The 137,433-nt window shown below is 50.8% G+C and overlaps 3 protein-coding genes across 5 annotated transcripts; 1 reads left to right on the forward strand and 2 right to left on the reverse strand.

The window, feature by feature from the left end:
- Nucleotides 1-2,833: 2,833 nt before the first annotated feature.
- Nucleotides 2,834-8,568, reverse strand: ADGRF4 (adhesion G protein-coupled receptor F4). Its single transcript, XM_065730409.1, has 8 exons — nucleotides 8,378-8,568; nucleotides 7,593-7,629; nucleotides 7,295-7,455; nucleotides 6,462-6,746; nucleotides 4,917-6,281; nucleotides 4,412-4,453; nucleotides 4,253-4,312; nucleotides 2,834-4,156 (listed from the first exon to the last, which is right to left on the reverse strand). Exons 1-8 carry the CDS (start codon nucleotides 8,489-8,491, stop codon nucleotides 4,109-4,111), a joined length of 2,112 nt encoding a protein of 703 aa, XP_065586481.1. The 5' UTR covers nucleotides 8,492-8,568; the 3' UTR covers nucleotides 2,834-4,108.
- A 4,433-nt stretch (nucleotides 8,569-13,001) lies between these two features.
- Nucleotides 13,002-67,005, reverse strand: CD2AP (CD2 associated protein). Of its 2 annotated transcripts, XM_065730426.1 has the most exons (18): nucleotides 66,918-67,005; nucleotides 51,463-51,623; nucleotides 39,309-39,462; nucleotides 37,605-37,705; nucleotides 32,888-33,008; nucleotides 31,327-31,511; nucleotides 29,193-29,301; nucleotides 27,848-27,939; nucleotides 27,063-27,167; nucleotides 25,242-25,278; nucleotides 24,792-24,851; nucleotides 22,527-22,689; nucleotides 21,395-21,537; nucleotides 16,577-16,692; nucleotides 15,802-15,891; nucleotides 15,348-15,532; nucleotides 14,273-14,336; nucleotides 13,002-13,264 (listed from the first exon to the last, which is right to left on the reverse strand). In XM_065730426.1, exons 1-18 carry the CDS (start codon nucleotides 66,919-66,921, stop codon nucleotides 13,223-13,225), a joined length of 1,932 nt encoding a protein of 643 aa, XP_065586498.1. In that variant the 5' UTR covers nucleotides 66,922-67,005; the 3' UTR covers nucleotides 13,002-13,222. The 2 variants fall into 2 exon arrangements, with proteins under 2 accessions (XP_065586498.1, XP_065586499.1); XM_065730427.1 differs by lacking the exons at nucleotides 51,463-51,623; nucleotides 66,918-67,005 and adding an exon at nucleotides 46,945-47,062.
- Nucleotides 67,006-84,491: 17,486 nt separating this feature from the next.
- On the forward strand, nucleotides 84,492-113,279 carry TNFRSF21 (TNF receptor superfamily member 21). 2 transcript variants are annotated; one of them, XM_065730424.1, is made up of 7 exons: nucleotides 84,492-84,597; nucleotides 87,600-88,245; nucleotides 89,900-90,397; nucleotides 105,671-105,936; nucleotides 109,895-109,948; nucleotides 112,035-112,248; nucleotides 113,050-113,279. In XM_065730424.1, exons 1-7 carry the CDS (start codon nucleotides 84,565-84,567, stop codon nucleotides 113,277-113,279), a joined length of 1,941 nt encoding a protein of 646 aa, XP_065586496.1. In that variant the 5' UTR covers nucleotides 84,492-84,564. The 2 variants fall into 2 exon arrangements, with proteins under 2 accessions (XP_065586496.1, XP_065586497.1); XM_065730425.1 differs by lacking the exon at nucleotides 109,895-109,948.
- Nucleotides 113,280-137,433: the final 24,154 nt, after the last annotated feature.

Genomic DNA, 137,433 nt, shown 5'->3' on the forward strand with positions numbered 1-137,433 from the left:
TGTGGCAACCCAAGAGGAACCACACAACCCAACACAACGCTGGGTTGAACAACCCAGTGAGGAACTACTGTCACGAAGGCTCATGGCTCAGTGGGCATGGTGGGTTGATGACTGAATTAGATGACCTGAGGGGTTCTTTTCCAACCTTAATGATTTTATGATACCATCTCCAAATGAAGCTGCCTGATGGCCAAAACCTTGAGTCCAGCTATGGTTTGCCAATCAGCATTCTGCAGATGGGGCTTCAAGGGCTGGTTGGTGAAGCACGAAGTCTCCAATGAGTTGGCTCAATACAGCTTGTAATCTGAAGGATGCTGCTGTGTTCTGAATTAATTCTTCTGTCTGACAGCAAAATGGAAATCAATACAAATCTGACTTCTCTTCTGAAAGATAAAAAAAAAAAAGTCAATCTATCAAGTTTGTCCAAAAGGAGGCTGAAAGATTTGATTGCACCTGAGAGGAAAAGCCACTAATCAATCTTAACAGTTTATTCTGGCCTAAATATTAAAAGCTTAAAAAATGCATCAGTGAACCTTTTCCCCAAAGCAGACATTTTCCAGATACTTACTGCTTGACAATTCACTACGAAGCCATCAGAATTTTTCTCATAATGAATATGCAGCAAGGTCAGCCTTCAAATCTTGTCTTCAACAGTAGATCTTTGGGTAGATACTGACACGCGTTATAGTCAAGTAGCTTGACATCTTACTGATAAAAAGGTCAAAATCCTCTGTGCTACTGACCTGCTCCTGTTATGAACAGCAGCATTTAGCTGACAGTACAGGAGAAAAAGGAGGATCTTCCAAATGCCAGAGGTGACTTTTTGTAATGCTGCAGAAGGTTGAGCAGGAAACCCAGGCTGCCCCAGAGCTCCCAAGCCAACCATCCCAGCAATGGGAGTGATTTTCAGCCACTGCATGACAGAAAAAAAAGACATCCTGAGTGTTGTTAATAGAGGAAGTGAATCTATAGAGGAAATAACGATCACTCAGATACACACCAGTGCCGTGGATCTGATGTGATTTAGATTTAGGTGAGTGGTAACTCCAGGTCCACTTCTGCTCTCTCGTGCCACCAGAAGTCAGGATTAACCACTGATGTCAATGAAGTATTTCTGGAAGAAAAACACTCTCAGAGCAGCGATGCAGGCCAAAGAGACCACTAACAAATAGCAGGGTTGATGAAGAAAGCTGGTACTGATATGAGTACATTAATGTACTTATCCCACTTTATTTTTGCTTACAACTGCCATCACAGAGTTGGTCAGCAGAGAGCTCTGCCTGGGGACAGCCACCTACAACACTAGGCATCCAGATTTGGCTACTGACAACAATCTGGCAGCGGAGAGAAAGGCTTTGGGATGATCACAGATGTTAGAAGGGGCTGCTTTCCAAACTGGAGAACTATGTTTCAGACCACTGTACAGATCCCATTTATCAGAAGTCTGATTTAGCAACACCAGAGAAAGGAAAACCCCCTGCTTCTCAAAATACTTTCTTCCATCACTAATTTGCCCTGCTTACAGAAGGGTATTTGAAGCTGGACAAATTCAAGATATATGTAAGCTTGATGTTCCAATAGCCAACTATTTGTAGCACTCTGCCTGTTCCAATCAGAAATACTGCAGTAGAAAGAAGTAGCAAATCATAAACCTCAACCTGCATCCCCAGGGGTCAGGATGTTCCTCCTAATCAACTGGGGGAAGATTCAACATGAGCCAGCAATGTGTGCTTGGAGCCCAGGCCAAAAAACACTGTCCTGGGCTGCATGAAGAGAAGTGTGACCAGCAGGGCAAGGGAGGTGATTCTGCCCCTCTACCCTGCTCTTGTGGGACCCCACCTGGAGCACTGCATCCAGTTCTGGGCCCCCAACACAAGGAGGACATGGAGCTGTTGGAGCAGGTCCAGAGGACCACGAAGATGATCAGAGGGCTGGAGGACATCTTCTGTGGGGACAGGGTGAGAGAGCTGAGAAGATCATATAAAGTGGTCTTCCAGGACCTTGAAGAGGGCCTACGGAAAATCTGAGGAAGAATTTTTTACAAGGGCATGTAACAACAGGACAAGGGGAAATGGCTTTAAGCTGGAAGAGGGTATATTTAAACTAATCATTAGCAAAACATTCTTTACTGTGAGGGAGGTGACACACTGGAACAGGCTGCACAGAGAGGCTGTGGATGCCCCATCCCTGGAGGCACTCAGGGCAAGGCTGGATGTGGCTCTGGGCAGCCTGCTCTGGTGGTTGGTGATGCTGCCTATAACAGGGGGTTGGAAACAGATGATCTCTGAGGTCCCTTTCAACCCAGGCCATTCTATGATTATGTGATTTGAATAATATGAGCTAATTATAAAGGGCATTTATCTACATGCTTTGGTAAAGGAGGATACCAACCACATAGTACAAACAAAAACAAAATATCTTTTTTATTTCCATTTGAGAGCATCAATTTGTCCTGACAAGAACCAACATCTCTATCCAAGTTTTCATTAGGAAGGGTTTCTCAGACCGAGGACTTTCTTGTAGAAAGAGACACCATCATCCACGGACAAACTGCTCCTCAGCCAGCACAGGGCAGGTACTAATGGAGACCTCCAGCTCAACAGTGCAGCTCTGAAGGATATCCAGAGCATGCTTCCCCACATCTGAACAGGGCACGTAACTATGTGCCAGGTGCTCCTCCCTCTCCACGTGTCAGCCTGCTGCAGGACTGGGCAAAGAAAGAGAAGTCTGTAATTCTGTGCTGAACGGTCCCGTGCCGCTGCTCTGGCACACGGGTACAGGATGGAGAGCACAGTGCAGTGCAGGGTCACACACTCCCCACCGCTGTGAGCACAGAGCAGTGCCTCACAAATGCACCTAATAGAACGGCACGTGTTCAAGGACAGACAAAAATATACACATAATGCTCAATATCTGCACTTTACATTAAAAAGGAAACGACTGTAGAGCAGCCCCACACGCTGTGCAGATCCTTATCGCACTGATGCGAAGTAAGAAAAAGTCTTGGAGCACTGAAATGGCAATCAGGGACAAACTCTCCTTGCAGCAGTTTTCACCAAGGTGGAAAGCAACCTTCACACCCAGGCATGCTTCCCCCAAGGGCTGCAGCAGCAGCCATGGCTTCTTGCTGCCAACCTCTGGGGCCCTTTCTCTTCTGGTTTTGGTGATGTGTCCTGCGGCCACGCTCTGGGATGCTGCTGTGCACACTCCTGGCTGACCTCAAACCACGACTGCTGCACCACAGCTGCTCCTTCTCTCACCGGTCTGATGTGCTGAGACAGCCCGCTGCTAGGCCTAGGAGAAAGGACAGCAGCAGCTCGTGTCAGGAGCCACACCATGGGGGAAGGCTGTGCCCCAGAGGGCGGTGGGCACGGCCCCCAGCTGACGGAGCTCAGATGTGGGGTGGGCTCTGCGGGTGCTGCGTGGGGTCAGGAGTTGGATTTGATGGTCCTTGGGGTCCCTTCCAACATGGGTTGTTCTGTGATTCTGTGAGTCTGCACAGCCCTGGTGTTTGACACATCCAGCACTGAGACTCCAGACTGACACTCAGCACCATCCTGAAGCTCTCTGATGAGCTGCGTGAAGAATAACCAATCAAAACCCAACGCCTTCAAAGTGAAGTGACACTGCTTTGGTGGACAGCAGGAGCTCTGCAGACAACTCTTGAGAGCACTAAAGGGGATTCCCTTCTAGAAATGCACCATAAAACCTTAGGAACAGAAGAAATCAATTTAAAATGCTTTCAATTTAAAAGATTTTCCAGCAGAGGTAGGAAACAGTAAATGAATGCTGTCAGTATATCCATCCTGACAATGTTTTCTTAGGAAGCTGCTGAAACAGTTGTTAAAACCCAGAGGAAACACTTTCTTCAAAGCAAACTGCCCTTGTATGAATGTTGATTAGAGGCAGACGTGCCGGCTGAGCTCTGGGGGGTTTCCACCCTGAGCTGAGGTCCAGCTGGAAGCAGGACAGCCCCCAGCATGCTAGGACAGCTCCGTGCTCACCCACAGCACTACTTCTGTGAAGAGAGCAATCACATCACCATGTGGGAATGCCAGAATCCTAATTCTGTATCACGTTCAGTCAGTGACCTCAAAGTCGGTCTGCTTTACTGAAGGGAAAAGTCCTGCATTCTCTTTCTAAATGGCTTTGGTACCTACCAGGGGAAGAAATAAGAATAAATAATACTTGCAGTTCTGTAACGATAACAGTAGTTCATGTAGTGGTCCCAGATTGCCACCTCCACATTTACCTTTGATGGACTACACTCCTGCTTTGAGGAAAGGCAGTTCTTCCTTAAGGCTTCTCTGGTCTGTGCATGAAAAACAACAGGAAAAAAAATCAGAGGTAGTGGTTCGTAAGTATAGAAAATACAGTGTAATCCAGCATAAGAGTTGAAATGACAAAGTACCTTTCTGTCCAGAAGTGTCCCAAACAACAGAATGAAGAATCCCTGAAACATTGCAAAAACAGTCATCAAAGTCAGCATAACCACGTGATGTGTCTCAAACGCTTCAAAAACTTTTCTCTAGCATAAATAAAATAATGCCTTGGAGTGTGCAAAAGAGCTCATCACCTATGACGTGGATAGCAGCACTGCCCAAAATGAGTTTGCCCACCCAGATCACAGGGACCATCCAGGAATGCCAAGAATGGATACAGAATCCATGCTCGTTCTCATTACGAACTGGACTGATGGGTTACATACCAGAACCTTTCCTACATAATAGCAGCATTAGCCAAGAGCAGGCACGGCAGCACGTCATACCGGACCGTGGCACTGCTGAGTTACACTGGCCCATCCCCCATGTCTAAGTGAGAATTCTCTGGTCTTGCTGCCAGCCCCTCCCCCATCTGCTGTCTTTTGGCACAGTCCAAGTCTGAGCAGCCACAATGCCCAAACTCAACGAGGTTACCTGGAAGGCATTAAGGAGCGCGAAGGTAACGTGGAATGCCAGAGAGTGACTGTTGACCACTGTAGCCAGGCCAAAGCCCCAGGTGAGGCCCAGCACAGGCGTCAGCAGGGCAACGTTTTTGCTAATTCGGATCATGTTGCTCAAATCCCGCGACTCGCAGCTTTCTCCAATAGAGGGTCTTGGAGTCTTCATCACAACCACCACTACCACAGCCAAATTCACAGCAACGATGCTCAGGGCGGGTGCTGCGAAGGCCAGAAGGGCTTTGGTCTCATACCAGTTGAGCCAGCAGGCTCCGCTCCTTATGTACCCTCTCTTGGGTTCAGTAATGGCAACAGTGAGGACAGCGATGACTATGGGACATCCATACCCAACAACGAACGCTGTAGCTGTGAACGCCGATCTGGTTATCTTAAAAAAAACTAATAATAACCCATAGAGAATTAAGAGACCCAGGGTCAACATCCAGAAGAACGAGGCAAGGTAGAACAAGTGGAGGAAAAAAGTAGCTGCGACGCACAGCCGGTAGTTGAGGGCTGTGCTGTGCACTACAGCAGCCACGATGAACAGAGTGTCAGCAACGAGGAGCGACGCAGCAATGTTCACCAAACAGAAATGGCGCATGTAGGCGATATCGGTTTTCGTCACGTGGTGCCAGACAGCGATCTCAATGGTGAGGCACAGGATCAAGCTGAAAATAGAAAGGCCTAAACCCACACGGGTAACGTAATCCAACACCGCGCTTCGCAGCAACGCAGGGGACATCAAAATGGAGAAGGATTTGAAGGTGCGGCGGTGGTGGCGGCACACGCAAACAACACGGCCTTTGGTGTGGGCCTTCATTCTGCACGCCTTGTAATCCCAGCGCCTGTCAGTAGAGTGCCAGCCCACGCACTGAGCCCCGGCGTCCTCCTGCTGATTCACCTTCTCAAAGGTAAGTAAAACATGCCGAAGCTCTTCTGGAAGGGACACGGATAAAACCAGCCCGTTCACAGAAGCCAGGTCCGGGCGGCTGGCTTCCAGGATGGCTCCAAGCGTGGGGAACGCAACGCTGATGGCGGTGGAAGCCTTGGCTAACTTCTGAAGTTCTCCTTCTGGAATGACCACCCGCCCGGTGACGTTGCTTGTCTTATTCAACTCCATACAAAAATCAAAGCTCTTCCCTGAAGCATTCTGATGCACGCTGAAGCCTTTGGTAGAGATGAAGCGTTCCTGAATATTTTCTGATCCGTTCCTTAGAAGAAGTTTGCCAGCAAACAGGTTCACCGAGTCCAGTAACGTGGAACTGGCATTCCTGTCCTTTACAAAAGCCCAATTGGAAATTACGGAGCTGTTCAGGATGTGATTTGCTATTCTGCTGTAACTCTGAAACACAGAAGAAAAATAAGTTACTGCTGTTTCAAAAATCAGCAAATTCTATTATGCCACTGGCACAGTCTCTGAAAAGACTCATTCAGATTGAAGACTAATTCCTCCAATGCAATTAATACTGCTTCAACTCTGACAAGCTCAGATCCACTTCTTCAAGGCCATCAAAGTAAATACCTGCATTTTTCCTCTACTGACGTTCTCTGATAACGTCAGGGAAATCTTCTTTAGCAGTTCCACTATATCAGCGATATTTCCTGGGATTGCTGGTGAAGACAAGATATCTGGGATGATGCATGAAAAATCAGCCTCACAGTTACTGCTCCAGCGGTCATCGGCACCAACATATTTTGTTCCACCTCCAGGTTTCCCATGCATTGGCTTTCCTGGCCCTACAAAGGGAAAGGGTCCTCCTCCAGTATGTCCTTCAGAGCTTGGAAGGGGTTCCCGTTTAGAAATCCTCTGGAGTGCCAAAAATAAATTTGAGACAATTAATAAAGAGGACAAAATGAGACTACTGCTACGTCCCAGCAAAGCGTGCTGGAAGGCCTGAAGCCCAGCAGCAGCACTCCACTGAGAAACATACCTTGTTTGCACAATACACGTGAAGGAAGGGGAAAGAACTAAAAGTAATGTCTTATTCTTCGAGTGACTTAGAAAAAATATTCTTTTTGTGGTTGGGGAAGAATTCACTGTGAATCATTTAATTATTACAGACTTCTGCTTTGCTCTTTTCTCAGGTTCATTCCAGTGTGTCTTGGTTCTCCACCATCTAAACCAAGACTTTCGCCAAGTGAAGAAAGCAACTTCATTTCTTAACTGTGTTTCAGCACAGTCATTGCCCAAATTCATTTCTCATTCCTTAACTTTAGATGAAGACAAGGCTTTTTACCACAGTCATCTCTGCCCTAGAATCCCATCTTCTTCCCTTTGCTCAAGATACAAAGGTTGGGTGAGAGTGGAACACATTATAACCACAGGGCAAAGTGGATGCGTAGCAGAGGCATTACCTGAAAAAGTGACTGCACATCCAGATTTGCACAAGCGTCCGTGAACATTTGCCACGTTCTCTCTTTGCACACAAAGCTTGTCTCCCCGTGGAAGGAGGGAGAACAAGGCTGAACGCAGATAGTTCCACTGTCTTCACAGGGAATCAGATCCATACACCCATCTGGAAAACATATCAAGCAGATATTGCTACTATGCAAGACAGCACAGCACATTGCATGAGGTATCAGGGGTGTAAATACTGATAATGGATGAGAGTTCAAAACAAAACAATGGAGAAGACACAGTTACTCACTGTACCTGGCAGGTCACCAGCCTTTGGTTCCTTACTGAGGACCTGAAAAGTAATGCAAAGGGAAGCTGATGGTCCAATGTGAAAATAAATAAAATCGAGTACTTGGAATAAACCAGGAACGTGACTTCACATGCAGAACAGTATCTCTGATATTCAGACTTCTCAGGGTATGGCATAGAGTGCTCAGAGCCCATCATTTGCACAGAGCCATTCAGAGCTCTCTGCTGATGTCTGACCCCATGGGAAGTCTTCATTTGCATCCCTCTATTGAAGGAGTCATGCATCCCTCCAGCGCTCATTGCCTACAGCTGTCTGCACTGAAAGAACAACCTTTTAAAAATTCACAGAGAAGTATATATATATATATATACATTTTTAAATATATTTTTTCAGGTCTGCTTTGCACAAGCACAGTACAACCAGACAAGAGCAACTCTGCACGCATTACTTGGGACAACTGTAGTAATCTGTGAGCATTCTGATAGAAAGGCTAAACACAGGGACAGTTGCCAGAAGTGAGAACTGATACCAAAATAAATATGTATTTCATTTTGATATAAGAAACATGATATTACACATAAGAACAATGCGAACCCAGATACATCCAGACTGAAGAAACGTATCAATCCCTATAGGAAAGATGAGATATTTTCTTTCCATTGGAAGCTGAAGTTCAAGGTTGAGTTAACTTAAGTGAGCTGGTGACTCCCATCCCTCTCTGGGTTAAAGTGAAGTGTTGCAGATTTCTGTGCCAGAGAGCTCTGTGTCTCACAGATGCTCAGGGACTCACCCCGGGAGCAGTGTGTGGTGCAGCTGGGAGGAGCACAGCCCAGAGGAGCAGGCTGAGGGCTGCCCTCACATCCATCGTGTTGTGTTCACTGCTGCTCTCCTGGAAGAAAGGCATTCAACATGACCACGTCTTTTCTTCACTTACGGACATAGTTTGGATGCTAGAAAGCAGGCAGCTAAACCCATTCCAAAGGCTGTTCTCTGTGGGCAGGCAAAGTGACTTTCAGTTATCATTTATCAATAATTTTAACATTCATTAGCTTTTTACTGAAAGTTGTTCATGCATTTTTACTTAAAACATACTCTCCAGTATCTACTGTGTGCTCCTAGCCCTCATTCCATTTCACATTTGGGATGTCTTGACTTCACGATGCCTCACCACTGATTAATTCATACCCACTTCGCATTTCATCACCTACATAACTCCACCCAGGGCTGCAATCTGTAAGCAGCTGTAAATGCGGGACAGCTCTGTGCAGCTGAGCCTCCCTGAGATAAGGACACACACTGCCAGCCAGGCACCGATCCGGTTCAGTTGCATTGCTTGACGCATCATGGAAAGCACCCAGCCTCAGCAGCATGAGAACACGCCGAGATAAGCGTGCATCATTAGATGCAGAAAACACAACAGTACAGTCAGCCTCTTCAGGGACAGAACACGGATACTCTCACAGAAACTCAGAGGAAAGCTCACACACTTGCATTGCCCCAGGCATCTCCCAGTCAGGAAACTGTCACCAGCTGCCAATCCTCCTCCTCCAACTAACTGCATTCCATCTCAGCACTGCGGGGATGGGCAAAGACCCCAACAGGAGGAAGAATAAGAGACAAACAGTGGCAGGAAGGGGTTAAAGTAAAAAACCTCAGATTGGTGGGCTCCACCACCTTGAGTCACAGCTTTCTCATCTTCACTACCCAAGAAGAGGAGCCAGGCTCATAGGGATATACTGCACCAAGTCAAAGTTTACATGGGGGCTGTCCGTTCTACGCAATCTTCTTTCCCCAAACGTTCACTGCAGAATCGCATTATGTCTATTTAACATCTAAAATAGAAGGGTATCAAACCCCTAGTTATGGATCCAAATTCTTTATTTAGGGCTTTAACAGCAACGCAGTTCTCTTAAAACTCAAAGGGCTCACAAAGCACCGCGAGGCCATCGCTGGGATGGCCCACAGCCACACGACGTGTGGAAAAGGCTGCAGCGCACACGGCTCGATTACGGACCAAAGTTAAGGCTTTGATAATTTGAGTTTTTGTCTTAAGTGACAACGTCGTGGGTAGAGCTCAACGACAAAACTACGAGCAAGAAGCAGAGGGGCCTGACTGCTTCTACAGAAAGAAGGAGCACACGTGAAGCCGAGAAGCGGGAAGCCGAGAAGCGGGAAGCGGGAAGCCGAGAAGCGGGAAGCCGACGCAGCCCAAGCACTCCGACATCCCTCGGGCTGCCAACGAACCAGTCCCACAGTGCCCTCGCTGGTGAGATTCAAACAGAGCTGTGACAACACGCTGTGACGGCACTCACCGCGTTCAGAGCTCCGGGTCCTACCGCACTGAGGGCTCAGAGCACCAGGGATCCCGCAGCCATCGCCGCTGAGCACCCAGCCACGCGGGCCTCCTCCCACGGGCCAACAGCCACGGCCTGCTGCTACACCCGCCCCGCTGGATTGACGCCGTGGGACCGGCGGACGACAGCAGAGGTATTGCACTGCAGAAGTGCCAGGACGGGTCGGCGACGCGCCCACAAACGCCAAGCTGCTGCAGCTGTGCACACGCCCAGGAGCAATGCTGCAATGACTGAGCAGCCCTGGGCTCCTCAAACACCTCCTGAGCTCGAGCTACCGCGCTCCGAGGGCTGAGCTGTCTCAGCAGATGCTTCCTCCCAGAAGCGGAGTAAGGCTGCGCTGCACGGGGTTACAAACGCACTCCGACTGTGACTCCCACAGCAAGGAGAGTGCTCTGACCAGGTCGGGCGGGCGGCTGGCATGTTTCAGGTGCAGGTATGTGCCCGGGCACCCAGAAGGGAGGGGTTCATCCCTTCAGCTCTTGCAAAATCTGGTTTCCCAAGACATGGGAGCAGCTGTTTTGTCACAGCTCTGAGAAAGCAGTCAGCAACACCTCAGAGAGCTTTAGCAACAGCCCGAAGTACGGAGCTACAGAAACCCATTTCTACCATTACCCTTGGAAAGGCTTCTGCAGAAACACAACCTCTAAACAAATGCTTTGTGTTCAAGTAAGGTTTAACCTATGCTCTGCTAAGCATCCCAAAGCCAGCCTTGCAATGCATTAAACCTTCATTGGAAATTGAATTATCTGAAGCATCACAGAAGAGAAATGTCTGCACAGTGACTGCTCACATACACACACACACAGCTGTGCATCTCATTCTTCCAAAACCGTATATAAATGGAAGGTGAGGATATGTCATAATAGGATAACTGAACAAACACTTCACTTTTTTAATCTGTTTTTCTGTTCCTTTGCTCTGCCCACCACCTCTACCCTTCTTAAACATGACATGTTTTGAGGCTTTGCTTTTTCTTCCCCAACCTTAGTGATTCTGATTCTTCACTCTGTATTTAAAAGTGATTTATAGTTACTGAGTGACGAGAGGGACCTTAAAAATAAGCTCTGAAGGTGCACAGAAAGGGCTAAAAACCAAAAGAAAGGAATAGAAGCTGAGAACTTCAGACTCTCCGTCCCACTTGTAAGATTTGAAACAAGCAAACAGCATCAGCAGCTTCCCAGCCTTCAGGAGCCAGAAGAGCCTAGTGAGGCAGCTCCGATACGAACATCTCCTGGGGTGAGCTGGGTGAACAGCAGTGCACTTTTCCACACAGCCCCTCCTGCACAGGCATAGGAAACATCTCTGAACACGAACCAAGCAGACATTCAGCAGGTTTAACTCCTTTTATTTTGGGGAACAGGCATCATTTTACAGCACCAGTGAACAGCCCAGAGAAGCACACTGCTTTCAGGGAATGGTACTGCAAAGCACCTTCAGAACCAAGGCCCTCCTCCCTCCTCTCATACGTAGCTCCAGCTGAAGGCAAGACAGACATATCAGGGCAGCTTCCTTATGGCTAAAAACACTCACAGCAGCGACTTTTACAAGAGGGCTTTATTAAATCAAGTCATTGCACTTGGGTCATTTATTGCTCTCGTGAACAAAGGCCATTAAATAATAAATACCTTTCACTTGTGATTGGAACTGATTGTCTCGTCCTGCTTCTCTCCCACACGCTGACCATTTCTGCACAGCAGTCCCACACAAGGTCTGTTCCATACTGCAGTCACAGTGAGGAGCTCGTGTAACAAAACCTGCTGATCCATTCTGCTCAACTGCTGCTTTTCATCATCTGCCTCACAGCTGCAGGAAGGAGCTCAGTGCCAACCAAAAGCACTACAGCTGCACATTGATCCTCAGCACAGAGATCTGCCCCGAGCCTCCACTGCAATGCACCTCAGCAACGAAAAGTTAAAAGCACAAATAGACTGAGCTCATCAGCAAGGTGCCCAGCACACATCCACCCAGCACCTTACAGGATATTCATCACCAAATCCAACAACAAGTTTGTGATCAGCCACTGCCAAACGTCCTCCAATTGACTCTGGGATGTCTGCATTCTACAGTGCATCCACTGTGGAAAAATGGTCTCCCACCACCTCACATGCTATTGGTATATCATCTGGATTAAACCCCGGGGTTAATGAAAATGGCAATCAACAAGATTTCAACTTTCTTCCATAAAAAAAGTGAGAGATGCTTCTTGGACACCGGCACGATGCTGCCACAGTGACTGCTCAGCAGAGACAGGTGTTATTAAATGCAGAGACAACATTCTGAGAAGGGTTATGGCATAAAGACATTTTGAGACCTTCTGAGAGTATCAAAGTTCAAGTGATTTATTTTGAGCCGTATTATAAACAAGAATTGACTACTGTAAAAACAGATCAGAATGCAAGTTCAGCCACTGGAAGGACATCAGTTTAGATATGCACACACACAGACCCTGTGAGTTCAGGCTGACTTCCCACGTCGCGTGCTGCAATGCTGTAGGCACAGCAGGCTCAGCTCAGGGCAGATTCCAGCCTCCTTTCTGTATTCCTTACTTCTGTGATATCAGAAGTTCATTTTATTGTGACTTCACGACTCAGTCCTGAATCCCTTTTTAATCCCATAGTGCAAGTGACAAAATGTTCTGCTCAACTGCCCCGGGGAGGCCGACCTTTCTCCCCACCACACACAGGGGTGCCACCTGACTCGAGGCACTGAGCAGCTCCTGCCTCACAGCTCAGCACACAGACAGCACGTGTCAGTGCTCCCAGTGCAGGCAGGCACGCCAGCACAACCCTGCGTGGCCCTGCCCCAGTCAGGTACACAGACATCACATCTTCCCTTCTGCACGTGGGGAAAACAGCGACCCCAATTTCCACACAGCTATTCCGCCCCTCCCAAGGGAGGGGTTTGCAGATCACTCGTGAAGATAGATCACCCTATTTATAGTATAGATCTCTTTAAAAATTAAGCTACAGATATTCAATAAAAATCTATGAAGAATTCCCTCTCCTCTTTATACAGATTCAGTAGTATTCTGAAGCAAACCAAAAAAATAAAGGTCTGCAATTCCAGCACAGTAAGAAATAAGGCCTCTTTTATATTGGCAAGAAAATTACACCATTTTTTCCTTTTTTATCTCTGAATAAAAGACTATATTCCTTTGTTGCACAATATCTCCTTAAGACCGTAGAACTCCAGCATCCATTATTATAAAATAGGGGAGTCAGTTCCACTTGTGCTCAGCTTTGCATTCCTGGCAGGTGAAAGACATCGAGTCCATGGGTGTATCATGTAGACATCACTGCTTTCTTCAGTTTTTCTATTTCAAGCTGGAAAACAGTTTGAAAAGAGAAGTCAGTATTACAGTCACCACAACCTGATGCCATGCTACCAGGCTGCTCTACAAGCAGGAATCTACAACCATCAGAAATGTGCCTGTACTTCTGGTGCACAGCGATGGATCAGCTCGCACAGAATGAAACAGTGACAGCACTGATGGGTGGACTGCTTAGTGTGTCTGTGTCGTGATGCTCTGGATCAGACTGACTTCCTAACACAGCCTTCATGCGACACATCATGCTGCTTTTAACCTTCACTTCTTCCACTGAGTGTAGGAGAAACAAGAAGCCTGCTTCCTCTTCACTCCCAGAGCACAACTCCAGGCGACTGCAGTGATTGCTTCAGGGGTGCACTGAAGAGAGAAACTGCCAGAAATTCTTCCCTGGATTTGGAAGCAGCTTTCATGTTGATCAAGAGTTCTATTTCACAAAGATAAGGACCACTCGTACCAGACCATAATATTTTTCTATCACAAGCTCATCCCAGTTATTGTGTTATTCAGTTAATATCATGCAGCCGGCGTTCATCAAGAAACCAAGCTGGGTGATGCTCAGAGGGAAATCTCTCAGATGCATTCTGAAGTTGGCTTCCTCCAGACAGATCATCAAGAATTTAGGAAAGCTGGTGTTTTCCTATTTCTCTTTTGATGACACATACATTAAATTTGTCCTTCATACCATACACAACCAAAATCTGTATCGCCTCCCTCGGAGCAGCTGGGACACATCCCCAGCACAGCACAGAATCTAGCAGCACTCACCTCATACCCCAGCACACACAGCTAGGACTGAGTATTTCCCAAACAAAGCAAGCTGAACTAAGAGGAACTGACTCTCCTGCACACACCTATCTGCCTCGTGAGGCATCCCTGCAATGACACCCTGGCAAATCAATACAGGAAAGGTTGAGCAGCTCCTTAAAGACTTTGCCATCAAACCCCTGAATGATGTATGCATGTTTCTAAACCTTTTTTTCCTCCTTTAAATTGCTCATATTACCTCCAGATTAGTTCGCATCAGCTTCTCTTCTTCCAAATCCTTCCTTAATTTTTCCAGTTGTCTCCTAAGAAAGCATAAAGTAACAGAAATCGAAGTCAGGGGAGGAAAAATACCACTGGTAAGAACAGGAAGCAGAGGCCTTGTTCCAGTTTTACAAGAGAGACTCACACAAGTCTGATGCTACACCTTATAAACCAACCGTGTACAGTTACAGACCCACCCATGCTCAGGTACTCAAACCTGCTGGACCAAGGGCTTCCAACAGCTCTGGACATAGCAATCAGCACACTACTGTCCCTGACTTTGAATCAGGATTTTAAGCTGGTAATTTAAAATCATTCTTACAATTAACTCTACCTGGAGAGGCAAACTAACCTGGTGACTTCTATTCTTTAGGATAGAAAATCCATAAAACATTCTACTTCATAACTGGATTCAGGTAAGAATGATCACTTCCTCTCTGACCAAATTAACTTGTTAAGCTCCTGCATTCATCATGGACTAGTTTCTTCTGGAAGCTAACTGGCCCAGATGCTTTACAGCTTTTCCAAAGTTCTCTAAAAGCTGGCTTAGTTAGCACTGCTCATCATTTAAACAGCATCAGAACAAACACCCATGTTCTAAAAGTATTTTCACAGATTGGTCTTTCCCCCTCCAAATACAACCCTGCCCACACGTGCACACCATGGGGCCACCAGGATGTTCCTGAATCTTCATCCTGCCCAGGCATCTCAGCACATGCAATTACTGCACAATGCCAGTAGGACTTGCACCAAATAACACCAAAATCACCTTTTCCTTACAATGAAAGTAATACGTGTTTGAGAAATACTTTCAGAAGGCAGTAATGAAAGAAGGAGCATGAGGTAGGATAGATACAGCCTTTATAAACTCCCAAAATACTCTTGAGATCAAATCAGTACGTATGCAGGACATCTAGCTGGATCAACCTCTGAGGGAAGAAGTCCTGAATGTTAACGTATCAATACACAATAGCTCTATGGTTTAGATGTTTGGCATTAAAGACACTTAAAGGTGTTACATCCGTGTGTAGGTTGGGAAGGAAAACACTTACCCATGTTCCTTTTTCAGTGCATCTACTAAATTCATCAACTCATGAATCTGAGCCCTGAGCTCTTCCACGGGAGCTTGTGAATTGTCTGTTTCAACCTTGGGTTGGATTTCTCCAGAAAGAAAGTTGAGGATGACAGAACTCGGTCTCTGAGATGAAGATGGAACCGGTGGACTCAACACAGATGGCTGAAAAAAATATATCAGAAGAAAGCTAAGAAATGCAGGCTTCACAAACTACCTGCCCACAGCATCCAAGCTGCACTGGTATGGGAGCTACGAGCATTTAGCTGCATAGACAATTTATCATTTGTACTTGGAATTCCAGAATGGCTTGGGTGGGAGAAGATCACCCACTTCTTGACTGCGTGCTGGGCTGGGCTGCATCAACCTGACCTGGTAACATAAGCAAGAGAAACAGAACAAACAGGCACAACTCCAGCTCCACGGGATCGTACCTTTCTCATTTCAACTGGCTTTGGTTTGGCACTTTCTTCTTCTTCCTTCTGAACCTTCACATTTTTTTCTGGACTGTCATTTTGACTTGCCTGGTAAAGAAACAGTTCATAAGGTTTTCAGACTAGTAAGGGGGAAAAAAAAGGAAAAACCATGTTTCTAGAAATGCCACTGATATGAGTATGGCTAGACTACTATGGGTTTTTTTCCTTGCTGCTCTGAACTTTCCTTCCCCACAATACTCGTTTGTCTGGATTTAGATCAAACAGAAATTTGGGGCAGGATTTGCAAGCTTCTCTGCAGCACCTCACAGAAAAAGCCCTCTGTGCTTCTGGGACTCTGTAGGTACCTCCATAATACAAAGCATTAACAGGCAGCTCAAGTACACGGTAGCTGATACGACCAAACTACACAACTTATCACTACATATGAAGTATACACTAAATTTGAATACATATATAAAATAATCAAGGACTTAACTTTGTTTTCAGTGTCTGACGATCTCACTGTTTGAGTGACCACACTTCCAACATAACAACAACATGAAGCTCCAGCTTCACGGAGCTGAAGCCTGCACCTCCCTAGTGCATCATCCGTGCTGCTGGAAGACCTGGATCAGGGAGGGTCACACAGCTGTGCTGCTCTATCAGGTTCTTACAGCTGTTCTTCCACGTTCTGGACAGCTCACTGACAACACGTGGCACCCCCCATTTCACTGTGACAAGCCACTGGTGTGAGAGCCTCCCCACAGACCTCAGCTCACTTGTGGATACTCACAGCATTTCCACTGTTGAAGCGCGTGGGCAGCCTGCGGCCGGGCAGCCTGGGCCGGCTGGCCGTGGGGTGTGACAGGTTATCTGAGGTAGCTACTACATCATCAAAGCTTAGCAGATCTAGAGAGACGTGACACAGCCATTAAGAGCAGAAGGTTTTGCTGCACACCAGTTTATTTTTTTTTCCCCACGAGATAAAAATTAAATGAATAAACAACCCCATTTCTTACTGTTCCCAAGATTTTCAGTGCACACAACACACGAGCAGCACACAGCAGAGTGGCTTTGGCATACCTGGGAAGTCAGGTTTTCCCCCTTGAAAAAACTAAGAACTGATTGAACTGGCACTTGAATTGAAGTTCTGATGGAAGCCGTGCTGCAGTAACACAGCATCATGAAACAGACCCGGTGTATTTGGAGAAACATGTGCTCCTTTTGAGGGACGTGCTATCCTACACTTGAAAACGGCCTGCTCCCTCACTGCCTGCCAAGCGTGAAATCACAAAAACTCACACTGAGCAACCGAGGGAAAAATAAAAGCAACATGGCAGAGTACGTCCAGATGTCCACGCACGCGTGTTGGCAAGACCTGAACCTTTCTGTAGGCAGCATCCTGCAAACACTTCTGTACAGTGGACTTTCTCATATGTGGTACTTCGTTGGCAGAAACAAAACTGGTAGGAGTAGAACCTCATTTTGCACTTCATTAAGGCTCACTGATCTTCTGCTGATTGCACTCTCTGTGCGTCAGCTCTCAGTAACCTCTCAAACCAAAATTGCTTTTCCCCCCTCCCAGGCTCCTTACAACCCTTATCAATAGAAATTCTGTACACCTCACAGGGAGATACGACTGTAAGAAAAACCCATTCGAACGCAGAACGTTTGTGGTTCACCTAGTTAACGACTGGGCTTCCTTCTGATACTCCACAAAAGCCAGCCAGTCCTTACCTGCCAACAGGCATCCAACGAGGTAGGCTCATTATTTAAGCACTGATGTATGACATGGTTTTTACAACACAAGCTCAGCAAGCTTGTTCTAGAAACTCTAATGCTTAACTAAAATGCTACACAGCAGTGACTGCGGGCAGCAGGAGGTGCTTCCACATTTTGGAAGCTTTTCTGCTTGGTTTTGCAACCTCTTGTTCCCACACAGCATCCCCATCTATCCAGCAGGGGTTACAATGCCCCTGTTTTCTCAGCCATTCTCAAACTCTAGCGAGAGGTCAAACAAGAAAAAAGCTGTATACTGGACGTGCCATTCATGCCACTTTGGTGTTCAGATGACTTAAAATCATCCAATCAATGCCAAGTTTCACTTGCATTGTCAAAGCTAATTTACAGCTGTAGGAACAAGCCTTCTACTGGAGGCTTTAACTGACTTTAACATCTACTACTCTATCTCACTGTCTTCTAAGTCCTAAAAACATCCACATCTTCCAGATACATCCGTGCTTTCCACTTCATCACCTGTTGCCTTCTGACACACAAGTGTTCGTGGCACTACCAGTCCGTTCTGCTGCCTCTTTAATTCTGCTGAGGAGAATGTGAAGATGGTATTGGGTAAATGCATAACCATGTCTGCAATCCTCTGAAAAGCAGGAAGAACGAAGTAGGAAGAAACAGAGGAGTGATGAATGGCAAGGGGCTGACGGAACGGAGGGTGAGGGAGGACTGGCTGCTAAGGTACTTCCCTTATAGTCTGTGCCAATAAAGCACTTTGCTTGCTGGAAATCAAGCAGAAGTTAAGAGACAGTAAGATATGCTCCCAGGTACTCAAACTTCAGTAAGCTTAACGTGAAGCAGGACTGTCTCTGTGAGCCAAGTACACACAGTGACAAACACATGAAGAATATTGTATTTCCAGTAGAGAAACACCACCCACAGTAATACAGAGGTGCAATTCGTGGCTGCAGGAGTCTATGATTCAAAAGAGCAGAGGGATGACACAATCCAGGTGTCTCCTCCACCTTCAGCAGCTGCTACCAACAGGAGCTGGTGCTCAGGGCTTTCCCAGGTATCTTAGGAAGTATCTTGGCCCTGCCAAAACCAGTAGGGTACTGGTGAAACACACCATCACCTCACTATTTGTGCCCACTCCAGTGAACGAAGTCATTTAGCAATTACTACATATTTGCATACAGCCTGTAATCACAGCAAGGAATTCCAGCATAGTGCCAAAAGATGACACGTGACACCTGGAAATAACTGGAATCCAGGAACTGCGTTATGGCTGAGGGAGAGCACCCTTCTCACAGGAGAGGCAAGTGAGCCCTAACCAGTCACTTAGGGCAGACTGTTAGCAGCATCCCTTCTGCGAGCTTACCCTGGATCCCCATGCTGCAGAACTGCTAGGAGCTGTAAGAGATACAGCTAGGTGAGAGGCTTTCATGCAATTAGTCATCGTTTTAACGTATTCCCATCAGCTCGCCTTAAAAAGCTTTCCCAAATAGAAGCACACCATCGTGCTGGATGCAAAACCCACAGTACCAGTGAAGCACACCTGGTATTTCAGACCTCTGATCTGCAGTGGGGGAAGGGGGCAGCACTGACTCCTATCACTCACACTACAGAGACCACAGCCCGAGAACTTAGGGGACGGATGAAAGTTTCACAATAACTAAATCTGAAGTTGAGCAATAATAAGATTTGCTATAGTTAAGCATCTGCCCAACGTGGATCTTCTGTTACAGCTTTCTTATGAGACTCACAGTGACAAACAGCCAACAGTACAGAACTCAGTGCCCAACTTTGTGTGTATGGGAAGGCAATGCCACCCAGTCTAAACAACTCTAAGTGCTCTAAGTACTGCACAGCATAGACCCTACGCCTGGCTCACCAGTGGCTGGACTGAGTAGAAGTCATTTGCCTTTGTTTTTCCTGTACAGGTTCCTAACCAAGAAGCAGACTTAAGTTCTCATTGAACAGCTAAGGAAATAAAGCATTCAAATAAAGCAAAATAAAAAAAAAAGCATTTTAAATTGAAACCCAAATAACTGCAACTGAAAATTACACTCATGAAGTTAAGAAGAGGCTACGTGCATGGCATCAAGCATTTGGATTTCCTTATAGATTGTGCTCTTACCAAAATGGAGAAGGGTAGGGGAAGTTCCTGACACGTAAGAAGGGAAACATGGCAAACAGGATAGGAAACAAAATCTGGAAAGAAAAGTCAAGGAGAGGAATGTCTGGAAAAAGATTCCGAACAAAAAAATTATTTTACAAAGCAGGAAAAAAAGAAACATTTGTAGAAGAAACAGAACGGCTTGAACGCTCAGCATGCCACGCTCAGGTCTTTCACAGTACTCAGTTTGAACCAAACCCACTAACACTCATGCAGCTTTTCACACCATGCTTCAGGAGAGCAATTCCAACGTGATCAATGCCCGTCCTTCCTCATCTCATGGAGGAGGGCCTCAGTTTTCATCTCCAGTTTTCTGAGTCTTTTCCCCCATCCCCTTGTACATGCAGAGCATTTACAGCTACACCTTCAGCTAAATTAGATGTCAGCTGGAGGTGACTGAACTTCCCAGGCTTCGGGGCCAAACCAAGATTCAGAACCCCATAATTAAAACGATTGGTTTACTAGAAATTCATCGCTTCCCAAAGGAAGACTGCTGGCAACTTCAGCATCTGCAAAGACACCCAGAAGTGCCCACCCCAGCCATAGTTTTCTCAGTATTTTAATAAATAAGCCTGAGATTATTAGTTCCTGTAAGATTAAAGGACAGGAAATGGCCCTGCTGTCTTCAGAGCATTATACAGCAGCAGCTGCTGCACTGAGTATCACACAGCAGGACGCACACAGAGCACGAGCTGCTTCACATTCTGCTAGCAGAAGCGTGGGCTCATCCCTCATCAAACAAATAGGAAAACCAATGCCAACAGGCATAGATTGTCCTCAACAGAGGCACTCTGACACAACAGGGAGCTTTGAAAGCTCCTCAAACTGCAGCTCCTTGCTTTGCCAGTGCTGCAGCACCTCTGGCTTCGAATGTCTCCAGCCTGCACCCATTAACTGCTGCTGGTCAGTATGGGGCTCTCACAGTAAAGCCTTTAACATCTCCTCCAGGCAACAACTACCCTGCTGTGATTTAAATATTAAAAGCAGAGAGCCAATCAACTCAAGCTGCAAATCACAGACCATTTATTGGCAGCCACTGGATGCCCTGTTTTTATTTTGCCCTTCTATCTCAGTATTAAAATCTAGTACTTCTCTTTAAGCCTGTAAAATCTTACGTCAGCAAATAGGAACAATTAGTTGCGTGCTCTGTTTTGTTTTCAAATCTGCATGAAATGAGCTTTCATCTGTACAAATACCTAGTCTGACAGCTGCTGCATTGCCTTGCTGGTTATTAAAGATATCAGGACTGTTACACCTGAGGAAAAGAAGAAAATCACGACCCACAGTAGCTACCAACTTAATCACAAAATGTAAAAGTTAATGGCATTACTGGAAATAGGCAAGTTAGCTAGAAATGCAAGTTACCTGAAATGCAGGAGCAGAAGAACAAACAAAATGCAAGATAAAAGTGATAGCAAAAAAAACCCCACGCTTTCCAATTGGCCAAACAAGCCATTACCTGTCCTCCCTTCCTATCACCTGCTGTAACACAGCTCAGCTGCCTCCAAACACCCTGTGAGACCTGTACTTTCTTTGCTAACTCCTTACGTCAGCTGCCTGCACTACAAATACACATCTTCAACAGAACGGGCATCACTGCACTCTGTGGCACTTTGAATGAACTAAAGACCTTAGTGCAATGCTGTAAAATACCACAACCCAAGCAGGACGACCTGAAAGAACTTCTTATTCTTTTCTTACCTGAATCTCGAGAGCTCTTTACCACAAGTGAATCTACCTCTACTGATTTTGGTCTAACTGGTAACTGCTCAGAGTCCAACTTTGGTTTTGCTACTGGCTCAATTTCAGACTTCGGTCGAAGAGGAACAACTTCTCCATTGGATCTGTGAATAGAAAAGGGACAATAGCTGGTGGTGACATGAAGCAGTTTACAACACGCCAAGACTGAGAACTTAAAAATAATCAGATTTCACTGCTTTCTAAACCCTTGCTTAAAACAAAGTCTCACAGACAGCAATCTAGTATGATAAAAGCTGGTTCCTCTGTTCCAGCTCTCATAGAGCTGTCAGACGTGGACAATCCCCTTGAAAATTTTCCAAAACTTTTAGAGCATTTACTACAGGGTATATTTTTGCACTTATACCCAGAGTATCACACCTCAGTGCAACAGATAACAAGCTGAATAGCACCTTCAGTGATGTGTCCTGAAATATTCCACAACACACAGATTCCCTCACACCAAAATCCTCCTGAAAAGGAAAAATCAGCCAACAGGTTTGTTCTTTCTGCATACAGGAACTATGACCTTAACTATGACCTGATATGGTTAATGATTAGAACATCTCTACCTGGGAAGCATCCCAAGACATCAAGTGACAACGTACCTGCACTAGTAGGTAACAACCTGGTAAAAGGGGGAACTGCAGAAGGGAGTAGGGATGGAGGATTGTACTGATGCAAAGTGCTTGCAGCCCTACGAATTAGTGTTTCAAACCCACGAGGCAAACTTTAGAGAAGTGAAACTAAGGGTAAGCAATTGCTTGCTGTTACATCCCCTGCTTGTCCAGGGGCTCAACATTCAACACAAACCTGAGAACATCCTCCAGTCTCTATACTGAGAGCTCTCCTCTCCCAGGGAGGACCCACTCTGAGTACCTTTCATACAGTGCTGTGCTGAACTCTCCTTTTCCTGCTGGTTTGTTCTGAAGTGTTGGAACATTGAACTTTTTACTCAAATCATTTTTTCCCCTACAGAAAAACATTTTTCTCAACAGCCAGAGGTGAATTCACATACCACGTTACTACTATAATCACAACCTGTTCATTCTCTGGGTAAAATACATTTATTACAAACAGATCAAATCATACTGACTTGGGTACAGATGATGGCAGAACAGGTTTCTCAGGACGTTTCAGTTGCAGAATGCCTGCTGCTCTCAGTAAGCTGTTAGTCTTGCTTGGAAGAGTAGGCTTCTTGGGTGGAACCTGAGGAGCATGCGGCTTCAAAGGCTTCTGATCCAAAGCTCCTTTTTCATCTGACAAAGTAAGTCACCAGAACATCAAAAACCATATTGTCTAGGATTCCTTCAATGCTGAAGGCTCACAAACTGCTGTCAGAAATACTCTCTCTGAAGTTCAGTAACAGTGACAAAACAGATGTGCAAGTGACTGAAGCCATACAAAACACATAAGCCATTTACCCCAACATTACATCACACAGAAGTTATTAATGCTTCATGTCAGCAGAAAGGAGAAATTCGGGATGCCCCTTACTGCTACAGATAACAGCTGGAAAACAAATCTCTCCATACTGTCACCGCTTTCACTGCTGGATGGATTTTATCGCATCTTTCCTTAAAATGGTGATGGTTTTTACTTCAACTGGGCTCCTTTCTTACACAAAGGAAGAAATGAAGGCTATTCAACAGACGTGTCCCTACACACAGCCTGTGGGATATACCTCTGCTCTCCTTGCAAAACAGTGCTACAGCTCAGTCAGACATGCATCTGGCACTGCAATGTGAGATGTTCCCAGAAGGTTACAGTGAGAGTACGTCAAGGTGGGACTGTTGCATGGGAACTGTAGGATCACAGCCTCACCTCCTACCAGACTGAAATCCTTAATCACTCAGCGGCAGTTGGTATTTCTGACGATCAACCGTCTCTATTTCACCCACACTTTAGTGGAAAATAATTCAGGAGCTATGTATTTTGTGTATAAGAAAATGAGTTCATGAATAGGGCAGAAAAACACCGTCACCAAACTGTATTCCTGAGTCACCATCAGCCATCCTCCCCTTCAATGGCTCCCACACAGAACCTGAGCATCAGAACCACCCACAGTTATGCGGAGGACATTAATGACAAAGGCTGAGGATGCTCATGACTCCACAGATCACACAGTTCTGCTCTATGAATGCCAGTGCCACCTGCTTCAATTTTACTACACAATGGTAAGGGTTGAATGAAAACGAGCACTGAGTTAACAGTAATAAAGTTACCCAACTTAGCCGTGCACACAGGACAAAATCACCACTCAGTCCCATGAAGCGTCCTGCACTGCAGACAGAAACTAAAGGAGTACTGCTTTGACTTCTGACGGGTCAATTTTCAAACGCAATTAAAGGCAAGATTGATAGGCATAAACATGACACGAGTGGATAGCTTGAGATTACAGCTGCCCAATTCATCTTTTTCAGAAGAATCATAGAATCATTTGAGTTGAAAGGGACCTTTGAAGGTCATTTAGTCCAACTCCCTGCAATGAACAGGTTCAACTACAGCTACATCAGGTTGCTCAGAGGCCTGTCCAGACGTTTCCCATGCTCCTGTTGCTGTCCACCAGTGGTAGAACACAGAATGACACTGTAGTTCATTTACTTGCTGATTCCCTCAGGAATTATTCAGTATAATTACAGTAAAACGTTACACTTAATGAGTTTAACTACTAGGCTTCAGCATGGTGATTTTTCCACCAGTAAAACACCGCTCTGATAAATGGGCATTTCTCTGTCAAACACTATGTTCTGTAAATCCATAACGGTCAAGGCCAGGAGGGACTGTGTACAACTAATTTCTCGGCCTGACCTTCTGCAGAACACAGTTTCCCTGCAGCATTCCTACCACGGAGAAGGGCTGTACTGTACCACACTTCGTTTTTCAGCAGCGCTCACGTTCCTGAGCATTTTGGACGGTGCCACTCGGTATTTCTGACTTAATCCTCCATGAAAGTTGAACCCAATTATGTAAAGGTTAAAACCACGTTACGAACAGAAGCAGAGAAACCAAACTTATCTCAGTTTAAACGAACAGCCAAGCAAGCAGAATTTCTAGCCCCACTACATTCAGTTCACACCCGAAGATACTCTTCAACACAGTGATGTGTTTGCTCACATGCACAGCAAGCACAGAATCGAGGCTGCCTCTCTCATCACCCAACAGGCAAATAAATCCATAGCACCGTCACACATGGCTATGTTATCACTTAGTATTAAGCCCAAATTAGATTGTGTCATTAGCTAGCATCTACATGATGTCTTCCAAACAGCACCTGCTGCATAGCACAGCTAAGCTGAAAAAGTTCAGCACCTCTCTAAGAATGCAGTTTGAAATTCACTACACAGAAAACTGCTCTCACCTTTCTCTTCAGGCCTCAAAGGGAACTTCTTCTCTCCAGTTGGCAATTCAGGCTTGGGAGCTGCATGTGAAACCAAAGCACAGACATTCCTCAAACAGCTTTAATTATCCTAGCCACTAACTAAAAATACAGCAAACAAATTTCTGTTTATATTCTTTTTCCTTTGCAAGGAGTATATTATCATTTATATCACTCATTTAGCCCAAGTAAACTGTAGGCTCCTAATTCAAGCATTTTCAAAGTAGGCTCCACTGTAATATGGTAAAATATATAGCAGCAATATATAGCAGCAGCAAAATACATAAGGCATAAAGTAACCTCGAGGTGTGACTAAGGGCAGCCTCAGCACTGGGAAATACAAAGCTCCTTGGGAATATTCTTTTGAACTCATGCACTGCTTCTGCATTTTAATACCCCTGCAGGCACCCACCAGCACCATACCACACATACCTGGACTTTTAACTGGAGGTGGAGGTTTCTTTGGCTTCTGTAAAAGAAGTAAATAAAGAAAACAGATATTCTCTATCCAAGACAGACACGTTTGCTTTTTGTTTTGCATAATATAACTTCTACATAATTTATTAGCTTGTTTCAGTGCACTTCACAAAGGAGGCAATCGATTTACAGACAGGAAACAAAGAGAGAAGTGGAGTAACTCATCTGATAACTCCCAGCCAATGAGTTACAGGAGCAGGAGCAAAATGCAAGGTTTCTTCAAATCTTAGAGCAGCACTTCAGCTGCAGAATAGATGTACAAAATATTAAGGTGCCATGGTTTGTACGTTGAATATTACCCAATATGACAAGGCAGCCACTCATTACTTTCTTCCAGCTGACAAAAACGAGTGTGAATCTCTCTCCTGTTCAAGGAGTACTGGCTTATCTCAAGGCAAACATCTCAAACCACCTCATCCTCAGAACCCAAGTAATGGAAATGCATTTTTGTGGTTCTACCAACGACAAGACTCACAGACAAAACACTGTTGCTTAAATAAACCCTGCTGAAGTTGTATGGGCTCAGTTCAATGCACTCCCTCTAAACACTTCTACTATTACCTATTTCTGAAAGAGTTGCTATGGATTTTGCTTCTGCGTCCCTACAACTATTGAATAAGCTCTTCATGATGCAAGATCCTATTCTGACAAATGTAGTTAAGCAAGCACAGAGACCCATATTAAATTTCTTCCTTTATTCCAGGCAACATGGGAGCTAGTGAACTTCATCAGCTCCTTCCTGTGCAACCTAATCTAGGTGATCCTGCTTGAGCAGGGCCATCAGATGAGGTGATCCCTTCCAATTCCTGTGACTCTGAGGGGGGAAAGAAAGGAAATACATCATCCAGCTGTGCAGTACTGCTACCTGGGTCAAAAGCAGTTGCACAGAGTTCAGCACCAACCTGTAGTTATATGGAATCACAGAATCACCAAGGTTGGAAAGGACCCACAGTAAAAGACAGTTTCTTCTCTCTACCAGTGCAGTAATTCTCTTCTGCATGCCAGTACCACCACCCAGCCTCCCCTCAGCTGAAGTCAGCACTGCACTATAGCATTTAGGCTGTCCTTGCAAAGCTGAGAATCAATTTGAAAAGAAAATAGTGGCTGGGTCTAAGTAGACTACATGGAAAAATTAGCTTAAAGACTTGGTTAATAACAACCGTGGAGTCAAATCTAGCTCTGTGCTGTGGTTGTCTCAAGTCCCAGACAAATGGCACTACACTCCTGTGTTCCAAAGCCCTTTTCAGCTGACATGCAGGCACAGATATTTAGACAGCCTCATCTGGACCTCGATTCACCCTATCTTGCAATGAAATACATGAGTTCATTTGGCCATCTTTGCTACACAAACTTGTCAGAAATGAGGCATCATCCTAATCTCAGCAGAAAATGGACCAAAAGCTAGAATTACAAAACAGACAGTCCCATAGGGGCCGTCCAGCACTTTGCAAGCACACTTACAAGACCACAGATGGAAGAGAACAGACTGCTCATCTGCCTTCAGAAGGGCAGGGCTTTAATTCAGCCACTGGTTACACATCTGCACAGTATCACAACTATACCTGTCCCTATATGACCTAATCATCCTCATTAATTAACAGCTACTCTGAAAAAGCATCTTTCTATTAAATATTGAAGAAAAGTTAAACCTTCAGGTCTTCCCTCTTCGATAATCTTAAGTCGCATTAGTATTTTCAGTAGCAGAATGTGAAGTGGAATCTTATAATCCCCGTTGATACATTTTTATTTTGCTAAATGAAAGACATAGGAACTTACAGGGAAGTCTTTATCAAATTCTTGTATTTGAACAGCAAAATTATCAGGGAAGACTCCTTCTTTACCATTGAGCTCTCCTCTCCACCAGCCTGGCTCTCCAGTATCCTAAAACAGACAAAAGATTATTTCAATTATTTCTCCCCCCCAGAACACACAGAGTGAAAGCTCTGCTCCTGTAAGTCCCTTTTGCTGCACTCAGAAGAAGAATGCTATGGCAAGCCCTGCCAGGGGAAACAGCTCCAGCTCTGACTAGGTTGGGGCACTTGGCCGTCTAAACAGCAGGAAACGGTACTGTCACTTCATTTAAGGGAAGACAAGATCAGCAGATGGAAAAAGAAAACAAAACCAGCCACGATCCAACACACAGTGGTCAATATTCTTGCCTTCCTTCACCGAAAACTCGTTCAGTAAATACTTGGTGCAGCTGGAACCACACACAGTTCTACTGAATAAAAGTAATTCTGATGTGACTGAGCAGGCCTACTGGGCTGAAGGGCAGGAAGCGAGCAAAACTGCCCTTCTGAGGAAAAAACAGGCAACTTAAGATAGAAAATGCAACAACAGAAAAAGAAGAACTGTGGCACAGAACTCCATTAGGTGATCTCACTGGATGGAGGCATTGGTTGGTCCCCAGCAGAAGAATGCACATATATCTAAAGCAACTCCGGCATTTTACCAAATATTTTATGGAATAGCAGGGATTATTGGATATCTCGTGCTTAAGTTACTAAATCACATAAAGCTTACAAAAGCCACAAGTGGTTAAAGGAAACCAAACACCTTACCTTACTGATGATTTGAATAATCTCTCCTTCTTTAAAACTGAGTTCATCATTCGAGCCTTCATAGGGAAATATCGTCCTGCAATACTCCTTGGCTGAAACAAAGCAGCACGTCACGACACTTACGTACTGCGGGTAGCAAAGTCAGAAGAGCTCACCCTTGCTGTTTGAAAGGAGAGCTCAGAAAATTCATACTGTGATCACCCTTCCCCTTCTACAGCAGCCATCCAGCAATACGTGGGCACCGAGCTGTGCACTGGGCTGGGAGCTGCTTGGGCAGGGGGTTGGACTCAGTGATCTCTGCAGGTCCCTTCCAACCCCTGCAGTTGTGTGATTCTGAGCTCTGACCCCACTGCATCAAACAGCCCCGGGCAGCAATCCCAGGCCAACCATGGAGCACAGGAAGGCACGGATGGCTCCCACAGCCAGGCACTCTGCACACTGCCGGAGCTACAGGTAAGGCAGGGCTCTGACTAACAGCTCTGCCAATCCAGGTGCTCTGTTCTATATGATTACACAACCCCCACAACACAGGCAAAAAGCCAACAGCCTGTTTGCTTAATTCTGCCAATGATGTACTCCAGAATTTTAACCCACTCAGGTCAAAATAACTGATCTCTGCATAAAGATATGCTTGAAATGCCAATAGTGAAGTTGAAAAAACATCTCTATTTGGAACTGTCCACACATGGCATAAGTGAAGTTAGTTTTTTATTTGGAGCTGGCACTCCTAGAAGACACTTTGAGTTGGCTGATGATTAAAGAAATGAAGTATCCCTCTAGATAGAAACTACACAATTTGATTGTTAAACAAAGGCATAAATTCTTAGGGACAAGTTTTTATACTATTATTGCAAACAGAAATCCAAAGGAACTGGAATACCTGGAGAACAGACTTCAAGAGAACATAAGCGCTCTATTTTCTGATGCAAGAAATCCCGCATACAACCAAGGCAGCACACACACCAACAAGCACACCGTCAGTCCTAACCCCACCTGAGTTCAGGGCCTGCTCTGCAGCAATAGCTCTCCAGCATTGCTGCTAGCTGCTAGGAGCTCAGCAGAATGAAAGCCACATCAATCACTGCGTTGCTGTGCATGACTGTGACTGACAGCCCCAGCCTTGCTTTCTTCCCTACAGATGTTTTCAATTAATTCCCCACCAAGCTGCGAGCAAGAACTCCTTCAGTCACTCTCACGTTTGTGTAACTCCTCCACAGCAAAGAACACAGTGCCCCAAAAAAGCACAGGCATGAGTATGAGATTTTGAAGAGGAGAAGGAGTAATCCGTTTCTCCAACCACACAGTCCCACAGAGGAGCAGCAGGTCACAGCTCCACTCGCCTTACCTTTCGGTTTACCCTCAGCTTCTGACTTCATTACTTCTGACGAGTTTTCCACCTTTGTTACGCGAGGAAATTGAGCCAGCTTTGCTGCAGGAGGATGGCTAGGTGATGGCTGTAGGAACAGAAGGGAATCAACAGAAACTCTTTGGGAGCTGAGATGATGTGAATTTTTCCATGAGTGCTTCCCGTAGCGCAGCAGCCGTAGCAGCGCCTGCACGGAGTTGTGTCTGTGGGTAGCAGGTGAGGGTACAGTGGTAGGGTTTGAAAAGAACAGCTTTCAAACTGGAAACTGCATTGCCACATATACTTTTGCAGTCCTATTTTAATCTTCCGTTGCTGAAGCTGCCTCTCCTGGCCCAGAAGGGAAGCAGACACTTAACAGCTCTGCTGAGGGTAACTCAGTGAGCGTACTTACCCGACACCAGAACTCAGCAGGAATTTCAGCAGCCGCACACCATCTCAGCTGAAGAGTTCATTTGTTTTCAAACGACTTCCACAGACATAAAATCACGTGTAAGCCTGCCCTGACTTCCTTCACTTGGCGACTCACAGAATGCAGCCCAAAGAGATAACCATCCCACAGACATTTCCTCCTGCACCACACGATGCTCAGGTACGAAGTTTCAGAATGAAGATCGAGTCAAAGGAACTGCTCTGGCCTTCATGACATTTACTGAGCTGCTGGGACGACTCAGCTTCAACTGCATTCATTTGTTCATAGTCATGAGAGCCACAAACAGAACCCCCTACAGTCAGCACTACCTCAGCAACCCTGCAGTGTTACCAGTGCAAAAAATCCCTCTGCCTTCACTCGCTCTACTCATTACTATTTACAATTAAGCTTCGCAGACTTACCACTACCAGAGAGAGCAAAGTTTTCCTCCTTAAACACAGCTGATGGCTGTGGGCTGGTGCTGGATACCCCCAGCGTGCCATAGGATAAGCTATCTATGGCCATTTGGGATGCTCTGAGAGCACACACGCTATTTACTTCACTCCAAAAAGGAAGCACAAAAACAACCCACCCACAAGACTGAACAAGTCCAGTATGGAATCTTTCCTAAGCTCCCTCCTTCCAAAATGAGATGCAATTAGAAGTGTCAGAGGAAGCTTAGGCAGACAGGTTATAAATAACCTGAACCTATGCAGGATGCTGCAGCTAACTGAAAAGTATGAACATCTGAAGTGCTCAGAGTGGAAAAAAAAGCCTCCTCTGCTCTGCAGTTTCCTGACAGCCTTCCTTCCCTTGCTGCCCTAAAGATGAGGAACATCTTTCCAGTCCTCCTGCACTTAAACCCAGAGCGAGTCGAGCAGAACTCTGCATAAAGCAGCAATTTTCACAAAGGCTTTACAAAAACGATCTCTGCAGGGCTCTTCAGGTCCTTCTCCAGGGCTGTCTGCCTCCGGGATGACTTTGGCAACAAGCATAAGTGGAACATTCAATGCAAAACCCAACTCTTTATTTTATTGCCTTTAAGCTATGAGAAGCTGCTTTCTCACTTCATTTCCCGTCTTCTGAGGAACAGCCCAGAACAACGCAAACAGACCAAAGAATAAAATAAAGCACCAACGTATTTCAGCATTCATGATGTCAAGTAACAGTTTAAATAGCTTAGCACATTTCTTATCAACTGAACATAGTTCAAATAGGCTCTCACCACTCCCAAGCTGTAAGCCAGGAAGTAGGGAAAGATGGCTAGGAACAAGCAACCATGAACAACCACAGCAAACTGAGTTATGTCCTGAAATCCTCAGACAGCATTTCCACAAAGGTGCGACAACCCCACAGATTCCTACTGAGGGGACGAGGTCTGAAGAGAATGAAGATGAACGTGCCTTCCCTGGGCACCTCACAACTCCCAGAGCACAAAGGACAACATGTTGATAAATTCAGTTTTCAGAATCACCTTTAGTTTTCACTAAACCCGGAAAGAAAAGAGGATGCACACAGTGATACAGTTGGATGAGCATCTCTCGCAGCACTGCGAGAAGGTGTGGGGCAGAAAAGCCAGCTTGGTAGAAGAAGCATCTGTCCCTCCTCTCTTCCTGCCCTCCTTTCAACCCTTGCTTTGCACCACTGCAGTTATTTTTTAACTACAGGAAACCCCCCAGAAAAAGACCATGAAGCACTACAAACCTTATCTTGCCTTTTATCCTCTGATTCATTACTGGATAATCTTGTCTTCAGCTTCACTGAGCCTTCTTTAAAGATATCTCCAAACCCAACACCTCGGATTTTCTTTGGCTGTGCTGGTCCAGATCCAGGTTCACTTTCACTCCCGGGAGAGGCCACAGGTGACGTAGGACCACTGAAAACAGACTCTGAAAATAAAATGAAGAAAAAAAAAGTTTTAATAGCTGAAAGAATTTCTTTGCTCTTCAGAGGAGAAAACAGAAGAGAAACAGCTGTGAGAATTGCACTAGCAAACAGCTTCCTGCAGCTGTAACCCCTCACGCTTTGCTCTAGGTGTACACTGAACATCCGTCCATTCAAAGCAACATCAGCACTATACGGAGTACTCTGACAACTAAGCCATCAGATGATTAATATTTCTTCCCATTTCAAGTACAATCAGGGTTCTACAGTCTGTTACCATCAGTGTTTTCTGCTAACTTGTGTTAAACATGTGCAGCACAGCTACAGCTGCTGAAAGCATCAACAGACTATTAATGACCTCCAAGACTCCACTGTGTTTCACCAAGGACTGTGATAAAGGTGACAGCCTGCTCCTTCAGCCACAGATGGAAGAGGTTTTAGTAGTACTGCCAAGTTCTGTTGCCTCATCACTTCGGTTTCTCCTCTTTCCTCAGCTATAAACTCTCACTTTGATTCCTCCCTTTTAAATCTCAAAACAGGCAGCTGAACATTTCATTGATGAGCAACTCCAACAGACCGGAGCTCAGTGAACACAGGGCGTGCTTCCTCCCCAGGGAAGGGTGATACAGCAGACACCTGAGGTCCTGACTGTGAAAGTCAGGAACATTTTTTGCCCTCGGGCGTAGCCTTGTTCAAGTACTGCTTAGCATCCTTTATGACACATGTTCCAGGGATGTTTAGGGGTTGTGTTGAGGAACACGGTTAAGGAAGAACTACTGATGGAAGGTGAATGGTTGGACCAGGTGAGCCTGGAGGTCTTCTCCAACCTCAGTGACTCTATGACACTGCTCCCAGAGGAGGTCCCATTTCAGATATCATAGGACACACCACAAGTGCTCAGAAGCTTTCAAAAACGTAATGCCTCTGAAGTACAGTTTGAAGGCAAAAGACACCTCCTTCCCAGTGCAGTGATGGAGCACTGGAGCTGCACACAGAGGTGGTGGATCTCCTGGAGACGTTCAGGACCCACCTGGACACCGAGCTGTGCACCCTGGGCTGGGAGCTGCTTTGGGTTGGACTCCATGATCTCTGGAGGTCCCTTCCAACCCCTACAGTTCAGTGACTCTGTGGCTATGTAACAGCTGCAGACAGGCTGCTTCTGCTTTAGCTACACAGCCACAAAGGAGCAGCTCGATTTTAAACCGCCTCACAAACAAACCACGCAGTGCGTTCGACCCAGAGACCATTTCTGTATTTCTCAGCACATCAAAAACATTTTATTCTTAGAATCAAATGTAAGGTTGCACAGCCACAATGCTCCAAATTATAGCTCACGTTTAAAATGACTTTGCTAAGGGCCCATGGCAAAACAGAACACCACCTGCATCATCCAGAGCATCCTGCGTTTCTCCATCGTCCGTCACTTCCAATTCTTTCACAAAGTTGGAAGGGAACAGCCCCGACTTGCCATTCAGCGTCCCACTCCACCAGCCTTCTTCTACCTGAAGGAAACACTTTGCATATTACTAACTAAGAAACAAAGGAGATTAAAACGTAACCATTACTGCAACATTTAACTACAGCAATCTAAGCAAGTCCTGAAGTGGTTACCCATTTCATTCACGTTTTGTTTCAGAAATCCCACAAGCAATTTTGGGAAGCATCAAATGACCACTGACTCACCTTAAAAATTATAAATCAGGATGCCAAACACACAGAAACCAAAAAGAAGAGCAGGGACGTCATTTGCTGTCGCTTTCACCTCTACAGCAACAATCCTAACTTGCAGGTAGTGTATGCCACATGATCCAGAAGAACAGCAAAACATTCATCAGCTTTCTCAAGGACAGGCAGAACATCAGGAATTGGTTATTCAATAGGAGAAGCAAGCACTGAGCTATTCGTGCAATAAAGACAGCTTTCAGTCTGGCTCCTAAGGAGACTTCTGCGCAGTTTTGTTGCCAGCCTGTACCTCCCAATTCCCATTAGCATGGGTACCACTGGCTTCACATCTCTTGAAACCTGTGTCTTTTGGTCAAAGATTATTCTTCCAGATGATATTGAGTAGTGGAAATTATTACAGAGTAGTGGAAGTGAAGCTGCTACCCCTTCCTTCTGGAAGGAGGCAGCTGGCTGAAGAGGATACGCCTTCTCCTACACGGATTAGAAAGCATAGATGCTTTCCCACTCGAGTTGGCTGGTCAGCAGACACCACCAAGATGCAAGAGGACTTATGGCAGTACACAGGAAGGTACAGAGCTCTTGGATGCAAGATCTTGTTGGCTTTGCTGGTCATCAAACAACTGCTTTTTGTACTGGAACTAAATCTGATCAGGTTTACCAAAGACCACTTGGGCTCTGCAATGCTCTATTATCATGCCTGGATCCTTGGCAGCATTTACATTTAATGGAAGGTTCTGTGCCACGCAGCACACAGTGAGGAGCTGGGCAAGACTGAATAATAACTGTGTTCTTCTAATTGCTTGTTAACAGTTTTTGAAGACATCTTAAATAAAGAGACTGTATCAGCTGAATTTGCACCACTTAACACTGAGATAGATTTCCAAAGTGTTTATCTTCAGTTGCCCCATTCGGGGGCTGGAAAGCTGGCTTCAGAAGAGAAAGGAAAGCAACAGAAAACAACAGCTGTTTATGTCATCCTTTTTTAGCCTCACGCTGTAGGACAGAGGCTTGGCACACAGACATCACTTCCCTCAGAGAGGAGGGGGACTGCGTGGCCAGCAGCTGCTGTGACACAGGGGCAGCAGGAGAACATCTTATTCAAGACATCCAGGCTATCCAATGCAGCTTTGCTGTGGGCTGTTCAATATGGATACTGGTCAGGCTCAGCACCTCGTATTTCACATAACACGAAACAGAAAACTGAGATTAAAATACTTGGAGCCACGTGGGAGGGTCCTTGCATAAGTACAACGCAGAAAGCAACGCAAGTATCCACATACATTCGGTCGTGAGAAAAGGTCAGGAAAGCACTGCACAGACTTGCAGGCAAAGCAGTGCCAGATGAGAGCCAGGAATGGATTGAAAGTTGCTCATAGGTACATCAGTCCCTCCTCACCTACACTAAGGAACAGGTGGGAGACAAAGAATTGCATGCGACTTGCTGGAGGGCAGCGGTGTATCTGTGGGTGGCAACACTACGGATGGCAATTTCAGGACACCTTGCATTTGAAAACCCTACTACATCTCCACAAGAGGGAGACACAGCTCTGCACACACATCAGCACTTCCTTTTAATTCCATCAGGTTATTTCTGGGAAGGGACAACACTCAGAACTCCTGAGCAAAAGGGAAAAAATAACAAACAACTTTGCTTCATTAATTCATTTCTTAAAGATCTCACACTGAAGTCAGTGCATGTGCTTCAAATAAGTGTGCTATTGGTTCTGCAGCCAGCAGGAATGGGGGAAGACATGAAGGAGAAACAAAAGGTCCTGAGAAACTGCACGGCTATCACGCGCACGTTGTGCACACAGCCCACGAGTTCTGATAGCAGAAACCCTGTTTGTTCAACCACACCACACACAGCTCTTCCTCCCTGTTCCTGAGCCCTATAGCCAGCTCTGCTCCACGTCACTTCTGAAGCCATCTACCTGCAGTTTTGAGCTCACAATCAATAGGATGGGATGCAGAGCTGTGGGATTGGGGCCGGAGGAGGGCCAGGAGGATGCTCAGAGGGCTGGAGCACCTCTCTATGAAGAAAGGCTGAGGGAGCCGGGGCTGTTCAGCCTGGAGAAGGGAAGGCTGCAGGGAGACCTCACTGTGGCCTTGCAGTAATGAGGGAGCTCATAAGCAGGAGGGGGAGTGGGAGCAACTTCGAACATGGTTGAGTGGTGACAGGACAAAGGGGGATGGTTTTAAATTAACAGAGGGGAGATTCAGGTTCGATATTAGGATATTTACTCAGAGGGCAGTAAGGCCTGGCACTGCCTGGAGCTGCGGTGCCCCATCCCTGGAGGTGCCCCGTGCAGCCTGAGCTGAGACACCCAGCCATGGCAGGGGGGCTGTGAGTGCCCCTCCAACCTGAGCCATTCTGCGATCACAGTGTTAATTACTGACATTTCAGTTCATTAAATCAACTGCAAGTGTTGAACACTGCACTGTTCTTGGGCTAACTGCTGGTACTGCTCCCAAAGAGTAGGTGATCCCACTTCTTTACATCCACCAGGAAATAAGCAAATGCTCTGCTAAAGTAATAACTTGTACTATTTCTATAGAAGCAGGTAGCTTACGTTTTATATCCTGTTGAAACCAAGGAAAGCAAGAATTGTTTCACAGTTGTGAAGACAAGACATATAAGACAAGTTATCCTGGACAAGTTATCCCCCAGGTTCCACAATCAGTGCATTTCCTGTGACCCTTCACGTTTCTGTTTGGTCAGGGCAGCTCTCCTACATCATACAGAAGTATCCCACAGCATCCTAAACCAGCATGCACACAGCCCTCTGTGAACAGGCAGCTGCCATATTTCTCTGCCCATTAGGAACTGAGTAAAAGTTGGACTTCTTCTCCCCTTGGAACAGCTGAAGTTACACATCAGCTCCTCAGAGCAACTCAGTACAACTCGAGCACTGAGAAGCCTGCTCAGCCATGGAAACTGCGCTGTGTCCACGAGGAAAGCATACACAGAGCTGATAACGAGAAGACACCGTCCACATAAATGAATCTCAAGAGGTTTTGTGTGCATATTTCTGAATCGCTGTTCTGAGTGGGTTTCCCTTTTTCTGTTATCATTTCCAAACAAGTGGGTGTGCTCTGAGCACCCGTGTGGAGGGACCAGCAGACAGGCATTCCCCCAGAGCCACCGTCTGCACTGTGCTCTGTGGAAGCACAGCACCTCGGGGCAATCTGCTGGTTGCTGAAAGCCGGGTAGGCTGTGGGAAAGGGATTAGGCAAGGGCACGGGGAACAAGCCACAACACAAATGAAAGCAACAGCAGAACACGTCCCCAAAAATGCACCCATCCCAGGACATGGGACGAAGCACTTCCTGGCTCTGTTTGCTCCCACAGCACTTTCTTACACATGCTTTCTGCTGAACAGCTCCAAAGCAGTTATGAGGCCACAACTGCTGTAATTAGCAGCTTCCACAAATTAAGCTGATGAGGTTATCCAGGAGCACCTCCCTTGCAAATTGCCCACGTGTGGTATCTGTGAAACTGATTTTAGTGAGCGGGTTAACCAGCTAACAGCGACTGCTTCTCACAAAGCTTCACTCAAAGCTACCAGAACAAATGTTAGAACCCGACAGCACAAACACACCCAGGAGCTCAGCTGCTTCCTTACCAAGGGGAGGGAGAAGTCCTGCCTGGAAAGCACCAGGACCCCAGAGAGTGAGTGCTCTAGAAGAAGTCAACATGCAGAAAAAGGTAACCTCCACATTTCTTTACGAGCACCAACAGGCACACAGCTAGGAGACATTACATCCCTTACAAGAGATATTCTCACATAGTCAAGCCTTTTCTGGCAGAAACCACTACTGAATGGAATAGGCATCAAGAAGTCACTGCCATCAAGTTCTGAACATCAAGACACGACTCACTGTGCTCCTCCTCGGTGGAAATCACACACTGCTGTCTGCGTTTGTACCTCCCACATTTCTGTGCACACGTGGTGAGGTCTACTGGACTACAGGCACAGTTTGTTGTACTAAATGCTGTTACTGTGAGTTCAAAGCTCCACAAAGAAAAACTTTGTAAGAAAGCACAGAACTAGAGGAAAAAAAAATCAGGTAGAATAGCATTTTGCACCTAAAGCAAGTTAGGATATGTTAAAGGCAAATGCAAAAATAGTTCTAGCACAAGGGTGCTAACAGCACCAAGTCCTTGTGGAAGAGAAATCAGTGTAGCAGATCACAAGTTATTGCTGAGAACAAATCCTTCCCCTGCACTTCAGGAATGTATTCACTCAGGATGAGAACTTGGGAGGAAGGACTCCTCAGCTGCTCACTTTACCTCCCAGCACACCACTCCAAACACTATTTTTCCAACGGTCCTGTAATTCATCCATTACATTCAATTAACTAGGAAACACCTTTTGGCCACACAAAGGAGAAAGCAGCTCCGTAAGAAGCTTTACCTCCTCACTGATGTCAATCACATCCCCTGGCTTGAGCTCCAGCTCATCTTCGTTCTGTGGGAGGTACTCGAAGAGCACTTTACACTGCCGCTTCTTGGACTCTGATGGGAGGGAAATGGAAAAAGTAAGAACACTTAAAAATGAAAGCTGCTTTCCCCTCAGCTCCTGAGGATCAGATGAGACCTGACCACCTGCAAGCCATCCCCAGCAGCTCTGAAATTTGCTCCTGGATTTCCAGTTTGTGTCATTTCAGGCTAACATGCTATACTTCGATGCAGCTTGAAAACAACCAAGTACTCGCACAAAACGTTACCAGCGAGTCAGTACTACACAGACAATTGCTAACATGCTATGAAAAGCCACGTCGACACAAGCAAGGTGGAGAAGCCCCCAGAAGGACCATTTGCAAACCACCTGCTGACACCAGCTGCAGTGTTAGTGCTTGCTTTGGAGCTAAGCCTGCAGGTTTGAGCTTCCAGGACCTCAGCACTCCTGGACAAGTACCAGGTGCTGAGCTGCCCTCAGCTTTTGCTTCCTGCCCTGCAGCAGGGACCTCGCCAGCCTCACATCTGAGGAACTGCTTGGCTTTAAGAAATCGAAGTATATTTTTGAATACAACAACCAGTGCAAGTAGAGTCAAGACGTTAAGCTAAAGCATTGATTAGCAGTGTTTCAAAAGGCAAAATTGAAATAAATAGAAATCTACAGGTGTTCACCACAAATAATTAAAACATTACAGGCACTACAGTAACAAAACGACATCCTAGCAGTCTAGGATGCTAGCCTGACATCAAGACTGTCAACACGTGGTGTCCTCAGCACACAGCAGAGCAGACACTGAGTACACTGCAGCATCTGACATTCAGGGGGAGCAGCAAACTGAGCAAACCCACTGCATGCTGGTGTACAGCCTCTGCCCTGGAGAGCTGAAAGTCAGGAACTGAGAACATGAAGCTCTGTGGGTTAATTTCTAATGACATAAGGGGATGCAATGTGTACTGTTATTTCAACTCATCAGCCCAAAGTGATTATTACCTTAGTGGTAACTGAAATAAACAGTTACGAGTCCCCACTACCTCCTGCTATGCTTCCAGGGTTCCTTCTTTGATTACTTGATCCTAAGAACTGTCAATTAAAAAGCTACACAGCTGTTTGGTACACATTTAATTAGCACTGTAATGCTACTTAATCTAGAAAGAAAAGCAGGTGTGTTTTGCACCTAGAACTCTCCCTCACCTGCAATCTGCTTTCAGAATCCTGCCTTCCAGCTTTGCAAATCGCCAGGCTGCCCCTGGAAGGAAGTAGAGCCCATTCTCACACTGGGCTGGCCCCCAGCACGCTGTCCTGCCCATTTCAAGAACAACCTGTCTCATGCCACGTTTATTCAGCGCAGGGTAAACCAAACACAGCACTTGGTTTGCACAGTTAAACACACCTTCAGTATTTTCCCTTTCCTGAATAAACGCAGCACGCTCACGGAAAGGAGCAGTGCCTGGAGGCTGATGTGCAAGGCCTGCATTCAGCGAGAGCCACGAGGGCAACACAAGGGACCTCCTACACAGAGCTCACCTTGTTCAGCCTCCACTGCCATCCCTGCACCGCAAACTACAAACACAAAGCACATCCTTAAAACCGAGTCATGCATTAAATAATTCATGCTTATCAGCAGCTCATGACATCGAAAGGACTGTAAGCACTACGTACTCCTCTTGAAGCTTTTGGACGGGGGATGAGGCTGAATTCCTCCTGCTGGAAGCCCATAGGTGCAGATACGCTGCACAAGGCTGGCTACGTTGCCAGATTTCTCCCTTCTGAGAGGCAGGGCATCATCCTTTGGCTCCACATCCTTCTTAACTTCCTGAAACAAGAGATTTAAGAGTCCAAGAGGTCAGTGTTTACAGTGAGGCACTCAGATTTCACATACTTACCATTCAGTGTCTTAGTGATGGCCTATACTCAAAACCCATAGCACTCTGCATCTAAAAGTACTACAGGCCTTTATAAACATGACCCTTTCATACAGCCACGTTAGGAGTTGGGTAATGCACATGCCAAGAAAATTCAGGAGCAAGAGCAGCTTTGTACTCCCACCCCAGAAACACAACTCTGAGCCCCAAGAAGTCCCATCCCACAAGTTTTAAGTTCACACTGAAAATGCAAACAAAGCACAAGTATGAACTCGGTGACAGAACCATAGTGCAGTGAGCTCATTATAAACAATATTCAAGTACATAGAGATGCATTAGGTGATCATCTGTGCCTCAGTGCTCCAAAGCTGGTTACTGACAAGGCGTAAGGATACTGCCCAAAAGAAAAAAAGGAAAAGAAAGTAACACATCCCAAGGCAGCTGCTCCATCCCATGACCACTTATCTATCCCCCAGAGCTCAGCAGCTCTTCCTCATGAGACCACAGAATCGTAGTGGATGGAAGGAACCCTCACAGATCATCCAGGCCAACCCCCAGTAAATCCTGCTGATCTTTGCACTGACACTTCACCCAGAGGAAGAGGATTTTCGTAGGGTCACCGAGGTTGGAGAAGACCTCTGAGCTCACCCAGGAAAACCACCCAGCTTCCACCAGTAGCTCTCAGTAAAACACAGCGTCCCAATGCTCCTCCAGGGCTGGTCACCCCACCAGCTCCGCGGGCAGCCCATTCCAGTGCCATTTTGGAGAGCTGGAAGTCACAGTGCCAGATGCCCACAAGCCAGTGCTCACCCCAACATCTTCCTTTATGCATAGCACAGGTTACCTTTTCTTCTGTCCTCAGCTTGGTGTTTACCAACTCATCTGCCACCTCTTCCACTACTCAGCTCCCCGCCGTCAGCACAATGTTTAATTATCTCAGAGTGTAACACTCAGAAAATGGGGGTTTCCACTGTGAGATCCTCTCCTCGTTGCTGGGGATGCAGAACAAAGCTGGAACCAAGGCCAGCTCCTCACAGATCCCACTGGCACACCAACCTGACAACACACCGGCAAATCCTTCACTCCTTGCTTCAACATCCAGTCCATAGAAGAATTTTTCCTTCAGTACCCAAGCAGCTTCATTTCATGTTTCCAATAACCTGAAGTTAATTTGATCCAAGCCCCCCTACAAGGCCAAGCACCGGATGCCACCAGCTGTGTGCTTACAGCAGGACCACACAGCTCCAGCACACCGACTGCTCGCTTCCTGAGGAAAGCAGCCATCCCCAAGCACCTGGCAGCTTACTGCCTTCCACTTCACATCAGATCCCGCATTCACCCCCTGCTGGAACTGGTTAAACACCCCTCTAGATATTTCAGCTACAACAGAACACTTAATTGCATTTCAGAACAATGGAAGCAGTAAGTATATACTCACTAATACCATCTGAACACTCCAACAAGAGCTTTACGACAGAAAACGACACGCAGGGATGAAAGCACAAGCAACGTATCTGCCAGGATACAGCTCTGCTGCTCTTTGGGACATGAAAGCTCCTTACTGCAGCTGGAAAACCAAACAGCCCTGCAAAGCTGCTGGTGTCTTCGTGACAAACAGTTCTGGGCACCGTCCTACTTCCCAGAAGCACAGAGTACAATGAGATTACCCACAGCACGGCTCTTCCTCTCATTCACCTCCATCACACAGGAGGCTTCCCAGCAAGCAGCCAAGTCATCCTGCGTTTGCTCCCCCTCATGCTCAGAGACCTCTGCCTTTAAGATCTCAAGTTTTGCAGAGACTACCTTCCAAGCAAAGAGAGAAAAGAGACAGTGCTGTGAAGACCCACACGTACACCCAGCTGTGCGACCTGCTGTGGGGTTCTGCTTTAGCAGGGGTCGGGCTCGGTGACCCCCTGAGGTCCCTCCCAACCCCTGCACATCTGCATTAAAGCATGCATTGAAAGCCCTTTGCCATTTTCAGTCTAACTGGGTTTTAGCCTGTCACTGGCAAGCTTCACAAAGAAAGGATTAAACGTGGCCACAGCAAAGTTTGCCATCCCCCAAAACCCCTTCTGAAGCCGTTCTGCTCCACTCACAGACATGCTAGCATTTGTTGGTTTGCCTGGAGCAGACCTGTCCTTGGGGTTTCATACGGGGTCTGTTAGTGCCACACTTACACGAAACCCAAAGCTTCCAGCAGGAGCAGGCCCTGCCCAGCCCGACCCACGGGGGCAATATTCAAATCCAAGAGCAGATAGGGTACTGCCAATGAGGAACTAAGTATTCATTATCCTTCCCCAGGGCATTACATCGCATCAAGGGAAAGCAAATTCAGGAATCTCTGTTTTCCACAACTGCATACTTCCATACCACAGACCTGTGCTCCATATCACTTCTTTCCAAAGGCACACAAAGGTGCCCTCAGTGTACAGAGCACCCACCACGTCCAGCAGTCCCACCCTCAGCATCACTGTCAGGATTCTGACCTTTGGGACACATCACGCTTTTGCAAAGGAAGTCATTCTGAGACAAGGCATATCAGTTGGGCTCAATGAAAACAGCTAATTGATTCAGACATTAGTGCCCCTATAACAGCTGCAGCGCTTAGATCTCTGTCAAAGCAACAAGTTTGAGCTCTTCACCCAGACCAAAATGGCACTGCAGCTTTCACTATTTGCATTGTGCCAACCCACTACAACAGGAGGCTTGTCAGCGTTCCCATGAGCAATGCAGGCTTCGTGCATGTATGACTTGGCAGCACAAGGGCAGCACAGGCGACCTCAGCATCAAGTGCTCAGCCTGGGAGCAAGCACGCACTGGCTCTGCTGCACGCTGGCACCGTGCCCCAACAGCTGCCTGCGGGATCCTGCCCGCCCCACTACGGGCACTGAAGGCAGCAGGGCACCAACGATGCAGAAACCAGGTCAGACAGTCCGAAGGGACACGAGGGATGGATGGCTACAGCCTGCTCCTGAACGCGGAGAACTTCGTTACCCAGCAAGTCAAAATCCTCAGCTAGATGCTTCAAGCATAAGCATCACCATGCTCCAGTCCCCATTCCTTCTCAGCGGTGTGTGGTGATAGGACGAGGGGAAATGGCCACACACTGAAGCATAGGAAGTTCTGCACAATGTGTGTGGGAACTCCTTCCCAGTGCAGTGATGCAGCACTGGAGCTGCACACAGAGGTGGTGGATCTCCAGGAGACGTTCAGGACCCACCTGGACACCGAGCTGTGCACCCTGGGCTGGGAGCTGCTTTGGGTTGGACTCCATGATCTCTGCAGGTCCCTTCCTACCCCTACAATTCCATGACTCCACCAGGCAGAAAGTAAGGAGATGAGAGCTGAACTGCCTCTCATTTTAGGGAAGCAGGAGCAATTGGAAACAGGTGACTTTTGTTCATACCACCTCATCCCTTCTCCTTACATACAGCAGAACTGCTTCAGCAAAAAATAACACCACATAGGTATGTGACTGCACACACAGATGTGAGCTGAACACCCCGATCAAGTGCAATGAAACACAATGGCTCCTGGACTACAAAGCCATCCCCTCTAAGTACTTCAGAGCCCACCGTCCCATGCCTGCACAGCCTTAGTGAGGGCAGCAGTCAGGCACGAGCATGGCAGCTGTAACACCTTCAGCTCACCCTCAACCAACCACATCCTTCCCCTTGGCCACCACCTCTTCCCAAGGAGGAAGACATAGGGAGTGTTTTCTCACCCTAAATGCAACTGTCCACACAACACCAGACATGAAGGATTTAACAACAGCAAGAAAAGGAAGATGAATAACCCACCCCAATCCTCTGTCACGCCTGCCATGAACTACAAGGACAGAGCATGAACAAAAATAGCTGAGCTGCTGCCTCAGCTCCATCCCTGGAGCCATTTCCATCGCCCAGCACTGGAGCTGCACAAACAGCGCTGCAGTGCCCACAGGAGTACAAGTTATTCTTGAAAACAGAAACCAATCACTTTAAAGATGAAAGCAGTTATGGTCCCCCAAGGCAATGAAGAGCACTCAGCAAGTTACCTTGGGAGCAGCAGTAAGGCAGCATCACTCCTCGCCTCTGCCTCCTCCAAAACTGAAACCGCTTTAGATTTGGACTTCCACACACCCCAGTTAAATGCATTTAGGTTCAAGACTGAAGCTACAGGACAGACTACCAGCTGACATTAATCCCCAGTGGTTGTCACAGGGCTTACAGAAACAAGCTGCAGTGTGGGCAGCCGCGGCTGCAGCTCCTCAGCCCGAAGCCTGGCTCTGGCAAAGCGTGTCAGCCCGGCCAGGGAGCAGTGCTCCAGCCCAAGCAACGTGGACAGTGCACGGGGCAATGGCACCCACTGACATCAGCATTTCACTGAGCCATTCCTGGGGGAGCACTGATGGCCAGAGCAACGTGTGCTCCAGTAACAACCACGGGCCCAGCTCCATGTTTAACTGGGAACACCCTCTGCTCCTGCCCACCATCGCCCAGGCTTCCTGTCCCTGCAAAACCTTCACACTTCACTCTGGGCCTCTTCCTCTAAGGTTAAAAAAAAGCTGTGACACTGAGCACCACGCCTGAAGGCCTGGGACTTCAGCCTAAGACACAAAACCCCAAAGATTCGATATACACTGTAGGGAGGAGCTTGCTTCCCCTGCAGAACCAAGGCTCCCCCCAAACCAAACCTACACAAGGCCTTGGTGCCAGGGGCAGGCAGACCAGGAGAGGTAGGCTCAACATGAGACATCACACTGCAAGTCTGCAAGAGTGATTACTTCATTAGGCCTCAGTTAAAAAAAAAAAAGTAGATTTAACCTTAGCAGCACTGGGTGTGTGCACATCTTGATTTATCTGACACGTGAGAGAGTGAAATGACAGTGCTGGGATGCACACCCAGACATTCCCAGGATACAGCCAGCACTGCACACTGCCTGGGTCACTGAACCCTCACTACCATTACACAGTAATTACACAGTACAAGGCCACGGCAGTTTTTCAGATTCCTGCATATAGAGAAAGGCCTAAACTTAAACTAAGCTCCCTATGCATCTTGCAGCCTATTTCTGGCTGAGACCACATACATTTAGCAGTTGCCTGATTACAGTTGCAAACTCCAGTGGATGCAGCATACACTCCCTGCAGACTTCAGCACTTGGAAAGGAAGTCATAAAAATCACACACTGTTTAACTGAAGAAGGGCAAAAGCATGCACTGTTTGGAGGAGTAACTGCTGGTGTATGGCAGTCCTTCCCACAGCACTACAGCTGAGTGCAGCATCTCAAACGAAACCCACAAACATCAGATACATCACTGTTCTGCAGGGTCTCAGTTCTGCCTTCAAAACGTGAAGCACTGGAGCTTGCCCACCATGCAGAGGTGGCCAAACCATCCCATCAAGTTCTCAGCACTCGATCGATGCGCAGCGCCCACGAGAAGGTCCCAGGACAGCGTCAGAGACGTTTCAGATGTAAAAATTACTTCTGCTTGTCATCATGGAGCGTTACAGACACATAACTTTCTCACGTTGTATCTCTGAAATGAGCACAGCTACACTGCGTTGTGGAATGAAGCAATGACACCCACAGGGCAACAGATCCCAGTGTGGATACAGAGTATTAGGAGACAACATCTGCCCGGCTCCTCCACCCCCAGCCCCACACAGACCCCACACACCCACTACCACAGAGGCCCACAGGCACTAGTGGCAGAGCTCTGTGGGGCGGTTCAGACCACACTAAGCTCAAACCCACCTCACAGCTTTGCTTTTCCAATCCATATGAGACAGGTAACTTCTCAGTGAGAACCCACGAGGTCCCACCTGGTGTAAGCCCAAGCATTTAACCCAGTGATTCAACCACAAATACAGGAAGATCCCTATAAACAACAGCAGACCGAGATGAGCTGCTAATCCTAACAGGAACTACTACATGTGACTGCATCTGAATGTCACTGGCTATAACTGCCAATGCTTTTTGTTTTCTTTGAAAGGAAGGTTCCACCCCATCATCAGCAAGGTGCACCCAAATCATTTACCTTCATTTTCAAGCTGGAAGAAACCTGTTCTGCTGTCCATTCAGGCAGGAGAAAACAGATGAATAACTGAGAACTCTAACCCCACGGTCACAGTAATCCCTATCACCACCCCACTCAGCCCATGAGACTGAGAACAGCCTGGCAGCTCTGCCTGGGTGCTCCCCACAAACAGCCCAGCAGCCACCATTTCTCATGTGCTCAGCACCAAACCCAAAATTACGTAACGTGACTTTCAGTTTTACATATTCTATTTTCAAAAGAGGACCAAAAAAAGAGGAAAAAAAAAACAACTAAAGGAAGCAGCAGCTTCAAAGCAAGAGCTGCTTTCCCACCAGACCCACCTTCCTGCCCTCTCTCAGGAAGCCAAAGCAGCCTCCACACTGCTGAGCCTCTCATCCCCCACCAAAACAAAACTACATCCACTTCCTCAGAACAGCAGAGCAGAAAGGAAAAGGTACATAAACCAAAGCATCCCTTGACCAGTGGGATTGGTTTATTAGTACACATTTCACTTTCTCCAAGCATTATCTGAATGCAAAGGACTCAGACTGAATGGCTGAAGAGCCAACCTGGAACTCGTGGACACAGCTATGCCTTCTACTCCATCACTTCAGCACAGACACTTCTTTTGACTAGAAGACCCCTATGCCTGCTTCCTAGCAGCATGGCCTCTCACACAGACATTAAGTACAGAAGTCTGTAGTTATTCACCCGTTTCAGTTGTTACTATACCAGCTGTGAGAAGGAGAGCTGGAAAGAACTGAGACAAGCACCCCAAGCACCTTTATCTGGCCTGCAATCCCTCCTGACTCCACAGCTCCCTGCTGCAGATCTGGACGAGGCCCACGTGCCATTTCTGCAGAGGACACCGCTGCATTTGGACGAGCTTTCAGGCAAAGTTTCTCCTGTGGACTCACAGCATGCTGGGGACGTAGCACCATCACCACAGCAAGGACGCAGCCCTAAGGCAGCAGCCCAGCTCTGCTCCATCTGCAGCTCTTCCCAGCGAGAAGCTTTGGGGGGAGGAGGGCTCTGGGGTGGAGGAGAAGGGGTTTGGGTTTGCTTTGCTACACGCTGACAAGCACACGGAGCGGGAGTTGAACACGAAAGGAACTCCTGTAAGCAAACAGGTGCTGTTCAAAGGAAACCTTCATGCACACACTGAGGCTGACAACAATTTCTGCCTGCCTCTGTACCCTGGGAAGAAGTTCACCTAAATCAAAACCAAATCATCTTGTTCCACAAGCAGCTCTAAGACCAAGCACACACAACATACACCAAATGAAACCTGAAAACATCACACAGCGACCACAGCTTTTTTAACCCACACTGCTGTTCGTGTTCACTTCCCTGAAACACAGAATCAACGTGCAGTATTTGATATTAAGAACACAAAGAAAGCAAGCTTACCACCTCCAGGGACATGCCTGCTCGAACACACCCTGTGTTCTGCCTGTTGGGTTTTTTTTTATTATTTCAGAGGAGGAAGAAAAGAAAATGTCGTAGTGAGCAAAGTTCAGAGCTCACCTGAGAAGGACGGAGCCCAGCGCCAGGCAGGAGCAGCTGCACACAGCGGTGCAGGCAGGGGCCCTGGGAGCAGCAGCCCCAGCACAGCCCTGCTGCCAGCAGAGGTGGGCATACCCAGCACTGCTTTAGGAGGATCCCAGCCCGCTCTCCACAATGCCCCCTGAGCCCAGAGCCAAGCTTTCCACCTTAACTGATGGAAAGCAGGAGTTAATCTAGCCACTGCCCCTCCCTCTTTGACTCACTGCCCCAAGCCCATGACCGAGCTGGTTTTACCACCAGGGAAAGCAGACTCAGCCTGCAGGGCTACAACGCCAAGATAAAAGCTGCTCGTTTTATTTCAATCAAGATCTTGAAAACCTTTTCACTGTGCGTGGACAAAACCTTTCTGAAACAGCAGCCACTTCCAGCTTGTCGGTGCAGGAGCTGGAGAGCCAAGGCTCCACTCGCAGCATTACACACTGCTCTAACTCGGACTGGAGATGGACGGCTGTGGGTGCATTTCACCACCAGGATTTCAGAAAGGAAAAGCTCCTGTCAAAGAAAACAATAGAAGTCTGCTGGATTGCCACTGCTACTTCCTTTCAGCAATTTATGAGGTTGTTTACTTCAATACTGCCCGGGTAGAAAGCAGGAAGAGGAACAGCAATAACAACGACGTCAGGAACAAAACATCCAATTCAAGCATTACAACACAACTGACCGTATGGGAACACAATCCAGGCTGGGGTTTTAAATGAGAATTCCGTGCCAACACTGAAAACCTCCGTACCTGCAGAGGAGCAACCCAGCTTCAAGAAGAAAGGCAGCTTATGCCAACAAGGCAAGCTTGAACCAGGAGCCAGAAGCAAACCTGAGGGAGTACGTTCTGTTACGAGGTGAGGAGGAAGAAGTAAACCCCTGTCAGGCACTCTGAAGCCCAGCACTGCCATAGGAGCAGAACACTTTTCCAAAGCCTTCCTCGGGGTGCTACACCAGCACACACACAGCACGGTGAGAGCGAGCAGCAGGGTACCCAGCACTATCCGTATACATCAGTAACAACAGGAAACTTGCACAGATTCCCTTTTGTTTGGAAGTGTTATGGGCTAACACAGCACCCAGCACACCCACTTGTTTGTGCAACAAGTTAACCTTAACACCCAAATGAAAGCATGATGCCAGCTCCCCTCACTACACTGCGAACAGCAAGGAACCAGCTGCTAACCAGCTGCTACCCTTGCAGAGCTTCCCACGTGGAAATCCGTAGAAAATCTGACAGTAAATGAAGACTTCAACAAACAATTCCTGCAGCACTGGCAGCAGCTCCAAATGAAGCTGACAGCACTCCGTTGTATTTTGAACAGAAATGATGTGCTACCCAATGCAAAAATCAAAGCATGAGGAGCGGTGTAGGTAAGGCCTGCAGTGGTAAACCCCTGCCCAGCCACAGGGAACAAGACAGGACGGGGATCTGCTCTAGCTGTGATGATAAGCAGTCTGAATCTGGGGCACCCAACACACCAAGGCATGCAGCCTGATCTTCCTACTGACATTTCAGATGTCCTTCAGACAGTAAGCTGCAGGCTGCCTGGCACCAAGCTTCCCTCCTGCAAGAGCAGAGCAAAACGAGCAAGAACTGAACATGGGGGAGGTACTGCCGTCCCCCCTCAGTGCTCCTGCAGCTGCCTGACAAAGATCAACGACTTCATGGGATATATAAGGGCTCACAGAACCACAAGGCACCTCAGGAGGTCATGGAGTCCAAGCCCTGCTAGAGCAGCTCCCTGCAGCAGGTTGTGGGAAGGCATCCAGGCAGGCCCTGACTGCAGAGCCGTGCTGACTGCCCTGGGCAGCAGTCCCAGCCCCTCACAGTAAGGAAGTCCTTCCTTGTGTTTGTGTGCAAGTCCCTGTGTTCCACCTTTTCCTCCTTCATAAACATCTAATATTTGAAAACAAGATGGTGTGTCCAGCATCGTCCGACTCAAACTATTGTGTATTTATTATGTTTAAAACATTCCACATAGGAGAAAGCCAGACAGATCTAGTGAGTAACACGTGCTCTTTCAGCTTCAAATGCTAATCCTGTTCTATCAGCAGAGATTACAATTTACCACCCAAACTCTTCATGGGGAGGTCACACACTGGCCTCCATTCAATTCTTGTGATGATTGACACACACACGCTTTTACATACACCTACCATCAACCAAACAGCTTAGCCTTAAAACAAACTCAGGCCGAGTCCCCATGTAACACACGAGATGGCATTCATGCCAGGAACACAGATCCTTTCATAAAGGCATGCAATTCAAGCTAGCCACGTTAGCCCTGCTCCTCCTTGTCACACCCCGTCCCCCCAACCTGCTACATGTGATTTCTGCTCCCAGGAGCTGCAGGGTGCTCCTGCTCACAGCAGTAACAGCCCACCCCACAGGAAGCCCAGCTGACACTGGAGCCAAGAGTTTGAACAGCCGATGGGTGAGGTAACCCACGGGACAGACCATTTCTCAAGGGACCTTCCTTGTTTGCAGGGCCGAAGTGCAGCTCTGCTTCAGTTGCTTTTCACCTCCTTCCTGCAGCTCAGCAACCCAATGGTTCGCATCAGAGTTGGTGAAATTCTCCTTGAATTTGGAGAAGAGCAAAACAACATCCAATACAATATCCAATTAATTTAGCTCTTCATATAAATACAAGCCAACTCCGACCCCTCTGCACTGAGTAAAGTGACTTCAGCGAGCTGCCCTGTGTGAACAGCCACACCACCTGACACCTTCCCACACACAGCACCTATGGGCTGGGCAAGGATGTCACTGGTACAACGAGCATCAGAAAGCACATCGGGCAGAAGTAAGATAGCATTGCACACAGCCCGAGACCTCAACGAGATTTTACAATGAACTAAAACAAGTCTAATGCCTTAAACAAGTGAAAGGCATTCTTCTCCTTGCTAAGAGGCACAAGAAGAACAACTAGATTATTTCCAACTGTTTTCAAAGGTGGACACTTCTCTCTTTCAACAACGTATAAAAATGAATAGTTTCATTTTTCTCATGACACCAAATAGAAAAATCAATTTCATTATACACAGCATAAAGATGTGATCACAACACTGAACAAATCCCCCCTTATGGTTCAACCATATAACACATCTTACTATTTTCAAGGAGTCTCTGTTTGGCAAATAATACTTTTACTTCAGAAAGACAGGGTGTACAGTTAACAGAATGAACAGCTCCAAACAGCACTGTAGTTACAATGGTATTTTACAGATTGAATAACCAGAAAGACTATCATGGCAGAAAGGGATAACCAAAAGATAAATGAAATGCTCACCCACGTCCTGGGCTCACAGCAGGAAACTCCAAAGGAGCAGTCTCCAACAAGAGACCCCTCCCCAGTGGTGGTCAGCCCTTCAATGGGGTCTGGGAGAGGTGCACTCATTCTCCACCCCTTCTGCTCACACAGTGCACTGCCTCCACCTGTGCTCCCATGGCTGACTCAGTGCTCTCAGCTGATCCAGCAGTGGTTCAGGCCGTGAGCCAACAGTCCCCATACACAGGGTGACCTAAATTCTTGTTGACTACACTTCATGGAAGTTACGCCAAGGAAGGTATTGAAAAAGGAGTATGAAGTATAAAGGAGGAAGGTATCAACATAGTAACTCTCCCGTAGTTTGCACAATGAGCTATCTGGCAGCTCAGCAGACTTCCGATCTCAGCTATCACACACAGAACACCACACCCAGATTCTTCACAAGTAATTAATAAATAGTTGCATACTCAATATTATATTTACTGAACTTTCAGAGCAAACAGAAGCACAGCTGCAAGCCAAGCCTTCCCCTAAAAGCAGGACGCAAATACACAGTAAATGCAAAAGGTGGTATGATTTCACAGTTGTATTTTAAGCTAGATCCCTCTGGTGCCCTGACCCTTTGCACAGACAGAGAAGGCTGGGCCAGAAGGGGGGAGCTCAGTGAAGGAGTGACTGCTCCTTCCAACAGCCACCATCTGAGCTGAAGCATTCATATCACCACAGCTCAGCTGACAGAGCCACGACTCCACTTTCCCCACTCTCTTGAGCTGATCTCTTCTGTAGGTGTAGATTTGTAGTTCATTTTTCAGAAGTCAGACCATCTCACTAACACAGGTCACTGGGACTGCAGACAACTTAAGCTGTAGCAAGGATGCAGGACAGCACAAAGGTGCAGATCAAGAGAAACACCAAAGCGAGCAACAACAGATGGAAGAGCTTACAAAGGGGAAAAAACCTTCCAGAAACATCCCAGAAAACCCAAGCAAGCTAAAAGGCCTTCAAATTAAGTTTCCATGCCTTTACAAAGGTAACTGGCTTGTAGCTGTAACGTTTCAGTAATACCTATGCTGCAGCTCAGTCGCAGCAGAAGTCACTGCAGGCAGCTCACCTTCACAAAGTTATCTGGGAACATGCCCCGCCTGCCGTTCAGCTCCCCTTCCAGCCATCCCTCTTCTTCCAGTTTTTTCACGTTCTTGATGATCTCCCCAACTCGAATTGTGAGCTCATCATCATGCACTGCATCGTAGTCATACTCCACAATGTAGTCCACTGGAAGAAAAAAGAAAATGAAACGACTCAGACATGCTTTAATGGGAACAGAAAGGCTGACCTGGCAGCAAGTGCGAAGAGGAGTGTGTCCTTCCAGCAACGCCTGACTAGGAGCTGCCGTGTCCCCACCCATTTCAGAAAGGTAAAAATAAATAAAAACAGTCCCTTATTGAAGTGAAGTTGGGAATAGCACATTTTGTTTGCAGTGGGTGGGGTTTTTGTACTGTAAAAGCCTGAAGGAGAACACTGCCCCCCAGCACAAGGCCCAGTCTCAGACTTACAGTTACAAACCACTGCCCATAGGTGAAGGCATTTGCTATGGGATGTGTACCCGGGGCCCAACAGAGAGCTTCCAGCTGTGCAGGTCCTGCACACGCACAGCTCCGTTAGCAGTCACACTCACACCTGCTGTCATGCTGACAAAAAACAAGTCTCAATACTTTGGCCAAAGTTTCATCCAAGAAATTAAATAAAACCACAAGGTTTAGAGTGACAGCACCAACTTCACTGGCATCCCATATCTAAAGGGCACCTCCCTTCAGATTCACCTGGTTGTGTACAAAGAGAAATAAGCAGCAAGCTTGAATTTTGACTTCGCTTTACTCAGAAGAGCCTAGCAATACGTCGGCATCATTGTGCCTAGTTGCACAAGACCCATTGGAGTCACTTACCACCAGCTTCTGGCTCCTCTGGAAATCAGGGCTCAACTGCTCATCAAGAAATCCTGCTCACGGCAGGACTTCCCACAGACCTCACCCAAACCCAGCCTCAACTGGGGAGATAACGGACAGCAGATAACACCACACTCCCCAACCCCAGTCACAACACACACAAAGACAAGACCACAGGAGGGTTGAGCGATGGATGTCCTGAAGAGCTGTAGATGTTTTCTGTTTGCTTTCAGTGCTTACATTTGTTATTCTATAGATGCACAACGATACCCAACGATTACCTGAAAATAATCATGAAAGCAGCTTCTTCACACTCTCCCCCTTTAAGGGAGAGCACTGTCTTCGCTCTGAGCAGAAGTCGTCTGCAGTCTGGAAATGAAAATGCCATCTTCCAGCCAACCCAACCCAACCCAACCTGCCATTTTGGAGTCCTGGACACACAGCAGCCTAAGATAAAGCCACGCTGCGTACTCCTCTCAAGAATGAGCAGGCAGCACTCTCCAATACACACAACACAGGGCCAGCTTTGCGAAGGTAAACGTGGAAAGCAGATGAGAACACAAGGTCCATCTCTGCCACCACACGGTGCCCAGCTGCCAAACACCCGGTCCCCTTCCCACAGGAGAGTCTGCAGCAGTAATCACAGCCACACTGTGTCAACGTGAATCTCATTATTTTAAATGCCTCCTGACTTCCTTGGGGAAATAGTTCTGTATTTGCCTTTGAAACACGCAACACATTCACTTCGGTCACCCAGCTGTAAAGCACACACACAGCCATGCCAACAGACAGAGGACCTCAAGACCCCCCAGACACCCACCCCAGATGCCACGTACCGAAGACAAAATGCACTAAACAATTTTACTTTTGAAATTCAGGTGCTGAATTCCCTCCTGTATCTATCCATACGTACATCAGCAACACAACCGACCCAGAATACCAACCCTGCCTTGCTTTTTAACACAGCTTTCTCCACTTCCAACTCAACTGCAGCTGATGATCTGTAGCTTAAAAGTTCATAGTGACCAAGTCTTGGATTAAAAACAGTCTTTTAACACTTCAGCATGAACACTGAGGTTAAACACACCTTGTCCATGCCAGCAGGACCAAAGCTCACCAACAGATGTACTGCAGAGCTGGCTACGGTCAGGGAGTAAATACTGCAGGTAAGGCAAGAACTGCTTCCTACTGCACGCACAAATACAAGTTCTTCATCCTGGGTCTCTGTCAGATTAACTAGCAACCATGTGTAGGAAAAAAAATCAAAGATGAGTGTAAGATATTAGCTGACGCATGCTTCAAACCAGGAAAAGAGGTAAGGAAGTAAAATGACAAGCTAAATGGGAATCATACTGATTAGAGTATTATGGAAGAATATATATACGCACACACACAATGGAGAACGACGTGGACTGAAGTCACCTCTTAGAGAAACCTTTGGCATAGGTTCCTCTGGGAGCCCTACAAACATCAACAACAGAAAAGACCTGAAAATGCACTGAAATCTGCCTGTGTCTGGAGTGGAAATAGCCAAGGGTCACACGCCCATCCAGCAAAGGGCACATCTCCACATTCCTGCTACTTGGTTTAGGATATCACGCTGCTGTCAGAATCCAGTGACCTTTCTGTAGCAGCCAGAAAAAAAAAAACGACAGAAAGCAGAGGAAATAGACCTCTTGCAAAACACACTGCATGACTGACAAAACTAAACCAAACAGACCCGCAGGATAACTGAAAACCTTGCAGATCTTCTCCTCGAGAAGCCTTGGGCAGACCTGGGGGGACAAGTCCAGCAGCAAGCTGCAGGAGCAGCCTGAGCTGCACGCTGTGCTCTGTAGGGGTCTCCTCAGGACAGCGTCAGGTTGGCCCAGCTGAAAAGTCATTTATTGGAAGCCGAGCCCTGGAAAGTTGTCTGGCCTCCAGAAACATCTTGCCAGCAAAACTGCAGTTCAGCCATAACAGACAGTTGCTAGATGCCTGAAACAAACCTCATTAACGCTGTCACCCCCACAGCTATCACAAAACCCCAAGTTTAGTCTCTGCCAGAACTAAGCCAGCTCCTTGGTCAGTGTGTGTGAACGTCCACAGAGTTAAAGGGAACGTGGTTTTACAGCAGACAAAACTTACACTAGAGACAAAAGATAACAGAAGACAACCCTATCCTTTTACTACCACACATTTCTTCACCACCATCTCAAAATTGGGTACTAGGCTGAAGGAGAAAGCTCTGCTCCCTCCCTCTGCTTTTCCCCACAACATCCTGTAGAGTAAATAACTCCTAATGACGATACTCCACCAGGGAATAGTATAGAAGATGGTATATTTTAAGTAGTTCTATACAAACAGTTATACAGGTAATACAAAAGAGAAGATGGCTCACCTTTAAGATGACAAGGCTCGCAGAGGACTCCACATGGGAGGGATCTCCAAGAAGAGATCCTTCCCTGGTGGTGGTCAGCCCTTAAATGGGGTTTGAGAGAGGAGGAACTAGGCTCCACCCCTTCCACCCACACAGGTATATCACCTTCACCTGTGCCCCCATGGCTGACTTGGTGCTCACCTCAGGTGACCAATCAGTGGTTCAGGCCGTGATTCAGCAGTTCCCATACACATCCCTACAACTTGTGAGATGACAACAGGGAGCTCAAGCTGTTTAACACTAATACAACACTAGCACACAACCGGACACTTAATAAAGGAGTTCAGAGGCCCAACAATGCAAACACACCTACAAACACTCACTGTAAGCAGTGGTTGTGAGAGCAGGCTCTTCCCCCACTTCAGTACCACAGCATCCTGTCGAGCAGCGATGCTGGTGACTGCCCGCTGCTCAAACTAAGAAAGCTGGTCGACCTTCTGGCCCCTGCTTCCAAAGCCCTGCCCAGCAAAGCTCTGCTGGTTAAGACAAGCACAGAGTGAGCATCCAGCTTGGGACAGCCAAACCAGCACTGCACTCCCTCAGTAGTCCACACCACTCTGCTCCTCAGGCAGCTGACCTCAAAGCCCACACTAACCAGTTCCCCAAGGGGACAAGCGTTCTCCTGGGGTACAGCTGTGGGTTCAGTGCTCCTCACACTCAGGATGTAAGCACCCCACATTTCCCACTGCTGGAGAAACCACTCTGACCACAAACCTTGTGCAAAGCAGGTCCTTTCACAGTCCAATGAGCACCAGCAAGAGGAATCTCAGACTGCAGAGAACAGATGGAAACACAGTGTTTCCTCCTTTCCTTCTCACAGGGCTCAGGACAGCCACACCACTCCAAGAGAGAGGGGGAAGAAACCTGCAAAGCTGTACTTCCCAGACACACTGATGCAGGGATGCTGTGATGCCTCAGCAGCACCCCCAGCACACACTGATCGTTAACATGCAGTACTTCTGTGGGATGAGATGAGCATTGGGATGACAGAAACATGCCCAAAATGTGCAATATGAATGCCAGATCCCTAACACCAGCAGGTTCACCCTACAGATCCCCTCCTCCTGGCCTCACTCTGCTTCACACACGAGGTATGGTTTTATGGCAGCTGTGTGCTAACACAGCAAGTGTTAAGAAGTAAGCAAAGCCAATTTCTGTCAACACTTCAATTAGGGTTGCAGTACCAAGCTACAAAGAAACTGAATGGGCAAAGAGTACATTGAGCTAAGGAATCATGCAGACTACACATACTTTACAGTACAGCTCATCACAGCCTCCAGGCAGCCAGGAGGGTGAGGTCATGCCATAGAGAATATCAGCTGTGCCCATCGAGATGAGCTGCTCCAAGCCACCATGCTCACACCTCACGTGAAGGACCTGCAAAACAGCTGCACCACTGCAAGGCACCTTGCAAAGATTACTTGAGGCATTAAGGAGATGCTCTACCTTCATGACAATGCAAAAGGAAGGCAGGCACTTCGTGCACAGCCCCAGAAACACCAGGGACACACAGCTACCCATGCCTACTCACAAGCAAGCCACGCCAGCCTCAGTCCTGCCTCTGTATGTATTTTCTTTTAAGCATGTACAATTAAACCCCAATTAGCTGTAAGCTGATTATTCCTGCTGTGGAATATCTCTTTAACAGAGAACCTAACTCTGTAGGGTTTACTGGCTCAAACTCTGGGCAACGTAGTTCTTCAAGAGGAAGAAATACACTGCTGGACCCGAGCAGATCCTACACCGAACTGACTCAGCTGTGCCCAGACAAACCACGAGCACCTGCTGCCACCTGACACACACTCGCCGGGATCCGACAGGATTTGTTCCCTTTGGAGAAAGAGTCTTTTGTACTCGCTCCAAAAGAGCCCTCAGCCTGGAAGGCCAATTAGGTTTGAAGCAGTATTAGATGAGCAATGGCATGCAGACGCTGCGGAGTGGATCCAAGCCAAATTCCCTGTGAGCCCCATGAGATCTTCCTCTTCGTGCCAGTCCTTGGCATTATGAGCTCAGTGCTGGGATGCAGACACGCAGTGCTGTGCCCTGGCAGCTCAGGCCTCCAATTCCAACCCTGCTGCCATCAGATTAAAACAAAATAAAGGCTTTTCAGAGATTAAAGTAAGCAAAAGAGAACAAAAACACAACAACTCCTTCCAACTAGAATGGTTATCAAATGCACTCCTTCTGAAATGTGATTTTACCCAAATGTGGGATGTAACTCACAAACAAATGCACATCAGCAACTGACCAGAGCTGCCTGTGACTGATGAGCGATGCACGAGCTCTGTCTGAGCCCCTAACAAAGTCACTCATGCTCCTGATCTCACTCCTTTAACTGACGTGTGACTGCCAAAGTTGGCCAAACTGAATGCAGACCAACTTCAGGCACGGCACATTTCTCACCAGAGGACATTCCCACTGCTCTGCTACCAACATCCCACCCAGAACTCCACGCAGTGCAACTGCCACACACCTTTAGGCGCTGCTCAAGCCAGCAGTGAGACAACCCATGTCAGGTTCTGCTCATCTGCTGCCCCTCATTACTCTCCGAAAACTGCTCTATGACACATCGCCCCACTCTACCAGGGACATTTTCTGCTTAGAACAGCAATCCTGCTACCATGACATAAGCTTGCCTTAGAAAACAGAAGGTGAAAACTGGACTATCCATGAGACAGCTGGAAGCAGGGGGCCTCATCCTGCCACTGCACAACAAGTCTGCCCAGACACCGGACTGGATTGTGGTGCAATCTTCAAGAAAGGACTCCATGCACATTTTTAACCATAAATTCTATCAACGTTGTGCACCAGAATGGCTTAAAAGAACTAGGAAAATGAATCACCAAAAACTGGAAGAAAAAAGAAAAGCATGCTTTTATTCCTAAATCAACTATTTCAAGTCATGAGAAATCCACTCCCATTCTAACATCGATCTCTAACGACAGCTCCTCAAGCTGGCTCCAGGACAATTAGCAATAAGCCTCGTGGAGGAAATCAGATAAAAGCATGGCAGCAGCAATCCTGCCTCGCAGCCTGCCCTGGAGCACTCAAGATGTAACACCATTTCTCATTTCTGCTCTCCCTTCACTTGCTAGAGTGCCTCATGGAGCATTCAATCGCTCTGTATGAGTGCACAGAACACATTTAGAAACAGAAAGTTTGTCAGTTTTCACCTCCCTGAAGAAAATGGTTCCCACAAATGCCCCCACAATTCTAGAAGCTATCCTTCAGATGATAAGCGATCACTTAGCAGGGCTGGCCATGACAATCAATGATCTAGAAGCATTCAAGCACTATGGGCCCTTTCCAACTCGGGATATTCTACCATTACCTTACCCACTAGAAGCAGCTGTTGCACATTTGCTTCCCATCACACCCCCCACGATCCCAGGGAGGAAGTGGAGCTGTCAACCCTGGCAGTGCTCAGGGGACATGGACCTGCAAGATGTGGGTTAGCATTGTGGGAGCAGTGGGAAAGGGTGTATGGTTGGACTGGATGGCCCTGTAGGTCCTCTCCAACCTCGTGGTCCTATGAGTCTATGGGAAGAGCCACCAGGCCAAGCTCATCCCTCAGTGAGGCAGCATAGCAAAAGGCATCACAGGAAAGCCTGTACTAACTGGAGGTGTTAAAGAGTACTGTGTAAAAACAGAAGAGGTCAAAGCATTTTACCTGGGCAATTCTGTTCAGCAGGAAGTGACGCCTGCAGTTCCTTTCACTGTGTCTGAGTAGAGCTCAGAGCACGGAAACCAGAGAGGTGACACCAGCAGAAAGGCTGCAAATACCTTCCCAAGTAAAGCTGACCTGCCACTAATCCGATCAGCAAAGAAACCACGGACCACAAAGGGTCCTGAGGAACGTGCATCCGAACCAGAGCAACCCCAGCAGCGCTCCCTCCAGCCACGACTCAGACCCTGTCCCATACACAGGGTTATACCTCTTCCTGCTTCTTCCCTTAGGGTAATTCTATAACATCTACTTTGGCAAAACATTCAAGGTGAGTCAGAAAACGCAGGCCTACAACAGCTGCTAAAACTACCACAGCAAGAGGCTGTGAACAAGGAAATGAGCACATCCCATTGAGAGCCTCCAGCCCCAAGGCACTACAGGCACAGCAGAAGCAGAACAGGGTCAACACTGCACCTCCACGTTCATTAGCATCCTTCTCACCCAAACCTGCCCTACACCACCAGCTCACAGAAATACATTTGAGGATTCTGCTGCTTATCTTTTCACTGAGCTACAGGAAAAAATCTGCATGTGAATTACAAATCCCTTTATCTTCAAAACAGGAATGATGCAACTGTCTGAACGGCCCCAGATTGAGATCTTCCAAGAACCACCAAATATCCCTCGCATTAAAGCAGCAGCAAGTGATCCTGTCTGACTTCACCCTGTCAGGATGGCCCATAGCAATTACTGCAGACACAAAGTTTCTTCATTTAATAGCACAGACGTTTTAGTCAGTCCAACAATCAAGCTGTTGACAGAAATCCTCATGCAATGGATTCTCACTGCAGCCAGGCAAAGCCACCACAGCGCTCAAGGGCACCCTAAGGCTTCAATTAAGCATTCTTAAAAGTGATTCAGTTGCTCTTTTAGCTCAATTATACTCTAAAATATAAGAAATCGAGTCATTTAAAAATCCATTTGTGACATGAACTCGGAGGGGATGTAACTGCATCTCACCAAGATTACAATTCAGACCAGCAAGGTCTGCAACACTGAATCACAGCGGGGAGGAAAAAACCTCTGGAGGTCACATACCCCAAAGCATTCAAAGCCACGATCACCTCCAAGTCAAAGCACTCCAGGTTCTGTCCAGCCCACCTCCATCCTTGCAGACTCTCAAGGTTAACATAACTACTCCCAGGCAGCCTTTCCAAGACAAGCACAGCCTTCTCCTCTCCAAGCTGGACCAACTCACCACATAGCACGTGGACTATCCTCCTTTTGCCATGCTCCAGGCTCTCCAGTTCATTGACATTCAAGGGGAAAGGAAAGCAAAATCAGAGGCAGTACTTCATCTGCTGCTCACAAAGCTGTATCCAACAGCATCACAGTATCATCCGGGCCAGAAAAGACCTTAAAGATCATGAAGTAGAACTGTCAACTTGATCTACCAAACCCCTCCACCAATGTCCCTCAGCCATCACCAGCAGCAGTGAAGTACCACTCCACAACCTGCTAGCTATTCTGCCAAAGCCAGCCCACATAAAGAAAAGCTGTTCCCTCCTCAGTGCTGGATTACACGGCTGCTCATCAGGCGTGCAGCCCAGACACAGCTACAGCACAGATAGTAACACAGCACACTGGTATTTGAGGAACTCAGGAAGGGAACAGCAGACAGTTATGAAATACCATCTCGGGCACAGCACAGCGGTCACTGCAGGCAGGAGAGGGATCAGAAACCAAGTCCATAGACAGCTAACCATCACCTCTGCCATTCTCAGCACAGCACTGCTCACTGACGTGGCCCTACAGCATGTACAAGATGCACCTTCAAGTCCCCCCAGGCATCAAGGGATTCCAGCCAAGAGGACGACTTCTGGCTCAGTCCCCACATCCCACTCTTCCACAAACAAGTGCCATTTGGAAGTGCTTCTCCAAAAGATCTGCCACCTCCTTATCTACCATACCTGCGACAGCATAGAGGTAACACATCCATTTGAATCCTAATGTCAGCTTAGGACCCTCAGCACTTCCATCACTCTGCTTCCAGAACTGCACCAGCCTTCAGAAGGACTTCATCTGACTGGCCACATGGCAGTACCAAATAACCCAACCTCCATGCAAACGTTCAAGTGGGAACGTTAAAGCTAACGCAGACAGGAGTCAAGGATGGAGGAACAATTTCACAGCTCAAGCTGCTTCTCAAAATACACACAGTGCTGAGGTCAAGAAGAACCAAAGCCATAGAGATGTGAGAAGCACCTGAATAACAAGGTCTGGCTGCTCAGTCACCATTCCCTTCCCTTCAGAGTCACCATTAAGCCAAGAAAAGTACTGTGAGGAGGAGGAAGAAGGCAAGAAGTTTTATAAAGAAGCATTTTAAAATCAGGAACGAAGGAGCTGTGAGACAACCTGCTGGATGACAGGCACTGCTGAAAGCAAATGAGAGAGACGCGAGAAATTGAAGTTCCAGCTTGAATCAAGTGCAAAGTAACTATCAGCTACAATGAAACTGGGCAGAGTGACTTCAATCCCTGCCCCTAAATGCATTCCCACCCACTCCTGCACAGGAGACAACGACCATGCAGTCAGGGTAAGGTCGGTCTGCTTGTCAAAATCTGGCAGAGAAGTTCACCACACCGAGCAGCTTATCAGCTCACACCACAGCCCAATAAACCACGGCAGCCACTGCCGGCCAGGGAGAGCAACCACAGAGCTTCAGCCCTCTGCAGCAGCAGCTGGGACTTATCTCTAATGAAACAGCATGAAGCTGCACTCACGGGATGGCTTTCAGAGCAAATCAGACCACGCAGAAGCCATGCCCAAAATAAAGTCTTTCATAATTGGAAATACCACTTCTGAGTGAAGCGACGTGATCCTCCCATGGTAAAGGTGACCATCACAATCCCACAGTGCTTCCATCCCTTAGCACAGCAAACACGAGAGCTCTCTGCATCCAGTCCCAAAAACACACTGCCTGGGAATGACTCAACCCGCTCTGACAAGTTAGCTCATTGTTCTGCTTTCACATTTCTCTAAATAAACAAATAAAGGACAGCAGAAACAATGCAGCTTGGAAAGCAAGCCCTAGGCACCAGAAAGGTAAGCCAGGACACTGCCAATAAAAGCTGTAAGCAGTGCTTCCCCAGGCAGCACTGCTGACATGCCACAGCCAGCCCTGCCCCGAGCAGCCTCACCATGCTCCTCTTCCCAGCCATCAGCTCCCTGCCTGCTCCTGCAGGGCCAGCCTGGATGAAAGCCAGCTCAGGAAGGCAGGGAAGTACCAGATGATTCAGCTCCTACAAAGAGCCAAGAGCTCAGTAAGCACGAGGCAGAGCTGAGGCTGGCACCAAGCTCCATGTACAGCCAAAACCACCTGACTAAGGCTGACCGGTCACTAATGTTACCCAAAAAGTAAAGAAGGATGACTTCGAGTTGTCTTGAAATGGTCAGGAAAATTTCCAGGAACTCTGGAAAAAATAGTTGTCCTCGTTTAAAAAGTAAAAAAAAAAAAAATAATAATTAGCAGCTGCAGTGCACAAAAACCCAGTGAGCACCACTGAGGTATGGCTGCTGCAGAAACAGCAGAAGGAACAGAGATTCCCTGGTGCTGCTTCATGCCCAAACCATCTGCAGAGCTCTCTGCTGTCAGAGTATCAGGTGATGGTAACTGAGAGCAGTCCAAGCTTCAGCCTCTCAAATACAGCAATACTGTACCTGGCTGAGCCAGCAAAGGTGACAAAAACTGTGAGTTTCCTACATAGCAAACAAAAACAGAAGCTGGAAGTTGGAAGCATGAGGCATGTGAGCACACAGCCTGCTTTGCTCTCGCAGACCTCAGGCTGCCAGCTTCTCCTGTAGCAGGTCAGCACGCCCAAGCTGTTCGAGTTACAGGAGAATGCCTTGGCTACTTGTCATACCTTGATTGTGTTACAGGTACTGCACCTCCCTGTACGAAACAGCTTACTATCCGTAATATGTCCTCATGTTATATTCTCCTCAGTGTACACCACTCAGAAGCAGATCGATGGAGCTCTCCAGGCAGACACATCCCATCACTTCCCCTTCACTCAGACTCCAGCAACAGCAGCCCTAAATACTTCAGGAAATGCAGACGTACCCTTCAAAAACATTGCACAAATGCTTTGCATTTCCATTTACGTCTCCTGAAAAAGCAACAGTTCAGCATAAGGCTGCAGCAATAGAACAGCACCCAGTCCAAAAATAGTTGGTATTAGTCAGGGAAAGTCAATATTTGTGCTGGCATCGCAACATAGCTCACGTAATTTATGCCAGGAGTCACAGATCAATGGAGGCTGGAGAGGTCATGTAGGTGAGCCTGGCCCTGCCAAGAGTCCCCACAGCAAGGCAGCGAGGGCAGCGTGAGCAGGGCTGTGCTCACTGCAGCACAGAGGCCAGGTCGTGTCTAACTGCTGCTCAAAGGTAGATGGGAGAATGCACAGGCACAGACTGCACCTTCAGGGCTGGGAAGGACTTCTCAGATCGTGAGAGTTGGACTACAAGAGACAAGGCAACCATTATGGAGAGGAACAGGGTCAGGAGAAGCTGAGTGTAATTTAACTACGTCACAAAATAAAGAGACTGCCCAAGCAAGGAGTTAAGCACACAGGCTGTGAACACCAGCTGGACACCTGCACTACTCATCCCCTCCTCAGCCATTAAATCCCTGCCCAAAACAGCTCCAGATACACTGCAGATCCACCAGCAAAAAACACAATTCAGTCACCCTGCCCAGCTCCATCAACGTGACCCACACCACATCAGGCACCTGCACTGCTCCCCTAACACATCACTGCTGTGAAACTGGGTGAGGGCAGCACTGGGCAAGCAGTCCTAAGTGCTGGAGCACGGGAGAAACAAAACTGGTGGGAAGAGCACAGCAGCAGCAGGTTTGGGGGTGGAAGCCAGCACTGTGTGCCAACCACACACCCCAAGTGTGTGCACACAGAGCTGAGCTGAGAAGACTTGAAAGCCAAGGTACTGCCCACCTGAAACAAAGCACTAAGGACTGCTAGGAAAACAAAACCAAGCCAGCAAATAGAGTTACCCTCCTGCATGGAGTCAGTCTTGAACGACATGTACCTGTGATCTTCAGCAACTCCCCACAGCAAGATTAAAGCACCAGCAAAATATAAAAGAAACAGTAATTATAGCAAAAAAATACCCAGCAGTGACAACATGGACGTGGCATGGCTCACACATGGGGACGGGCAATGACAAAGATAAACGAGACAAAGCTACAGCAGGCAGAGATGAGCCCACACAGTAACAGCTACAGGGAGGCCACCAGGCAATCACAGCTCTAAGGAACACCAAGGCATCAGGTGCACGAGCAGCTCTAGAGGACAGGAACACAACCAAATCCCCAGGCAGAGGAAGCACTGCCCCACGCATGCCCCATACTCGTGAGACAAGCTCTCACAGTGCTGCAGGATGTGCTGGGTGCTGCTGTCTGCACAGTGCCCCAGTGGGCCCCGACCACTGACTCAAAGATGCAAACCACAAACACCTGTGAAAATGTCTGTAGATGACTAATTGCCCAGCATTGGGTGATTATAGAGAACTGACTGCCAGACTATCTTGTTTCTGTACCTCCTACGTAACGCTCGGTGCATCAGCTCTTCTGCTCTCATTTGGTGGAGAAGCAAACAGGAGCCAAGCTGGGTCACACCACGGTGAGGTCTCTCCCCTACCCCATCCTCAACAGAGCACACTGCCGTGGCTTTAGGCACCTCTCTTCCCAGTGCAGTGATGCAGCCCTGGAGCTGCACACAGAGGTGGTGGATCTCCTTCTCTGCAGACATTCAGGACCCACCTGGACACCGAGCTGTGCACCCTGGGCTGGGAGCTGCTTTGCAGGGGGTTGGACTGCATGATCTCTGCAGGTCCCTTCCAGCCCCTACAGTTCTGTGATGCTGTGACTCTTCCAGAGGTCACCTGCCCATCACCTCCTCTTTTACTCCTGCCCAGAGCATCAAATAGGACTGTAAGAAAGGCCTTCACTCCACAAACCCAAATACAGTCAACACTGTGTGCCAAAGAACCCAGGTATGGAAGTGCTGCCTTGGTTAGCAGCATCTCATACCTGGGATTAAGCCACCTCACCTTCCAGCAGTTCAATGCAAATAATAAGCACGGTGCACCTGTACATCACATCTTCCATATTCCTTGGTGGAATGATCACTGAAGGACTGCATTGTTGTCTCACTTAAAAAAAAAAAATCAACTGCAAGAACAAGCACTGAGGAGATGTTTAATTAGCTCCTGCTGAATACTCAGCTGTCCCTGTGAAAGCACACATTAAAAGCACTTATTCCACCTAAAAAAAAAGTCTTCGGGATTATTTTGCTGCACCTAGAAGGTGAAGAAGGCAAAGGGCTCAATGAACTCACTGAGTAGCTTTGGAAGACCAAAAACAGCCACACTGCATCAGTGCTGCTAGCAACAAAAAAACCACACCCAACTTCTTGAAGCCTTCCTCAGCTACAAAGTCTTCCTACTAACTCCTGGAAACACAGTAGGATGTTATTGTTTGTCTTAAGGGGAAAACTGCACGAGCCAGAGATGCACGCAGGAGCCCAGCACGTTTCAGTCCATGGCTACAGCAGGTAGCAACAGCTCCCTGGATTATTTCACTCGGCCACCAGGTGATGCTCAGCTCAGCAGTGAGGAAGTTGTACATTTGCATCACTTCTCAGCTACAATTGAGAAAGCGATCTGTTATTCAGAACAGCAGCCAGGAAAGCTGTCACGCTGCTCTGCCACACAGAACTGCACATCCCTGTGAGTGGCTGCCAACCCGAGGCAGCAAAAAGGTGACTCAACCAAACAGAAACGTTCCCCAGATCAGAATGCACTTTTCCCTCTGTTAGTCCCACTTGCCATCTGTCTGCAGAACTACGTACAGCATGCCATGATTCACACTGTGTGGATGGCAGAGCACTAAAGGGCAGCTCAAGTGTTCACCTGGCTGCCAACAGCAGCTTCACATGGCCCCACTGACAGCACCCTCCTCCCCACAAGAATCACCAGCTATCACAAAAGAACTGCTCCAGGGCACCCTGTGTTTGTCTTTCCACTTTTAGCTCCTCCAGACTCATGCTGTCCTCTTGTTACTTCCCTGTTAATCTTGGAAACTAGAAATCATACGGGACTTCAGCAACTTCCTCCAAGCCTTCTCTTACAGGCAGCACCTCTTTCACAGGCTGACATATAAGACAAACAAGCTCTTATCAAGGGCCAGCTCTACCATGACGTCAGTAATAAAACAACTAAATAATGGCTTCTCAACATAAAGTAAAACCATCACTAAACAGAATGAGTGCAACACAAACCACAGGTGGATCTTCTTTCCTTCTTGCTTTTAGAGGCTGTGTATTGCACATCCCACCTCACTTTTCAGTGGTAAGAAAGCCTATTTAAGAGGCTCTCAGAACCTCTCACCACCATTTGCAGTTGCTGGCCAGCAGCACACTGGCAGAAGCCCTTCTGCATAATTGCAGAGGCACACAGATTGCCACTGTTACAATAACCCACACAATAACCATAACACAGCTCAGCAGCACTCTCTGCTCCACTACAGAGTGGCACACCTTCAATGCTGCAATCAGAAAACGCAGAGAAAGAAACCAGGCTTAAATAAAGAGACACAGAGGGAACAGCACCTAACAGTAACCACAGCCTGTGAACTGGATGAGTCCTCCACCAGAAGGCTCACGCAGAGTTCCAAGCAGCACGCAGCCATTCAGATGTACTCTGCAGGTGCTTCCCATGGCACTACTACAGCAGTCAGGACGTTGAAGCAGCATCCTGAGCCCTGACAGGCACTGCCAGCAGCAGGCAGGGCAGCCCACATCCCTGCTCACCTGCGGGCAGCACGGGCAGCACCTGCAGCACTGAGCACAGCCAGCGAGCCAGGCCCTGCAGGGCTGGCACGGCACCGCACTCCACCCCTTCAGACTTCGTTGTAAGCACGCTCTGAGCACACGGCGACCTTCCATTGAGAAGAGAAGAAACAGGAATGAAATCACACGGGAATGCAAGCGAGGAGCAGCGCGCAGCGCTTCGCCAAGCACACGCCCTGCGTGCCGCGCGTCTCCCCTCCGTCCCACGCATAGGAGGGAGGAGAAAACCAACCGTGCTCCCGCTCGGAAAGCTGACACCGCGCTGCTGGGATGCGCGGGGAGCGGGACCGCAATGCTGCGGGGACAGCCGGGCCGGAGCGGGGGGACCCGGGCACAGGCGTTGAAACGGCGCCTTCGTTCTCCCCGAGTGGGAAGCTAACTAACCATCCAACTAGGTAACTAACCAGCCGACCGACTAAGCACGTAACTAACCAACTCGGCTGTGCTCGTGGCGGCCGCCCGCGATCCCCGCCCCGCACACCTGTCCCAGCCGGGCCCGCACACGGACGCGTCCGCTCGCGGTTCCGCCGCCCCTCGGCCGCCGCTCCCAGACAAAGGGCCCCGGGGAGGAGGACGAGGAGGACGCGGAGCCCAGCCCGCCGCGCTCACCCATGCTGCGCCCGCCCGCCCGGGCTCTGCGGAGCGGCTCCGGGTCCCGCCGATGCGCTCAAGCCGGGCACGGCCGCTCCATCCGCTCCGCTCCCCCGTGCTCAGAGGCGGCCCGGGGGCAGCCGCAGCCGTCAGCGCACCGCGCACCGCCCCCCCCCCAACTCCGCGCCGGAGCCGCCGCCGTCCCCAAATCCCGCGAGAGCCGCGCGCCGCCGCCCCCACGCCGCGCGCCGTTGCCACTCGGGATGACGTCACCGGCGCTCCCCGCCCCCACGCGGCGCTCCCGGAGCTGTGGCGCCCATCGCGGCGGCTCCGCGCCCTCGGGTGGGTGCTCTGTGACACGAGCGGGCACCAACCTCCCCATGGCACACCAGAGCGGGCTGCCCAGGGCCACATCCAGCCTGGCCTTGAACACCTGCAGGGACGGGGCACCCACAGCCTCTCTGTGCAGCCCGTGCCAGCGCCTCACCGCTCTCATCATGAAGAACTTCCCCCTGACATCCAACCTAAATCTTCCCTCCCTCAACTTAAAACCACTTCCCCTCATCCTGCTGTTCTCTGCCCTATCCAAGAGCTGACTCCCCTCCTGTTTATAGGCTCCTTTAGGTCCTGGAAGGCTGCAATGAGGTCATCCCACAGCCTGCTTTTCTCCAGGCTGCCCAAGCCCAGCTCCCTCAGCCTGTCTTCGCAGGGGAGGTGCTCCAGCCCTCTGAGCATCTCTGTGCCCCTCCTCTGAACCCTCTCCCACAGCTCCCCGTCTTTCTTGGACTGGGGGCCCCAAACCTGGATGCAGTGCTCCAGATGGAGCCTCACAGAGCACAGTAGAGAGGGACAATCCCCTCCATATCCCTCCTGGTCACCCCTCTGCTGGAGGAGCCCAGGATACCATTTGCTTTCCGAGCTGCAAGAGCACACTGCTGGCTCACGTGCAGACTTTCAGGTCCTTCTCCTCAGGGCTGCTCTCAAGGACTGCTCCTTCCAGTCTGTGTCAGTGCCTGGGATTCCTCTGGCCCAAGCGCAGAACCTTGCACTTTGCCGTGCTGAACCTCATTAGGTTCACCCACCTTTCAAGTCTGTTGAGGTCGCTCTGGACAGAATCCCTTCCTTCCACCATGTCATCCACACCGCTCAGCCTGGTGCCATCAGCAGACGTGCTGCGGGTGCTCGTCCTGCTCTCATTCTGAGGCTTCTCCTCCATTTTGGGGCAGCCCTCCCCTCCATGTGCATCCATGAGCTTGAAGGGAAAGAAGAGGCACTCGGAGCTATCTCAGGCTGCCACTACTGGGGTTTTTGTGGGAAACACAAGAAGAGTGAAAACCACTGCTTAGAACTCACCAGATTTACAGAAGAGCAGTGACCTCGAGGCCAAAAGGGCAAGGGAACGCGGTGTGGCTTTGGGGACAGGCGGGGAAGCGCGTGCAGCATGGCTCTGTGCCGGCCTGCCGCTCAATGGGTGGCTCAAATGAGCCGAGCACAGCCAGCTCCTGCTGAGGGCCTTCCTCAGGGGACAGGAACAGAAAACAGGTTGGATGGAGAGTACTGGAGGCATGGTGCGAAGTCTGATGGAGGAAACAAGCTTGGAGCGGGTCACGCTGTGATATTTCATCTCCTTTGCAGTGTTTTCACCAGGAGTGCGCAAGTAATGGTAAGAATTCCCCTGGAGCACACACAGTGTTCAAATCTGACGTGCAGTCCCATGATACTCCCTTTAATGAGAGCCTTTTTAATTAAAGTGCAGCTCTCTGTTCCCCGTGGTGCATCCCTAACAGCTGACAGCAAGAGGTCTGGGAGGAAGGGAACCTTGTCTTTGCAGTTTGAAGTCACTTCCAACAAAAACGGAGCAGATCACATTCATAAGGCTGAGCTCTCATCTGTTTTAGGGACTGCTTTCCCTGCTTCCTCTGAGGAACAGCACAGTGAAAGAAGGATAAAGGCTGAGGGGAATGATAAACGTGATCCAGTAGAGCAAGCTTTAACTTCCTGAGACCCTCAGGCTGAGGATGGGCGCACGAGAGGTGAGGAAGAACATTTGTTCATGGTGCACATGTTCCTGAAGTATCAAGGATCATGTCCAGCCTTGGGCCCACCCCGAGTGCTTGGCCAGCCCTGCCCTGCTGCTCAGCCCAGAACCCGATGGGGAGCAACGCATCTGCACACCAGTTTTTGTGTGAGTGGAAGCACCACCACGGCCCATGTTTAGTGTTCCCATAGGGGTGGGCCATGATAGTGCTCATGAGGAAGTGGCATCTGTGCAAGGCTAGGAACTATTAACCATTATGGCTCAGCCTTGAGCTGCGTGGCTACTTCTGATGTCATGCACTGAATGTTTGCTTACCCATAATTACCTTCTAAACAAACTACCTTCAAACTAAAATGAATACTGGTTTTGCTGCTGTGGTAATCTGAGCATCGCTCTGTTGCTTCCAGGTTAAGAAACCCGGACATGGAGGCTCTGAAACTTTGCTCCAGAGGATGAGGAATTAAAGGAGCTTAAGTGGGGGGAACAGAAGTCACGCGTCAGCTGTTATCACATTATGGTTTCACACCTGTTTGAGTAGCAATAACTGAATAACCAAATGTGTCCCTTTAACCAAATAGTTTGCTCCCGAAATTACAGAAGGGCCGATCCCTCAGGCTTTTAACAGCGTGCTGTGTTTTCCACGGTAGCTACTTCTTGCACAGCCACATCCATTCAGTGCATGGAAGCACACAGCCTGTGCTATTCAGGAGTGGAACAGGATTTTGCTTTTTCAGAGTGGTACCTATGAGGTACCATAACATTACTGATAAAACAACAGCAGCTTTATGCTTCAGAAGTGAAAAAATTACTTCAATGAGAAAACTCCCTCTGCTGGTTTGAAGAAGCTGCAGATGTATTTCACTTCCAATACTACAGAGTGCAGGAGTGCTCATCCAGCATGCACGCACTGTTATTCATTTCATACTTAGCCCAGAGGAAATCTGCTTGTTCCATGGGGTGAGGTGGGACTCTCATAATATAAAAATAGAAATAAAAGTTAATAGAAATATACATATAAATATACATAAATGTAAATGTAATCACAGAGCAGTTGCTTCATACATAAAAACTGTAACAAAAAATATATACTCAAGGAGAGGGAAAAGCCCCGTTGCACAGCAACATTTAATCCTGTTAACCCTATTATCTCATGTAGGGTTTTTCTTGTGTGTGTTTCTTTGTTGTTGTTGTTGTTATTTAAAGAAACAAAACCAACGTTATCTTCCTTTTCTTCTCCCCCTGCCCCAACAGATACTCCTTTCAATGGCATCTTAACAGTTACACAAGGCACTGAGGAAGGCTCAAACCTTTGCAACCGCAGCACAGCTCCCTCCGTGCACGTAAAGACCAACTAGCCATAGTCTTTCCTGTAGAAGAGAATACGTGAAATTCGGGCTAAGAATAAGCAGCAATTCTGCCACAAGACCATTCTCAGAGCATACTGAAAGACTGGTTACTCCATTACATTTTTTCCCCCTTATCTCTTTTGAGGGTTTAATTTGTTGATATTGAGCTCTTACAACTACTTAACACGAGGTTGCAAACAGCAGGGAGTGTGGAGAGCAGCTCTGCCCCACAAAGAGTACTTTTTCTGTGATGAACAAGCACATCCCCCCTTCTCCTTCAGGTACACCTGGTGCTTGGCACTCACACTAAGTTCCTTTGGCATGCTGTGCTTGCCATTTCCTCATATTAACATCTAGCACAAAGAAACCTCGTCTTCAGGCTCCAGTGGGCTAATGGCTTCCTCTGGCACCTGAACACATCCACAGCTGAGGCCTTCAGCCACTGTGTCTGACCAAACACAGCAGCCCAAAACCTGCCTCTGCACCAGGAGGGCAATAAAGGAACCTCTTCTTGTGCAGAGGCTCCACATGAACCGTGCAGGATTGCAAGCATCATTCTTCCTTCTGCCTGCAGTCCTGATTGCAGCAAGCTGAAGTCAGAAAGATCACTCAGAAGGGTCTATTCTCAGCACCAAACAACATCGGATCATCACTGACTCAGTGCCAGAGGCAGCTTTTTGTGAGTGCTGTGCTGCCTCTGCAGTTTGTGAACAGCACTGCGAGGGGATGGGTTTGCTGCTTCACCCACTCATTACAAGGGGAAGATTTTGACTATTTCTGCTCCAACATTTTGGTCAGGAGGAAAAGCAGCTCCTCGTTGGCTTTCAGAGACAGTGAAGTGACAGAGAGAAAGAGGAGTTTGTCTTTCTGTCCTGTAAAGTGAAGAGACTTTCAGTATCCATTTTAGTTGGGGTCACAGACTGAGATTTTTTCTACTTCTCCCAGTTAAAGTGCAAATAACTGCAGCTTTTCTGTATAAGGTCAGAAGAGTATCACAAAGGAATGAATGACATGAACGCTTTGCTGGTTTGGGACTGCAGTGGAGGATGCGTGGCAGAAATAGAGGTTGTTCTCAAGGCGCTGAGCTGCAGCAGGCAGATTCACACGGTGCTCCACAAAGGAAGAAGCAGGCACTGAGAGCACACGCCTTGCTGGGCCCTGACCTACATGCCTAAGTTAGGGGAGACACTTTGCCCCGGGGAGGTGCCAGCATGCCCAGGGACCCACACAGCCACTTCGGTGAAGTGAATGCCACCACGACAGCAGATGGATGCGTATTGCCCTTGTGTCACTTCTGTTTTATTTCAGTTCTTAGTTGGTGGGTTTTACTGTCTTTTTTCCCTCAGTGCACACAAAGTCAGTACTGAATTGTGGATAATTTAGGTTTAGACTCAGTTTGTGGTTTTGGAGATTGCTTCATATACCCAAAAGTGAGACAAGACCTAGACACAGCTGCTTGAAAGAGGAAGTCCCGAAGTAAAAGGAAAGTAATCCAACACTTGCCTAACCCAGTTGTGCTCCTGCTATTTGTAAGGCTTGTGGTGCAGCAGAGAGCAGCTCCCAGGGCGAGGTCCTGCCCTGGTCCTGCCCGTGAGCTGATGGTGGGAAGGTGCTGGTGCTGCCATTGCTATACACAACATGAACATCTGGGAGAAGTAATGGTGATACCCAGCGGTGCCGTGGAGCAGCAGCACTGACAAACCTGCTTCTTCTCAGGAAGGTGTTCCCATTGTACAGGGAAATAAGGATGCCACCGTTTGTCTGGCGAGGCCTAATACTGAGAAAGGAATGCAAGTAAATCATACTCAGCTTGGAATAGGAACAGAAGCACTTTGAACCATCCTGGAGTGAGGGCTGGCTGGTTTCACACAGCAAAGGCTGAGAAGGGAAGGATTTGTACTCTTCAGATGCGTCTGTTGGCAGATCTAAGGGAGAGGAAATAAGCAAAGCTCGTATTGCAGCAGAAATCAGAAGTGTTCCTAAAGAGCACAGCCCCGTTCACACAGCAGTGTGAGCCCCAGCAGCCCTCAGGATGAAGCTGACTTCATTACTGTAACAGATAATTCTTATGTGACGTGCTTTACTAGCAGGGGAAAGGACACGATTTCGTTATTTCCCAAGTTCAAGTACATATGTGCATATGGTAATGTATGTATGCTCTCCCCAATGGGATATCACAGCTCCATTCCCAACCTATTCCTCTCCTCATCAGGAAGGACAGCTCTGACTGACAGAAGGGCATCCCTAAAGAGACAGACCTGTGGTAAGGAGTGAAGCTCCCTTCTTCCAAGGAAAGAAAGAAGAAAAAGAGAAAGGAAAAAAGAAAGGAAAAGAGAAGGGAAGGGAAGATGAGACAAAACCTGAAATGAAGAACTGAAATCCTGTATCAGCTTTGGGTGTTCTCCCTTGATATTAACGAGGGGAGTTACCACCTCAGCTCAGAAGAAATGCCCCAGTCGTGCTGTCTGGCAGCTGCTGGTTAACCTGCGAGGTCCAGCAGCCAGCTGATAGGTGCCATCCACAAGGCAGACACTTGAACTGCCACCTCTTGTGCAGTCTGGTGTATCTGTTTCTGTGGGGCTGCCAATCCAGCACCTGTCACCAGCATCTTGTTCATAAGGGAGACAAAGGGAAGTCCAGGTGACACATCTTCCAGCTGCAGCCGCAGAGAAGTGTCAGGAGGGCGAGAGTCTGCTGCCTCTGAAATGAGAGCGTGGGCAGGGTATTACTGCACATTAAGTATGCACAGCGTTGAATTTCACCTCTAGCAGAGGCTGCAAACAGACACAGCATGCGTGGGGCTGAAGGAAGCTGTGCAGGAGGAACGCTGCAGTAGTGTGTCACAGCTGGATGCGGGAGCACCACTGCTCCATGAGAAACAGTGATGCCATACATGCGGTGCTCCTGTTCACTGGCACTCCTGGGCTGTGTTTGCTGTCCCCAGGCAGGCAGACAGGACGAACAAGAGCCAGGATGTCATTCTGATATGGTATCTTAGAGCAGAGAATCCTTGCTCCTTCCATTTCCTCCGCCATGTAAGTACAGCAGCACTGCCCCACGCAGTCCTCCCTCTCCTACTCCTGAACTTTACCTATGCCTTTTCTCACATGCTTATTTTTTTTTTTTTGTGAGCAGAGCTTCCCCTCTTTCAGCCCATACCACTGACGGCCTCTTTGTTTTATTTACCTCAGTAAAACCATTCAAAGGGATCCGTTTGCCAAAGAGATGCACTCTGTGCTATCTTGTCCATCTTATCCAGGACTCACTCTGTGTATCTTCCCTATCTGTAGGGGTGCTGATAATTGTAGTATGTTTTAAGATGTCACTTTGTTTTGGAGGACTGTCTGTATACCTATTGCCTTAAAAACCTACTCAGGCTGTTTCCCTGAAGAGGTTATAGCAGTCACAACACAGTGCAGTCACCTCTGGGTCTGCCCGACATCATTCCAAGCAGCACAGACTGCTCCTAGCTCAGCCCAGGTAAAGCACTCGAAGGAGTTAGGGGGAAAGGGAGAGCTCAGGAAGGGGAGATCAGCAGCACCTGAACCCTCCCCACCCCGCTGGGACTCGTGTGTAACCAGAGGCAGGAGCTCCCTTGCCATCCATGTCCTCAAAGAAAACATCAGTCAGGCTGTACCCATGGAGAAATGGATGGAGAAATCTGAGAGCTGAAAGACAGGGTGTCTGCTTGGAGAATGAGCACGTCCCCAGCGTCAGCTCGGCCTTCGAAACAAGCTCATAATTGTTCACAGAGAGAGAATACTTTCAAGCTATTATTACAGCACTGCTTCAGTAAAGAGAAGGCAGCACAGCTGTCGGAGGGGAGGGCAGCAGCAGCAGAGCTGTGCTCGGTAGCTGGGCCTCGGGAGCTGCCAGGTACTGCTTCCCTCTGCCAGCTCAGTCCTAAAGCCACACTGCAGTTAACTAAAGCCACACTAAAGCCACTGCTTAGTTAATCCCTAGGAAACACCGTGCTCCCTTCTGCGGAAGCAAATAACCAGAGGCACACAGAGCACCTGCAGCGGGGGCTGGGTTTGGACGCCTGTCCTCAGCCAGAGGAGCAGCGGTGCATCCTCGCAGGGCCCTCGTCCCCTTCCTGGCAGGCAGGAGGGTGGAAGCAGAGCGCAGAGCTCTGAGGCTGTGTGCCGTTGTTTGGGAAACTTCCTTCTTGATTCTGAGGGGATTTTTCCTCATCTCTACTTGGGAATGGTCCGCTCAGGCTGCCCTCCTGACAAGGGACAGAACAGGGACCATGACACTAAGGGCAGGGGTTTGGTGTCACAGCTACTACAGGAAAGCTGTCCTTTCCCTTTATCATTCACAGCAAATGTTATGAGAAGCAGAATGGGAAGGCAGACCTGAAGTCGGGAAACAGGGTGCTCTGCCCCCTTAAATCAGATACGAAGTGCCCTACAAGTAGTGCTCCGTTCACGTAAGGAAGGCCGCCCATTCTGCCTCTCCGCTTCTGGATGCACGCTACAAAACACAGGACAAGGAAACAGTGAGAGTATCCCGGTGTTCAGTAAGAAACCTGCTGCTCGAGGCTCAGGCAGACGTCAGGCTCTGTTTGCACAAACGCTTACTCTGAAATAATCACCTCCGTGCTCTTACCGTACAACCCCAGAACGGTTTGGGTCGGGGGGGACCCCACAGCCCCCGGCCCTGCACTGAGTGCCCCCGCTCAGGGCCACCCACGGACGGAGGCATTTCCTTCCCGGCCCCACTCGCCAGCAAACAGCTCAGCAGCCCCCCAGGGCCGGCGGACTCCTGGGGGCCAGCAGGACGATCGCGAGCCGGCACTGTGCCCTGGTGGCCAACGGGGCCAACGGCATCCCGGGGTGGGACTGGAAGGGCTGTGGTTGGATGGGAGACGGAACGTCTCACCCTTTGTGCTCCGCCCTGCACAAACTGAAGCAGCACCGGGGCCCGGCTGGTGGCTGCCTGCCCTCTGTGTGCTGATCCTTGCCCTGCTCCTCAGGGAACAGCTGTGGCCACCATCGTCCTCCTGGGCCTGCTTGCTGCTCTTGGAGCTCCTTTCTGATGTCATCACACCTCCAGAGCAGCACGAGATGAATCCCCTGGAGGCTGCTGCCCTACACTGGTGCCCAAAGGAAGGTCGGCGTTGCTGTGGAACAGACGCAGGCTGTCGCAGCATTCTCTCCATGCAGAAGTAATCCAGACCAACAAAAAGCCGACAGGAGCAGGCCACACCGCTTTTATCATCGCTTCCCCAGCTTGAGCAGGAGGGGGCAGGGGCTGCACACCGAAGATAGATGCACAACGTCCTGTGAAGGACCAGCCCTGGGGCTGACAGTGGAGGAGGAACCTCTGAAGGGTGCCTCAATCACTCATGGGTCTCAGTCTCAGTGTTGAGGCACAAAGGCATCCCAAATGCGTCCTAAGCCAGGCCAGCTGTGAATGAACACAGAGACCCTGTGGTCCTTCCCACCCTCAGTGACAGCGGCTCTGTGCCCGTCTTCTGAGTCTCCCTCCCTTTAATGAGGAATATCAAACAGTCTTCACTGCCTTTCCTGTCCTTCCCCTTCCCAGCTGGAAGGGTCTCTGCAGAGCTTGAAGAAACATCAAAGAGCAAACCAGGCCCCTTTTCAAACACAAGGTGTGCATTTCCTACCCCACTCGTTACTTCACTGCGCAGATTCATCCTCTCCAAGCGAGGTGCTGTTACCCAGGGCAGGACAGCTGGATGCTGCCTGGTCTCTGTGCTGCCCACAGCTGACACCATCACTGGACATCCTCATGGCTTGACTGGACAAGGAGCAGCCCGATCTGCATTGGCTCTGCTTTGGGCAGGGGTGGAGCAGAAGCCTCCAGAGCCCCTTCCAAGCCAGGCTGCCATTTATAACGGACTCTTTGGAGAGAGAGAGAGAGAGACGACAAGCACCCACTTCCACATGACACTTCCATACGAAATGTGAGTCTGAAGGCTTGCACTGAAAGTTCTCCCCACCCCCATGGGGCTGCACAGAACCCCAAAGGATGAATATCTGTGGTGGGCTGCAGCACCGTGCACTGCTTTGGTGTAAGAGCGACTGCTCCACAGGCATGTGGGTTTGTAAGGTGTGAGATTTACAGAATGAGTAATACCAAATGGTGTTATAGCCCAGATATTTTGTAGATTGCATAGTCAGTTTATTGTGATGGAAAAGAGACAATTGAAATAAAGGGAAAAAATGCTCACCCACGTCCTGGGCTCACAGTGAAAAACTCCAAAGGAGCAGTCTCCAACAAGAGACCCCTCCCCAGTGGTGGTCAGCCCTTCAATGGGGTCTGGGAGAGGTGCACTCATTCTCCACCCCTTCTGCTCACACAGTGCACTGCCTCCACCTGTGCTCCCATGGCTGACTCAGTGCTCTCCCCAGCTGATCCAGCAGTGGTTCAGGCTCATACACGGCTCAGCTTGCCACTCAGCTCAGCTGTGCTCCTTGGTGTCAGAGTAAGGAAGCGCCCTCATTTCCCTGGAGTGTGATGCAGTGTGCTTTCAGCACGTGTACATGAGAGCCGTACCCTCACCTGTGCTCTGAGGCCAAAGGACAACTCCCTTCCCTCATAGAACCACCCCGTGTCAGAGACAGCAGCAATACCCCTGAGATCAAAGAGCTCTGCTAGAGGCTGGGAAAGATGAGGGTTAAGAGGTCCTTTCCCATGCAAGGCCTTGGGAACGATGGAGTTGCAGAAAGCCTGCGTGTCTCAGCTGGCTGAGGGCTGAGGACAGGAGCTTCGTGGGGAACACTCTGGATGGGGCTGCTGGCTCTTCCCCGTGGTGTGGGACTGAGCCCGCAGAGCAGGGGCAGCAGGGACCCCTCTGGGAGTGGCTGTGCTCAGGCTTTCAGCTGTAGGAGCATCCTCTTGTCCTGCTTGCAGCAGCAGGGAGAGAGAATGGGAGACTGTGGAGGAGACCATAAGGCTCAGGAGAGTGAAAGAGAAGAAAATGGGAAGAGCTGCTGCTGGGCCGTGGTGAGGGTGGGCAGCTGGGGCAGCAGGCACGTGCCATAGACTCATCCATCACACAAGGGCTGATGAGGTGCAAGTGATCCCTTCCAAGGGGAACCCCATCCCATGCCTCGGTGTGGCCGAGCCCTCCAGGACCACTGCAAGCCCTGGTGCACTGCCACAGCCATTGCTGCACTCCTTCAGCCTGAGGTGGTTATGGACCCACAGCCAAACGCAGAGCCCCACGGTGTGACAGCACCTCCTGCTTGCCCATCCCCAGGGGTACTGCTCTGTGTCAGGGCAAGGTGGAACGAGCCCTCGGACCCCCAGAGGACACCAGGCCTGTGTCCCAGAGCCAGCTGGGCTCCAGCAATGCTTTGGCTCTGCCTGGGCCAGCTCTTTGCTCCCCGAGGAAAGATATTATCTTTCACCATCCTGCTATTTTTTTACTAGCAGTTCTTTGCATCTGAGAGCAGAAGAGCTGTGGTGGGTGCAAAATCATCAAGAAAGGAGATGGGCAGAGAGCAGCTGGGAGCAGGATACATCAGCTCCTGTGCTGGTCGGACCCAGCAGCATCCCCAGGGCCCGGGGGGCCCCCAAGGAGAACCCCCCACCGCCTCTCCGGGCACTCTGAAAGGCCGAGGCTTTGCAGTGGGGCTGAGCAATGTGCGGCCGTGCCCTGAGATGCTCTCCCCCGAAGGACTGTGCCATGGAGCTGTGCTGACAGCGGACCACCAGGGAGACAGAGCCAAGCAGCCTGAGCTCCAAGCAGCCCTCAGGGCATCCCAGGGAGGAGGCAGGGTGAGAGATAACGCGAGGGTAACTGGGGCAACTGGGACGGCTGGGAGAGGAAATGGTCCATTAGCAGCTGAGGTCTGGGGGGAATGAAAGAGCCGTTGTGTGCTGGCATGCGGGCCCCTGCCTCCGGCTTTCTCAGCATGTTCCCACCTCCCTGGGGACCACACTCAGCCTCTCACCTACTTCTTACGTCAATGCGTGTCCCAGCAGATTTCCCCATCTGTTTATCATCTCTGGTGGTGAAGGATCTCATGGGGAGCTCGGCCTGCTCTGCATCTGCTCTTGTGACAGGCTCCATTCTGTCCGTGAGCAGCCCTGCAGCAGGGAAGTCCTGGGAATGTTTCATCCGTGTCAGAGTCGCAGTAAATCCTCCGCTCTGGGGAAGGGACCCTTGTGTCATAAGGGGGAGAGCCTGAACCGCTGCTGTAGTAAAGCTGGGGGAGAACAGGGGCTTCTTGTCAAAGGAGCCAGGGGGTCTTTGCCTTCACCCTAATAAAATAAATTGAGTTTACTTGTCTCACTTAATAAGGCCTTTAAAGACACTGAGGCCATGAGCATGACTTCCCTGTATGTACTGTCACTCCTCAGCCGTCAATGGAGAACATTATTCCACCCATAACACCCCAAACTCCCAAAGCTTGAAGCCTGGGGTCTCCCTTCCCCCTGACAGCACCATGGCCAACAGAGGACATGCAAACCCCTAACTCCTGATGACTGTGGAGTGAGCCACTGTCAGGACAAGTCCTATTGAGGTCCCCAGTGCTCCCAAAGCTGTTCCATGGTCATAAGTGAAAATAAGGGTGTTTTGGACTGGATATCATGAAAAACATTTCCACCATGAGCACATGTCCAGGCAATGATTGAGAACACCCAGGGAGCTTGTGCTGTCTCCATCCTGTTCTGACCACAGACCCTGCTCTGCTCCACCAGCAGTTGGGCTGGAGACTTCCACAGGTAGGACTTCAAGTGAAGTTATCCGTGATCCTCATAGAACCATGAAAGCATTTGGGTTGGAAAAGCCTCGCAAGATCAAGTCTAACTACTGACACTACCAAATCCATGAGAAAACCACATCCCTGTGTGCCACAACCACATGTTCCTTCAATGCCTCCAAGGATGAGGGCTCTGCAGCCTGTTCCAGTGCCCAAACACCCTTTCCACAAAGAAATCCTTCCAAATGTGCAATCTAAACCTTCTCTGCTGCAACCTGAGGCCGTTTCCTCACGTCCTATCACTCATCACCTGAGAGAAGAGGCAATGCCCAGGGACATCCCGTGCCCACGTCACACAGCACTGCTGTGGCAGACTGGGTGCCAAACGCTGGCTCTCTGCTGTAGGAACAGGAGGCTGGTGACTGCTTCTTGCCCCCGGCTGCAGGACCACCATGAAACCCACAGCTACTGGGTGGCCAGAAGCTGCCTCTCCCCCAGCATGAGAGCAGAGGGAAGGAGAAGGGGAGCAGGAACCGCTTGGCTCTGTCCCAGGCATCCCCAGCTCGTGACTGCAACCACAACACAGTGTTCCGGGCACCGACAGCAACTCTGAACAAAGCAGGGCACCACGAGGGGGTGGGATACTTGTCATGTCCAGGATGCTGCACGTCAGTCTGACGAACAAAGCCTTGCAGGAGAGCACAGAGCTGTGTGTGCTCTCCCCCACCCAGGGCTGCAGGAGGGACGAGCAGTGCAGGCCTCCTTCCTCTGTTGCAATCAGTGTGTGATGATTACACTGTAAAAGTCCCCTGCTCATCTGGTAGCAATAACGAGCAGGGGAACAGCTCATCCCTTTGTAGGCACCACAGCACTGTTTGAGAAGGGACCCCTGAAGGCCACCAGTGATGCACAGGGACACCTTCCACTGCTGCTTGAATGCAAAGTGAACCCAGCAATGAAAAGCAGAGGTCCGCAAGCACTCCTGCTTCTGGGTCAAATTCCTCTCTCCCCATAACCCTGAGACCTCACCTCCACACGACACAGTCAGAAATCCCCCATGTCAGATGGGCTGCACTTGGGTGCTGCCTCTGTCTGCTGAGTCTTCTTCTGATGGAGGTCATGGAGCTCCTGCTAAGAAGGGGAGTCAGCAAACAGCCGATGCTGAGCAGGGGACAGCAGTACGGCTGCTTGGTGTGTTGGCTGGTGGGATGGCTGGATGCATGGATGGACGGACATGGGGCATCCGCTGCCCGGGACAAATGCATATTTGAGGCTTGACACCAGTCAGTGGAAGGCTGTGGGATGGAGCTGTTTTAGGAGGCCCAGAAAAGCAAAGAGAAAGGGAGAGCTGAACATTTCTTTGTGTAATTTGGCTGCGGTGCGTGTTTATTATTATATTTTCTGCTTTCCTATTTCCCTTGCTTCTCTTTCTTCCAGAGAAGCACCGTTGTGTAAAGTCTCACAAGTGGGGAAAGACAAATGGAAGGGACACAGGGGAAGGATGGTGAGATGGTGGTGAGGAAAGGCTCACAGGGCAGGAGAGTCCCCTGAGTATCCAAACTGGTTTGAATGAATTTTCCCAGGAGACCACAGCTAGATTCCTGCCCTGTGCTGTTAGGGACCAGCCACCCTTAGCCAGCAGCAGACCCGTTCCCCTGGAAGTCTTTTTGGAGGCATGCCATCAAACTGTCGTCCTGACACATCTAAACGTGATTCATCACATCTGCATTGATCGGACTGCCATAAGAGCAGAGAGAACACTTCTTGAAGGCTGGTGCTGAACCCTGATTGCGTGGTGCATAGGCCCTACATCTCCAGCTGGTCCTACTCTGAGCTGGGGATAAAGTCTCCAGGGACAATGAGCTTCTGCAATGGCAAACGGGAGCAACACTGCACACCTTGAGCTGCATCTATTTGTGGTCACTCAGCATGGAGCGCTGCCCCGCGGGGTGCAGCTAGGCAGGGCCACTCGGGGACAGACATCCTCCTGGGGCTCCAAAAATACCCCACGGCTGCACCTCTGCCTTTCAGTACCTCTGCCTTTCAGTACCTCTGCCTTTCAGTACCTCTGCCTTTCAGTACCTCTGCCTTTCAGTTCTCACTCAAGGAACCAAAATAAAATACCATGTGCTGAGGCAGGCTGGGCTCGAGGTGCTGAGAGCCCCTAGCTGCTTTATCTCTGTGCTAGGACAGCTTGCCCAGTCAATAATGTGTTTTTCAGCTGCTGAACCAACCAGTGCACACAGCCCTCCCAGGGAAGATTTGCCGGGCAGCCTCAGCCACAGACACCTAGGGGAGAGCAGGAAGGCAAACAAGGGCACCGTGTGACTTGCCCAGAGCACGATGTTCATGGGGAAGCAGAGATGAACACCCAGATGTTAAAATCTGGGTCTGCTCCCAAGCCAAAGCAAGAGCTATGGGACTTGCAAAACAAGACTCCCATACACCAAAGGGGTACCTCCCCCTACAAAGAAGCATTAACCTTTCATAGTCCCATTACTCTTGCTCTGAGACACAGATGTGGCTGCTGGGCTCGCTCCACCTGTGCAGAGCTGGGGGTGCAGGCAGCTGTGGCCTTCAGGCAGAGACACTGTTCCACTCTGCAGCATTTGCCCTGGGGCCGAAGGGAAGCTTTGTTACTGCCACCCACCGACCTGAAAGGGAGTGGATGTGTGAGTCCCCTGCGCTCTCCCCTTCTTGCCAAGGGGTGAAGAAAGCAGCTCCAGATGTGCTCTGTCTGCAGAAGCATCTCCCCATCGTCACCTCACAGACAACAGTCTGCACAAAGGGGAGGTCCTCAGTTGTGCACTCGGCATTGCTGTCTGCTGCTCAGCTTCTCCTCTCTTCAGCTTTGCTGGGAGAACAAACCCCCCAGCTGTGCATCAGCCTTTGGCAGAGGCCAGGGCAGGCAGGAGTCACCAACCCACACCTTGCAGTGCCACAGCTTCCTCAGCTCCTCGCTGCTCTCCGTGGGGATGCAGTCAGGCAGGAATTCCATCAGTGCTAGCACACCTGGAGTGGAGGAGATCACAAGTGACGGATGCGGGTTCTGCAGGAACACGGAGATGCACGTGCTCTCACACAGGGGCCGTTTTCCTATAGCAGCACTGGGAAACAGAAATTTTCTGTGGGAGATGTGAAAGCGATGGTCCATGTACAGAGAATGAGAAAGTCTGGAAGTCGGTGACATCTGCCCCGCCGGGCTGGCTTCTTTCATTGCAAATAAGTGATGTGAAAATGTTCCCACGTGGCTTTTGTTTTCCACAGGACCCAAAGCAGCAGCTGTGGAGTGCATCTGCAGCATTCCCCAGACAGTGTCTCCTGGTGAGAAACTCCCTCCTGTTTCATGAACTCCAGGAAGCGCTTCCAGCAGCAGCAGAGAGCAGCTGCAGACAGCTGAGGCCAGGGGACAGAGCTGTGCTGTCCCCGTGCATTGCAAGGATGCACTGATGGCTTCAGGAGTCCCTTCTGCTCAAACCACTCTATATTCTGTGCCAGTTCTCCTAACACGAGCACTGGCTTTTCTCAGCAAGACTGCAGCCTCAGAGAATATGGCCAAGCAGGTCAGCGGGCATTACCCCATCACCCCCCGACCCCCACCCCCACCTTAGCAAAGGCCCACATGTCCCTGCTGAACATGAGCTTTGCTGACTGTGATTAAAAACACCCTCCGTGGTGCTGCTGAAGTCAGCAGTTGACTGCCCAGGCTGCTCCTGCAAGCTGTGACCGGCTGTCTTCGCATGACTCGTGGGGTGGCACGAGGGGAAAGAGGAACTGAAGGGAGGAGACGAGGAGGAACTCCTCGAGCCAACAAAAACACTCAATGTGAAACTCAGTTCCCCCCTTCCCCATTTTTTCCACCACAGATGCAGAAAAGCAGTGGTGTGGGGAGATGGGCATCCCATCCCATAGAATCACAGAATCACTCAGGTTGGAAAAGACCTCAAAGATCATCGAGTCCAACCACGACCCAACCATGCTGCCCTCACTCTAACAACCCTCCAGTGAACCACGGCCCTGAGCACCACATCCAAACGGTTCTCAAACACACCCAGGGATGGTGGCTGCACCACGTCCCTGCGGAGCCCATTCCAGTGCTGAACAGCCCTTTGTGTACAGAAGTGTTCCCTGACATCCAACCTAAACCTACCCTGGTGCAACTTAAGGCCATTTCCCCTCGTCCTGTCACTGTCAGCAGTGAGCAGAGCCCAACCCCGCTTTCGCTTTCAGATATTGGAAGGGAGCAATGAGGTCTCCCCTCACCTCCTCTTCCCCTGACCAACCAGCCCCAGCTCCTTCAGTCTCTCCTCGTAGGACACACTCTCCAAGCCCTTCACAGCCTTGCTGCCCTTCTTAGGAGCTGCTCCAGCACCTCCGTGTCCTTTCTGTACTGAGGTGCCCCAAACTGAACACAGCACTCGAGGTGAGGCCTCACCAATGCTGAGTACAGAGGCAGGATGGCTTTCCAGTGCTGCTCACCACCCCATTCCTGATCCAGGCCAGGATGCCATCAGCTTTCCTTGCCACCTGGGCACACTGCTGGCTGATATTCAGTCCACTGCCCACCAGCACACCAGCTCCCTTTCCATCAGGCAGCTTTGCATTCACTCCTCCCCACGCCTGCAGGGCTGTCTGGGGCTATATCCATGTTATCAGCAGTTTCTGGAGCAGATGCTGTGATGCAGCCTGAGCAGCATGACCTGTGCCCGTCACAGCAGGGAGGGCAGTGCACAGGCCAGCCATGTGTTTCTCATCATCCGTGGACCGCCTGTAGGTTCTGTACAGGAACTGAAAGCGGATGGAAGCGATGAGAGTGCAACCACAGCAGTGCTGGGACGCATCTTACTGCCCATCCCGAGTCACCCCGTGCTCCCAATTGCAGCTTTCCTGCTGGAGCAGGCTGCTGCGCGACAGCACACCGGGGAGCCGCACTTCTTCAGCTCCAAGCCCTCTCCTTACCCACAAGCACAACTATCAACAACAAGCCCATGCTGTCTCCCTCAGTTTCCCCCAGAAGTTCTTGCTAGTTGCAGCCCGGGCATCCCAGGCTTCCTCCCGGGCAGCTGAGCTGCTCACTGCCCTGCAGGGTGAGCACTGGGAAAGCAGGGGGAGAAAAGACCCAGCTGAGCCGGGAAGGGATCTCTGAGCCGGGAAGGGACCGCTGAGCCGTGTTTGCGGGCGCTTCAGAAGGGCTCGAGCGAGAGCTGCGCTGTAAAGCACAAAGCGTCCCTTTATCTCTGAAAGATTCTCTGCCCTTCATGAGGATCCTCTCCCGTTCGGATCCCATCGCACCATAGGACCGCAAGGACGGAGAGGACCTACGCGGCCATCCCGTCCCACCGCCCGCGGCGCGCTTCCCCTCCCGCCCGCCAGGGGGCGCCGTTCCCCCCGCGACGTCACAGCGGACGGCGCCGCCCCGCCCCGCGCTGTGCCGGCGGCGCTGCAGGCAGGTGTGAGCGCGGCGGGCGGCCCGGCCCCAGCCCCGGCCCCGGCCCCGGCCCGGCCATGGGCTCCCGCCGCCGCCGGCCCCGCGCCGCCTCATGAAGGAGAGCCGCCGCTAACCGGGCAGCGCCCCGCTCGCTGCGGCGGCCCCGGCCGCCATGGGGGCTGCCGTGCTGGCCGCTATGCTCCCGGTGAGTGGTGGGTTCGGGCTTCCCGGGCTCCCGCAGCCCTCCCTCAGCGCGCCGTTCCGGGGCCGCTCTCCGGGCAGCGCTCGGGCTCCCGTTTCCTGCGTTATTTGTTGACTTCGCCGCTTTGAACGCGAGCCCCCCCCTTCCCTACCCCCCCTCCCCCCCCCCCGGGGATGTACCGCAGGGGTTCCCCTCCGGCTTTGCCGTCCCGCGTGGGGCCGTCCCGGGTCGGCGCTGGAGGGCGAACAGCCTTCGGTGGGGGAGGGGGGGTCCGTCCGGGTCCGCGCTGCGGCGGGGATTGTGTAACCGGGAGCGCGCGGCATCCCGCAGCCCCGGGAACGTGGAACCGGGAGCTGCCGCTCCCCGCTCCGGTGGCTGAGAATGAATGGAGCAGAGGGAGCAGAGCGGGGCCGTGCGGCGGCCGGGACGCCGTGCCGGGCCGTGGGCTGCGCGCCCGGAGCTGCAGTGCTGCAGAGCCGCTGCCCTTCGCGCTGCTGCGGCTCGCCGTCACCTTGCTTAACCCCAGGCGATGCTTTTAGAGAAGTGACGGCCGTTTGCTGAGGCTCTCGTCGCCACCGAGTGATTTGCAGTCGCTCCTTTGGGCGGGATGCTGGGCAGGAGGTGTGCTCCTCGTGGCCCGGCGGTTCCGCAGCTCGGGGATGTGTTTGCGGGTGCCGTTACTCGTTAGGAGCGGCTCTCCGTCCCGGCGGAGATGCTCAGCGGCCCTCCAGGCTGTGCAGCCCCGAGCTGCTGCAGGAGCCGTGCTGTTTCCCTGCAGAAATGGCTCCCGGGGTGCTCGGTGTCCGGCTGATAATACAGCTGCGTGTGCATGCTGCTGCTCTCTGTCGGTGTCATCTGTGCTGCCTTTAGTTTCCTTTGCATTTTTATTATTTATGCTGTCCTTGGCTATTTTTGAAGCTCATCGTTGCTGTTATCCCATCCGTGGGGCAGGCAGCACTGTGCACAACCCGCCCCATCGCCGTCCCGGGGTGATGCCCCATTCTGGCACTCTGTTCTTGTTTTCTCTGTCTGTTTCCCTTTTTGTTGGCGGTTTCAAAGCGTTGAGGAGCAGATTTGGGTCCTGTGTGAGCTCTGGGGTACACACAGAATCGTAGAATGGTGTGGGTTGGAAGGGACCTCACAGCCCCCCGTTGCTACCCCCCCCCAGCTCAGGCTGCCCAGGGCCCACCCATGGGACAGGGTACCACACCTCGGGGCAGCATGCTGCATCCCTTGTACTTGCACCTGGGAGGACTGTGGGTCTGTGTGATCAACTGCAGGCCATCGGGTCTGTGGGACACACGGATGCAGTATGCAGTCGTGGAACGGGATGATAGCGGTGCTGCGTTGCGTTGGGACTGACTCATCCAGCCCCTGGTTGTAAGGTGGGTCATGCTGGCTCCAGGGCTGGCTGCTGCTCCCTCGTGAGTCCTTCAGGTGCTTGGGATGGGTTGGGGCAGCGGTGCGGGACCTGGGAACCTTCTGGTTGGGTGTTGGGAACCACTCAGCACTGAGGGTTGTGTTCCTCTGCTGCTGGAGGGATGAACCTCAGTGGTTGCTGGCGATGGTGCTGTGGCTGGCGGACCTTCCTGCTCTCAGAGACACGAGCAGTGCCGGCCTGCTGATCCTGGGTTATTTTTAGGGAGCAGAAGCACCAGTCCACGTGAAAGCAGCACGGCTGCTGGGTGCTGCCCAGCCTTCCCCTGCTGTGACATGGTGCTGCCCGTGCCCCACAGCTGGAGCCCTGCTCCCGGAGACGGCGTGGGCAGCAGCAAGCCCTGCGAGCTGGATCCTGTTGCATCTGGTTTGCTAATTCAGCGTTGCATCAGGGAGCTCGGGGATGGCAGGTTTCCTTAGTGCTTTGTGAAACTGCATCTTGTGGGGAAGCGTGGTGTGAGCCGGCAGCGCCCGCCGCGCCGGCCCTGCTCTTTGTTTTAGTTGGCCGTGCCGTAATTGGCCTGGCTGCTGCAGGATCCTCCTCTGTAATTGCTGCTTCGGGAAGGAAATACGGACCTGAAGTGTTTTGCACAGATCCTCGGGCATCCATTATTTAGCAGGTGGAGCAGCACGGAGCGTGTGTTTTCCAGGAAGGCAGAGACTGCACCAAAAATGCCGCGGTGCAGCTCGCAGCCCTGCTGCGATGTGTTCTGCAGAGTCATGCTGTTGGAGGCTCTTTTTTAATGCATTCTGTCTGGCTGATGGCCCAGGGACGTAGCAGAACAAACACAAGGTCCTGTGCAGCCCTGCAGGGCGGCTTATGTCCGTGGCTGTTCCACTGGAAAGCATTAGGGTCTGTGCTGTGTCTGCCTTCGGGTTAAGAAATGGCCTTTACAAGTCCGAGGTGACGTTAACTCGTTCCTCCTTCCCTCTGTGCTCATCCTGCTGCTGCTGGAGAGGCCAGGGCAACTTCTCCAGAGCTGCCTTTTGTTCTCCATGTGTCGCTTCCACAGGCGTAGCTGGTGCTGCCCCTGCGGTGCAGAGGTGTCATGGAGGGAGCAGAGGTCCTGCTGTGTCCCTTGGGATGGAGCAGCCGGTCATGTCAGCACGTGGGGCTGCGGGCACTCAGACATGGGGCTGGATGTAGGTGCAGCCATCGGTGGGCTGGGTGTCTAAAACTTGAGACCTTTCACCTGTATCTGATGCAATGAGGAGCTAAGTTACAGCACAGCCCCTGCAAGAGCCTAAGAATAGTGATGTGTTTTTTTCCTTTCCTCTTGTGAATAAGGCTGCTCTCAAGCGGTGAGGCCGTGGCGCGGAGATGTGGGTGCCCGTTCCTGGAGGTGCTCCAGGCAGCCCGAGCTGCTGCCTGACCCAGTGTCTGGCAGCCCTGCCTGCAGCAGGGCATGGAGCTGGGTTTGTGTCCCTGTGTTTGTGTCGAGGTGCTGGCTGGGTGCAGGACCTCCCCTGGGGTCTCCCCGCTCTGTGCTGCCCCACACGGGGTGGCTGCAGGTGTTTGGGCTCCGGGCGCGTGCTGCTCCGACTGACTCTCTGCTCCTGTCTTTCAGTTGCTCGTGTTCCTTGGCACTGCTCACACTCAGCCCAAGCTGCCCTCGGAGCAGAACGCCGTGAGCCTCCCTGCTGGCAAGTACCTCCACCTCAACCGTGCCACCAACCAGGAGCTGATCTGCGACAAATGTCCCGCGGGAACCTACGTGTCCAAGCACTGCACGAAGAGTACGTTGAGAGAGTGCAGCCCTTGTTCGGACGGGAGCTTCACGAAGCACGAGAATGGCATTGAGCGGTGCCACCCGTGCAGAAAGCCCTGCGAGCTGCCAATGATTGAGAAAACTCACTGCACTGCCTTGACCGACCGTGAGTGCACCTGCCTGTCGGGTACGTTCCAGACGAACGGTACCTGCGTCCCTTACACGGTGTGCCCGGTGGGCTGGGGCGTCCGCAAGAAAGGAACCGAGACCGAAGACGTGAGGTGCAAGCCGTGCCCTCGAGGTACTTTTTCTGATGTGCCTTCTAGTGTGATGAAGTGCAAAACCTACACTGACTGCTTTGGGAAAAACATGGTGGTCGTGAAGCCGGGGACGAAGGAGAGCGACAACGTCTGCGGTTCTCCGGCGTCGCTTCCCCACGCGTCCCCGACTCCGGGAGCGGGCGGACCGAGCTCCGAAGCTCCGCCGACCGCCGACCTTCCCAGAGGTAATGGCCTCCACTGAAGAGGTTTTGCTCAGGGGTTGCCTCCCTGCCTCGCTCGTGGTTGTTTTTAGGCTGTCACAGGGCAACCTGATCCACGGTGTGGGTGGTGCTTTTGCTTCCTGGCTGGGGCGCAGCTCTGGAGTACATCAGGTTACTGCTGCTTGTGTTAAAGTACGTTTAATAAATGTTTTCCCTGAGACTTTGCTGATGACTGGGCTTCTGGCTGTCCTGCTCTTTGGATTAAAAGGACAGCGTGTTCCCAGCTGCTTTTCCCATCTGTGTGTCATGCTGGCATAAGTCTTTGTGTTTGTGACAAGTGTGAGCAGAGAGCAAGTGCAGCAGAGAAGCCCCAGCGAGGAGTGGAAGGCTGCCCTCCACCAGGCTGCTTTCCCCATGGGTGTGTTGCTTTTGTGCCTGTGCTTTCCCTGGTTCCTCCTACCCTGCGTTGTGCTTCTGTATTCATGTGAATGGGAATTGCCAGAACAGGGCTCTAGGAACCTAGGTTGAGCTTATTATCTTTTCTTTGACCACTAGGACTTCTGTTATTTATCACTGGTGGGGAACACTGCCTTGAGTTCTTCGTTCTCTCACTTAATCAGTGACAATGACAGATCACTGTAGTCTTCCTCGTATCAGTATGCAGACAGGAGACCACCCAGGGACCCCGAGGGCATCGTGCTGTCGTGTTCAGCAGAGCTGCTGTAGCTGTGGCTGGCTGTAGGGATGCTGCACCTTTCTGAGGTGGTGCTCTGCACATCTGATGCATCTGACGTGTTGCATTTTGACAACAGAACTTTTGGTGCCCTTTCAACCTGAGGAATGTTGACAGCAGTAGCTGCCATTCCTTGTCATTTATAAGGACTCTAAGCCCAATTTGATGTTGGTGCGTCACTGGGAGAGGAAGGGAGGGTGTTCCCTGAACTTTGATATCCACTGTAGGCAATGAGATAAAAGTCAGTGCTTCCCCTGTTTGTATACTGGCCGCAGTGTTTTGGGTAACCAAGTCAGAGTCAAAACTCATGTCACAGATGGCTGCACCCACGCTCTGGCTCTGCTGGGATGAGGCATGGTTTTCAAAAGCCAAGTTTCCAGAGTAGGCTCTCGTTGCTGCTGCTGCAGCCCTTCTCCCCAGGCTGGCTGCAGCGTGGGAGCTGCTTGCTGGGAAGAGGCTGTCAGGAGAAGTTGGGCCCTTTCTGTCCTTTCAGAAGCTGCTTTAGAGTCGAAGCATCCGTGCCTGTGTGCAGCCTGTAAACATTTGTTTTGATTGAGAGATACTGTAAGCCTCTGCATTCTTGTGTGCTTCTAGCCCAAGTACCAGGTTTTCCATGATTAAAGGTAACGTTCTTAGCTAAGGAAGGGAAGGAAAGGAAAGCCAGCTCCCTTGAAGCTGCAGATTTTCCAAGAAATACTGAATTTGGATCAGCCACAGAGTGGAGCTGCCACTAGTGTTAACCAGTGAGGGTCAGCTCGATGCTGAACCGCACTCAGTAACGTAGCTATCTGTTACAGAGCTGAGCTTTCATTCCACCCCTTCCCTTTCTCATTGCCTTGCCTTGGGTTTTGGTCTCCTGATCCACGTCCAGAGAGGTGCTGGGCCACGGTGGGATGTCATATCACCTCTGGTGCTGTGACACTGACCGTTCCTTTTCTCTTCCAGGTCTGAACTCTTCAGTGGTTGATCTCCCCTCCTCCCCTGTGCCACGAGTGTCCAACGGCACAGCAGAGCCCGCAGCTGACTACAACGAAACCTCGGCCAACAGAACGGATGGTGCCCCTGGGAGCCTCTCCAGCGCCGGCCCCGCTGGCCAGGCACAGAGCTACCTGCACAAGCACACCAGCCGAGCCATGGGCAAGCAGCCGGCGCAGGAGGTGGCAGGGGGTGAGAAGTCCAGCATCCCCTACAGGCCACCCCGGAGAGGGCCGCCCAGCGTCCACCAGCACTTCGATATCAACGAACACTTGCCCTGGATGATCGTCCTCTTCCTGCTGCTGGTCCTGGTGGTCATCGTTGTCTGCAGCGTCAGGAAGAGCTCACGGACTCTGAAGAAGGGGCCGAGGCAAGATCCCAGCGCCATTGTGGAGAAAGCTATCATGAAAAAGTCCACCACCCCCACGCAGAACAGGGAGAAATGGATCTACTACTGCAACGGGCACGGTGAGCAGCAGCAGCCTGGGGCTTTAGCAGCTGATCTGGGAAGTAATGTCCTCTCCTCCTTGTGTGGCAGCAGATCTCATGTTGCTTTGGATGGACCATCCCATGGCTGGTTCCTGGTTGCTTTTCTGGCATGCTGGACTTCGTAGAAAGGCAGAACACCCCCCTCCCCCCTGCCCCCGATTCCTCATCCATTTCTTAGCTCCTCCTTATCCCTGTTCCCTTGGCTTGTCTGCCCTTCGAGGAGAAGTTAATAATGAAGGGAACATCGCTTGCTCTTCTCAACTCCTCACCTGCTTCTGCTCTTTGTTAGAGGATCTCAGAAGGAGACTTTATTTTTAATCGATCTCACCCTTTCCATTGCTGTTCTGTTTTTCTCCATCATTATCTTCTTAGTGACTCAGGCATGCATCTGATTATCTTTTGTGCTGTCCTTTTTCCTTCACCACTTCTGTTTCTGCAAGGCTGAGTCATCCCTCTGCCTGTTGGCAGCACCTCAGTCGAAGCCCTAAATCCTGAGTGCTGGCATCCTTCCCCAGCCCTTTTTTCCTTGCTGGAGTGAGGAAAGTTACCCTTTGCAGCCGTAGGTGTGGCTGTGTGTGCTGTGAGATCGTGGAGGTACTGCTTCCCTAGTGCTTTCTATTTTTTGGTGGATGACTTGCTGTGTGCTTTCCGATGAGCCATGAAGATGAGCAGCTGTGGTCACAAATAAGGGCCCATAAAGGTCAGGGATAAAACAGCAGCGTGAACGTGAGCAGTCTGTCTGAGCACCGTGTGCCTGTGCTCTCCCCAGCAGGATGTGTGCTTCCCCCTGCACGAAGCCGTGGTGGTACATTTGTCCCTCTCATCTCACAGAGATGGACCGAGGAGTAACAAACATCCCTCCACAGTTAACCTTTAGGAAAGCACTTTTAGCAAGGGACCCGAGCGAAGAACAGATTGGAAAATACAGATTTAAAGGTTTAAGAGATCAGTGCTTGATGAAAGTCATCCTTGAGTGCTTAAGTACAAAGCAAAGGAGGCTTTGAGTAGCGCGTCTCGTTGTGTTCTCTGTTCTCCTTCCTGCTGATTAACAGAGCTACGCTTTGTTTGCCTTCATTAATGCATTTATAGAACCAGTAAAGTCCTGTTGGAATTAGCTTTGTGCCTTCTCTTGTTTGTGCTTTTTATTGGTTTCCTTTTAACTCTTGAGTTCTCGAGGAGCTGTTTCTTGAGCTCTTTTCCCTTTGCAATGAGTTCTAACAACTTCTTGCAGTAAGATCTGTGCTCCTTCGTCCCTGAAATCGAAGTACCCGAAGCATGGCTGCTGGGGCTGGGGTAGGGGATCCACAGCAGGTGACAGAGTCTTTTAAACACCTTCATCTGTGTGTGCCTTGGGAAGTACCAACCTTCAGTGCTTCAGTTCCTTGGCCAGAAAGTACTGGCTGTTACCAACCCAAGCTGTTTCTACTTTTTTCTCCTTTCATTTTCCCCTTTTTCTCCCAAGACCCTCATTACCAGTTCCCTGGGTTGGTTGGATCTTTCTTTCCTTTTCTTGGGGCAGTGAATACTGTCCCCTCAAAGCAGGGGTTGGATCTGTGCAGCTCAGGGAATGATGGCATCGAGGAGCCCTGTGTTTCTCATGCCCTCTGAAGTGCCTGCACTACTGCTGCTTGTCCTGCAGCAGTGCTAGGGCTGCCTTTGGGCAGGGCTCGTTTGTTCATGGAGGTGATTCAGGTTAAAGAAACCGTGCAGATAAGATAGGCTGATAGTGGTGAGTAACGAGGCCGCGTAGACTGCTCCCATGTAACCCCACCTCCTACATCCTGTCCTTTGGAGAGCAGAGTAATTCCTGGGTCAGCCTTCACCTCCCAGAGCATGTCTCCTCTCATCCTTTAACAGCTGAATTCAGCTAATGCATCCGATTCATAACGTGTTTGTGAAGCTCTCTCCCTGTGTTGGGCCATAAGCTGATGGAACAGCAGAAGCAGTGCTCGGTTGCTGAGCTGGCCCCGTGTCTGCTGGAGCCCTGCAGCTCAGGGGCTCTGCTCAGGCAGTTGGGCACAGCCCTCCCAGCAGTTCTGGCCAGTCGTGCTGGTGCCTGCTTGCCTGGCTGGCTTCATGACCTGCTGCCACTGCTCAGTGTCCTCAGCTGAACTCGGTGCTGCTAAGGCGAAATGAGCACAAACCAATTAATGCTTTGTCTTGCTCTGAGGGCAGCTCTGATGTTGCCTAAATCACACTGTTCAGCAGGGACAGCCGTGCTTGTTAGTTCTCATTTGGTGCTGTTACTCTGCTGCATCAAGTACGTAAATTGTTCTCCAAAGTGATGTAGAAATCCCCCTTTGCTTTCGTGTTGACATGTCTGGCTCTTAAGGCCCTGTTGACTTGAAATGAGAGGAAGCACAGTAAACTAGCAGACCTGACTTTCTTTTCCTGAACAGCTGACCATACTGCAGAGCTGAAGCATCATGCCAAGCTTCCTGCTGCTCCAGCAGTGTTTATCTCCAAGTCGTGCTTTGTGGGCTGCATCCTGAGGCAGTGTTTTGGGTGAGGATATAGCCCAGCACTAACTCTTCTGAGAGGAAGTCTTTGCCCTGCCATGCTGCTGGTGCCATTAAAAAATCCCAGCTGACCCTCCCTTGTCAGCTACATGGCACCTGCACGTGGTTCCCCCTCTGCTTCCTCCTAGTCGACCGTCCCCTCCCTCCTAATCCTTTCAGTAAACAGCTTTAACCTTTGAAAGGGAAGAGTGGCTGTGATGTGGGTGCTGGGGGAGGTGCCCCCTCACATCCTGGGCACTGCAGTGATGGGTGGCCAGCTCAGCTCACCTCGCAGGATTTGCCCCCGTTGGAGGATGTGGGGCTCGATTCCTTTAAGCTTTCTGTACCCCCTGAGGGCAGCGCTGCTGGGGTGGGCTTCTTCCCCACAGAGGGGGTGGTCCATGGCTGGTGTGTGGTCAACACCTGCATTGGGTAGTTGCTGTCAGGGTCTTTCTTTGATGATGTAATTATCCATGTGCAGGAACTGCAGCATTTATGTTTGTGCCCGTTTAGTTGCTGCTGCTCTGACAGGCAGCAGGTGAGCAGGGGCTCGAAGCCTTGCCTGGGTCCTGGGGCACTCGAAAGCCAGCAGCTGAAATAGCTGTGGTACCCTTGTGACCCAGCAGTTGTTGTGATGGGGCGTCTTGCTCATGCTCATCCTCTCTGAGCTGGTGTCTGCCCCGAGCTCCCTCTGCTCGCAGCACATGCCTTAGGTAACAAAAGCTAAAATTAGCAGTGGTGTGGGAGGCCGGTCTTAAAAACAAGACCCGTGTCCTCAGTATGGACGTGTTCCAGCTAAGACATCAGATGACACTGATTCTCACCGGATTAAATGGTTCAGAGGTCTGGGTCTTCCCAGAACTCTGGTTTGTGATGACTAACGGCCTGAGCTGGCACAGCCAGCCTGCCTCAGTGACCGTCCCCAGGGTGGGGGCCCTTCTTGGTGGCCCCACAGTCCCCGGGTCTCATCTGCACAGGACCTTGAAGCTGGAGCAGTGCCAGCAGTGTGGCCGTGCTGGGAGGAGTTGGATCTCAGTGCTTCATCCGACCCTGCAGGTGCGACCTGGAAGGGTAGGGGCAGCTTGTTCAAGGTCTGCAAAGAGAGTAGTGGTTAATTGCTAGCTGTGGTTCCTAAACTGTGTACTAGGAAGTGGTTTGCCCCTCTTCTTTGGGAAGGTCGAGAGCAGCCTGTGTGCTGGAAATGCTGATCTTCCAATCTCCATCAGCTTCCCGGGGGGGGACTGAAGAGTCCTTGCAGTATGTAAGGAGGGCTCAAGCTGTGGCTCTTGGAAACCAAACAATTTGGGCCTCTGCTCAGTATGGAGATGGGGTTGAAATAATCTTTCAGAGGTTGTCTTTGATTTGCACCTATGGAGCAGCAGTGGGTGAGCAGCGAGGGCTGAAACGAGTTGCATAAGAAGTTCTCTTTTGGCCTAAGACCTCGTGCACGTAGAACAAGCTGCCTGAGATGATGTGCTGGGAGGCAAAGAGAGGATTTTATGATTTCTGGAGCTGAAGCACTGAAAAACACATCTCAGCATTTCCTGCCAGGCCAGAGCTTTCATCATTTTTTTTTCCTTCGAGTCTGGTACTTGCACATTATTGCAGTGGGCAGCGAGAGAAAAGCCAGGAAGCCTCTAGTTAAGTAATCAAGAGAAATGAGCTGTTCTGCAAAGCTGTTTGCAGCAGGGAGGGAGCTAAGGCTTGACTGCAGGTAGAGGAGAGCTTAGCTGAAGTGGCTCCAGATTGAAATCCCATTGGGGAGCTGAGAAGGGATGGTGGAAAGAAGCAGAGCGCTGGGATCTGGGGCTCTTGGCTGCTCAGCTGCCAGCCTGCCACGCTGGGATCTCCTGGGCTGGTGATTCCTGGGATTAGCTCTTGCCTTGCAGCTCGGTAGCTGTAATGCAAAGCTGGGCTTGAGTTTGTTCTGCTCCAAAGCACCAACTTCCCAGGCAAGCCCAGCCTCAGGAGTGGCACTCAGATGCCTATGAGGTGGCTTCTTGCAGCTCACTGCCACTTCCAACCCCTTCCTTAGTGCCTGTGTAGGTAAAGGAGTTAAAAGCCACGTGGTGGTTTGGTTTTGTAGTTTTTTTCCCTTCACTCAGCTCCTGATTATACATCTGCAGAGCACGGGGGGGACAGATGGGCATGCAAGTCAAATTGGTCTCAAACTGTGGTGACCTCAAGGGCCACAGGCAGGGTAGAGGAGGCCAGCAGTGTCTCCCAAGGGTGGATGTGCCTGTTGCTGCTGCTAACATCGTTTATTAATTGTGACTGTGCCTGGGTGAAGGAGCTCTGTGCATGTGTGCGAGCCCTAATGCGACTTTGGCAGGCAAAGCACGAGATGAGGGATTAATGTTTGTCTGTGCGCCAAAACGGAGAAGCAGAAGGGTGTTTTAAAGCTGTCTTTCCACTGGTACCTGCAGGTTATTAATCTGCAGATATCTGCGTGGTCCTGTACGTCAGCCTGTCCTCCTCTTCAGGATGAGGCCCAGAAAGGGAGCAGTTGATAAGGTGGGGTTGTGCCCTGAGGAGTGCAGGCACTGTGGGTACTGCTGTGGTCCCTCCCTGGGGTGGGATGGGATGCATGGAGCTGTGCCTCGCTGGGATGCTCCCTTTCACTATGGGATAAAGAACCCTTTACCTCCTGCTGCTTCTGCAGTGCAGAGCTCTGCTCACCTGGTGTAGGGAACCTGCTTTGGCAGGGGGCTTGGACTCGATGATCTCTTGAGGTCCCCTTCCAACCCCTGTGAGTCCATGAAGCACCGTGTTCCTTCAGCTTGACTCAGGTTTGCCCAGAATTGACCTTTTTGGGCCTGAGCAGGGCTCTGTGGTGAGAGAGATCTCTGGAAAGCACAAATGAGAGACAGAGCTGCTCAGAGCAAAGGAAACCTCATCATGGGCAGGTTTATTGCATCCCTCGTCTCAGTGTGTTAGCAGGCAGGCAGGCTGGTGCTCCATCACTTGTAATGCGCACTGCTACACGAGCCATCTGTTTGCAGTGTGTGCAGGGCTGCCCTGGGAAGATTTGGTACATTGGCTCTGAAATCTGCTCCAAACAAAAAACCCCAACGACCTCTACTATCACCAAAAAATAATTTTAAAAAAAGATAAATTCCTGGGTTGATTTAATAAGGAATATGAGGAATTTGTGCCTGTGTGGTGGCTTGGCTTCTCCTGCAGGAAAACATGCTGAGAAGGTTTATTTGTGGAAAACCCCGTGCCAGCTTCTGCAGCAGGAAGGCTGTGATTTCTCACCTCTGCAAGTCTGTAGCACATAACTCCTGAAATAACGAGGCAGGCTTTCCCTGCTTGCCAAGTGTTCCTCTGAGGGGGGGGGAAAAATCCAAAGGTAAATTTAATCCTGAGGCTGGTATCTGTGTATGTCTGGATATTTATATGACTCTGGCCACAGCAGTGTGCTTGCTAAGGGTTTACCAGCCTGTCCAGGGGAGTTATAATGGAGATTAACTCTGCAAAAGCTGTTTCAAATCTAATAATGACACAGAATGCTTACACTGACTGTTCCCTTTTAAACCAAAGGAAGAGCAGCTGTTCCCAGGCAGCTCAGTGCAGCATCCCGGGCAGGTGGAGGGCAGCGGAGAAGGGAGGACTTGGTGTGGGTCTGAGGACCGAGCCTGGAGCTGCAGAGGTGATCTCCATCCCTGTAAACCAGAGCTGCTGCAGCTCGTGCCTCTGAGAGTGGCTCGTGGGCAATGGGGCCTTCCCTCACTGCTGGTGTGGTGGCCTTACTGCCCAGAGAGCATGTGGAAGTGCTGGTCAGGAGTCACCTTCCTGCCCTGGAGGGTTTGTATGCGTGTGTTGGGTTTTTTTGTCAGTGGTTTATTGCCCATATGGTGCTTTCTGAGGATGTGAATCACTGGCTGCTGGGAGGAGCTGCTAACAGCAGTGCCCTCCGTGGGAAGAATGGCTCCTAAACGTTCCTCAGTGTGTCCTTTATTCCCCTCTGCACAGAGGCTCTTGTGCACTCGTGTATGTTTTTCCAAACCTCACTTGGAGACCTGGAATATATTCGTGGTGAGGGGGTTTCCAGTTACTCCCCTCCTATTTTGGGAAGGTGGTGAAACCTTCCTGTTTCGGGCGAGCATTTCCATGGGGCTCAGGCTTTCTAAGCTGTGTTTGAGCTGTGGGCAGCTGGGCTTTGGCTGTGCTGTGGCCTGGCCCTGCTGTGCACGCAGGCTCTGGGTGTATTTCTGGAGGTACGGACAGGCTGCTGGGGCTGTGTTCTGCATGAGTCAGGGAGAGACTGGAGGAGGTGGGTGGGATGAGCTCAGCTGGGTTAGCAGTGATGTGAAGCTCAGCTGGATGGAGGGGAGGCTTGGGCTGCATTGCTGCAGTTTTCCTGCCTGACCTGTGTGCTTCAGCTGTCCCCTGCCTGTGCTGCTCAGTGCTCCTGGTTTGTGTGGATGTTAAAATCTATCCAGCCTGATGCTGGGTTTGTCACTGTACTGCCCTGTGCTCACACGTAGGGGGGCTGGGGGAAGCCGTGAGATGGCCACCTTTCCTACACACAGCAAACTGTCAGCAAGGAGGAGATCACTTTCAAGGGCTGTGCTGTGGGACCGGGTTGTGTTGGTAATCACGTCGTTAATCTCCTCATTGGGTGCGTCCAGCAATTAATATTGCCCTCCTGTGGCACACCTGAGCAGGAGGATGCTGCTGGAGCCCAGCTCGAACCCGTGCTGGGGTCAGTCCACTGGGTGGGCTCTCACCTCCTGCACTGCATGCACGTCTGGGCATCGTAACATCAGGACATAAAACTATCTGAGGGCATTCTAAAGAGGGCTACAGAGATGGGGAAGGGCCTGGAGGGCAGGGGCTGTGAGCTGCCCTGGGACAGTGACAGCAGTGTGCCCGAGGGGACGGCACGGAGCTGCGGCTTGGGAGGATGGGGGTGAGGGTAAGACTGCACCCCACAGGGCGGTGGGCTCGTCCCCGAGCTGCCAGAGCTCTGACATGGGGTAGGGTCCCCTCCTACTTGGGGTATTCTGTGGTTCTGTAACTGGTGGGCTGATGGAGCACAGAGCCACGTGAACTCCTGCACGAAACACATGAAGCTGGCTGGAGAATCCTGGGAATCTCACCAGATGAGGCCATGCACGCTACAAGCCGTGGAGGATCTCCTCAGCTTTCCTCCTTTTCACTGGAGCTGATGTGTGAACCCCTTTCTCCTTCATCATCAGTGGGACAGGAGGAGGATGACTCTGGCGTGCTGTGCAGACTTGAGCAAGAGATTTCCCCTTGAAGGCAGCAGCTTCTCAGCAGACGCTCCTCTGAAGAACACCGAATGACACTTGCCTTGAGCTCTGCATCTGAAAATAATGTTGGCTTTTTGTTTGTGAGAGGGTGGGGAGAGGAAGGAACGGATGTTTCTCTGTGGTTAGGCTGTGGTTAGGCTTTTCTGTATGCTGCCAGGTGCTTGGGTGTAGCCTTCTGGCAGGACAGCCCTTCCACTCTGCTCGAGTTTGTTGAGAAATATCAAAAATCAGCAGTGGAGAAATGGGCTCCTGACCCTGGGCAGCTCCTCACCTGCTCTGAGGCTGAAGGATCACAGGGGAATTCAGTTTCCAACCTGCGTGTAGCTTATCTAGATGAGATGAGGGAAACTTATCCAAAACAATCTTAAGAGAGTTGTGAAAGCACGGAGAAGTGCCGTGTGCTTGTGTGATGGCCGTCTGGGTGGCTGTTGTGAGCAGCAGCAGTGCCTGTGCTAAGCCAAGCCCTGTGGTGGGGCAGGAGGCATGCGTGGGGAAGATGTGTCTAGTTCATAGTTCATAAGTTCATAAGTTCATAAGGTTGGAAGGGACCTATAAGATCATCTAGTCCAACCATCCTCCTATCACTATCTCTACCCAACTACTAAATTAAGTCCTTAAGCACCTCATCTAAACGCTTCTTGAACAGCGCTAGGGATGGTGCCTCAACCACCTCCCTAGGCAGGCCATTCCAGTGCCTGACCACTCTTTCAGAAAAGAAATGCTTCCTGAGGTCTAATCTAAATCTTCCCTGGCGCAACTTGTGGCCATTCCCTCTCGTCCTGTCATTACTTATCAGGGAGAAGAGGCCTACCCCCTCCTCACCACAACCCCCCTTCAGGAAGTGGTAGAGTGCTATAAGGTCTCCTCTGAGCCTCCTCTTCTCCAGACTAAACAATCCCAGCTCCCTCAGCCGCTCCTCATAAGACTTGTGCTCCAGGCCCCTCACCAGTTTTGTTGCCCTTCTCTGAACACGCTCCAGGGCCTCAATGTCCTTCTTGTAGTGAGGGGCCCAAAACTGAACACAGTACTCGAGGTGCGGCCGCACCAGAGCTGAGTACAGGGGGATGATCACCTCCCTGCTCCTGCTGGCTACACTATTTCTAATACAGGCCAGGATGCTGTTGGCCTTCTTAGCCACCTGTGCACACTGCCGGCTCATGTTGAGCCGAGCATCAACCAACACCCCCAGGTCCTTTTCCTCTCTACATTCTTCAAGCCATTCTGCCCCAAGCCTATAGCATTGCATGGGGTTATTGTGGCCAAAGTGCAGGACCCGGCACTTGGTCTTATTGAACCTCATCCCATTTAGCTCAGCCCAGCTGTTCAGCCTATCCAAATCCCTCTGAAGGGCCTCCCTACCCTCAGGCAGTTTGACACATCCTCCCAGCTTTGTGTCATCTGCAAACTTACTGAGGGTACACTCAATTCCCTCATCTAGGTCATCAATAAAGATATTAAACAAGATGGGCCCCAAAACTGACCCTTGGGGGACACCACTCGTTACAGGACGCCAGCTGGACTTAACTCCATTAACCACTACCCTCTGGGCACGGCCCTCCAGCCAGTTCTCCACCCAGAGAAGAGTGAACCTGTCCACACCACGGGCTGCCAGTTTCCTTAGGAGAATACTGTGGGAGACCGTGTCAAAGGCCTTGCTGAAGTCCAGGTAGACTACATCAACAGCCTTTCCCTCATCTACCTGTCTGGTCACCCAGTCATAGAAGGAGATGAGGTTGGACAAGCACGACCTGCCCCTGGTGAACCCGTGCTGGCTGGGTCTGATCCCTTTATTGCCATGCACGTGTCGTGTGATCTCCCTCAATATCATCTGTTCCATAACTTTCCCTGATACCGAGGTCAGGCTGACAGGCCTGTAGTTCCCCGGGTCTTCCTTACGGCCTTTCTTGAAGATGGGAGTCACATCGGCAAGCCTCCAATCTTGTGGGACCTCTCCAGATAACCAGGAATGCTGATAGATGGCAGAAAGTGGCTCGGCAATCACCTCTGCTAGCTCCCTCAGCACCCTTGGGTGGATCCCATCTGGCCCCATGGACTTGTGGCAGTTCAGATGGAGGAGAAGATCTCTGACCGTCTCTGCTTGAATCACAGGGGGTGCATTATGCACCCCGTCCCGGACTTCCAGGTCAGGGCAAGTACCATGTGGACAACTGTCCTGTCTATTAAAGACAGATGTGAAGAAGGCATTGAGAACCTCAGCCTTTTCCTTATCATCTGTGGTTATATTGCCTGCCTCGTTGAGTAAAGGAGGGAAATTTTCCTTAGTTTTTCTCCTGCTGTTAATATATTTGTAAAAGGGTTTCCTGTTCTCCTTTACAGCAGTAGCCAGCCTAATTTCAAGCTGGGCTTTAGCATTTCTAATTTTCTGCCTGCAGATCTTGGCCAGTTCTCTGTAGTCTGGTACAAAATAAGCAGTGCAAGTCAGATGGTGTGGGCGAAGCAGCATTTACAGGAAAGGTTGGGTGGAGGTGAGCTGGAGATGGGACGTGGAGTTGCACTGTAGTGTGCTCGTCATGGAGGTCTGCCCTGCAGCTCTGTGTCTTTGGAGATGAGCTGGATGTGTTTTCAGTGCTGCTTCTTGCCCACTCTGCTCTACTCTTTGGGAGCAAGGCTGACTGCAGATGTGCCTGAGTGTGCCTGGTTTTGTGCCTGTCTATCTCAGTGTGCAGGTACCCAGCTTACCTGTATGCTTGTTGGCCTTGTGCTCTGGAGCTTCGTGACCAGCCCTGGGAGCAGATGAGCAGGATGCTGAAGTCTGAGCCATGTCTAAGGGGCACTGCCATGGTATCACTGCCAGTAACTGACAACCAGTTTCCTAGCAAGCAGCTTCAACGCTGAATTTAAACACAGAGCTTTGCCCTGGGTAGGAACACAGGGATGGTGATAAGCTTAAAATGTCAGGTGCTCCCATGCTGTAGCCCACCACGCTTGCCCAGGTGCCCAGGATGTACCTGTATTATTAAGGTGTTCCTGTGGTCACATCACACCAGCTCTGCTGGGTGCAGCCTCGTGTGCAGGACTTCACAGCATGGGCTGCTCTTCAATTTCAGCTTCCTTTGAGGTGGTCCAAGCTGGTTAATAAACGATGGTGGTCCCTGCAGGATTAGCAGCAGGGTGGTGGGTGCTCTCCCAGTTTGCTCCCATTGCTCCCCCATAGGGGCCGTGGTTGTAGGGGAAATGTGTGGGAGTGTCTCTGAGTCCCCTAGATGTGACCACGGTGCAGACTGTAGCTTCAGCTGCGTGCAGGGGTGCTCCTTTGGCTGTTCTCTGTTAATTGCAAGCTCTGAAGAGCTTCAGCATCATGCTGACGTGGCTGTGAAGGAAGCACAAAACAGATGGGTTCGAGCGGTATCCCTTCCAAGCTCAACTGTTTGAGTTGGAACTGTGGGGCCCTGAAGGGCTTCAAGCATCGCCTCCAGTCTCAGCCGACAGGAGAAGGACCACGTGGTTGGCAGATGGACAAGACCTGGAGTGAGGTTGGGGCTTTTTGATCCGTGCTCCCCATGGGCAGCCCCATGTGCTGGGGACAGGAGATTGCAGGTGTCACACACCCCAGCGGGCACCATCCTGTCCCGTGCTGTGCTCTGGCCCTGTCAGTGCTCCGTGGGGTAACTTCGTGAGGGCTCTAGAAACATGAAAACAGTACAACTGTAAGCTTATTATGAGCATGAACATTTTATTTTAGCTTTGAAGAAGTGAATTAAGTTACTGTAAATGGCTCAAGGAGTAATGCTTGGCAGTGAGCAGCAGCAGCTTGTCATGTAATGGTTTTAATCTTATTTTTCAGGACATTGGGCATAAATGGTTCCCCGTGAGGCTCAAGCCAAATCTGTGCTCCAGTCTCTGTCTTCCATATCTCTGAAGGATTTTGTTTGTGTGGCATGGTAGTGGATACAGCAAACACATGGGGCTTAGATTCATGTAATAGTTACAAGAAAATGAGTTTAAGGTTCTTACAGCATTAAGGTAGAAATTTCCAAATTCATTTTTAATGGAACATTTGTTCTCTAAAGATTATAGCATGCCGTTGAGTGCTGTGCTGCGCCGTGCGTTCTGGCACCCTGGGGTATTGCTGCCAAGAGGTGTGAATGTGTTTGTGGGGCCGCTTTAGAAAGGCACCCTAGAAACAGGTGGTGCAGGGGGGCTTTCCCTCTCTTATTGGTGTATGGGAAGTGTTGGCTCACGGCCTGAACCACTGCTGGATCAGCTGAGAGCACTGAGTCAGCCATGGGAGCACAGGTGGAGGCAGTGCACTGTGTGAGCAGAAGGGGTGGAGAATGAGTGCACCTCTCCCAGACCCCATTGAAGGGCTGACCACCACTGGGGAGGGGTCTCTTGTTGGAGACTGCTCCTTTGGAGTTTTTCACTGTGAGCCCAGGACGTGGGTGAGCATTTTTCCCTTTATTTCAATTGTCTCTTTTCCATCACAGTAAACTGACTATGCAATCTACAAAATATCTGGGCTATAACACCATTTGGTATTACTCATTCTGTAAATCTCACACCTTGCAGGGGGGATCACTGTAAGCAGCAGCTGGGTTCTGTTGAGCAGCAGTGCTGAGGGACCCTGCTGTGGTTGGGTGGGCAGCACTGGCCCTGCTCATCCCCTGTAGCATTCCTGTCGTCCCAGCACACAAGTTTTGCAGAGCTTTTCCTCCCTCCCACTCCAGTTAAACCTTTGGGTTTGAGGTTTTTTTTCTTGGTTTTGCGCTCCTTTGTTTTTCCCCTGGTTTGAATACTGACATGAAGTTGTCCTGCTCTTTTCTCTGTAAAAGCCATTGTGTTTGCTGGACCTCACCCCGGACTCAGGTGGGTTTCTCTGTGCTGCTTCCCAACGGCAGCCTGCAAAGCCTGAAGGTGCAGGAGTTGGTGACCACTGTGACGTGGGGGCATGCAGCTCCTGCACCCATCGGAAGGCATCTGTGCCCACCAAGGCAGGGAGCTGATGAGTTTCTGGGGTGCACGCAGGTGACCTGTGCTGGCACAACTCCTGGGGCTCTGTGTGAGTAAAGGGGAGAGGCAGCAAGACCAGCCCGAATGCCTGAGGGCAGCTGTGTGCTGACATTTTATGGGCAGGAGCGTTTCTTTTAACATGCTTCAGATAATTAGCCCCATCATAAAGCATAGCAGCGTGCTGGCAGCCTTTTTTGTTCATTTATACTGGGGAATATTTCTTTTACCTTGGGTTTATTCTGAATAACAGTGAAGGTTCCCCCCCCCAACCTTTTTTTTCCTTCTTTTTCTTCCCCACCCTAAACCTTTCTATAGTGAAAACAAAGCCCTGTGGCTATTGCTTTTAGAAGGCAGAGCTGGGGAATCCTTGCTTTGCTGCTCCTCCTTGGAGTTTAAAGCTGCTTAAGAGGCAGCTCAGCGACGCATATCTTTCCTTTTAAACCCCTTTGCTGCCATGCTCTAAATGTGGTCGTTAATCTCTGTGTGTTGTTGCTGGAGCAGGAGGGCTCTTGGGGTGCACCTGTAACTCCCTGAGCGTGGCAGCAGATTGCATAGAGCCAACTGCTCCTCCTTGCCCCTGTGGAGGAAATGTGTCAGCAAAACATTTCCAGCAGCACCCAGAGCCTTGAATCCCAGCCTGGAAGGAGAGCTCTTCTGCACAAGGCTGCAGGGTTGAGGTTTTACACTGTGCAGAGCCCAGACCATCACTTACTTGTGATGGCTGGCAAGATATTGCTGCTTTCAGCAGTTAAGTGGAGTCAAACCCTGCTGGAGGGAGATGTAAGCTGCAGTCCCAAGCTGTCCACAGGGCTTGCTCATATCTGCTGGGGAAGGAAGCTGCTGGGGCTGGGATGTGCAGAGCCCCATCTGTGCTTTGGCATTTCTGCAGCAGAGCTGGTCCAACACCAGTTCTGGATCCTCTGAGCACACTGGGGCTGTGGGTACTGGAAAATGCCATGTGCTTATCTAGCTCGAAGGTGAGAGCTGGTGTCTTTACATTGCAGTCTTGATAAGCTTGCTTTAAAAGAGGGGGTTTGGTCAAAACTAACTGTATGAGGCTGTGTGATATTTAGCTATATCAGGGCTGAGACCGGAGGGTGCAGTTGGGAGATTTGGATTGAACTGCTTCTGAAATTGCTGAATTTCACCCTGGCAGGAAAGACCCTGGCTACAATATTCCTCTGTAAGCACTATTTTTGCTGACAGATGTGTCCACAGATGGAAGGAGAAGTAGCATATGCAACCACGGTGGTGCGCTGGCTCGCGTGGATCCCCAGGGTGTGGTGACCTCGTGGACAAAGCAAGGTTCTTCTTGCAGATCCCCTAAGCCCCCCCTTTGTGGGGCTGTTTGAAACAAGGTAGTGTTCAGCTGGGTAAAAACGGACTGTGCGGGCTCTTATGGAAGAAGTACAGCTTTATTTGAAGGTGTATTTTCTGACTGCTGAGCAGGTGCAAGGCATGACATTTGTATTGCTCCAAAATTCAAAGGAGAAAATTCTGCTTTCAGAACAAAGTGCTGCTCAGAGCTTTCTGGGGAAGGGATTTTTTTAGGGATTTGATTTAGTAGTTGGGTAGGGATAGTGATAGGAGGATGGTTGGACTAGGTGATCTTGTAGGTCCTTTCCAACCTTATGAACCTATGAACCTGGGGGAAATCCCATCTTTCTGCTCTTCAGAGGGCTGGAAGACCAGTTCTGAGGAGCAGCTGAGGGTACTGGAGTTGTTGAGCCTGGAGAGGAGGCTGAGAGGAGACCTAACCTGGAAGGAGGTTGCAGTGAGGAGGTGTTGGTCTCACTTGTCAGGTGACAAATGATAGGAAACAGCCTCAAGCTGCATCAGGGCGGATTTCTTTGTGGAAAGGGTGGCTAGGCACTGGAACAGGCTGCCTAAGGAATGCCGGTGTCCTCATCCCTGGACTTGTGGGACTTGGTAGTGTTAGCCAGTGACTGGATTAGGTGATCTTGAATGTCTTCTCCAACCCGGGGTTGGTTTCAGTCCCACACCAAATCTTCCATTCTTGCAGTACTTGCCCGATGCCAGCAGTCCGCCCGGAGAACTGTTCTGTATCACGTTGCAGCTGCTGCTGGTGCTCTGTTCTGCAAGGGCCACTCATCCCGATGGAGATGCTCGGGTGGCTCATCTGGTAGTGCAGCTGCCGTTCAAAGCTGCAGGTGTGAGGATGAGCCCACAGCTGAACGGCAGGGCTTTCTGTGCTCAGGGTTCATAGGCAGCATTCCCCGCACCGCTCCTTGTGCACCGTACAGCGCGTGTGCCCCCGCTGGCGGGTTTGCCACACTCGATGTGCCTAGCAGGGCCTAATGGTGCTTGAGCACCCCACGGTCTGCAGTGCTCCCGTGTCCTGCCCTCACAGCCTGTTGCCTTTTGTCAAGTCATAAAAAGCGATGTTAATTAAACAAAAATGCCGAACCGAAAGCAGAGCTTGCGCATTTGGGAATGAGCAGCGCTTGGCTCGAGGCCTCACCTGTGCCTCTTCTCCCCCGCAGGCATCGACATCCTGAAGCTGGTGGCGGCGCAGGTGGGCAGCCAGTGGAAGGACATCTACCAGTTCCTGTGCAACGCCAGCGAGCGCGAGGTGGCCGCCTTCTCCTCGGGCTACGACGCCGACCACGAGCGCGCCTACGCCGCGCTGCAGCACTGGACCGTGCGCGGGCCCGAGGCCAGCCTGGCCCAGCTCATCAGCGCGCTGCGCCAGCACCGCCGCAACGACGTGGTGGAGAAGATCCGCGGCCTCATGGAGGACACGGCAGCGGTAAGGCCGGGCTGCTGGCGGGGAGGGCTGCGTGGTGCCGCTCTCCAGCAGGGCCTCTGGCTTTGTAAATGACAATGAGCTGCTGCGGAGTCGCGTGGCAGAGCCCTGGCTGGGAGCGCAGATGGGCTGCCGGCCTCGGTGGCCTGTTCGGATTGCTTTTGCCACCTCTTACGTCAGATTTCAATATGCTTTCATTTTGGGGGGGCTCTGGTTCATAGGTTCATAAGGTTGGAAAGGACCTACAAGATCATCTAGTCCAACCATCCTCCTATCACTGTCCCTACCCAACTACTAAACCAAATCCCTTAGCACCTCATCTAAACGCTTCTTGAAATTCAGTAATGATCTTCTAGAAAAGTTCCTAAATGTCGTGAATGGAGGTTCTTCTAAATGTGGGTGCCACGTGGGTTCGGGTGGGAAGGTCAGTGGAGGGCTCTTCCCCAAACCAGCTGCTCGTCACACCTCTTGCTGGTGTGCAGCAAGGGGTTCCCAGGTCCCCTCACTCAGGCAAGGCCGTCCCAAATCACCCCCTGTGAGCAGGCACCTTTGCAGTGCCACGTAACCCTGCACAGCTTCCTGTTGTATTGGGTTTTCCTTTTAACCCTGGTACAAAATCACAGCTTCTGTGGCAGTAGAAGTCCTCAGCTCGTGCTGAGTTCAGCCAAGTGCGTTATGGTTTGTTTTGCTCAGCTCCTGGGTAATGAAGCACTACGTAGTTCTCTCCTTTTCCTACTGTACTCCAAGGTGGTTGGTATAGGTTTTCTTGTTTGTGTTGTTTTAACATAAAAATGTAACTCCTTGACAAAAAAAGGCAGAGGAGAGTTTAGTCCTGGAGGTCTTTAGTGTGGATGACACCTCCAGCCCAGGCAGTGTGCTGCGAGGACACGTCGTCCTTCTGGTCTCCTCGAGCAGGCGGTGAACTCGCTTCTCCTGGTTACTGTTCTGAGTGCTGCAGTAAAGTGCTGGGCTGGGACATCAGATAACACACGGGGTTGGTTTGTTAGCACAGTGCCTAATTAGCAGACCTAGATTGTGCAGTGCTCGGTGCTCCTGAACATTGCTGTGCTCCAGCCAGGATTATCAGGTGCTCGTTCTCAAACAGCAAAAAAATGGGTGGCAACTGGGTTTATAAGGTACCCTGCTGAGACTTCTGATGGCTGAGGAAGCTGCTTAGGCATGTGCCCTGAGATCTGAAACCCCATGAGCTGATGCTTCAGGGAATAAGCAAACCCAAATCTTGTGGGTATGTGCGTTCAGGGTTTTTGGATCTCGTGGCTGCTCAGCAGTGTAGCTGTTTTACCTCAGAGCCCCTTGGGACTGTGCTGGTGAGCAGCTGCAAGCTTTGATGGGATGTGAGATATCTCTGGTGCTCAGATTCCTTTTTTAAAGAATCTCAGTGGACAGAAGATCTTCAGCTTCTTTCTGAGAGGGAAAAAACAAGCACGTGCTCTGCTTTTGCCCATAGTTCCTGTACAGAAAGTGGGATGTTTTTCTGCTTTTTAAAATACATTCACCCAAGCCAGCATGTTCTCCTCCCCTGTCTGTCTGCGGGGTGAGTCTGTAATGACCCACCATCCACGTGCCCATTCCCAAAGGCACCGGAGCGGTGGCTGCTCTGCAGCAGGGTGTGGGATGCTGGAGCTCCTCAGGGCTCACATCCTGCAAGGTGCCTCCTGCCACAGCCTGTTTCCTTGAGTCAGAGTCTGCGCTTCGGGGGATGAGGGCCCCTGGGGCTGTAAGATGGAGGAGGGAGGCAGGAAGCCATGGGAAACATCTTGAGCAAGGGAGCCCGAAGCCCTGCGGCCTCACACCCACGACTGAGCCACACCGTGCCAGTCCCAGCCGGGGCACCCTATTGCAGCAGACGTTGAGGTTTTGTTTGGGTTTGGTTTTAATTGCTCTGGTTTGAAAGCCTTTAATTAGCACTAATCTGTTTGGCTCTCGTCCTTCCAAACGCAGCCCGGCTCGGGGCGGTTTCTCTCCGCACCCAACTGGTTTGATCTGACGGAGTTGTGGCACAAGTCGGTGCATTGCATCCCTGTGGCGACGCACCGTGCCAAAAGCACAGACATACAGAGAGCGGGTTGGGTTGGGTTGGGTTGGGTTGGGTTTGGAGGGAAGCACTGCCAGCGAATGCACGTGGCAGCTAGCGGATCGACAGCAGCAGCGCGCACCAGGCAGGGTGCTGGTGTGATGAGAAGTTCTGTTCCTTGTGGAAAACAGCTCGAGCAGGGCAAGGATTAGAAGAAAACAGCAGCACCCGACTCCTACCTGAGCGACTGCTGCTTCATAACACAGCCCTGGGACAGCAGATGTTGTACCCTGAGCCCATCCTCCCTTTGCCACCCCGTTGTCCATTGCATCACTGCCCCACAGCTTCCCTGCAGCTTCCAGCTGCTCTCCATGCCTGCAGGAGCCTCTGGGGCTCTGACGCATCAGTATTGACCACCACTGACAAAAGCAAATGAGTACAGAGCTCCAGAGCACTACGGTGTGTGGCAGGAAGGTTTTCCTTTCGGGAAAGAAGAGCTCTGCCGATTGCTCGACGGCTGTTTCAGCTACAAAAGATTACGCTGGTTTTACACCGTGCCGCACGAATTTAGGTTAAAGCTGGATTAGCCCTCTGAATCACTTTGCAGGTTTTTGCAGCATTGGCTGATCCAGAAAATAGGAAGGAGCACGGTGCTGTGGGAAGATGCTCGAGGCACGCTGAGCCCGCGGGGCTCCTCTACAGTGCTCCTCCTTCCAGCTCTCGTGGGAGGCTTTGCAGGGCTGTCCCCTTGGAGCACGCTTGCTGGGGCAGCGTGTGAGCCTGGCACACCCTGTGTTAGTGATGCTGATGGCAGCAGCAGAAGGGAGGCAGGGGGAGGAGGGAGGAGAAGTGACTGCAGGTCCCAGCAAATGGCGGTGTTGAGGGTAAAAAGGGAGCATTTTTTGTGTGGCACAGATGCAGAGTGGGATTTTTGGGGGGATAAGAGTGTTTGCAGGTAGCTCCGGAGGAGCATCCGTGAGCTGTGCTGTGTTTGATACCATGAGTGCTGCTCTGAGCTCTTTGTGCTTACAGCTTTTCTGTTCTCAGCATTCTGGGGAGCTGATGGAGGGAGGCAGACAGCCTTGCTCGAGACGTTCAGCAGCAAATAATAACAAATGAACAGCAGCAAGGAGGGCTGCAGCCCAGATCCCAGTGAGATGTAGGTCTGTGGCTAATTTCATCTTGCAGATAATCCTGTGAATCAGCAGATGGAGCAGAAGAGAAGCTCGGTGTCAGGGATACGTGAGGTTATAAGGAAGGCATGCAGTTTTGGGGGCTGCTGGGGAGGAAGAGGATGAGAAAGCCCCAGCTGAGGCAGTGCTGCTTGGTGCCTTTTTTATCCCCTGTCACAGGTGGAAGCCTCGGGGCTTCAGAGCAGTGTTTGCATCCAGCCCTAGCTTTGGGCTCTTCTGGGTCTCATGGGTTTGTTTTGTTTCCTGTTGGTCACAGCAGAGCTGTGCTGGGGCTGCTGACTCGGCCCGGAGCTGCAGTGTGGGGCAGGGAGGAGTGGGGTGGGGGTGTTGCTGGGCTGGGTATCTCTGGGCTCTGGCAGGTCGACTCTGAACCGTGGCTCAGCTGTCGAGGAGCAGAGGCTGAGTTTGAAGCGGGCTGGAGGATGTGCTGTAAGCCCCCTCGGGCAGTGGAGCTCAGGGAGTGCTGGGACACTGCTCCGACGTGGGCTGGGGTCTGGGGGTGCTGTGGGGTGCTGTGTGGGGCCAGGGCTGGGCCCAGGGATCCTTCGGGGTCCCTCGTTACTCGGGATGTTCTGTGAGCTCGGATGTAAGGGCTTTCTGTGAGGCTGCTTGAGCAAGCTCCCAGAAGCAGCAGAGCATCCCGGCAGGACACGGCACGGCCCCCCTGGCACTGTGAGCCCTGAGCTGCCAACCTGGGCACCCCCAGCACTGATGGCTCTCTCTGTCTGTGCAGGTGCAGATGCAGCCCCAGTGGCAGACACAGGACTGCTCCAACGAGGACGGGAAGGTGAGCAACCGTGGGAGGGCAGAAGCGCTGCGGAGGGGTTTCGTTGTTTTCTTGTGCAGCAGCTGCCACGGTTTCACTTGGAGTAGGAACTGCAGAGCTGGTTTCAGGCAGATGAGTCACGGGCTGTGAATGGCTGTTTGTGTGCCTGGTTCACCTCGCAGCGACTTCTTACTTTCCCTGCCCTTTCAAAGCCTTCATTCCCGCTTGCTTTCTTCCTGTGGTTTAAACATTAACGGCCCAGCATCCTGTTTGCTTTGCCTAAGAAGCTCTCATGCACCCAGCAGCTCCGGGCCCTGAGGACACCTACAGTCAGATAACCCCGGGTGCTCTCCTAGCCTGCTTTAGCAGCTGTTTGATTAAACTCCAAATCACTCGCACCCTTCTGGGAAGTGTTTTCCCCTCTGCTGGTGCTTTGCAGCTCAGGACTTGGGTTTCCAGCAGAAGGGAGAAACAAACCCCTGGAGCCTGTTTGCTCGTAGGGGGGATGTGGGAGCGTGTTGCAGGTTGGAGAGCAGCCAGGGCAGCGTGTTCTCCTGGTAATGGCTGCAGCAGGAGGGAGCTGGAGAGCAGAGCGACGATTCTTGTAATTAAAAATTAAAGCTGACATTTATTTATAACGTGCCTATTGCATAACGTGCTGAGCTAGAACAATTCCTCCCTGTTTATTTTCAATGAGGGTAGGGGGGGAAAGCCACCAGAACACGTCCCTTTTATTCCCCCACAAACAGGCAGCAGTGGTGGCTTGATGTGAACAGGCGACTCAGTGCCCGTGGCTGTGGGTGGTGAATTCCTCAAGGCAGACGAGGAGCGTGTGGGCACGGCCATGGCTCTGCCCCTGGGGCTGTGCCTCCTGCATGCAGGTGGCTCTGCAGCTCCTGCCTCTCAGCAGCACTTGGCTTTGCAGTTCCTGGCATCGCGTGGCCGGGTGCCCTTCTGCAGGAGGAGGGGAGCAGGGCTGTGAGGTGAACGTGGGGAGGGTGGGCGCACGTGAGAGGATGTGAGTGGAGTAAGGATGTGGAGTCTGGGCTGAAGAGAAGGAGCCCGCAGCCCTCAGAGCAGCATGGCGGCCTGCAGAGGGGCAGGGTGCTGGCCACGAGTGCTGCGCTGGGCCTCTCCTGTCTGCAGGGAACAGGGACCAGCATTACTGTGCTTGAGATCCCCCACCCCAAGAGGATGCTGAGGCTCTGAGGGGCCACAGAGTGTTGGCTGTTGATGTGCAGGAGTATTGCTGAGTTGGAGGGTTCACATCTGCACTGAGGTGATGCTGCTTCCCAGAGCGGCACTTGTGCCTCTCCATGCCTTTGTGGCCACTGAGCCAAATGCAGTGTGCTGCTTTGCTTCAGGGGCATGGCTGGGAACTAAAGCTGCTGAGATGCTGTCCTGGTCCACCCCAGGCCCTGCTTGTCCTTCCTGACTGAGCAGAGTCAGGAGGGATGGATTTCTCTACAACACATTAATGGGGTGCTCACGAGTGCGAGGGCCAGACAGGGCAAACAAATTATTAACTTGGAATGTGGCTCAGCATCCCAGCAAGGGGGATGTGGATCAGGGACATTGTGTCCCAACGGCCAAAATCCCAGCCATGCGTGAGGAGTCAGAGTCTGAGGCCACCAGGAGTGCCTTGGCATTAATACCATGTCATTGAGCGTGCTTTGGGGGCGTCACCAGGTTGTGGAGCAGCTCTTGGTTGAAAGTGTGGAGCCAGGCTGTGCCTTGCTCTTAGGAAGTGAGAGTTGTGGAGTAGTTTTTGGGTGGGGGACAGCCTGCTTGGGGAGCTCAACTCAGCTTTGGTAACCCTTTCCTTGAGCATGAGAATGAGAAGCACGTTAAAGTGGCAGTCAGTGGGCACTGTGTGTGCCCCCCCAGTGCTGTGGCTGCTCCTGTTGGGCATGCAGCCTGCTTTGCCCCACCCGTGTCTGTGTGCCAAGCCCATGCAGGGACTCGCTGAGCACGGCGTGCTCCACAGACGTGGTCTGTCTTGGCTTCTGCCGGGGGTGGGCTGAGGGCTGCCGTGAATTCCCGTTGGGATGCAGCTGCTTTGGAGCACATCCTCACTGCCTGGCTTTCCCTCTGCTCCCCTTTGCAGCTGGAAGGTGACAAGCTGCCCGTGAGCCCCAGCCCGCTCAGCCCCGTGCCCGCCCCCAGCCCCAAGCCACCCGACACGGCCGTGCTCACCGTGGAGCCCTCTCCTTCAGAGAAGAAATGCTTCTTTGTGGACGAGTCGGAGCCCCTCCTGCGGTGTGACTCCACCTCCAGCGGCTCCTCTGCTCTCAGCAGGACCGGCTCCTTTATTACCAAAGGTACCAAAATCAGCCTGCAGGGGTGGGGGGGCAGCGGGACCTGGAGGGCGTCTGCAGCACACACAGCTAGCCAGGGAGCTCTGAGGGTGTGGTGGCAGTAAGTAGCTGGGGAAACCTGCTCTCCAGGATATGTTTCTCTACACTGAGTCAAGAGCCAGGAGTATCCCTAGCAAGGACTTCTGAGGGAGAGCACCTTTAAAGGGCTTTAACTCCTCGAGGTGTTGTTGGCATTGTGTCGTCCTTGGGTGTCTGTGGGACATTCTGGTCCACGGGCGTGAGATGAAAACAGAAGAATGCTGTTTTGGAGTTCTTGTCTTTGTCTTCCTCCCTTGGTCCCACACCCATCTTGAGACGCAGCTCCGCCTTCTGAGGGGTTTAATTTTCCGCATTTCATTTTCTGTATTCAGTCTTTAATTTCTGGTCAAGGTGAGACACTGAGCTGAAGTGACCTAACGCGTTTATAGCCCGGTGCAGAAATGAAGCTGACCCAACGAGAGCAGCTGAAAATAACAGAACTGTGCTTTTTGGCTCCTCTCCTGCCTTCCCTTCACTTTCATAGTGGCCATTCAGCATTCATTACTGCTGTACTTGCTCTAGCAGGATCCCAGGTTAGGTGCCTCTGCAGCATTTCTGGTTTCTGTGCCTTCCCAGCACATCCCACCGCTTCCCCTCCTTCCCTTGTTTCCCTTCGTGGCACATCCCTTTCCTGAGGCAGGGGGAAGGGCTGAGCTTTCCCTGCAGGATCCCAGCTGGAGGCTTTCCAGGAGGCTTTCTCTGACCCCCTGCTCCTTCCTCCTGCAGAAAAGAAGGACACAGTCTTGCGCCAGGTGCGCTTGGACCCTTGTGACCTGCAGCCCATCTTCGATGACATGCTGCACATCCTCAACCCCGAGGAGCTCCACGTGATAGAGGAGATCCCGCAGGCGGAGGACAAGCTGGACAGGCTGTTTGAGATCGCCGGAGTCAAGAGCCAGGAAGCCAGCCAGACCCTGCTGGACTCTGTCTATAGCCACCTCCCTGATCTGCTGTAGGGTCGGTCACCGCGCGCTCCCCGAATATCCGCTAGAACCAGCTTGGCACTTGTTGAGGTGACCGACCGCGCGCAGCCGGGTCTGCTGTAGAATACATGGCCAGTATTTTCTTTGAAGTGTCCCTGGTTTCTGGGGGGGGGTGGTTTGTGAGCGCTGCACCTCTTGACCTTAACTCTGTCGCTCAGTGAAGGCTTCGCGCCCTCCGCCCCTTCGGAGCCCTTCTCGCGTTCCCATTCCGACCCGATCAGTTTGATGCACTTTAAAACGCAGTAAATGAACTGAAAGACCACGAACCCGGTGTCACTTCGGGCTGCTCTGTACCCGGTGCAGTTCTGTCCAAGCTGTTCCTCTGAACGACATCTTCTGCTTCCTCCCTCCTCCTCGGGGTGGGCCGCGGGGAGCACGCCGGGCCCCTGCTGCCGGTTACCTTCACACATCCCGCCTTCCTCCCTGGCTGACTTTTTTTAATGTGCCATCATCTAGCTCACACCCACCGCTGAGATTTTACTAGCACGGTTATTTATCGTGTGGTCTCCACCTGGACGACGCGCTGTGCTCCTGCAAGAGGAACGGATGGATGGATGGAAAGAAGAGGTTGAGTCCCAGCAACCTTCGTGGCAGTGAGATGGGGAAGGGAAGCGAGCCAGGAGTGCCTGGCCCCGAGGAGGGCAGCCGGTGGTGGCTCCGAGGGCTGGGAGGCTTCCCAAGCTGTGCTTTTACACTCGGTGTCTCTTGTTTTTTATACAGACGTGGCCCATAGGTTAGGTTCTCCAAAGACCCTGCCCGGTCTCTTCAAATCACACTTCAGTTTTTATTAAAAAAGGAAAGAAGGGGAGGGGAAAAAAAAATAAAAGAAAAAAAAAAAAAAGCTGCATCGTAAGAAGTCTGTCTGATTATATTTGCAACTATTATGCTCCCGTAATGAACAGTGTACTATGCTCAGATTGAAAACATGATATTAGGGCAGCGTGTGCTGCCTTGTGGGAAGGGGTGGGAGTGGGGAGAAGGGGAATGAACTGAGAAATTGCCTTCCAGTGTACTAATTTATTAATAAATACTAGGTGTTTGTTACTTGACCTGACTCAGTGTTAACCTCCTTAACACCCTGCCTGGGGGCACTGACGGGTTACAGTAAGGGGGGTCATGGGGCTGGTGGCCAGGCACGAGGGGCTCCTCCAGGGCCCTGCTTTAGGGCCAGTCATGTGTGGGCCTAGAAGGCGTTGTGAGCAAGATTGATGATACTGAATTAGGTGGAACTGTCGACTCTTGAGTGTGACTCTGGTGAATTAGAGAGCCAGGCAGTCACTGACCACGTGAGGTTTACAAGAAGGGCACCTGGGAAGGCTGCATGTACTGCTGGGGGGTGAGGAGCCCTGCAGAGCGGGGCCTGGGGGTCTCGATCCTCTTGGAGCAGGAGCTGAAGAGGGGCACTGGGGGTCGGCTGGGGCACTTTCTCCTTGGGGGCTGTGCTAAGCCTTGAGCCTTCAGCTGAAAGCATTGCCCTGATGCCCCCGAGGGCTGCAGGAGCACTGCAGTCCATTCCCAGCCAGCAGTGCAGTCACGGTGCCCTGGAGCAGGGGGTGCAGCTGCCTGCCAGTCCCACCCTGGTGCATGGATCCGGTGCCTGCTGAGCCTTCCCACATGGGCTTTTGCAATTCGTTTTTCCTAAGTGTGCAATCTGCTTTCCAGAAGGCTGTGCAAGGTGGGGGGGGCTGAAGTCATATGGGAACTGTTGGATCCAGGAGAGGACTCGGCATCCTTGTCAGCATCGCCCCCTCCTTGGCTCACACTGGGACGTCAGTCCCGTCCTGGCTCTGTCCCTCCCTGCCTCCCTCGGGGCTCTGACCTCCGAGCAGCCCTTTGCTGCGTGCATAAGCATTCCTGTGCTATATATGTGTGTATACATAACAGACGGACGCGTGAAAAATATTTGGTGCATCTGGGAGTGTGCGGGGGAAACTCGTGAGAGCAGCTGCACCCTGCTATTTCCTGGTGCTTGGGGCGTGGGAGGCGCGAGGAGCCGCAGGGCCGCTGCCCGCACCCGTGCTCTGCGCTGCCCTCTGCCTTGAGAAATCATCCACGGGTGGGAACGTGGAGCACGGGTGGGTTTGTGGGCTGCAGGGCTGTCCTTGTCCTTGTGCGGGCCCCACTGTGTCCCCAGTGGCGGAGCTGTGCCGTGACGAAGCCCTCAGCACGGGGATGGACTTTGCTCTGTGAGCAGCACCAGGGGACGTTTCCAGGGCAGCTGGAACAGGAAAGCGGAGGAGTCATCGTCTGTGTGCTCACCGGTGGTGGTGGTGTCCTGGGGTGTTTCTCACAGCAGCCTTTGGGACCTCCGTGCCGCTCTTCAGAGCTTTATGGTTTCCTTCTGAAGGCCCATTCTGCCTTCCCAGCTTCCTGCCCTCACTGGATTGATGCACTCCAGGAGAAACAAGAAGGGAAAATGAAGGCAGCAGCATCCTAATGAGTGGGACCTGCTGGAGGGGAGGATGCTGCCCAGCATCAGTGTTCCCAGCGCTCGCACAAACGGTCGCCTTTCTTTCCCAGAGTCAGTTTGGCCTCTTCGGGTTGTTGTTCATGGTCCCTGATGTTGTTTTCCTGGTTGGAGACACCTTTGCCTCTGTTTGTCATACAGCAGTGCAAAAACAGGCAGCTGGAGGGAAGCGCAGCGCAGGAGCTGGGCTGGTGCGTCCCAGCAGGCGGCTGAAGGTGAAGCCAACCCAGGCTGACTCCTTCCCGTGTTCCTGCCCTGCAAAAATGTCCTCTGCGGTGATCCTAAATTTGGATCCTCCTCCATTCAGCAGATTTGCTGGGGCCGTTGTCACATAGCCTGGATAAAAACATTTCGTCCGTCCTCATCCCAAGTCTTCTCCAAAACAGACCCGGCCCCAGCAGCACCCAGCCCTCGTGCGGCGTGGGTCCCGGTGCAGCTCAGCCCGGTCCTGCCATCACTTGTCAGTCACCTGGGACAAAATACATCCGGGCAGAGATGGAGGCGAGCTGGGGTGAAGAGTAAAGCCACAAATCACTCGCCTTAATGTAACTGCAGCCTTGCTAGCTCCCAAACCCACAGTAATGGCAATTAGAGACACCAGAGCCCTAAATGCTGCCCGACCCACCAGGTGTCAGCCAGCCGGGCACGGCTGCGGGTTTGCCATGCAGGTTGTGCTGTCTGGCTGCCCCACAGCAGGCAGGTGACCCCCAGCTCTGCCCCACAGAGGCAGGAGCTCCCGGTGGTCAGTGAGCAGCACTGCCAACGTGGTGCTGAGCTGGGCACAACTGCTGCCCAAACATTGTCCGGGTAAGCATGTTGTTAGACCGCACCGGAGGAAGTGAGATGTACTTCATCCTCCTTAGCCCCGGGGTTTGGCTCAGCAGGAGCCAGCCTGCCCCTTGTTCTCCTCTGGAAGCCTTCCACCTCCGTGCGGTCACAGACCTGGCTTTGAAGCCAGGAGAAGAAATTTCCCTTTTTATTGCTGGAAACAACATCGTTCCACAGCTCACCCCGTCGGTACTCTGAGCACCTGAGCTGAAGGACTCCAGCGTTGCTGTACAAGTCTGATACTTTAGAAATATAAAATTAAACTGAAACCACCCAATGCAATGCAGGGAAAGCTCCCAGGTGACGTCTGCCCTCAGATTGAGTTGCTCAGGTCTGCGTTGGGTTCAGTTTTGAGCACCTCAAGCAGCAGAGATCTCACATCTGCCCTGGGCAAGCTTCCTCAGGAGAGGCAAAATATTATCTTGTTCCTTTTTCAAGATGAAAACCAAGCTCACGAATCACAGCACACTGAACAGTCTGGAGGAGGGGTCCTCCACGTGAAATTGGGCAGTGTGGTCCCACGCTCAGTGCTGGAGCTCCCTCTGGCCGTGACCCATCCCCAGCTAGGCCATGTCCAGCTGTCCCAGGGCGACCAGGAGGGCCCCACATCACACCCCCATCCCTCTGGCCAGGATCTGTGGGGCTGAGCAGCAGAGCAGGACATGGGCACTGTCCATGCAGCACAGAGCTGCTGCTTCTACTGCTGAGTGACAGCTGGAGAGAACAAAACGAGGAGCGGATGCTCTGCAACAGCACATCTCATCTGCTCGCACTGGGCTGCCCCACGCGGAGCACCCTGGGGATGGGCAGAGCGAAGGGCCTGCAGGGCCTGCCTGATTGCACCCATCCTGCCCCGCTTTCCTAGGGCTCTGAGTGCTGCCATCGAGAGTTTATGTAACAGGCTGAGTCAGGATTTGCTGCCTGGGATGAAGCAGCATGCAGGCTCCCTGTACCTTGGGACAGAGCCCAGGCTCCGGCTCCCTTCTCCAGTAACAAACACCCGCCGGGCTCTCCCCACAGCACTCACACCACGTTTCACATCCTGCACGTCCACTCTGAGCCTTCCCCCCCTCAGGCTCATTCCTTCGCTACTGTACAAATCTGTCACCACCATAACACGGCGGGGAAACCCTCATCCCAGGCACACAGATGGACACGGGGGACCCACGGGTGTGTGCCCAAGGAAGAACTTGCTGTCTCTCCCATCCCCGATCCCCTCCAGCTGGGTCACCCGAAAGGACCCCATTGCACAGCTCCTGGAAAACAGGTTGCACAATTAGTGCTGCAGCATTAACGCCCGCTGACGCAGCACTGCTAATTATAGAGCTGAGGCTGAAGGCAGCGCTGCTCCGTTAGTGCTTCTCAGGCAAGAAGTGCTCAGATGTGTGCACTGCACTGCTCCGGGCTGCCCCAGGGACACGAGTCACAGCAATGGGGACTGCAGCCCTGCGAGGAGCCGCGTGGGGCCAGCTGGAAGGCAGGGAGCTTCCCACTGCTGGCAGCAAGCATTCCTGGTCTGTGTGCTTCCATAGGAGAGAAGGGAACGGCCTGAGAGCGGCCATGTAGGCTCCATCACCGGGCCGGCAGCGTGGGGCCACCACCTGCCTCCAAATGCACAGACATTTCCTTCCAGCGGACACAGTTTGGATAAAGAAGGAAACGTGTACATTCAGGGGAGAGCAGCCAGCGATCCTCCTTGGCTTTGCTGGTTTTGGAGGCTGCTGCCACATGAGGGCCCTCCTTGATGTCCTCCATCGCTGTCCCGCACTGCGCTGCCGCGGAGAGCTCGTTAACCGCGCTGCCGAGGGAGGTTAAATGCAGAAGTTAATAGCGTTGAAGCCGCCGCTCGGCTCCCCGCAGACGTGGCTTTATGCTGCAAATCTCTTCGAGAATCCGATCCTGTTTAGAAACAGGTCCCTGAGAGGTGGAGCCGCGGCTATCGAGATGCCGCCCGTCAGAACCGATTGCGATCTGTGGGGTCGCCCCGAAGCCGGGGGTGCTCGCAGTGCGGCCCCGCAGAGCACAGCCCTGAGCTCCCAGCGCTGGGTGGCAGGCTGTCCCCACGCGGGGAGCGGGCGGGCATGCTGCCCTTAGCCGCAGCACGGAGAAGGAGCTCTGTGCCGTCCCCTCTTAGAGGTGGGACGAAGGGCACCAGGTTTCTGGGGGGCTTTGAGGTGGAATGGGGGCTCCTTGCTGTGAAAGGCTTCTGCTGAGCCCGAGCTCCGGTCAGAAACAGCCTACTGGTCTGGGAGGCAGACCCACAAGTAAGGGGGGGGACTGTCCCCCTCTGCTCTGCCCTCCTGAGGTCCCAGATGCAGTGCTGCGTCCAGGCCTGGGGCCCCCAGCTCAGGAGGGATGTGGGGCTGTGGGACTGGGGCCAGAGGAGGGCCAGGAGGATGCTCAGAGGGCTGGAGCACCTCTCTGTGGGGAAAGGCTGAGGGAGATGGGGGTTCAGCTTGGAGAAGGCTGCAGGAAGACCTCATTTCATCCTTTCTGTACCCAAATGGGCATACAGGAAATCTGAGAGGGACTCTTTGACAGTGACAGTGATAGTACAAGGGATAAAGGCTTTAAACTAAAAGACGGGGGAGATTTGGATCAGATATCAGGAAGAAATTGCTCCCTATGGGAAAGCTGAGGCAGTGGCACAAGCTGCCCAAGAATCTACGGATGCTCCATCCCTAGAAGTGCTCAAGGCCAGGTTGGATGGGGCTTTGGGCAGCCTGACCCGTTGGGCAGTGTGCCTGCCACGGCAGGGAGCTGGAACCAGGTTCTCTTTAAGGTCCCTTGCAGCCCAAAGCTTTCTAGGATCCTAGGACTCCTTGGTGCTAGGGCACTGAGCACATCCCGTTCTGGTGCTTCGTAGACCAGCACAGGGGCCAGACTGGAGGTGGCACAGCTGAGGGCTGTCCCCTCGGTGATCTCAGGGATTGCTCCAGCCCACACACCGTGCTGATCCCTTCTTTGGGAGGGATGCTTTTTGCTGAGGCTCTCCTGCTGGGATCCCGCAGGAGCCCAACTGCTTGAGCTCCATCTCTCCCTAGGACATGCGATGTCAGTGTCTGTGTTTTGTATCTGAGTCCACACAAGCAAACCTTTCCAACCAGCTGTGCTACCTGGACATGCCACCGTGTGGCATTTAATGTCTTGCTGCTTTCCCCCTCAGCCCAACTGGGAGCAGCCACGGTTCATCAAGCTGATTTGCATTCAGATCTATGCGAAGTCATTAAGAAGTGCCAGACACAAGAGTGAAACTGGATGAAAGCTTCACCGGAGGGAACAATCAAAGGAAATCCCAATGCTTGAGCTCCAGTTTGCCTCAGCAGAGTGGAATTCAATTAAGGCCTGATTTAATTTGTTTAGTTCGGAGAAAAGGCAGCTGACGGGGTGTTGGACATTTCTTTGGCTCTGAGTCGTCTGTAAATACCAGAGGTTGTTGGAAGCAGGTTGGAAGCAGCACGTTGGCCCAAGCCCACCAGTCCCCAGCTGAGCCGGGGTGGGCAGTGGGCAGCGGAGAAGGCAGAACCTCACTGACGGAGAGCTGGCGCAGAGCTGCTCCTCGGAGGTTGCCCCCGTGGGGACCCTGAGATAAGGACAGCCCCCAGTTGTGGTCAGCGATTGGGCATCCTGTGTTACTTATTATCTTCCTGATCTCGTTCTGCCTTCTTCCTTTGAGAAAATGCTCTCTGTTACATCGAGCGATTCATCCTCAGCCAACGTGTGGGGCAAGCAGTGCCCCGCTGGGTTTCCGTGTGCCAGGTTTCTGTCTGGGGGCACTGGAAATGGGGGGGGGGAGGTTTCTGAACAACCCCCCCACGTCGCAGCCCACCCGTGGTCGCTGCCTGTTGCATCCCACCCACTGCTGGCAGGAGCAGCACGAGTGCCGACCTTCGTCCCGCCTGGGCCACGCGGAGCGGGGGGAATTCTCTTGGGCCACATATAACATATGGGATAACGGTCAAGGCACACAGCCAGCAGGACTTTATTATTTTTATGATTGTTTATTAAAGCACCGAAAAGAAAAAAAGAGGGCATTAAAAGCACAAAAGCCACAGGAAATGGCCGCAGTGAGCACAAGGCAATGACAGCACTGACACGCAGAGCTGAAACCCGCTCCCTGACCCACGCACAGTGTGAGAAATGGAAATGCATGGCCCCCAGAGGGAGGAATTAAGTGACTGAGATGGATTTGTCCTTCACCTCTTAAGGAGCTAACTGGGTGCCGAGCCCGACCTCGCGTCAGAAATGCCTGTGCAGGGCTCCTTCTTGTCTCTGCTTGTCTGTGTAAAGCACGGACTCGCTGGCAGGACTGAGTAGAACTCCTCTCTAAATTAAATATTTAATGGGAGGAGATAGAGATTTTCTGCTATACCTTTCGAGCTGGGAAATCCCTTGGCTGTGGGCTCTGCTGACTCTCCCATCTCCTGTACCTGGGGCACGAGTGCTTGAACAGAGCTGATCCCTCCCCTGCTCTGGCTGTTCCCTGCCACCCCCAGTGCCACTGAGGTGGGCAGGGGGTGCAGGCAGCACAGTGCTTTGCAGTGGGGCAGCAGTGGGGCAGCAGTGGGGCAGCAGTGGGGCAGCAGTGGGGCAGCAGGGCTCCCTGTGTGAATTCTGAGTCTGGTACAGTGCAGTGCTTGGCAAAGACTTCATTTAACATGAAGTAAAGGCAGGGTTCTTGGAGCTGTTTCCCTTTGAGATGAGCAGGCTGCATGAAAGGCTTCCCTGGCTTTCACAGCCACATCATAAGCCAAGATTTATTTTCTTTCTTGTCAAAGCAGCGCTGGTGGACAGCCATGCTTCAGGTTTTCCTTCCTGCTTTTATCATGTCTGTTTATCAGAAATTATCACCTGTTTACCCGAGATAAGACAAACAGTTTGCTCATCTGAGGCCCTTCAGGGACACCCTACAAACATCCTCTGTAGTCTGAAGCGGGCAGGCCGCATCCTGCGGCCCCATGGGGCTGCACAGCTCACGCCTGTTGGGTTTGCTGGTGGGATCAAGGTGTAGTTTCAAGCAGAAGCGACGTGAAGCCAGGCTGTGCTCGGCAGGGAGCATCTGGACAACTTCAGAGCCTGGAACCAGAAGGAAGAAGAAAGCGAAAGCTGCTCTCCACAGAAAGCAGCAGGGAAGGGCACCTCTCCCTGCCGAGCTGGACTGTGGGCCGTGGGCACAGATGCTGTGGCCATGCACACAGACCCACGCTGAGGACGGTGGGTTCGGTCTGGGCAGCAGTGTCCTGAACTGAGCCCTGTGCTGGGGACCTGGGAAGGGAGGCAGAGCAGGTGACGTGTCACCCCCACACAGCACATCCCATCCCGCTCCCCACGAGGCCCCGTGGAGGTCTGTGGGGTGAAGGCACATCTCTCAGTGCATTCCTTGCTGGGGTTAGGGTAGGGCCAACGCTTTCAAGTGCACGCTAGTCACAAGGAATTTATCTTGCCAGCTTCCCCTTCGTAACAGGAAGTGTACCCGACAAACAATAATGGTAGGAAATGTACAAGTGACCCAGGCAAAGGTAGAAAGTTTGCTCTCAGTCATTACCGTGTGCGGATGGGACAAGGGGAAAAGCCAGAGCTCAACTTGTGGATTTTCTTCATGGACGTTAATTTTTTTTTAATGATAAATGTTATTTTGTCACAAGAGCCAGCTGGCTTTCTCACTGCTTGGGACCCCCACTCACCAACATCGGTGCCCCCAGGGAATCCTATACAGAGGGCCCCAGGGCATCCCACACCCCTGCAAGGGAGACAAAGCATCTTAAAGTCAATTTTGGATACCAAGGATCCTCAGCAAGCAACACAAACTATGTCCAAGCCTTCTGGGAGGCCCTCAGTGCCAGTGAGAACTCTTGGCTCTGGGCATTCGTTTCCAATTCCCAAGTTCTGTTGGATGGGAGTATTCACTGACGGGGCTGACAGTCAGCTAAGGTGAGGGGAGCCATGCACAGACACGGCTAACGCGCTGTTTCAATTCCAGTATCGATTATTGGATAATTAAAATGACATATTATGCTTATTTCAAACCGTTTTGTCCTTTATTTCCTTCTCTTGGAAACCCTTTCAGAGATTCTCCTTTGAGGTCTCAGAGGAAGATGTAATTTTCTATGCTACGTGCTGATTCCCAGCTAGAGGGGAAATCCAGTGTTCAACCACCTCTTGTCTCAGCTGGGCTCAGCCTCCATTCTCCAGACCCTCAGAAGGATCTGGGGCTCCCAGCCCTGGGCTGGGGGAGCCCCTGCAACGCATCAGCCCTTCTGCAAGCATCACCGTGCTCAGGGCTATGGGGTTCAGGGAGGGAGAGTCCTGGCAGAGATCGCAGCGTGCTGCTCTGCTCTGCCAGCCGTGGGGCTGGTCCCCTTCCTCCCACCCTTGTAAGCTAAGGAATTCTGCTGGTGAAACCACTCTAGTGCAAAACTGGATGAGAGGAGCAACCAGCTGACTGCTTGCTGTCCTCTCTGCTCAGCTGGAACCCGTGAGGATGCCGGACCCATACCCAGCATCAGCTGAGAGCACCGAATACGCACCCTAACCTGAGAGCAGCTGCTATTTTCATGTACACAGTCCTCTGTTGATATTCCGTCCCCTTTTCATTCTAACAATTAAGAAAGAGCCCTCTTTGTGCTGCAGCAATAAAAGGGCCAGGTGTGCTGGTTAATAAACAGACAAAGCTATTTCACCCATAAGCTGGCCATCTACAGCTGCAGCTGTAGCACATCCGGGAGATGCTAACGGGTCTGTGCCACCGTGCTCGTCCCACCCAAAGCTTTCGGTCTGCAGTTACTCAGCAACACCTACATCAGTCCTGTGTGGGTGCCAAAGGTGCCAGGCTTAACCTGTGGAGTCAGAGTAGTATGACTGCATACCACACAGGCATTTTTGGAGCTGGCAAGTGAGAGAGCTCAAGGTCCAAAAGAAGCCCAGCTGCGGTCTTGGATCTGGGGACCTCTGTCGCAGAGCTGGTCTGAACCAACTCCTTTGGCTTCTGGCAGCAAGGTGAGAGTTTTCTTTGTTAAGACCTATTTTGGCTGCTTCAATCTCTGATAGTTTCTCTCCGCCTCCCCCCACCCCTTGTAAAAAGAAAAAGAAAAAGAAACTCCGAAATATGGAGGTATTTCTGCAATGCAGCTGCATCTTTAGCACCTCAGTGCTCCCAATGGTCATTCCCCATATACTGTGATGTGTAAGGGCAGGTGTTGTCATGGCTCTACAGATTCCTTCCTCCCTCCCTTGGGTTGGTTTCTCTCTACCTGAGGTTTGTCTCATGCCTGCAATGGTGCAGCTGTGTGACCTGGGATCAGACTGGCAGAAAAACAGCTGACTGTGAGAAAAAAATGGAGATGTCTCAATGGAGATCACCTTTGGCTTAGGAGCCACATGTAAGCTTTGCCCTTGGTCCCAGTCTGAGTCGTGCTGTGCATCTTCCTTCACTCAGCCTTGTACCTTGCTAATCCCAGCACCAGCTCATTGACTTGACCCTACAGCTTGATGTTGGGCTTGCACCTTTGTTGTGGACTTGTCTGGTGATGGGACTGTGGCCAAACCTGGTCACTGTCACCAGCCCTGCTCTGCTTTCCTGGCTCAGCTGCCTCGGGGCTGTGCCCATCACTGGGGCCGGTGCCCTGCCAGCCTTGGAGCCGGCACAGCTCCCAGCTCCTGCCCTGCAGAGCAGCCCACTCCTCTTGTTCACTGGAAGTGCCTCCTTTCCCTCTGGGTTAAGGAACCAGGGAGTCATAAGCCAGGCCCTGGGTCCCTCTAGGAGGTGCCTTTCTTGGGAACTGCGAGGAGAACAAAAGATGTGCTGGAGGTTTCCACGCCAACAGCACTTCAGGGTTAAGTGTTATGCAGCATTATGGGATATCTAGTATGTTATTCTGATTTTTAAGAGGATTCAGTTTCTTATGGCCCCATTTACTTGGACTAAAAGCAGCAATATGCTGGGCACGAAGTGAGGATGTTTGGAGGAAGGAAACCAGCCACCACAACCCCATGCCTCTGTGAGCTTTCTACCAGGTGGGGGGCAGGGGTGGTGATGATTATCAGCATCTCCCAGATAAACAGCTGAATTGTGCCAGATTCCTTCTACTGTACAAAGAAAACAAACTGCACCCTTCCTCGGTGCTGTTACCAGTCAGGGTTGCCCCATTTCACGGGGCTGTGAGCAAACAAGGAAGTCTCTGTTAGAAGGTGGGAATTCCAGTCATTGCCTGACACACAGCAAGCGTGTGTAGGCAATTCAGGTGGAACATACCTCTCCTTCAAGTAGTGCTGGCAAAAGCCTGCTAAAGTTATCCCCCATCGTGAGCCGCACTGCCTTGCCCCATTAAGGGCAAGTTCAAAACCCCATTGAACAGAGCAGTTTAACAAGAGCAAGTGTAGAGTCCTGCACCTGTCGAGGAATAACCACATGCACCAATACAGGTTGGGGATGAGCTGCTGGAGAGGAGCTCTGAGGAGAGGAATCTGTCCTGGTGGATGACAGGTTGGCCATGAGCACTGTGCTCTGGTGGCCAAGAAGGACAATGGGATCCTGGGCTGCATTCAGAAGAGCGTGGCCAGCAGGTCGAGGGAGGGGATCCTCCCCCTCTGCTCTGCCCTGGTGAGGCCTCATCTGGAGTACTGCGTCCAGTTCTGGGCTCCCTGGTTAAGAAAGACAGAGATCTCCTGTAAAGAGTGCAGCGGAGGGCTACAAAGATGATGAAGGGCGAGGAACACCTCCCTTATGAGAAAAGGCTGAGAGAGCTGGGGCTGTTCAGCCTTGAGAGAAGAAGGCTCAGAGGGGATCTGAGGGGGAGCGGGAGGCAAAGGGACGAGGCCAGACTCTTCTCAGCAGTGTGTGGTGATAGGATGAGGGGAAATGGCCACAAACTGAAGCATAGGAAGTTCTGCACAATGTGTGTGGGAACTCCTTCCCAGTGCAGTGATGGAGCACTGGAGCTGCACACAGAGGTGGTGGATCTCCTGCAGACGTTCAGGACCCACCTGGACACCGAGCTGTGCACCCTGGGCTGGGAGCTGCTTTGGGTTGGACTCCATGATCTCTGCAGGTCCCTTCCAACCCCTACAGCTCTGTGATTCTGTGACCTGGACTTCTTTCTCCAGAGTCTTGAGAGGGCAGGCACGTTGTCCTGTGAACCGTGCAAATGATGCATTTTTCTATCACTCGACATCCAGCATCTTCTACAGCAGTGCCACCAGGTCCCCCTGTATGTCTATAGTACTGCAGCAGTGAAGCCCCCTGGCCTGCCCTAGACCCTCCTGTGTCCCTGCTGTGCCTCTGCTCCTGGCTGTCTCCTGCATTTCCATAGTGTCCTGCGAGGCCCTTACTCCTCTCATAATGTTGGCTGCCATCCCACCACCTCCTGCCCGGAGCAGCTTGGCTATTGGCTTCTTTATCTAGTTGGCCAAGCCCTGCAGCTCCTGGTGTTTGAATAGCTGGGCATCTTTTCCAGCTGCTAAGCAGCCAAGCAAAGCATACCTATCTTTTGGGCCATCCCATGGGTCTTCACTTCAGCCTCTGACTTGCAGGAAGCATGGAGATATTTGTTACGGATGAGATGATGAGAAATGACAACAGTTCTGCCTGTGTGATCAGCCTGAAAGGCACGAGGGAAGGAATTAACAAGCGTTAAAACACCTCAAAACATCTATTTTTTTAACAAACGTAAAAACACGTTTCTCAGATTACTTTGCCTCTCCCAGTACAAAAGGCGTTGTCTGGTTTTGGTGAGCTTTCCTGGCCAGGAGAGCTCTGCCTCCTTTTCAGCAGCAGTGGGAACAGTGCTCCTCGGCCCAGAGCCACACACTTAGCAAAGGGGGGTTGGATTAAATAAAAAAAGTAGGACTGGATCCTAGATCAGTGTGTCTGAGGGTGCACATGATAGTGAAGACATCTCCTCTGTGTCTGTAAAGGAGGAATAAGATCTGACTCTGGGCCTCCCTCTTACGGTGCTGTTGCTGCTATTGGCGACTCCTGTGCAGAGAATCCCCACCAAGCAGGACGTGCACAGTGCCCAGCCCTGCGTGCAGCCCCACGATGTGCAGCTCTGCAGCCCTCAGGTGGCCCTTTCTATTTGATATTGTACCATTCAGTGACATTTCCTTTGTCGACCATTGTCAGGAGAGAGGGTGGGAAAGCAGGCTGTGTTCTGGAAGCCTCCATTTAAAACAGGGTCCTGCTAACCCAAAGGAAGTTTCTTGAGGGTTCAGAAGGAGATGGCTGGGTTGTGCTTTCTGGACAGGGAATCGAAGGTCCCCGAAGGAATTACAGCATTTTCTGCTAAGGGAAACCCAACAATTGCATGAACACAAAGGCCACCAGTTCCAGGCGTCTTCCACTTCCTCTATTGGTTTCCACAAGAGCTCTCCATCATCCTGCACCAGTTCTTTGTTTGGCCCACACCTCTGCACTGGGATTTCCCATCGGCTGCGAGGGCCCTTGTTTGCCTGCTGTCAGTACTGCTCTTAGCACACGGGCCCTCCCATGACCCCAAACAAAACATGCTGGTGACAATACATACCACCAAAGCACCCATATTCCTAATTTAATAGTTAGAGAGCTCCAGTGAAGGCGGGGCTGGAAGAAGGTCCTACACAAAGTGTGCCAAAATGAAGCTCCTCTATACTGAGCCCAGCAATGAGAACTGAAGCACCTTGTGCGTAAGGCAGTCTGCTGCAGACACAACCGTGCCGAGTAGTAAGGAACCTCGTGGCAGTTTGCATGAACTGGTTGGTGGGATTACTAAAATGAGCACCTTTGCTTTTGAATTAAATCCTCCCAGCTTCAGCTGTTCACATTTGTTCCTTCTGTGCTTTTGTCTCGAAGGTTATGCACACACACAGTGGTTTGTACCTCCCCAGTACGACAGTTGCACAGCACGTTGCTGTATCATCCCTCTGCTATGAGGAAGCAACTCATGCAAGTGTGATTAATTAGCCTTAAAAACATAGGTCACTTAAACCTTATAGAAACCCATAGTGTTGAGCAAGATGGAAACCCATGGGGTTGAGCTATGGCAGTGTGCATCTGAAGTACTCCAAACACCTGAATTGATTGTTCTATCACTAAAATGTGTTCCTAGTGTGTCAGAAAAAAATGTCACCTTTGGGGACCTTCCCCATCCGAATAAATAATGGCTGCAGGGAGGCAGAGCCAAGCACATCAGTCCTTCTGGTACGGAACCATGCAGCGCTCAGCACTGCTGCTCCACCTAAATACACTGCTTTGCTCAGAAGCATAATGAGACATTTCATTACTTCCTTCCTTCGCAGCAGATCAGAGCGAAGTGAGGCAGGATTTGCTGTCCCCACTATGAGCAGAGGTTAAATATTTGTTCTCTGCCAGACTCGGGGCAGCTGAGACATCCCTTTGTATTTAAAGAATCACAGAACCGCAGCACGGTTTGAGCAGGGACCCCTGAAGGCCACCAGTGGCAGCCCTGCGATGCACAGGGACAGCACAGCCCCTCCCCTGGCCTTGGCTGTCTGCAGGGACGGGGCACCACCACCTCTGGGCACCCTGTGCAGTGCCTCAGTGCCTCATGGTGCACAGCTCCTTCCCCACATCCAACCTACTCCCTCCCTTAGGCTTCCAAGGCTTTCCTCACTCCCTCCAAAGCCCACATGCCCAGTCTCAGTGGGGCTGGACATAAGTTTGCACTTGGGCAAATCAAGTTGTCTCTGGATGCTGCTGCTGCTCTGCCACGTTGTCAGCTCTTATCTTGAGGTCCAAAGAGCCATCCCATTTTGCATAATACAGCCAGACACTGATATGGGAAGCTTTTCTCTTCACTGGAAACATCCATAATGCAGACACCTGCTCCTGAGATAGATTCTGGTGCTCCCATTAGTCAATTGAGAGCATAAGCATCAGTCCAGAGGGACTTCCATACACTTTTTAAACGGATAACTCAGGTGCTTTGTTTTAAAGAAATAACCACTCCGTCACTCTAATCAAAGTACCCCAGTAGTATGATCTTTCCTGAATGTCCCAGCTGTTGTATCTCACTTATCCCAACCAGCATGAGATAGATGGGAATAGAGCTCCCAGCACCAGCTGGACAAAATGAATCAAACTGGAAAGTGAAATGAAGTGGTTGCTGCTACACACAGGGACACATGGAACACAGTTGTTAATGGAAAGCTAAGTGTCCATCACAGCGGAAGGTAAAATAAAGGCAGGGTAACAGCCCATGCTGCCTCTCTCTGTCTTTTCTCCCTTCTCTTTTTTCCCCCATAAAAAAAGCATCCGTCCCCAGAGGGTCCGAGCACCACGGAGATGTGGCCCTGGGGGACATGGGCAGTGGGCAGGCGGGGTGGGCTGGGGTTGGGCTTGGGGATCTTGGAGGTCTTTTCCATCCTGAGTGACTCTGTGATAGTACAGTATTCTGGGAGCAGTTGTCCTGCTGGATGCTCAGAAGAAAGCATCTGAAGTGCAGAAAGTCTGCAGAGCTCCCACATGACTCAGGCTGCAGATCTGCGTGTGGAATGGGAACTGAAGACGCTCTCCTATTAAAAAAAAATCCTTTCTTTTACAGACACACCCTAGTGACCCCCAAAGTGCACTCCTCGTCTTGCAGTTACCACACTGTGAGTCCCCCCACCCAAATGTCCCTTCCACCCACTGTCTCCCCAGGGCAGGAAATCGCTCAGGTTCCTTCCTGGCCAGTGGTCATCTCCGTGTTTCGAAGCAGTGAGAATCACTCTGTTCCCTGACACAACAAGTGGAGAAGGCAGACCTGCCCTGCCCACGGAGTGCAGTGCTTTCAGCCGCGTGTTTTTCAGCGGCAACCCCACCCCAGCTGCAGCAGGGGCCGGCTCCCACCGCCCGCAGGAAGGGGAGGTCACGGTGCTGTGTGGATGCACCCGGAGGTTCTCACCGCTGCTCGCAGGCGGTGCGATTTACTCCAGAAAGAAAAGCAGAACGAAAAGGAGCCAACCCTCAGCGTGACAACCTCCAGCAAGGTGTGTCCCGAGCCTCGGCAAACAGCGGGCAGGGAGCGGGGCAGCGGGCGGCACCCATGGGAGCTCCTCGGGGAGGGCACAGGTACGGCCCATGGGAGGGAACGGCATCGTGCTCCTGCTGTGCTTTAACTGCCTGAAACCGTGTGTGTGGGGATGCCCAGGGCTGTGCAGAGCCCTGTGGAGCGGGCAGCCTGCTGCAGGCACTGCGTGGAGAGCATTTCGTGGTGATCCGGGGGTGAGAAGGACTGCTCCGGTGGGGGCTGGCACAGTGCAGCGTCTCCCAGCCCGGCTGCTGGCGGTTAACAGGGGCTGAGATCAATCCGGGTGAACTCAGGGTGAAGAGGGATGTGTGTGGTGATGCAGTGCTCACCTGGTCTCCGTTGCTGCGGGATAAGGCTCGCTGCGTGCTCTCAGGAAAGACAAATACAATGCCACGCATTGGGGGGTCCCTGGGGCCACTCCGTGCTGGCTCAGGGCTGTGGCAGGACTCACAGTGCGGACATCGAGCACAGTGCTTCTGCCAGCCCTGCCACAACGAGCTCTTGTTTCCTTACCAGCCATCCCTGGCATCCCCAGCTTGGGATGATGCTGGCAGGGGAGAAGGACTTGGAGCACCCAGAGCAGCTGAGCATGCTGCGCACCACCTCGGGTTATCTTGTCTCTGTTCTGCTCTACCTGTGTTTTGAGCTGCTTAAGTGAAGTCTGTTTCCATGGAGGCGTGTTGGAGTGCTGAAGTGCTGTCCCCAGTGCTCGGTCGGGGAACACAGGGATGCTCCTACTGCTTTCTCCCGCATTGCTTTGCACAACCCTGCTCTGTCCTGGCATCCCTGGTGCAGCTGTGCCTGCCGGTTCCGTAAGGACTGGGTTGTGGTGGGAGCCACATCCACTCTGGCAGGAAAGCACTGCTCTCCCCTGTGCACGGAGACCTTGCAGGTTTGGTAGAGAAAGGTGCAGTGTGAATGCAGCAGCTCTCACCACCAGTGACAGCTGTATGGGAAGCAGTGCGATGGTGAGAGGCAGGGGAAAATGATGCTGGGAGCTTGGAGCCTGAGGCTCTGCTCCATCCCTTGCTGTTGCAACATGACTGCAATCCACAGGTCCTTCTCTCACCCAGAAAGTTCCCCATTACTTCTGTCACTCAACCTGCCTCATGACATTTGGCAAAACTGGGGGACAAAATCTTCCCTGGGGTGAGCCCCTGGTGGGAGCACAGCGGTGATGGCAGGAGGAGCTCAGCTGCACAGCAGCACTGCTGGGCTTCCTGCTTCGACAAACGAACAGGGAACGTGCGTAGGCTCGGGGAAGATATCTTTGTCCCCATCTCCTCGACTATTTTTATTTTTTTAACACCTCTTAGACAGCCTTAATAAAGCACTTTTCCAAAGTCTGAATCGGAGACGTGGGAAATTCCTCCAACTAGGCAGAGCTTCCTCGTATTGTTAGCACACAAAAGGCAGCACAGCCTTTACTAGAGTTCCTTTCTTTAACCCATTCATCTTGATCAAGGGATTGCTGCCCACAGCAGAAGGAACGAGGGACTGCAGGAGGCAAGCATGAGGATCACAGCATCGTCTGTGAGGGCGGTGTTATCTCAGGGCTGTATGAATGGCAACAGAAGTGATTTGCTGCTGGGATGAACCTCAGCCTGGTGTGAGAGCCATGGCTTTGGAAGGCAAGATGGGATGAGTTTATGGCAGAGCCCAGCTCCTGCAAGACAAGCAATTGCAGTTCTGCTCGAAGCCATCTCTCAGGACTGTGGTCTCAAAGAAGGGTCCAGTTGCCATTCCTGAGCTGATCCATGTTAACATTGTACAGTTTGTTTCCGAGATGCTCTTAGTACAGCTCCATACAGGCAGCTGCCACTGTCACATCACCTGTCCCAGCACCTGCAGCGTGCAGCAGGCTGTCCCCTCACTGTGCCCTGCAGCCTCCTGCAGGATGCGAGATGTAGGGAGCCCAGGGCCAGGGTTCTGCAGCAGGCTGCGGGTGTTGTGTGAGGAAAGCAGGTGAGATGGAAGACATAAGGTGTGCAGGAGCAGGGAACATGCAAGAGGTCTTTGCCAGAGATGATTTGCAATGGCCTGTTGCTGCTTTGCAGCAGAGGAATGATCCACTCTGCATACTAGGCTGGAAGGAGCAGTTCCTGCACTAGCAAGTTGTCTATTAATTACTATACTGTATTTGCAGGTTGCAGTGCTACATCAGTGGAATTTCTTAAATAACTTTTGACAACATTTGCAGCCTATTCTGAGGGCTTTCCTGCTTCTGGCTGTGGCCTCTGATGGCCATCCCATTTCATAACACAGATCTCATCACCTTAATCTGTCATTCCTGCACTCAGCCTGCAACAGTTCCAACCTTCAGTCCAGAGACAGCCAAACAGGATGGGTGTACAGAGTCTGGCTGGGAAGGACTTAATTTTCATCACAACAGCCCAAAAGGGGCTGTGCTTTAGATTTGTTGCTAAAACAGCATTGAGGGCACACCAGTGTTGTGTTTATTGCAGAACAGTGCTGCACAGCACCAAGGCTTTTCCAGTTTCCTGCTCTAGCTCCGTAGTGTGTAGGCTGTGTGTTGGGAGGGGATGGAGCTGGGAAAGCTGCTTTGAACTGGCCGGGCTGAGGCTGCTGTGAGCAGCACAGCTGGATGGGTCCCCCATGTAAATCTTGATATGAAACATTCATTTCCAAATGACTTCCCAAAAAGCATAATAGGGCTGTGATCTAGTGTGCAATTTACTGTTCTCAGAAATGCTTCGAGAAAGGCAGAGCTTCCCTTCATTGTTCACATACAGAGGAAAAGTTCTGCTCCAGGACCACAGGCTTGGCCCTTGACAGCCTTCTGTTCAAATATGTGAAAGCCATCTTCATTCCAAAGCCACCCTACGTGCCTTGTGACAGGCTCTTCCCAGCACAGCCCTTGCTCCCCAAATGGCTTTGCTCTTCCTTCTGGAGGGAGAAAGCTTTCTCAGTGTCTGTATTCTTTCAAGCCCACGGTGAAAACTGATTGCCATCCATAGACACTGCTCCTCAGTTCACTACGGACACTCGAGGTGTTCTGAGCTATTAGTGAACATCTGCCTCAAAAGCAACACGCTCCCTTCCTGAGTGCCCTGCTTCCTCGACCTTGCAAGAGCTGAGTACAAAGTGTGGTGACATTTAGAGCCAGTCCACACATCTAAAGTCTCATATTCATGGAAGACTCCAGAGCATTGTTAAAAGGAGCCAGTCCCATCGCTGCTGGATGGAGCAGGGCGTGCAGGAGGGCAGGCACCTGCACAGCTGCACCACCTCCCATGGGCTGCTCTGCAGCAGCGGCAGGAAAAAATCCAGAGGTCATTAAAGCACAGCGAGCAGGAAACGTGCAGTCATCAGACTTTCTAGTACTTCAGTGCTTCCATATCCCTATAGAAGCAGCCTGTGGTTGGCCTGACCTAGGGATCTAATCCAACAGGCATTCGAGCCCGTGGAAATTCCATTGTGATGGGTGTTGTCAGACCTCACTGCTGAGCGTATAAATACAGGAGCGAGCACACGGGGATTCCCACCTTTGCTGTGCCATGCACAGCTGCACTGTACATCTCTTGCTTTGTTAATGCAGGCTGTGGGAGGCATCTGTGCCTCCATCCCTTCTCCCATCACAGCACCAGGGATGGGTGGATGTCTGCTGACCTGTGCCTCTCCAAATGTGGGGCGTGCAAGGACTGGAACGACGCAGAGCTGCACCCTTGCTGTCACATTTTCTTTGCTTTCTCAGTCTTTCTGTTGAGTATGACACTCCAACACAAAGCTGGAACAGGAGCTGAGCAGCACCTCTGCAGAGGGGAGAAAATGTGCCAGGAAGAGGGCAAGAATGGGGCAGGACTGCCTTTTCCCAGGGAAGGGACAGCTTCAGTGCCTTCCCACCCTGGGTTCGGCTGTGGCTATTTTCAGCCTGGCAGAACAAAGCATCACGTGGCAACGGAGCGCTCAGCCCTTGGGACTGCCACAACATCTGCTGGTGCACAACCACCTTGCCAGAAATTAAAACCATCACCTCCAAATCCTGAACCTCTGCCCGAGTCCCACACCTCCCTTCACTTAGCCCACCACCTCCCCCCAACATCTGCTAGGCACAGGGCTGGGGAGCTCAGCTCCTCCAATGTCACAGCGTGTCCCACTGCCTGTTTATGGCCCATCTGAATCCTTATCACTCCACAGTTCGATGTGGAGTCCTTGGTTAAGCTGTTTATTTCAGTTTTGTTCTCATTCTGATGTGTTATCTAAGGTTAGCGCAACTTCCCCCGCCCTCTCTTCCCTTTCAGCCAGCTCTCCCATGAAATATTGTTGTGCCTGGGTGTGTGTTTCCTAAAGTCACTGTGTGTTTCATGTCTGAAACAAACACTGTCCAACCATCCAACTTATTATGCACTCCCAAAGGTCATGTTTGAAGCACAGGAGGGAAAGCTCTTGTTGTGACCGAGGAAGAATTAAGCAAGCAGGCATGGAGAGCAGGGGATTTAGCCCCAGGGACCAAGTCTGAAATTGAGTGCTCAGTGGCTGTCTGACAAGGGTAAGCTCAGCTGCTCTCTTCCCATCTCCTGCTCTGTAGCAGCTCCTGGTTCCTTTCTCCATGTGTCCTTCACCTCTCCCATCATCATGAAGCTTTCACACAAAGTGCCCAGAGGGAGGAAGAGCTGTGTACGCTGTAGGAAAATGCCTTGGCAGGGATAGCATAGCTTAATTAAGTTACAGATTTATAGCACATTTGGAAAGAGCAGAACAAGTGCCAAAGATGTGGTGTGACCACAGTTTGGGAATGACACACGACTCTTCAGCCCAGGGAGCTGAGGGCAAGTATAAAACACTGTGTGCTGCTGTGAGGACATGGAGAAAGCGTGCCTTCTAGCATGATAATTAAGGATCAAAACTGGCCTTAACGAGGTGTGCTCACCTCTGCTGCTGCTGGGGCTGCCACCAGCTTCCCCCAGGAGGGCCCATATTCCCAGGCACAGAATATAGAAAAGCTTCAGCCATCGAGAATAAAATATCTCTACCACGGGTGGTTGGATGAGGATGGACAGCTCTGTGTAGAAATGCTTGCTTCAGCTTGCAGCTTGCACTCGGAGCCCCACACCAAAGGAGCAGCTCCAGCACCCACCAGTTCTTGGTACACATGGATGAGCTCGCTCCAAGTCCACAAGTGGGACAGTGTCAGCTCTCTCATCATCTCATGGCATGACAGATGCTCCAGCCCCTAAACACAGACATGTTTCTCATGAAAGCAGATGTGGCTGAAGATGCTACCAGGTGTGTCTGCCCGCGAGACAGAAGTGGGCACCTGGGAGCTGGGAGGGAGCTGGGTGAGCAGCATCTGCCACATGAATAGACCTAAACTCAGGGGACCAAGCAATGGGCCACAGGGCTGATGGCAGCAATGGCAGCACTCTGTCCACCAAACCTGAGATGAAACTCCGCTGCAAGGGCAGTGTGCCATGCTGAGGGTACACTGCCTCTGTCCTGGGTGCTACCCAGGGCTCTTTGAACCGTGAGCGCTGGTAAGACCACAGAAGCCATGAGCTGCTTGGGGTATATATATCAGATAACTCCCTGCTAAGAACTGAGGCAACTACTCTGAGGAAAGGTCAGCCCTCAGCAAGCTTTTCTTTCCCCAGCACGGGGAAACAGCTGCTGGGGGTGTAATTTTCCACACATTCAGCTGGCCAGTGTTCTCTGTGCTGCCAGCTATCTGGTGGAATGGCTCCTATTGCAGTTACCATGCCTTGCAAACACAAGTCTTGCCAAGTTTTCTTCTTGCAGGAAGCCTTGCTTGGTCATGGTATGATTTGGGCCTGTTCTGCTGATAGATGGGACCAAATTAACTTTCATTTTCCATGCAGTCTGTCTGAGCGTAAAAAGGTCATGACTAAGAGGAAGGCTTACAGGGGAACAAAGGAATTTAAAGTTACAGGTCAAGAAGGAAAAAGTTACGTTTCATAAACAAGGGTGGCCAGTGTGACATAATGTGAAAAGGGGATGATTCAGAGCACTCCTCTGGAAACACTGCCATGGGGAAGCCCTTGGCAGGAGGGCGGGCACAGTCAGCACCCCCGTGCTCCAGCTGTGCAGAATGATGTGTTGGAGGGGTCCTTGCTGTTACCCATCCCCACAACTCGAGGTCTGATCCCAGACTGCAGCAACTCTCCACTGCCCACTCTTAAATGAGGGCTGGGAAGGGGTGGATCCTGCCTCTACTCCTTCAGGTCACTCAGGTACATTGCATACACCTGAGCTCCCCTGGGCTGGCCCTGCCTTCCCACCAGCTGCTCCATCACTGTTCAGGCCATGGCTTAGCATTACTGCCACATGAGGGTGTAATTATTTTCCAATATTTATAAAAAAGAAGAGTTTACAGAAAAAGTAAAAGGAAGTCGTGTAAATCCCTGTGCCCTGGTACTGCTTGCCTTTCAGAACCTCCTGCATTCCACAGCTGGCTTTTGGCACCATTTTCAGCCTGAATGCTTTCCATAGCAAACCTCTCCAGAGCTTGTTAAATCAAAGATGCTTACTGCCTTCCAGGAGATAGTTTGTATGAGGAATGATGAATGTGTCCGTATGGCTTAAATTTCTGCCAGTTCCTTTATCATGCAGAAGTTAAACGAGCTGGGAGTGTTAACAGGCACATCACATGAGAAGGACACTACTGCTTTTCCCCACATCCTGGTCTGGCAGTTTCTAGACATTAGGTTGGGATTTGAGGACTTCTACGCAGTGGTGGAAGGTTGAGCAGCAGCATGGTTCTTATTTACATGAGTTGTCCAAAGTGTGGTTTATCATGTGCACAGTGAACGGGGCAGTTAGTCTCAGCTACGCAGCAGCAGGAAGGCTGTGCTTGGAAATAGAGCCCAGCCCACGATATTGGAATATGAATACAAGTCTACCAACAGTGGAAACACACATGCAAAACCGTAGCAGATACTGTTTAACCTCATCATAAACTTTGCTTTTAATAACCTTTCTTCCTTGCTGTTGTCTATTTTATCAACCAGTTATCACCAAAGAGCAAGTTCTTTGTTTGGATTTAGCTAACGTCCCATACAACGTGAGTGTATGTTGCACACACAGAAGTATCAGACATCCTGGTTTTGTTAGTGCTTCTCTTATTGAGTCATGCCACAGACTCAAGGAACTGTAGAAGATCTTCAACTTGGCAATGTTTCTCTCTTGACTTTAGAGTCTGCCAGATCCATGGAAGTCTTGGTGTCCTCACAAGTGGATGCTGTCCTCCAGTTAGCAACATAACCAACTTGTAGAACTGTGGATGTATGGGAGGAGATGCTCAGGAGGCTGCGGAGATACAGTGCCCTACATCTTTTTCAACTCCTACCAAAATTCACCCATTGGATAAAAGAAAAAAGCCTGTAGCAGTAGTTTGTATGGACTTGGCAAGGAGGAGATATTGAGATGTGTATTTCTAGTTCTTCCTATGTAGGAGCATCAGAGCAGCAGCACTGGGTCAGCTCAAACAATTCTTAACATCACTTCTGCTCGTTTCCTCCTGCTTTTTCCTCCTGTCTTTTATCCAGGTCTGTCTCCAGGTGAAGTCTCCCAGCAGATGAACCTGTCCCTCTGAGAACCAGCTCCAGTGAGTGAGGCCATCCAATGCCTGCTGGACAGACGTGACGTGAAGCTTCGCCTGGTGTACTGCCATCCTCTGTGCACTCACAGGTGAGACCACAGGATCAGATTAATTTTAAAATTTTCTATCATGGGGTCTTTGGAGAAGGAAAATGACAGCAAAGCACCCTTCTACATGGGAGAACCAGCTGAGCTGTGTGGTGTGGGGCCATAGGCAGCCACTGGCAGTACTCACTGTCAGGAGGTGCTGATT

Source organism: Cyrtonyx montezumae, unplaced genomic scaffold, assembly GCF_038088225.1.
Source record: "Cyrtonyx montezumae isolate F1298 unplaced genomic scaffold, pur_monq_1.0 scaffold_13, whole genome shotgun sequence".
NCBI lineage: Eukaryota > Metazoa > Chordata > Aves > Galliformes > Odontophoridae > Cyrtonyx > Cyrtonyx montezumae.

Coding starts and splice junctions, on each gene's coding strand:
- ADGRF4 (XM_065730409.1), bottom strand. CDS start 8,491: ATGCCTTTCTTCCAGGAGAGCAGCAGTGAACACAACACGATGGATGTG. Junction 6,282..6,461: donor TCAGTAGAGGAAAAATGCAG/GTATTTACTTTG, acceptor TCTGTGTTTCAG/AGTTACAGCAGAATAGCAAA. Junction 4,454..4,916: donor CGCTCCTTAATGCCTTCCAG/GTAACCTCGTTG, acceptor GCAATGTTTCAG/GGATTCTTCATTCTGTTGTT.
- CD2AP (XM_065730426.1), bottom strand. Junction 39,463..51,462: donor TCCCAGATAACTTTGTGAAG/GTGAGCTGCCTG, acceptor CTCTTGTTTCAG/GAAGTTAAGAAGGATGTGGA. Junction 25,279..27,062: donor AATTTGATAAAGACTTCCCT/GTAAGTTCCTAT, acceptor CTTCTTTTACAG/AAGCCAAAGAAACCTCCACC.
- TNFRSF21 (XM_065730424.1), top strand. CDS start 84,565: ATGGGGGCTGCCGTGCTGGCCGCTATGCTCCCG. Junction 105,937..109,894: donor TCATGGAGGACACGGCAGCG/GTAAGGCCGGGC, acceptor CTGTCTGTGCAG/GTGCAGATGCAGCCCCAGTG. Junction 109,949..112,034: donor GCTCCAACGAGGACGGGAAG/GTGAGCAACCGT, acceptor TCCCCTTTGCAG/CTGGAAGGTGACAAGCTGCC.